Source organism: Saccostrea echinata, unplaced genomic scaffold, assembly GCF_033153115.1.
Source record: "Saccostrea echinata isolate AGI-Se365-2 ecotype Australia unplaced genomic scaffold, CSIRO_AGI_Sech_v1 ptg000030l, whole genome shotgun sequence".
Lineage (NCBI taxonomy): Eukaryota > Metazoa > Mollusca > Bivalvia > Ostreida > Ostreidae > Saccostrea > Saccostrea echinata.
Window position 1 is genome coordinate 28,693,209 of NW_026889779.1, and position 144,179 is coordinate 28,837,387.

Sequence of the window (144,179 nt, forward strand, 5' to 3'; positions counted from 1 at the left end):
GTCGGATGTGTTGCCGTTCTTCGGGCTGAAAGGTGAATAATTCTCCCCTCTCTACGGAAGAATGAATTATCTGTGATAAACTTTCCTTATGAACATACGAAATATGTGATCAAAATATGTTAAATAATGATAGATCAATGATCTTTTGTTTTAAACGTTTAAAATTTTTTTTAACCAAAAGCCTATTCATACTTCGATTTATCTTTGATGGACCCATGTATCAGCAGATAATTGTTTTTCTTGTGTATAGTGCACATGCATCTCTTGAGTTTTGGACATTTATATAAATAGATTAATGAAAATGTTTAGCAATATATTCTGTACAATATAAAATCAAGAAAATTTAACGGAGACCCGCTAATCACGTTTTTATGCTGTATTCATTATTTTACTGAAGAAATTAAAAAATGAATATCCAATAAAAAAAGTTTGTCCTTATTTCAAAGCATGAAATGTCACCGTTTACTTGTAATTATATATTTATATACATGAACATCAAAGTTCAATCCAAAATTTTTCTTATGTGAGTTTTGTGGATATTTGAGAGCTTTCCATAATAAATACTCATGACATCTTTCTTTATCAAGAAGCATGTGTAAAACAGGACATCTCGATGGACTTGTCCAATACAATGAGCATTTTCTTCGCAGTATCTACTTCTTTTATAGTTCAGCTGTACATACTATTACTGGTGATGTAAAATATTCCAAATATCGACCTGAAAGTAATCAATTTAAAAGAACCAAATTCAGGGTGCCCCGATTTTTCAAATGGCCACTGAACATTTCTATGATAAATTTTGTCGAGTAGTGTGCTAGACGATGAGTCAAATATGAAGGGGGAGAGCTCAACACTCTGTCAGAAGGGAATAAGATTTCCAGAAGACATTTAAAGGGCAAAATGCGAAATCTCTGTCCTATTATTTCCAGTAGATCGGAAGCGATATAACGGAATGAGAACGACTACATGAAGTAATATTACGGTTCCAGCTAACAAAGCTTATGATATAGTATTTGTCCGGAAGGCTGATTATCATAACTGAATTTCAGAACCTAATTTTGATTCTATCCGTCCAGTAATCAAACTTTTACTCACTTTTCCCTTTCAAAGGATAAAAAATCTTCAAAATCACGTTTCAGCTTTAAATACCTTTAACCTTCCAGTCAATGGAATTGAATTAGATCTACTGTACCAAAAATGGATTTTCAAACTTAATTTAATTTTTTTTTCCCAATGTAATATGAAGATAACGAACAGTAATCAAGCTCAAAAGTCCATTGGAACAAAACAAAAATAGAGCAGAGCAAACATGGACCTCTAAAAGCATCACAGGTGGAATCAGTTGTCATGGAGGAGTAAGCATCCCCCGTCAACCGGTCACACCCGCCATGTGATCTTTTTTATGATCAGGTTAACGGAAAAAATCATAATCAATTCAGTGTAAAAATAATGGCCTAACATTTTGTTTCAAAAACGTCAGTCAAAATTTTTACTAAACGTCATATTATATCCAAATTTGGTTGACATGTTTTATCAATAAATATGATGGATTGAATTTAAAAGTTCTAATATATCTTTAAATATATCAAACTTATACAAAATTTAAAATACGAAAATGGGATCACGGAACAGGTCAAAATTTAGTAAATTACAAATAATGCATTTGATAATGTCTGTGATAATCTCTCGATAAAATTGCTCAATACAAAAAAAAAATGTCTAGACGTTCATAGTAAGAATTCTTACATAATTTCATATGCCAAATTGTGGAATATTAGCTCTTAAAGTTTTTTATTTAGATATTTCGGATTTCCAACGTTTTGGTATGCGCATCACTGAAGAGACATAATTTGTCGAAAAGTGCATCCATCTGGTACATCAAAATTGGTACCGTACTCGATTTACATTAATTAAAAAATTTGAAGAGCTGAAAAAAGGGGATACCAAAGACTGTAGCCAATTACGTCGAAGGATCAGAGCTATGCATGAGGGGGATAACCCTTAACTTTGAAATAAATTTCTAAATTTTACCACAGCAATTAAATTTACATGCTAGTACCGAAGTAATTATAGCTACTGGGCTATAGAAACCCTCGGGGACTAACAGTCCACCAGCAAAGGTCTCGACCCAGGGGTCTTATACAATCTTATACGGTACAATATCGACGCACCAGATGCGCATTTCGACAAAATTCGAGTTTGTTTTGCCTATGATAAATTAGAATTGAAAAACAAATTTCAAAGCATACTCTTTTCATGTTTCATTGTTAAATAATAATAACTTTACTTACAAATCATTGTTAATTCTGATGCGATTTGAAAGGTAAAATTTTTATTTTACTGAAATAATATTCAATACTAGTAAGATGCAGTTAAGCTAATAATGATTAGGCAAAACATGCATTTTAAGTTATCATTAGTAGGAAATATACTCAATACCTGTGGCATGATTCTTTTGATCATTTTTTTGTTTCTCTCTCTCTCTCTCTCTCTCTCTCTCTCTCTCTCTCTCTCTCTCTCTCTCTCTTCAACAAGAAACTCAAGAAAACTGTTTTTCATAATACGTTTATGCAATCAAGAAAATACTAGTAGAAGTAAAAGTATCGATTACACTTCACTTTCATCCATTTGCTTTCTCTCACTATCGTTGAGGAAATGAAAGAGCTGTTGATGTGAATAAACTTTGACGAAAAGGCGAATTACCCAAGTAATAATTATTAGTTTGTAAATGTATAGAATTCTTAATTGTCAATTTACAATTATTTCAATTGCAGTTTAGGAGTAAGGTAGTCCTTGACATAGTGATATTATATTTCGGGGAATATATTCAGAGTTTTGTCTGTTAAAAAAGAAACATCCAATTCACGCTAACAGTTTTCCAAAAATAATTTAGCAAAAAAGTTTAACTTTAATTTTAAAAAATCACAAGTTTTCTGAATTCTCTGTAAACATATCGATCTTTAAAATGTATTGAATCAAAGGATGACAGAATTCTATATGTCATAATGAACAATGTAGTTGTGCATGTGGTTTAAATTCGCCCTAGTTGTCATACGTACAGAAAAATTCCAAATAACTGGAGCACATCTTATATATTGTAAATAAAGTTTTTATCAATTACAAACAAACAATACTACATTTATAACATATAGATAATGTACATTAAATACTATAGTACCATAAATAGAGCGACGACATGAATTCAAGATATATAGAGCATATGCAATGTTCTGTAGTTGGATATGGAATTTATTTCACGGGTTCAACATTTTTTTTCCTATATTTTCAGACGCGCGAAGCACGAGTGAAAATATATATATATAAAAAATCCCTGTCTCAAGGTGAAATAAATTCCATAACCAGCTACAAATTATTGAATTTTCTGTTCATTACATTTTCTTTGATTTCCCCTTTGCCTCTGTCTTTTTTTAAACTCTCATAGCTAAAGCAAGTGTTAGATTGAAAATATTGTAAACATGGATTCTAACAGCATATAATTTAGAGAAACTTTGGCGGTTGTAGTCTCTGTCAGGATGGTTCATTTACTCCCTCTCTCTAGCTATCTTACAATTTAACAGACCAAAAAAATCGGTTAGTTTATAATCATAAGTATTTTTATCATATTGTAGGAGAGTGTCCAAAGGAGATCTTAACCAAGTCTTCTTCAGCTTGCAATCTTGCAATGTTTAATTAATTATTGGTGTTAAACATGTTAACAATCTTACACTGGTTGAAATGTTAGAAGTTCTCTGTGATGAATGATCCTACGCAATAAGATCCGTAATAAACATGTTTCATAACATCTAGTCAAATTAGTATTCAATTATTGATAATTATATCATTTATATTATTCTCCCTGTCAAAAGCGATGTTGTTTGTTTGTTACATATTATTTTTCTGTACTCAATGTTTTGTAACTGATCAATGTGGTTTCATGGGCATTCCTATTCAATAATGACTTGCACAAATATATGGTCTATATTACTTGCACCTTTGTTAATTTTTCTCATTTTGTTTCAATAACCAAAATCTCTTGAATTTAGATTTTACATGTACTTTATCATCGCAAGCGTGGCGCAGTGGTTAGAGCGTTCGCTCTAGAGTCGCGGAGTAAGGAGTTGATCCTTACGTCGCGGGTTCAAATCCCACTGTGGGACATGGAGACCGGTCCTTCGGATGAGACTGTATAAACCGAGGTCCCGTGTCGCAGTAGGTGCTGGCACGAAAAAGATCCCTCACTGCTCAATGGCCCTAAGTGCTGAGTATAGGTCAGAATTTGCAGCTCTCCACCGGCAAGTGGTGGCGTCTCATTATGAGTGAAAAATTCTCGAGGGGGACGTTAAACAATGAAATATATGGAGATAACGAACAGTATTCAAGCTCAAAAGTCCATTAAACAATACAAAATAAACAAACAAAAACATGTATCATATCTCATTGATAACATGAGAGAGAGAGAGAGAGAGAGAGAGAGAGAGAGAGAGAGAGATGTCTTATATAACCAATCAATCAAACCAAAAAATATGTTCAAATACCATTCTTAATGATTAAATATTTGAATATTTCAGCAGTGAACCCAGAGGTTGAGTATCTCGTTGTCCTCTATGTTTCCTCATGTTGCACCATCTCACTGCAGCTCTGTTTTTTTCTAAGTTATGATCAATGAAATCAACACCAATGTTGAGATGAAATATGTCATTTATTAAAAATGACGAAAATTAGAAAAGTATATGCATAAATATGATAGGGGATCATACCAAGAAGTATTCACACAATACATATCAATATGCTGATCCCCTAAATTTACAGATAAACAATATTTGCAACAAAAAAAAAAAAAAAAAAAAAAAAATTAAAAAACAGTAAGTATATAGCAAAAAGATGGCACATCAACATCAAAAATAAATTTGCCAGTACACCTAGAAATATATAAATGCAAATAAGGTAAGAAAGTCTAGGGTGGTGGTGGGTGTGCCAAATTTTTTGTTGTTATCGATAGCAAAGATGATGCGAAAATGACCCAACGCTGACTGGTCAGCTACCGACAGCATCAAAACACTTGACCATGATGGTCATTTCTGATTGGCTATTAGCATACATAGGTGTAAGGTCTGACCATGGAAAATTTTGGAGTTGTGTAACAAGTAGCCGAAATTCAAGAAATGGGGGAAATTGCATAACATGCACATGACAGCTGCAAGGCATAGGAAAATTCCAGCAAATGAAGAAAAATCAAAATATTTAGTTTTAAAATAATTCAAAATAAAATATTTACTTACATTTAAACAAAAGAAAATTAAACAGCATTCAACACATAAATGAAATTATTTACATAATTGTTGTTTGATGCATAAGAAACTTAAGGAGGTTTGATCCTGATATCAAAAGTCTTAAGAGTTTTTGTCAAGTATATTTTTAGTACCTACACACCACATAACTAAATTAAAATAGAAACCAATACGAAAAATGGGGTTAATACGCTTCATATATATATATATATATATATATATATATATATATATATATATATATATATATATATATATATATATATATATATATATATATATATATATATATATTAAGATGATCTTTTTGTACTGTAATTGCGTCTTACACATAAATAACTTTTTCGAAGTTTATCCTCCAATATTTTTGTCGAAATAGATCATGGGCCCAAATACAGTCGTATACTATCTTGAATAGACACATTAAATTGTGCCAAAGAAAAAGTTTCAAATTACTTCACACTATTGTTTAACCTTTCTGCTCTTCAAAATATCATTTCTTTTTTCTTGCATTAAAAATTTAACAAGCAATAAAATTATTTTAAAGTCTTAAGCTTTTACTGATATTAAGCAGAAAAGTCAAAGTAATTCTATATATTCAGAAAAGAAATTAAAGGTGGGGGACTGTGAAGTAATTTTTTTTTTTAGATATTACCATAATGTGTCAATTTTAAGATAAAATTGGGGTTATTTTCTGGACTTTCTTAAAATGTTTACCACATTTGTCACAATCTGATGATAAAATTCATACTAGGTTATTTAATATATAATTCGCCAACAACATAAAACAATTCAATACACAAAATAAATCTGTGTGGAAAATACGAAGCCAAACATAACAGTACTGAAATACTTCGGAAAAGAATAAAAATATCATTTTATTCTTAAAAACCTTCCGCCACAAAATATAATTTGTCACTTAATGCTTTTCTTTGGAATTTAGTTATGGCTTTTTGATTGAATACACATTGTAGAATAAAAATTGTTTGTAAGAAATAAAACATGATGCAGAATTTTAGAAATAGAGGCCCCATTAAAAAATCAGATCAAAAGCTCAGAATTGGTCCTCTTTAACAACTCAAAATTTGTCAAGTTCTTTTTCTTTCTTTGTTTTCACCCACGCAGCAAATAAATTTAAAACAAAAAACTACTGAATCAGAGAAACGTTCCCACAATTGCTATCCAGAATAAGAAATAATTTCCTCACGCCGGCAGGAGATCTTTCAATCAAGTTAGGTTTGTGTCTTTATCATCAACCGCTGTTTTTAATATATTCGATCAGTGCATATTATCTATTCAAGATATATTACTAAAGTCAGGTACTCTTCACACAATTGCTCCGACGAAAATAGTTCCATTCATGATCAGTAGATACAAGATTACAACAAATGTTAAGAATAATGATGTATATTTAATACGTTAAAGAAAACAAAATTAACGTAAAAAGATTTTAAGAAAATCACCTTTTCCCCGGAAAAGCAAATAAAAAGTTTTCATATTCCTACGCTCGTTGCCTCCTCAGTCTTTTTCCCGAAAATATATAGGTCATACTTCGATTGATAATGATAAATCTTTTCACCAGTTATATTACTGTCATTATTATTGTTCGTTCATTGCCTTATAATTTCTTTTGAATGGATATGTTAATCATTAACTGTGTGTTTTTTTCTCTCTTTTAATGAATAACGGAATGGTTATTATGGTTAAACACCTGCAATCGTAACCTCTCGGCAAAGCAACGTAATGTTCCGAGCTCGTCTGAAAGGATCTTCGCACGTGTGTAGACCTAGGCTATTTGGTCTTGCAAGCACAGGTGTGTGCACCGTTTGCTAGAGACGCTTAGATCACGTAGACTGGGTATCAGTATTTGCTACGGAAATGAAGAAGTTTAGAACTATACACCAGTTTCATAAGAAGTGCAGGTTTTTTACTCAAGCCCTAAATTGGGCTAGAGGGGCTGAGTTATCTAAAAAGAGACTAGGTCATCGATCTACTCAGTTTAAAAACACGAAAATATACTAAGTTTATCTTCTAAACATCTGTATATTCAAAATCTATATTAAGTGTTAAATGTCGGATTCTATCCTATGACGAAGGAATATTCAGTGATGCTCCATAGCCGCAACCGATCTCGCGCTTTCCTTTGCGTTTAACAACGGCCGTTAATGCATCTCTGGACAAGTTCATTGATTACAAGTTCATTCATTCTACAAGGTGACATGTTGACCATCTTTAACATCGGCCTATACTATGGGTGATAGTAATTTAATAGCACAAAATTAAAAAATAAATTAAAATCTATCCTTGGTAGATCTATAGTTTTGCTATTTAAAAAAAAGGGCTATCTTTGATAATCCATAACGGCTTGAACTTGATTTGAATTTTTTTTTTACAGAAGATTATATCATTGGAAAGTTAGATGGTACACATGTAGCACAGGCCCATATATTTCGGAGCCCCCCCCCCCCCCCTTCACTTTGAAAACGTTGCTACAGGCCTGTAACATGCTATTTGGTTTAAATATTCCTGAAAATGAGTGAGGTGTTAAATACATTTTTAAAATTATACGATTAATTATATTTAGTCTATGTTCTATGTGAAATTAAAACTATTTTTAGCGACTTTGTGATAGTCACTACATGCATCTACATGAACATGCAGTTTGTTTCCTAGTACATGCATATTTTATTCAACAAAAGATGTTGAAACTCAGTAGCCTAAATATTTTGTCGTTTTAGGATATTTATGGCACTTTTATTATGACTTTCTACAGCTTGAGTATCTCTGACGTTTTGTCAGTAAATACTTGTTTTTTTTATTAGAAATCATCTGAGCACAATGAAAATTCGAATAAATTAAAAGTCGAATATCTTGGATATGGGGTAACCCATATCTATTCTTGTTATAAAACTGATACCAACAAAAAATTTGAGAATTTCAATGGACTGAAAGCATTTGTATCTATAGTCATGAAGTTCAATGTAGATATATTGTGTGTAAATATAAAGTCTTGTATGGTTTTAGTAATTTACGTAAAGATATGGAATTTTCAATAGAATACTATAAAATAAGCAAGAATTTGAAAGCTTGTAAAAATTCTGAGGTAAACGTGATAGTCTAATTGTTCACTAACGACTTACAAAGAGAGAGAATGGTAAGTATTTATCTCCAGATTATCAACACATTATAACATTTCATATCTAATCTAGTCATACAGTGTTAGACAGAGCTAAAGCTCTAGGTATTCACCGCAGGAAATCATTTATATAAAACATATACTGTAAGTTTCAACGCTATCTAGGATCAGATTCATGTTCTTATACATGTAATTCAATATTCCTCTCTTTTATTATTCGAGCAGCAAGTTATTTTTTAAGTCGATTAAATTTCTTTTTTCAATAAATCTATTTTATACGACCTACTTTTACCGACTTCAATGTTTTAAAATATTTATTTATCAGCATGTACAAACACTCCCCGAAGAGGAGTTTGAATTTCTTTTCATGATTTTAATCATTTTTTCTATAAATCTTTAAAAAATTATTATAAATGTCCAATATTTCAATTATATCATAAAAAATACTTTATTTCTATTTAAATGGAAAAAAAAGCCCGTTAGTAAGTCGTCCATGTCATATCTCCTCCTACAGTTTTGGTCCAACTTTAATTAAACTTGGTATTTAAGTAGACTATACAAGGATACATAATTGTGGATGGTGTTGCAATGGCTACTAAAATTAGAAAAATAATGTGAAATTCTTTCAAACTTCTCCTACACTTCTGGTCTGATTTAAACAAGAACTGGTTAATTAAGATACATAATTTTAAAAAATTGGGTTTTGAATACGACGGTCATTCTTGCCATGGTTACCAAAATTAGAAATTTCTGAGAAATTATTTCAAACATAACTTCTCCTACAGTTTTAGATCGGTCACGGTAGCCTAATGGTAGGGTTTTCGCTTAGTGAGCGGGAGGCCCGTGTTTGATTCTCGTCCGCTGCGCCACATCAAACCTAAAACGTAGCATATGTAGTGACTGTTTTTTCGCCAAGCGCCCGGTATTAGAAGTGAAAGTCAATGAGACCTTAAAAACCGAGGTCGAGGTAGTCGTTTGCATGATAAAGAACCCTCACTGCTTAAAGGCCCTAAGTTCCGAGTATGGTTCTAAATTTGAAGCCCTTTACCGGTACATGGAATTGTCTCTGCATGAGTGAAAAATTCTTAAATGGGATGTAAAACAACATACAATCAATCAATCTACAGTTTTGGTCTAATTCAATATATGACTTAGTACACAAGTCTACTAAAACATAGAGCTGTTAAGACTGCTCTATGATACATAGTTTTCGTACTGGGTTTTGGTCTAGAACACTTTTGAAATGTTTACTCAAAATAGGATAATGTTGGAATTCATTTAAAACATTACCTCTCCTATTTTTTGGTCTAAATTTAATAAAACCATATACTCAAATAAACTAAATCAAGGATTATAATTCTTTGGGATTTTTGTTTTGTCATTGCTACTAAGGTTACTGTCCAGGTGCTGCTTTTCTTTTTCTTATGATAAGTATAAACCAGTAGAACTACAGTCTCGTCAGAGACTTCTAGATTTAAGTTCAAGTTCAGGTTGCTGAAATTTTTCATGTTACTATCACTGACCAGTAATTTATGAATGATAACATTTTATTAATTTCAAATGTTGAATTTATAGAATCGAAGCGTCTTCGTCGTATTTCTTGCTTGCTTTTGGTTCCATTTGTTGAGAGCCCATCACTTTTGCCCAGAATTTGTCCATCAACCACCATACTTCCAGAGCCAAAGAGCACTATGCCCATGGAATGTGACGCAGACCTGTGACGTCAGGAGAGACCCCCCAGTGATCTACTCCGCGGTTTGTCGGAACAGACCTTTGGCTGGAAACTGTGAAAATAATTTAGTCTGTGAACCAGTTTACCAAAGTATATATGTCAAATTCAGACAAAGTGCTGTGCCCTTGATTCAGACCATCGCAATTGGATGTGTTGCTGTTCCAACTGCAAAGTAACAGTGAATAATTATTGGGTGCCCTGGGTACCACATTCCACCGTCAGTTGTTTCCATAGGCCGTGTTTTTACTCTATTTACGTTTTGCATTGTTTAGAGGATATATAAGATTGATCATAATTTGTTATTTTAACCTTTTTCATCACCCTTTCTTGAAATTTGTGAATTTGTCTGTGATTTTTGTAAATCAGTCAATACTTTTCATAGATAAGTAATAAAGGAGAAAACATATTTATATCCTAAGTATTGTACTTGTTTTATGGAGTATTTGTGTTTACAAATAAAAAAGAAGGAAATTTCAATGTCCTTGAAGTTTGGTCAATATAATTTTTGAGAGTTGTTTATTTCAGAAAAGTTGTGAAATTTTGAAGAAATAATCCGCCATAATCATTTGAGTATACTTAATCTTATAAGTAGAACCTCACGTTTGTGAACAGACACAGAGACAGTCCTTCTTAACATCTTAAAATTTTTTATCACGGGCATAAAAATAACTCAAGTATCAAAATTCATTATACAAATTGGGAAAATTTAAGTGAAATCATATTTAAGAATTCACTCTTCTGTTCATTTTGATTTTTCCTATTTTAAAGTGAAGCGCTTAATTACTTGCAAAATTTAAAACCTTAGAAATCTTGGAAAAGGGGAATTTAATTAAAATACAGTTTATTGACATCATGGCTCTAGACATAGATACATGTATGACGATAAAAACAATGATCTGAAAGCTCAAAACCCAATAAAACAATACATATTGATAGCAGAGAGCAACCACAGAACATCAAAGGTAGTGTCGGGTGTCATCCCCTGTCAACTTGTAATACCCGCCGTGGGCCCTTTGTCTTGATCAGGAATATGTTATGCGTAGGCAAATCGGTACGAAAACAATTTGTATGAGAAATGCAATTAAAATTTTACCTAACAATAGGATGTATTTGCAAATTAAGATTATTGTAGCGACCACAGAAATTGACAATTGTTGACTTAAAATAAGCTTGATGAAACACCTAAAACATCAACCTATTTGTCAATTGCCTACCTTGGTTTAAACTTCATTAGTAGACGGTTAGAAATTGATAGTATGCAGAACATGCTCTTGCTTATCAAGAGACTTAAATTTCTAATAAATTATCTAAATTCAAAAACAGATGTGTTAGTCTTTGTGGGGTTTCTTATCATAATTAAGTGGGATATGTATTGAATCAATGTATGAATGAAAATGAATTGCTAGTTGATAAAATGTCGTCGATATATCATAAATGTCGAAATGAAGGCCACAACAAGAGAACCGTTTTTGACAGAAACTCTGTTTCATAAGAGTACAAGTGCAGGTCTGCTTTAAAGCGAATAGTTGGTATTCATGGGAATTGAAAACAGCTTAACTGGAATACCTGGCCCCAGGATCATGAAATAGACTTAGACTTAAGTCAAATTTTCAATCGCCTGTAAAATGTTTATTAATTATTGAATTAATCTCTAGATTTGTAGATAAGAAAACTTTTGTAAAGCAATATTGAAAAATATTTTAATTTTGGTGTACTTAACTTCTACAACATTTGAGTACAACATAAATTTTGACTTAAGCTTAAGATGTTTCGTGATCCCGGGGCCTGGTCCAAAGACCATAAATTGAGCATAGACTTAAGTCAAAATTTCAAATTAATATAACTTTTGAAATAATTTAGATAATCAAACAAAATTTTCATTATGTGTTTGAACTTGAATATAAAACAAACCTGCAAATTCTGCATACATGCTAAATAAAATTCTAGATATTCAAAATCAAAATTTTGACTTAATTCCGTTCCCAGTTTATGGTCTTGAGGTCTGGTCTCCAAAGACTAAAAATGTATTGTCAATCAAAAATATCGAACCATGCCATTGCGTGGGTATGAACACAACACTGAAATATATAAAGGATTATATTCTACCAATTGGGATCGATCCCATACCCTTGAATCATATATAATAATGTTTTCTTCCTTTTTTTTGTCGGGTGAGACAACACATAAAACGTGGTGGATCATCAAGTTTTTACTGTTTATCGAAAGCATGGCCCGTGTGGACATAAGAGGTCTTTCGATAATGAATACTGTGAGTTTAATACAAGTATCTTAAGAAAAACATATTCATTTTGAAGAATTAAATATGAACAAAATTGAATCATAACTTTTACTCAAATCACATAGTCAAAATCTACAAAATTATAGAATTTAACCCTAACATATTTTCATAACCCGATTAACCAAGCTCCTCACATTTCTTAAAATTTAGTTAACACTGTGGAGGAACATTTCGATACACAATTATGGAGAGGTAACTGGGTTTTAATGAAAGAAATCCCAAGTGTACTTACGGGTATATCACTCCATCAGAATTTCCATGTTTTGGACATGCAAACTGACTGACATGCAGATGACAAATAGAAGATAAAGAAAAGACTTGCAGTATATCATAAATCTTTATTAATTTTTATTCAATATAAATTAAAATTTCATTATTGTTGATAGAAAAATCTTTATTACTGATGTAATTTTTGATAAAGTGAGAAAAATGCGAACTTGGGACAGGTAAGAGAGTGTTGAAGTGTAAAGATTACATCTAATTGTTCATTCTTAAATAAGGACTATAGATTTATATTTTTGTTGAATTATTTGTCTGTTAGAGCTGAAAATGGAATCAGGATTCATGTTTTGCGTAAATACTATACATTTCAACTAAGAAATATATTATCTCAGTGAACACACCACCAATTTGCTGACTTAGTTTCAAACTAATAGGCATTGATAAAATATCACGCAGAACTTCTCCGTTTTATAATCTGGAAAATGTAGAAATGCTTTTGATAAACATTCCAAAAACATACCTGAATGTACACATAAATATGAAGTAAATTTTCCGACATCCTGATATTACTTTAATTTTTTGGTATGAGAAGTAATGATTTATGATACATAGAATTACATATGCTACCATATTTGTTCAATTCTTTGATTATACATCAATAAGAAGGAAGCGATGACGTAAATTAGTTGTGTTATCTAATTTTACTCCCAACTCTCTTTTCTTTTGTGATGAACTTGTTTTCGTAAAGGTATTGGTGATAATCATTTTTCCATCCGTATTAAATGGATCATTCGGACTGTTCCTACTTGATCCACAGGTAGGCACCTAATAGACTCTATTCATGGTTCTAAATCTTTAATGTTCATCTTAGGGGAAAGGGAGGGGGTCGGGGAGGACAATCAAGAGTCCAAAAATGACTTCTTTTTCTACAAAATTCTGATTTCCAGAACTCTTCTCATAATTCTACCAGTATCCATATCATCTTTTGAGATATGATTGTTGGTATCCTGTACATTCGCAATAAGGTTTCTTAATTTACGTTTTCATTCTTGAGCATTTTTATGGAAGGAGGGGGTGAAAACGGCGTTTTCCTATTCAAAAAATGGTTTTCTGAACTCCTAAACCATTTACGCCGTATTCAATTCATCTTTTACGCAATAGGCATACCATCTTTTGGAATTTAATAGATATTGTCCTGTAGATCGCAGTAAGGTTTAAGAATTTTCATTTTCATCCGGGAAGCCAACTTACAATTAAATTTTTTATTTGGATTTTTTTTTTCTAAAATCTTATTTTACCCATGTACGACATGTCGAGACAAGCACTCACTTGAAGGAATTACTGTCTTACGACAGCATGTACGATACATAATATTCGAGGGAATGACAATACTTGAACGAATATTTGTATCATACATTTGTGCGTCGTTGACATAGACCTTAATAAAAATGGTCGCCAAGTGAAAATGATCATGTCGCAAATGTAATCGATGTAATAGTGAATGAAGGAAAAGGTGCTTAGTGATTTTACAAATTATATGCTAGTTATTAATAGATTACGTATAATTGTTATATGTTTTTGAAGCATTTTGAATTTGACGGTAGTAACTTTTTGATAATTGACTGTATACTTTTAGGATGTAATTTAAATAACGTTATAATCGCATTCCTTTACGAACAGCGCGGTGTTTCCAGAGAAAGTGACGGGGTTAGGAGGTAAGGCGATATTCTAAAGCCCAGAAGGCTCAGTAAAATTTGATTCCAAAAAGGGAATTCAAAATGAGATTTCGAAATTTGAGATTCAATATCTAAATTAATCTATCAGAATCTTATTCAACATACAAAACTCAAATTCGAGATTCAATTTCGACGTTAACCAATCAAAATATAGATTGGAATATATCAGAGATGGCAATCGATACAGAATTGCCAATCGGTTAACCGCAACACATTCTGACCGATTAAGCAGTTAATCGTATCAAAATACATAAGATATTGATACAGGTAGTACAGGTATTATTATCTCAATTAAGCAAGGTGTTAATCGTATTCATAAATATAACTTAGAAAGACATCAGTAATATTCTATTTATGTTTAACCGGAGCATTACATTTATTTTTTTTTTTCAAATTTATTAAACCATGAAAAATGTCTGATACGAGGGGTGATCAAAAAGTTCGCGAACTATCTCTATATTTACAAAACCACAATTCAGATCAGAATGAATTTTGGTACACATATAGTCATACATATGTTCAATAAATAACAGATGTTAAATAATGTATTGGTCCGTGTTTGTGACGTCAATATGTAGGTCACTTGTGACAAAAAATGGTTGACTCAGTCGTACTCGAGCAACGACCGGTTGTAAAGTTTAACGTATATCTTGGAAATTCCTTTGCAGTAGAATATGATAATTTGTACAAGGTTTATGAAGACAAAAGACTTACCAGAAGTTCAATCATTAATTGGATTGATTGTTTAAGTAAAGACAGGGAGATGGTTAAAAATGATGTTTGTTCTGTTGCCCAGCGAAAGCAATCCGGGGAAAAGATGTGTCCTTAGTTGAGCAATTTTTTATGAAACGTCGTCAAGTTACAAATAGAAAAATGATTGAATATCTTAATAATAATATAATTATTAAATCCCTAAAATATCGTTTACTTTAGACTTTAAACATATGAGAAATGAAGAAAAGAAGGCACCCATACTTTATCCACATTGGATAAACGACGCTTCCGAGACAGAGGACTCGGGTTTTGATGGGTCACCATACTAATTGTGGGAAGGGATATCCTTCTCCACCCATCCTATTGTCGAGATTTGACCATTTCTGACAAATGGACTGTTCTTGTTATAAAAAATAACTTGCATGGTAAGAAATATAAGACTCGGAAAAATCTTTTAGCTTCTCTGAACAGACTGCTGCGGAGCATGTAACGTGACTGGCTGGATCACGTGATTCGCGCATGGGCAGAACAATGGCATATGTGCATTAAAATCGGAGAGGACTGCTTTAAAAAATAATAAAAACTGAAACCTCAATTTAATTCTTTTAAGGAAGTAATTCAATTAGTTCGCGAACTTTCTGATCACCCCTCGTATATCAGAGACAATTTCTCATATCAGATGTCACAAGTTCATTCTGCATTGTGACCATCATAAGAACCATCGAAAAATTTACATTTGTCTTTCATTGAATATCCAGTCTGATGGACAGATGTAGTGGATAGACGGGGGAAATAAAGTAAATTGAAAGCAGTTACAGAATTTACAGTAATCAACCGTAATTTCTTTATATTCCACTCATTAATATGAAATGAATGATAGATTAAGCTTTAAATTGTAAAATATTTCACAGACTGACCGATTTTCTCGATGATCTCAACCCGAAGAACTTTAATTTTCTCCAATTAACTTAATAAGAAACGTGAAAACCCTTACTTTATCAAATAACTTAGCCATGTTTAAGTTGGATAATATCTGACATAAAGTATGTTTTTAATATTGACAATATTGATTTTGCGCTTTCCAATCGTGTTAATTTACAATAACAATACAAAGTTAATGATCAAATATTTTTCCTTTCAAATTGAATTTCAAATAAAATTTTATTGAAATTGCGTTAAAATACACATATATGTATTTATATTTTTCCGACTTACCGATTGCAGATTTTGTAACTGATTACCATCGTTCCAACCGAGTAAGCGGTTATTAACTGACGTCTCTAGAATACTATAAATAGTTTAAAAGCAACAAAATATATATTAACTATATTCATTAAGTGTTAAGGATTGTCATATTTATTTTGAACTGAAAAATTCGAGATAATAAATATGGAATATACTCAAAATCAATCAAATTCAAAGCTTCTTACTTTATTTACCTCTTTTATTTCAAACTATTTTGTAGGGAAAAAAAATACCCCATAATCATTTGTATATACGTGTATACTAAATAAGCTCATTTTTGTTAACAGACCTAGAGTCAACCCTTCTGTACATATTCAAAATTAATTATATAATTTGGGAGTGATGTGGAATCAAATTTAAGATTTATAAAATACCTTATTTTGATTTTCCCAATTTTAAGTGAGACACTTAATTATTCTGAGTAAATATGTGTATTTCAATAGAGAAAATACTTGTAATACACTCAAGTGATTTATTTTCTTCTACGTCAGAGTTATGGTGACTTTGAAAATGGCAAAATTTAAAACCTTAGAAATCTTGAGTAAAGGGAATTTAATTAAAATACATTTTAACGTTATGGCTCGATTTTAAACTTTGTCAGTTGCCTATCTCGATAAGAAATTGATTGTGTACAGAACATGCCCTTGCTTTTCAAATGAATTGATAAACATGACATGACATTTCTAGTACATTACTTAGTATAAAATAGATGTGATTGATTTTGTGCAGTTTTTTGTCCTAATTAAGTGAGATGTATATCGAATCAAAGTATGAATGGAAATGAATTGTTCATTAATAAAATGTCGTATATATATCAAAAATGTCGAATTTTACTACAGTTATTGCTGAGGTCAAAGAAATGCCGCGGACATTATTCTCCAATAAATCACGAAAATCATCAAAAAATTATCAGATCAGATACACACATCAAACCTTTACAGTTGAAATGAATATTAACTTTAGATTCTAATATTATTATATGACCATATTGATGTGCCGTCTTCCGCAATCTAAACCGTGTGTATTGCCTAAAATAGCTAGAAAATGTCGGGTCGGTGCAATAGAGATAAGACAACTAATTTTGTTACTTTACATTCGTAAATATTTATCAATATATGAAACAAAAAAATATAGATAATCAAAGGACATTTTTAACCCAACGAAAGCTCAGATCGTCTGTATTCCATTGCAAACGATTTACAAATAAACAGACAAACTTACCTTCTGGTGTTAAATGCAACAACTAATTGTAACATGGTGAATTAATTCATTTCTCCATAGAGGAAACGATCAGCCGTATTTTGAAAACTGTTAGTAGGATAGAAATAAAGTTCTTGTTGTCGCTAACTTTATTTCTTTATTAAACCACAACATATGGGGCATGAGGACAACACTGAAATATATTCAGGGTTATGTTTTGTCAGCAGGGATCAATATCATAACCTCCGAATCATACTTGATAATGTTTTCTTCCTTCTTTTCTTTGTCGATTTTCTATTGTGAAAAAAGTAAATTGTGTGTTATAAATCTTTGTTTTGGGGTGAGGAGGGGGGGGGGGCAGGTTTGACACAAACACACAAGTGTGGTGGATCATTAAGTTTTTATTGTTTATCGAAAGCTAAACCCGTATGGATATTCGAGTTCTTTCGATAATGAATATTGCTAGTATAATAAAAATATCTTAAGAAAGACATATTCATTTTGAAGAATTGCATATAATCGAAACTCAACCATATTTTTACTTAAATCGCCTTGTCAAAAATCTACAAAATTACATTAATAAACCCTAATATTTTTTCATAACCCGATTAATCAAGATTCTCATATTTCGAAAGATTTAGGTTACCCTGTGGAAGATCAATTTGAATTCCGTTTAAGTAGTGGAACTGAGTGTAAATGAAAGAAATGCCAAGTGATTAATATCACGCCATCAGAATTACCACGTTTTGGCAACTAAAATGGCCTACATGAAAGTGAGAAAATAAAATGAAAGAAAATACATTCCCTAATACATTGATCGTTTTAATTCTTATTTACTATAAATTTAAAATCCATATACATTGTTTATAAAAATCATAACTGATGACAGACAGACAGACAACCAACAGATCTGCCTTCTAAATCTTTTAAAGTTATGGACTAGTGATTCATATTTTGTTTCATGATCAGAGTCTTTTAGTGCTGAAAATAGTAGCAGGAATCACTTTTTCATGTAAATTCTATACATTTCAACAGCCTATAAGTCACCTGTAATTAATTTCTTTTGTTCTCTCCCTCCACTTACCTTTACATCATTCCCACCTAGCCAAAACCAGTCACCTGTAGCATTTTCAGAATTTTGGCTAAGTGCGAAGACACCATTTTATCTAGGTCAACATACTATCAATTTGCGGATTTATTGTTAACTTTTGCAAATTAATAGACATTAACAAAATATTATACAGAAGTTTTCCGTTTTATAATCTGGAAAATTTAGAAATACTATTATTAATTAATATCAAAAACCTACCTGAATGTATGCATATATACGTATGAGGTTAATTTTCCGACATCCTGATATTACGTAATTATTGGTTCGAGACATTGAGGTTCATGATATACATATAAAGAGTTACACCTGCTGCCTTATTTGTTCAGCTCTTTGGATAAACACCAATGAGAAGGTTGTGATGACGTAAATTACCTATATCATCTGTTTTTTACTCCCAATTCTTTATTTCTTTTGTGAAGACTTTGGTGAAAATCATTTTCTAACAGTTTTTATTGTAGCGAATATCAGTCAACAGAATAGATCATTCGGACTGTGCCTTGTTGTTCAACAGGTAAGCACAAGCTTATTAATGGAAAAATAAAACCAATCATTGATCAAGTACATGTTTTTTTAATTACGTTGAACAGCAGCCTATTCCAAATTTATTTTAACATTTTGTGAAATGATTATAAAATGATACCACCACTTGCTAAAGAAATTTTGGGTATATTGTTGTTATCCCGTCTGTCCGTCGGTAGCATTATCTTCCTCCTAAAACTCCCCTTAAATTTTGACAGTAGCCAATGCAACATATCTTTTGCAATATGATTGGTTGTGTACTGCATATGTGAAAAAATATGTTTCTTAATTTTCATTTTCATCTTTAGGGAGTGTAGGGAATGGGGTAGGGCAATCGAGAGTCCAAAAACGACTTTTTTTTTCTACAAATACATGGTTTCTTGAACTTCTTTCTTATATTTTCAGAAGTAGCCAAATCATATATCATATCTGATATGTGATTAGTGGTGTCCTGTAGATGCGCAATAGGGTTTCTAAATTTCTTTTCATTCTTGAGCCAATTTGATGGGGGTGGGGTGTCGAAAACGGCGTTTTACTTTAAAAACATGATTTCCTGAACTCCCTTTTCAAAGTCATCTTTTAACGCAATAGGCATTTCATCTTTTGGAATTAAATTGTTAGTGTCCTGTAGATTGCAATAAGGTTTCAGAATTTTTATTCTCATCCAGGAGGCCAATTTGAACACCCCTTCTAAATTATTTTTTCTGAAACAAAGGATTTGTTCCAAGAACTCTTATTTTACCCATAATTATATGACTGAGAGTACATTTCGAGACAAACACTCACTTGCAGGAATTCTGACTTACGACAACATCTAGTTAAATATTGGGGTTTTTTTTATTCTCTTAAGTTATATTGTGTAATTGACTGAATATTTGTATGAATTACTTAAGCCAAAATGCTCGTTCAAAATTTGATTCAAAGAACAAAATTCAACATTTGATTTCGAAATTCAAGATTCAATATCTATAAATTAATCAAACAGAAGTTCACTTAAAATGCGAGTTTCGAATTCGAGATTTAAAATTTAAGGTAACTTATCAAAATATAGACTGGAATATTTAATTTTAAAGGCAACAATTATTTGAACTAAATTAATTAAATGTTAAAAATTGTCTATTTACTTTGAACTAAAAAAAGTAGATTATAAATTTGGAATATGTTCAAAACTAATCAAATGCAAAGTTTCTTATTCTCTTACCAACCTCTGCTATTTCAAACTAACTAAATCGTCCACATGGCGAATGGTAAGAGTGTAACGCTACAGAGTCGCGGAGTAAGGAGGTGATCCCAATGCGGTTCGGATGAACAGCAAGGTCCTGTGTCGCAATGATTGCTGGCACAGTGAAGATCCCCCAATGCCCAATGGCAATAAGTGTGCACCGGTGTTGTAGAGCGAAACCTTCCCCCATAGTGAGACTTCCCTCGGAAGTCTTGCTCTAGAGTGAGCTTTCTCCCTTAGGGGGATGTCTAACTCTAGGGTCATACTTCCCCTCCAGAGCCATACTTCCCCCCGATAGAATCAAAAGAGAGTAAGTCAACTCAAGAGGAAGCCTCACTTTGGAGCCTTACTTTCCCTGCAAGATTTGCTAGCTCTAGAGTGATACTATCCCTTTGGGGAAGGTCCACTCTAGAGCTATGTTTTTCCGTTGACGTCTCGCTCTAGAGAAGAACACCCCCTTCCTCATGAACGTAAATTCTAAATTTATGAACTTATTGGAAAGGAAAAGGATGATATAATTTCATGTTTCCAGTAATAGTGACATATGGATTGCTATCGTTGTCTTATTAACTTTTTTCATACTATATTAGACACTTGAGTACGGTGTACATATGCATATGTAAGATATACGAAATAATAATTTCATTGCAAGAGCTCAAAGGTTTTTTAAGATATCGTCCGGAAACGAAAGCGTTACACACACACGGAATAACAGCTAGTCGGACGGACGGGGGACAAACGGACGGTCAGACACAAATTAATATTCTCCACAAAAGCGGGAACAATTAATGCACTGCTGTAAAGGTTTGGTAACTACATGTAAATAATCTGTGTAGAGTGATTGTAGTGACTATTGAAAGCAATAAAGATTAAATGAAGGGGGACAACCTACTAGGGGGGATTCTGGCTCTACATCTAGTGGTAGAGTAGGTCCAAAAATTGGGCTCTAGAGTAATACTTTTCCAGGCGTTCTCCTGCTCTAGTCATTAATTCCCCAGGTGGAAGTCTCACTCTAGAGCAAAACTTTCGGAGGGGGGATCTCACTCTAGAGTATGACTTCCGGGGGAATTCTGACTATGGGGGAAGTCTCACTCTACAAATCCGGGACTGGTCTAAATTTGCAGCGTTCCCAAGCACTATATGACTGAAAAATTTTCGTAATTCAAAAAGGCACATACCTTCACGGTAGCTAAGTGGTAGAGCGCTTGCTCCGTGATTGGAAGGTAGTGTGTTCGAATCACGGCCGCGACAGACCTAAGTTGATAAAAAAAAAAAAATAGGTAGCAACTGTTCCTTCGCCAAGCGCTCTGCGCTTTGAAGTGAAAGTTGCGGGTTCTTCGGATGAGACCTTAAAAACCGAGGCTCCGTGTCACGGAAGCCGTTGGCACGATAAACAACCCTCAATGCTCAATGGCCCTGAGTGCCGAGTAAAAGTCTAAATTTGAAGTCCTAAACCGGCATATGGTGACGTCTCTATATGAGTAAAAAATTCTCGAATGGAACGTTTAACAACACACAATCAATCAATCAATCAAAAAGGTACAAAAATTTCACAAACATTTAAACTTAATCGCATTGTGCTTATACAATAGACGTTAGGAATAAAGAATAATTGATGTTCTAATTACATGTAAACAAACATTTGTCTGCAGCAATGTTCATAAAATATGGTTATACCTGACAACAAAATGTTTCTTCATTATCATTTTATTTTCAATTACGTAATTCTTTGCACGCAGACAGATCAAAAGGAAGACGGGTCCGTTGGGGATGGGGGTTGGGAGGTCGATAGCAGCCCCATATTTGCCGACCAAAGATAACAAAATTTAACCCTACTCGTCATAAAAATGAAACAGGAAGAATACTGACGATTACAATTAATAATCCTCTGTAAGCATATTACTTTATGCCAGGGCCATTCAAAATTGATTCTGATCTGATTTTTTTAAAAGGATTTTTTAAATTGATACTGTAAATAGCCCCTCTTTCAAAACCATTTCAGACCTAGAACACTTGTGAATGATCAATTTGAAAGGTTACTAGTATTCAAATGAATACTTCCAATGAATACTTCTATAAAAATAGATCAATTTTTATAATTCTATAAAACTCCAGATCAATTGCTTAACAACATTAATTTTGAAAATGATTTTTTATGTGTCTGGGGATGGTTACTCTAGACTTTATGACTAGCCTGCAAACTGTAATAAATTACAGCCACAGTCCATAATCTCCTATTTAGTATATCGGTATTTTCATACTAAAACTGCTGCGCTCTCACTATTCACTTTCAGATTAAGGTATTTCTTTTAATCATGATTTCTCTATTTCTCGGAGCTATGTTATACATTATGCGAGAGCGTTGAGAAATCAATGATATTTACAGTATGATCTATTTCTATAAAAGTTTTTCTGGTAACGATCATATATTGTTTTGGTTCAAATTCATTTCTACGTTGATTCGATATATCCCATTGAACTCCAAATAAAAGACAAGCCACTACAGAGTCGGACACATCTGTTTCTTATTTGGATGTTTTACCAGAGAAAGACATTGATGGCAAAATGTCATCTAAACTTTATGATAAAAGTGATGACTTTTCTATGGGCAACTTCCCTTATTTATGTAGCAATATACCATTATCACCTGCATATGGAGTTTATGTTTCCTAGTTGATTCGATACACAGAAGTATGTTATAAGTGCGAACAGTTTCTTAAACGAATCAAGCTGTTGACAATTAAATTGATGATACCAGGATATCAAAAGTCACACCAGTACAGGCTCGTTATCGATCGCTTCGATTCTCGCTTGATTGGATTTTCAAAACAGGTAAAAATAGGCACTTTCAAAGGACGATAACTCCCTTAATTGTGGATAGATTTCGATGCGGTTTCTTCTTTGATAATTCGCTGTAATCTTTAACATACAAAAGAATTGCGATCCATTTCCATTACCCTTTTAAGTCAACATTTCGCAGATTCTAATGTCGATACAATGACCTTCTTTGAAATACAATTTGTTGTTAAGTCAAGGCATCTTTCATATAAATTGTTAGGCTATTATTTTCACATTGAATTGTCTATGTATTTTTTTCGTTAACCCGATCATAATAAGGAGCACACGGTGGGTATGACCGGTCGACAGGGAGGCTTACTCTTCCATGGCACCTGATCCCTCCTCTGTTTTCAGAGGTCCGTGATGGTCCTACTCATAATTTGAATTGTTTAAATGAACTTTTGAGAGGAATCTTTGTTCGTTATCTTCACATTCCTTTTTGAAAATTTGGTACAGCAACCTGAAACGTTATTGTAGTTATGCTCAGGCATTGCTTTCATCTTAATGTTTTCGGTACCAAATACAAGTATTTATTTATTAAATTTCTCCCCAAAATATATACTTTTTTTACCCAAAAAGTACATATTATCATTCGAAATGTTTATGTTCTGAATTTAAATGAGAGTTCCTGTCTCTTATATATGTGACACTATAATTAATGGGGATGATAGGCCTATTCATAATTTACATTTTTTTCACTTGATTTTAGAAAATTAAACAGGGTTAGGGAAAGCAAAATTCAATATCGCTTTTTATTACATTCAGTTAGACATTTCTAAAACAAACTAAAAGAAAGGTATATTTCCGTATATGTTTCGTTTGTTTGATTTGTACGTTTTTGTTTTCGCACTTTGCCCTTATATTGATAGACAATGACATTTTACCTCCTTTTTTCTATTTGCAAAATATTTAGATGTGGTAAAAATGAGAAAAGAGCAAACATAAATTCATGACTCCTGTCTTTTTTTAGATGAGGATATAAGTAAACAAGCTTGTGGACCATATCTTAAAGATGGATTTAATTTGAAGTCGATAACGAGCGGCAACCCTCTTCTGGTTCGTTTTTGAGACAGTCCTTTCTCGTGGCACAGCCCTCTCATCAGGTCATCACGGTTCGTTCATGAGGCAGCCATTATCTGGTTCATTCACGAGGCAGCCATCATCTGGTTCGTTCACGAGACACAACCCCTCGTCTGGTTCGTTCACGAAAGATACAACTCTCCGGACACGGTTTCTAAAAATAGGAACATCATACAACTATTCATTCTTCCACGAAGGACAACACTACAATTTTATCTCATCTCTCAGATTCAACTTGTAGATTTATCTGAAAATGGCTTCTTGTATAAATTGTACTCTTAATGACATTGTAATCACCTCAAAATCTTATGTCTTTATTGTCTTCGCCATCGGAGTGTTATGTGCTCTCTTAAACACATTGGTTTTATTAATTTTTCTAACACACAAAAAACTGAGGCAAAATCCCTACCATTTCCTGGTACTTCTTCTGTCTGTTTGTGATCTACTTGTCGGAGTTGGATTCATCATTTACACAATTCGAACACTTCATGCCGAATGGATCAATTCTAAATTCTTGTGTATTTTGCAGACAGTACTATTGACCAACGGTATCTTTCTATCTCTTTTCCAAACTTTTTTGATCAGCTTGCAAAGGTATCTGGTCATCTGTAGGACATCGTTGAGTAACCTTTTGTTTCAAAATAAGCGAAAGTATTTCGTCTGCTTGTTTAATTGGATGGTTATTTTTGTCTTCACAGTGGGACTGGTATCGCCGCCAGAGAAAAATCCTCAAGGTTTATGTAGCACAGACTATGTGTACTATAAACATTACGGTGTTTTGAAAGTATTTATTAGATCTACAATATTGTTTATAGTCATGACAGTTGTTCTTTATTGCATTACCATTCGACATGTAATTAAAATAAATAGGAAAATCGTTCCAAAAAACCATGCGGAGTGTGTTAAAGAGGGAACATCCAATACTCGACAAGTTAGCATGGCAACCTTAAATGTTGGTGAGTTGAAAACAGTGTTTGGGTCTAATGTCACGTCCCCTCGAACAGAACTTACCGGTATTGGTGCTCAACCAGTATTAAAAACCAGCAAGAAATCGATTCAAACACATCCTATGATTATCACAGAACATAGAAAAATCACAGGCTGTCGGAGGAAAAAGGTCATGAATACAATTGTCTTGGTTGGGATTTTAATGGTTTCCCTCGTCTTTTTATCGGGGCCACTAATCATGTCTCTCGTGGTCCCACAAGCCCCCTCTGTTTACCTCACTATAGCTGCAGGCTTATGCAGTATAAATTCGGTTGTTAATCCTTTTATATATTGTTGGAAGCTATCCGATTTGAGGGATGCTTTGATAAAATGTTTCCGAAAGGTTTTCTGTTGTTGAAACTAATATCTGTGTCGTTCCGCATAATTTCTTTAAAAAATAAATTTTGTTGTTATAACTACCAATTTACGTGGAGAAAATCTAAATTTTGTAGAGATTCTAGAGAAACCTAAAAGTGGGGGATAATAATTTGGGTATGTCCGTCATACACTTTCTTTCCGGATTATATCTCAAAAAGTCCTTAAGCTTTCATTTTGTGATGAAATTTTATGTCATAAATTTCTATGACTTAAAGAAAACCCAATTTTTTTAAATTTTATGTTACGTGCATGCACATATTAACCATCAATGGTGTACTTCACTTGTATTGCATTGTATTTCACTTTTTGGGAATCTTGAAATAAATATGTTGTAAAACTGACATGATGTTCTGCTTTTTCTTTCCAAAAATGGAATTTCTGACTTCAGACATTGAACTAAATACTTGCGAGAGAGAGAGAATTTCTGACTTCAGACATTGAACTAAATACTTGCGAGAGAGAGAGAGAGAGAAAGAGAGAGAGAGAGAGAGAATTCAAGAATGGCAATGAAGCAACTCTCTTTTCCAACTAATGAATAAGTTGATATACTGATATCAATTTCGAGACATTTACAAGCATGAACGTTTCAGGTCTCCTCCCATGTCTACAAGATACACAAAGGTATTGTACTTTTATATACACAAGGCAATGTACTTCAATATTATTATACACAAAAACATTGTACTTTATTATAAGGAGTTTATTAACTACGATAAAGCTTTCCGATATTTATATCTCTCCATTCTTTTCATATAAGTTATAGCCTATATAATGAAATAAATTATTTATCTTCACAATTAGTTCTCAGAATTAAATGAGTAAGAAAATATATTTTAATATATTTTAAACACAGAGTCATTTAACGAAAGTTTGCCTAGATCTAGGCTTGAAACAGGATATTTTTTTAAACAATAAAATGCTTTCTTTGTTGTTAGTAATATGTTTTACGGTGTGACCGTTGGGGCGAGCGCAGTTGTACCATCAAAAACCTATACACAGTTTACACTTCTAACGTTGATGGATCCGCCTCTTCAAACGTCAAACCGCACGAGACACAGTCAAGACTGTGACGTCACATGACGTCGGAATTTACGGAGACAGCCGAGCGTCTGGTTGAACGAGACTAAAGATCTTGTGCAGTAATAAATGAAATACGTTGTAGAGTGGATGTAATTATTTTTTATTTCTTTTAAGCCCTCTGCAAAGAAAGAAAAGTAAACGTATCTCTCGGTAATGAATAATTATCCTTGGTCTTCTGAATGTTTTGTAAGAATTTCGCATGGAACCCTGGTAGCGAAGGAATTCTGGGAATGTTGCCCCAGAAAATTTGCCTGACGTATGTACAGATTTCATTCCGAATTTTCTCTGTTCTTACACGTTAGTCTATTGAGCTCGCTTCGCGCCGCTCGCTGCGCTCGCTATAACATGTATAACGGAATTAATGTTGCAACTGTTGCAAAAAAAAAAGCGTAGGCGGGTTGTGTATTTCTTTCAGTTTTCTTTGCAATAGCTGCAATATTATAATTCTCGTACTCGTGGCGCAGTGGTTAGAGCGTCTAGAGTCGCGAAGTAAGGAGCTGATCCTTATACGTCGCAGGTTCAAATCCACGGCGGGACGTGCATGGAGACCAGTCCTTCGGATGAGACCGTATAAACGGAGGTCCCGTGTCGCAGTAGGTGTTGGTATTAAAAAGATACCTCACTGCTCAAAGGCTCTAATCGAGTGTCGCGAGTATACTGCCACCACTTGCCAGTGGAGGGCTGCAAATTTATACCTATTATAGGTCTAAATTTGCAGCCCTCCATTGGCAAGTGGTGGTGACTGAGTGAAAAATTCTCAAGCTGGACGTTAATCAATAAATAAATATATAAACAAACAAACAATTCTCGTAATAACAAAGAAAGAAAGGCATTTTATTGTTTATATATTCATGTATTTAATTTATGTCAATATAACTCATGAATAGTAAAGCTTTTAAACCGCTACACAAGAATTCTATTCAGGTGGCTTGCTTAGTGGCATTAAAGAATTGATAAACGACCGTGGTTTTTACAAAACAGGAGATAATATTCAGTGGATGAAAATCTGGCCCGAAGAACGCGGGGGGGGGGGGGGGCACTTCTTTCTGGGTGTAGTATGTCGCTATAGTAAATTTTCATTTAGATGCTGGTTTCTCCCCTCTACTTTTTGTTACTGTCAGGTTGAGCACTGGCAATTTCCAGGATTTAAAAAAAAAAAATTTTTTTTTTTTTTTGGAAGGTCCCCCTCCCCCAGCTACGGGCCTGATTATGCATGTTTGAACGGTAGTTTGACGGTCCACCTTTGTAAGCTGCTATTTATTTATTACTGTTGTCTCTTTTTATAATTATTATGTTTTGAGCGTGGTCTGCTTTTGTTGTGTTCTGTTCCGAATTAGTTTTAATACGACATACCTAACAGCGGAAGAGATTGTAAAATTTAAATATTCCGATTCCGGATTTTTAAGCGTCAATTTCGTCGTTTTTTAATTTCAAAATTAGCCCTAATAGAAAAAAAATTAGTTCCGATTTGAAAATTTCAATTTGGTACAGTGTTCATAATTCAAACCAAAATTACGTTCTCTCCCCTATCAACCGGATTGATAATTATATAGATAGATTATCCGGATATTTATCGCTTCCCTTTAATTTTTGCAATCACCGGAAGTACTATGAAGAAAACAGACCCACATGCACATGTTGATGTTGACAAGAAAGTTGTGTACATTTTTATTTAAATCTAGCCATGGGAAAGAAATCGAAGACAGGAAAATCGCGAAAGGATAAATTTTATCATCTTGCTAAAGAAACAGGTAACATATCGTTTCATCTTAATTTGAAATAATGTTGATTATAGTAAGAAATTCATCAGGTACAGTCCAAAGACTATTTCTACCTACGTAGCACAGCATAGCAAAATACAAGGTGTTAATTTGAAAACTTTTACCAGGGTGGAGAATAGAGAAGACATGCATGAAAAATCATCCCAAAAATATTTAATCTAAGAATGCATGAAGATAAGTTTTAAAATTGATACAGATATCTAAAAATATTTTATCCTTCACTACAAGAAAATGAAACTAGATGTAGATTTTGATGCAAAATTTTTCGGCGAAAATTTTTGTTGTATTCATTGTCAGTGTTACTGTTCCAGTGTTAAGCCACGAAATGCAAATAAAGTAAAAAGTAGGTAAAAATAGCTACCTTGAGTAGGTTTAAATACCTAGGTAACTATAAGTAGCTACGTAGGTAGAAATAGTCTTTGGACTGGACTTGTTCATGTATTGGCTGAAATATTGTTGATAAGTAAGGAATTCATAAATTTGCTATCCTGAATACTGTTGAACCTTTGTGATAAAGGTGATGAGGTTAAATTTTTGAATGAAATACATTTAGATTATCATATACAGGGGGAACCAAATGCTTTTAATATATGAACGGTAGACTTATGGAAATGCAAGTAGCCTATGACATCAATTGGTGTCACAAATGCCTTGTGCTGTCTGATGTGTTTTTGTTTGTTTATTGTTTAACGTCCCTCTCAAGAATTTTTCACTCATATGGAGGCACCATCACTTGCCGGTGGAGAACTGCAAATTTTGACCTTATACTCGGCACTCAGAGCCATTGAGCAGTGAGGAATCTTTTTTGTGCCAGCACCTACTGCGACACGGGACCTCGGTTTGAATGATCTCATCCAAAGGACTGGTCTCCAGGTCCCACAGTGGATTCGAACCCGCAAAGTAGAAGGACCAGCTCCTTACTTTGCGACTCTAGAGCAGATGCTCTAACCACTGCGCCATGAGGAAGAGGCAGATCTAAGTTAAATCAGTGTTTTCCCTTTATTTCAAAGTAAAGGATTAGAGATCACATATAACAGGCTATGGGTTGATATTTTTGAAAAATCTCTGTGGACCTTAGAAAAAATAAATTTTTATTTTTATTTCAAAGTGGCATTTTTATCAATTGAAGCACTCAATTTTTCCTCTAGCTGGCTCGTAGGAAAAGCACTGTTAAAAGGTCAAAAGTTTTCAAAGTCAAAAAAGTCAAGTTAAAAGGTTAAAAGTTATGGAGAAAACTTATATATAGGCAGTGTGCCTGCTGTCCAATCCTTATGGAGAAAACTTATATATAGGCAGTGTGCCTGCTGTCCAATCCATTATGTACATGACATATTAAAATGTTTATATTAAATCTAAGTTAAAAGTGACTAGGTATCCAGCAATTAATATTGCAACTGTTGCAGTATCCAGCAATGAATAAACAACCGTGCCTGCCCCATCGGTCACAACATCAACATATTGGAATTATTGCCAAACTGTAAAATGCTCTTGACTTCCATACAGGGAAATTGCCAAGACCTATTATAAAGATGCATAGAATATCATTAATTTTTAAGGGGTAAAAAAAATTAGTAGTTATATAGTTATCAAAGTGATACACATTTTTTCAGTAATTACTGTGGTTAGCAGACAATTTTGTTTGTGTCTAATAACTTTCTTATCAGGTAGTCAACAAGAGTTTCCCTGTTAATTATAACTATAAGCATATGGATATATGTAAATCACATGCTAATACAAATTACTCTTGTAGGTTACAGAGCAAGATCTGCCTTCAAATTAATACAGTTGAACAGGAAATTTGAATTTCTACAGAGGTCACGAGTTGTAATTGATCTCTGTGCTGCTCCTGGAGGCTGGCTGCAGGTGGTTGCTGAGAATACCCCAGTATCTAGTGTCATTATTGGTAATTTATATACATTATCTGTACAAATAAGTCCAGAAATTATTCTGAAAAATTAACAGTGGGAGGCAGCTGAGGTTACTTTTAAGAAACATGTGAGAAAATTGGCAGTGGTTGGTAGCAATTACATGTAAGAAAGTAAACAGTGGCTGGTAGCAACTAGCAATTACATGTAAGAAAGTTAGCAGTGGCTGGTAGAAATTACATGTAAAAAGTTAGCAGTTACTGGTAGAGACTCCATGTGAGAAAGTTAGCAGTGGCTGGTAAAGATTACATGTTCAAAGTTAGTAGTGGTTGGTAGAGATTACATGTTCAAAGTTAGCAGTGGCTGGTAGAGATTACATTTGAGAAAGTTAGCAGTGACTGGTAGAGATTACATGTTCAAAGTTAGCAGTGGCTGGTAGAGATTACATTTTCAAAGTTGGCAGTGGCTGGTAGAGATTACATGTGATAAAGTTAGCAGTGACTGGTAGAGATTACATGTTCAAAGTTAGCAGTGGCTGGTAGAGATTACATGTTCAAAGTTAGCAGTGGCTGGTAGAGATTAGTTGGTCAAAGTTAGCAGTGGCTTGTAGAGATTACATGTTCAAAGTTAGCAGTGGTTGGTAGCAATTACATGTAAGAAAGTTAGCAGTGACTGGTAGAGATTACATGTGAGAAAGTTAGCAGGGGCTGGTAGAGATTACATGTTCAAAGTTGGCAGTGGCTGGTAGAGATAACATGTAAAAAGTTAGCAGTGACTGGTAGAGATTACATGTTCAAAGTTAGCAGTGGTTGGTAGCAATTACATGTAAGAAAGTTAGCAGTGACTGGTAGAGATTACATGTGAGAAAGTTAGCAGTGGCTGGTAGAGATTACATGTGAGAAGGTTGGCAGTGGCTGGTAGAGATTACATGTTCAAAGTTAGCAGTGGCTGGTAGAGATTACATGTGAGAAAGTTGGCAGTGGCTGATAGAGATTATATGTGAGAAAGTTAGCAGTGGCTGGTAAAGATTACATTTAGTCCAATAATGAATTAGATACAAGTACTGAAAGAGAGAATAGAGGTCTAAAATGTATTAAGAATTTTTAATGATTTCTAAATTTTAAAGTATAGGTTGGAGGTGATGATTTTAAATCATATCAATTTAATTATTTAAAGTCATTTGACATGTATTCATATCACCTCTTCCAAACATATATTGATGTTACTTACATGTATATATGTACTTATATGAAATTACAACCAATTTAGAATATGTTTCTGTATGCTGATTTGTGAAATAAGTTACATTGAATATTTTATTTAACCTTAGGTGTTGATTTGGTTCCAATCCGCCCCATTCCAAATGTGAAAACTTTGGTAGATGACATTACTACAGATAAATGTAGACAGGTACAATTTACTTCTAAAGGTTTTCTTCTGCTTTTATAGGATTCTTGGTATAAATTGTCTTTATTGAAATTTTTACTTGGTTGATGAATATTTACTTTTTTTAAGGACTTAAAAAAAGAGCTACTCACTTGGAAAGCTGATGCTGTGCTTAATGATGGTGCCCCCAATGTTGGAAAGAACTGGCTTCATGATGCTTTTCAGCAAGGTGAACTTAATTCAGACTTGGTTATTATGTTCCCCAAACGAAGTTTGGGAACATATTGTTTTTACTCTGTTTCTTCTTCTTCTTATTATTATTATTAAGTCTTCCGTTCACAACGGAAGACTTATAGTGATTGTATTGTTTCTTTTTATTATTATTATTATTATTCCTCCCAAATTTTGTGAGCGCGATTACTCAGAGATGGTTAGATAGATTTTCACAATTTTTCACATGATAGTAGGCTGATATATGAAGTTTATATAAAATTCCGTTTTTTGAAAAATTCACTTCCGGTCCGAAGTTACGGCCGAATTTCCAATTTTTAAATGGACTTTTGTCCGGAATTTTTCTCGGAAACGGTTTGAGGTAAAGATGTGAAATTTACAGGAGTATTAGATCATGACATTCTCTTTGTTTTGAAATTGTTTTCGTGTGTTTCCGGTACTTCCTGTCCGAACCGGAAGTGAATTTGTGTTTGGTCAATTTTCAACTTCTTTGTTTTTTAACATTTTTTCAAGATATTATTATGTATAACAGAGGTTATTCTACAAATACTAAATATATAATTTGTTTTGAAATCAGATTCCACATTTTGCAGATTTTCGGTACCGTCATTTTTCCTAGTTACCTAGTGTGTAAACAATGGGCAAAGAAAGATAACTCTGACTTGTAAGTGAGAATAGAACTTTCGAGACAAAGGCGGAAATAGTATCGATGACGTCAGAGACATATACACTCTCCATATCAAAATATTTAGACGTTCTATATTCACTCTTCTAAATGTAAGAGTACGTTGGTTACCGCTTCCAGTGCATGTATAGTTTAAAGTTGCCAGTGTAGTGTAAGTCTGTATTGACAGTTAATTGATTTACACATGAATATATCTAAAAAAAAAAATAATTAATATATATGCTAGGTACCTAATTCAAGTAAATATATTATAAGCACTGAATATACATTTATAGTGATGGACAGGCATGCAATTTTATCTATCTCGTATAGTAAGTTCAGAATACGATAGTTATAAGCCTTCTATAATGCAGACGATTTATTATTCTCTATGATTTGAATGCGAAATTATCCCGATTTCCGATCGATATTGAAAAATATTACATACACTCAAACAGGAGCTGAGCGATAGAAAATTGTAATACAGTACTGTTTTAAAGCCTTTATAAATAAATTGATATCTGCCACTTAAAAGAAAGAAAATCAATCTATAGATTAGATTTGGTTATTACATGTATATTTGATAAAAAGTTAAATTATTTATGACACATGATATATACTCTATATACCCAAGGAATTATAAAAGATGTGAAAAGACGATTCTTGGATTCTTGTGAAATACTCAGAGTTAAAAAAAAATATGTGAAAACGCGATTCTGTGTGAAATAATGGTACGCTAGGTTTCTTTTGAAAAAAAAAATGAAAAAAAAAATTGCACAGGTCTGTTGATATGTGGGATAAGTATACCTGAATGAACACAATTTTATGCAATGATATATAATTATGTTCATTAACTGACGTCCGTACTTTTCCTTATAATTCATAAAACATAAAACTATCTAATTCCTTTGAAGCCCCCCCCCCCCCCCCCGTCTTGATTAATATTTGGAGACGCTCGTGCAGCTAGGCATTTGAATTATATATTCGTTTTAGATTTAAATCTGGAACATGTGAATATATATAATAACCATTTACATGTATACAGAATTTCATATTCTATAATGGTAGCTTTGTCATTATGAAATGTTCAATTTACGTCTGAGAGAGAGAGAGAGAGAGAGAGATTCCCTCTTAATCCCGATCCTCCTATCCATTTACATAGACCAAAAATTAGTTCTATGTCGGTCACACCCATTCTTTATTAAATGTTTTCTGATTTCATAGTCAGTCATGGTCACATCCTGTATATTTTTCAGCTTAAAAAGTATCACACGAAGTGCAGGTGTGTTGACCTGTCAATCAAAATCACTTGACGCTGTATGCACTGCAGTTAAGTAGCCTGAGTTCGAAATGATATTGAAGTATGATCTTTAAGTAAATCTGATGCAACAAACTTGTGAAAAAAAAAAGAATAAAATAAAAAATAAAATATCTCGGTATTATGAACTTCGATTGTGGGACGTGGAGACCGGTCCTTTGGATGAGATCGTATAAATCGAGGTCCCTTGTCGCAGAAGGTGCTGGCATAAAAAAGATTCCTCACTGCTCAATTGCGGTAAGTGCCAAAGCATAGGACAAAAATTTGCAGTCTCCACCGGCGAGTGGTGGCGTCTCCATGTGAGTGAAAAATTCTGGAGAGGGACGTTAAACAACATACGTATAATCAATCAATCAATCAATCGATTGCTGAAGAATTACTGTAATTGAATAATCTGTCTTATAGGTATGCTGTCAAATCTTGATATTATAACTTTACGAAACTCAGTGACTTTACGTTTAATGTGATACTAACTTAATTCATTATATTTTTTTATAACACCAACACAATTATGCCAAGACATACACACAGTGAAGTTTATGATAGTACGGTGTTCGTTCGTCTGTTTGTTTGTCTTAGAAATGATTGCAAACAATTTTTTTTTTAAATTGGTAATGATATACGTATATCTCTTATAGGTGCCAAATGTATTATGCAAGATTGATAATGAAAATCAAAGTACCTTAAGTACTGAAAGGACTTTTTTTCCAGTTTTTTTTTCTTTCACAGTAAATATGATATGTATGTTCTTTACACAGAAAAAAAAGCAAATTCTCACAGATTTAGAAGAACGGAAGACTTTTTTGTTGCCATGGCAACAAGAGTCTAGTTATTATTATTCTTTTTTTCTACTTTCTTCTCCGGTACTTTTTTGTCCGGGAGTGTTCTCATAGAACCACTCATCCGATTGACATGAAACCTGTTTAGGGTTAATAGGCATGTTGTGTAGGTGTTCGGAACGAAGGTCATTTTGCGCGCACATGCATGCACGTGCGCCCGCGTGCAATGAGTGAAATGACTGATATACTTGATGAAGCCGTAACTTTTATATTTCTTGATGAATTGCTTTGAAACTCAAGATATAAAGATATATTAGTAGTCTAGACAAGATAACATGGTCAAATTAGCGTGAACTCACGCGAATGCACGTGCGCTCTTCTCTGATTGGCTGATACAAAAATCTCAATAATTTCCTTGTTTTTTGACAAAATACTTTGAAATTTAGAATATAAGTATATATTTTAAGGTGCTACAACATGTTATATAGGAAATTTCTTGAAAACACGCGCATGCAGGTGTGCTGCAATCTGATTGGTTGAAACTTTAAATGTCTATAACTCCCTTGGTTTTCAACAAAACAGGATGAAATTTATGATATGGATAGGCACATCGAGCTTCTACATTATGATACTATCAAAATTGAATGCAAGGCCATGCATGCGCGTATGCTGAATTCTGATTGGCTAATACTTAAAGGATACATCTCTCTTATTTTTCAATGAAATTCTTTAATATTTAACACAAATGTTTGTATTGTGAGACACTATAAGAAAATTAATGTGAAAAATGTAGAAAACATGTGCAAGCACATGCGCTGAAATTTGATTGGCTAATACCCATATGGCTATATCGGAGTAGTTTTCCAATGAAATACCCTTAAAAATAAAGTGTCCATCTATATTACAAAAGTATTGTCTAATTTATTGAAGCTTTTGGGGAATGGGGCATCATAAGGGATTGGGGAGCCGTTTGGGGAACATCTGTAACGGTTCCCGTTACAATTAGCACTAGTTGGTCTTTAACATTAACACATGTACAGATGTTGGAAAGTGTTTTGTACAATGATATGTACGAGGGTAGGGATTTGTGATTTTATCGGTTTACTGGTATATCGTAATTTTTTTTCTTTTAAATGACATTATACATTTATTGCATGATAGTGAGGGGGACATGAAGATTTCTTCGCCCATGAAAAATCATATTCCCCGAGGGCAACACCCGAGGGGAATATGATTTTTCATGGGCGAAGAAATCTTCATGTCTCCCGAACATTCATGCAATAAATTGTTTATTATACCGAATCAAGCACAATGCGGGAAATATAAAGAAAATCCAATTAATAAAGTAAACATTTGATAAGAACAATATGAAACAGAAGTAAGTTACACCACTAGTCGCTCTTCATTAAAAAAAAACATTCCTTTGTGACAAGTCGGTGTAATTCACACACCAGTAACATTAAAACCCCACCAATGAAAACACTTTTCTTAATATTTATATTTTACACATTTAAATTGACACAATCAATCAACAGTATAAACAATCTAACTCAGTAGTAAACTCAGTCGCTGCATTGTGACGTCATAATTGTGAAACATGACGTGAAACACAAAGTTTTGTTGCAGGGCAAACACGACGGTCACGTGATTGTCTCGGCCAATCAGATTCTATTTTACTAGTGATTATTTATATGAGGTATAATAAATTAATATGTTGATGGTAGAGATACCTGGCGCAGTCTCAAAATCAGGTGTTGGAATTCTATAATTACTACAACCTGTATGTATTCATTCCTATTAGACCAAGAAAATGTAAGAAAATTCATAGTATTATACACATCATATTTTGATCTTTATCAAGACTTTATTTTATACAAGTTTGATAGATCTTCAGTCAGAAATACGGATATTATGAAAAAATTTTTTATCAGGCTATAGAAATCTGATTGTGATGCCAAATGAATTTTGACGTCAGGCAGAGCAGCGGGTATAAATTGTTGTTTGTGTAGAGCTTAGTAAAACTGAGTAAAACTGTTCAGACAAAAGGTCTTCTAAAGCAAACAAAATGGAGAGAAAACATGTCTAGGGCTTTAGTTTATCATTGATTTAAAGATTATCCAGACAAAGCATTTAACCATTGTGAAAGCAAAGGAGCTAGACAACAATAAGTTATTAAGAACGAATTAACATCAGCAATTCCAAAGTTGGTAATGTACCGAATGATGCACCTTTGACTGTAAGAGATATTTCATGATAATTTGACAGCACACAAGTTTTAAGAATCTAAAGAATTGTTGTTTGTTTGGTTCCTAGAATATTATCAAGTGATGACCAAAAAAAAATTGATGGTTCCTGATTGTTGAGAGATAGTCTAATGCTGAAGTACCTTTAGAATAGCTTTGTGATTATCTCTGCAGTATGCTCTGAGCAAATGGGCATAGGCAAGTTTAAAATTTCACCAGGACTTATCTAATGGTGCTATCAACTAGAAATTTGGCATATCTGTGTAATTAGCTCTTATAAAAATTTTGGTGATCATTAATTGATCTCCTTCTTCTAGAGTTAAAGTAGAAGTCTCAATAATTCCCAAAGAGCCCTCGTAGATGTACAAAGTATTCTGCAGTTTGTGTGAATTCTTTTTCACGTCCATCCCTTCAGACTGTTGGTTTCTTAGTACAGTATACATACAAACTTTTCAACTATTCAGACTGTTCTATGCACCTCATTTGATCACATAAGAATTACCTGGTATCTTGATTAGGGTTCTCCACTCTCATGTATATATGGGTTCAAAGTAAAAAAAGTAGCATTAATTTCCATGTATTGTAGTTATGTATACAATTTTATTTATAATCATAAAAAAATCTATAGCTCCCCCCCCCCCCTTTTCTTATGCATAAATCAATAAGTATATGTCAATCATATTTTCAGAAAACAGCATTATTAAAAACACAAACACACACAAAATGGTTAAAAAATATGATAAATTAATTTTAACAGTATCAAATACCTGGTAACTGTTTCTGTAAAAGTAAGTTTTTGTGGATATCACAGAAATCATAGATTATGGAGATATTGTAGAGAAAATGAGTGAATGAAAAAACATTCCCTGAATTAATCTTTCAGTATAAAGGAAAACGCAATAACATTAAAATTGCTAACTTTCTTTTGATGTCTATGCTGTATATGTGAAAAAAGAGAGAAAACTTTGTTTCCATTATCATGATTATTTTTAATCCCTTCAAAAAAATATGTAACAAATGTAGCCCTTTCTTACAGTCAATCCATAGAAATATTAACTTTACAAAGACATAAAAGCATATCAACTTTTCATTTTGTGCTCAGTCAATATGCTTTTCTGTGAAGTGATATATCTATGGATTGACCTCACATAAGGGCTATACAGTAAAACTTGTCTAATCTGGAAACCACTGGTTCCAAAGAAATTGGCTAGATAAGACAACATTTTCAGATGAGCCTATATTTTAAATTGAAATTAATGAAAGGGACTTAAAAGTCAACATCGTATTAGACAAGATTTCAGAAAACACATCATCCGGATTAGAAGGTTTCATTGTATGTATGTTGTGCCAACGAAATAACATTTCTATGAAATATATATCATGCAAGAAGTTTAATTAATCAAATATTCTGCAATACTCTATGATGTCACTTGAGAGTGAAGATACTTTAATTCCCTTTTTTTATTTCAGGTTTAATATACCTTCATAATGCGAAGTTGGCAATTCAGTCAAAAAATAATAAACAAATCCTCAGGCTTTCTCTCCTTAATTTTTCAAAAGCTCAAGAGTATTTTAATTAGCATGTGACTTTTGGATCGTGGGTTATATTTTTGGTGGGTTTTTTTCACAGAATGTTTGCAGTATTACATTTGATAATTTAATCAAGAGTATAATTATTAATGCTATTTCAGCACAACTGGCTCTACAGGCTTTGAAGCTTGCCACAGAATTTCTAAAGAAGGGGGGATGGTTTGTGACAAAAGTTTTTCGCTCCAAAGACTACTACTCCTTAATGTGGGTGTTCCAGCAGTTGTTTAAACATGTCCATGCCACAAAACCACAAGCATCTCGTAATGAATCTGCAGAAATCTTTGTTGTCTGTGAAAAATTCTTAGCTCCGGATAAAATTGATCCCAAGTTTCTGGATCCAAAGTATGTGTTTAAGGATGTAGAGGATGAACCCAAACCAGCCATTAACCTGATTCACCCTGAGAAAAAGAGGAGGTAACAAAAATAATTCCTATAGCTCATGCTAAGATTTTAGAAATTTTACTAAACAAAGCAAAGGCAGATAATTTTATTACACATAAGTTTCTTCTCTTTGTAAAATTTTCAATTTCAGGAATGTTTTGGTAATTTCATTTTTATTTCTACTATCTTCTTTTAGAAAATTGTCAATGTTCTCAAAAAATTCCATAGCATCATTCATGTATGCATGTACAGTACATGACTGACCTATTATTTGAAGATAAATTACATTTATTTTCACAATTGCACTGTTAATTGTAAAGAATGAATTGTGGAGTATGTTATGGAATTTATACACTAAACAAAATTGCTAATGCTCCGCCAAAGAAAATTCAGTTTTTACTTTTCAAAACATGTTTATGATGTATTTGATATACTATTATGCTACTGAAGTAAAATGAGGCATTTAAATGTCTTAACTGATAAATAAACACAATGCTAACTGAAGCATAACCATTTTATAGAAAAATACAATGAAAATTATGCCCTTGCTTTTTTGGAGAAATATTTTTTATATTTTTCTATTGTGTTTGTGTTCTTTATGTTTTTTACCAATTAAAAACTCAGAAAACAAATTACACCGTTTGTGGCATTTGACCCTAGAAGAGCATGCTAAAGCAATCCGTATGGTGTCTGCAGGGGGGTCCTTTGGAGAAATTTGTGAGAAATTAAAACAATTACAAGATTATTCATTCTGATTCCTCTAGTTAAAAATTGTTGCAAATAGATTAACAAACATGAAAATATGTGCTATAGATAGATAGCCACTGCTTTAAGTAAGCACCAAATGACAATTTCAAGATTGTTCAACAAATTTGGGGCAACCAGAAGTTGGGTGGACTGGATATGAACACCAAGGTACTGGAAGACTACCAAGTGATATGATAGTCAATCACTGTATATTATTTGACTTTTAACTGGGACACTGCTTCTGTTGCAACCTCACTGACCACAATTGTTTATTACCATCTTTATATCTGGGCAAAAACTGTGCGCAGTGTACGTCAGGAAATTTGTTTTTGGGCAAGCAGGTTATTTAAGGTTCTTGTCAGTACACCAAGACATTTGTCAATCCCACTGTATTGGAAAAGATGGCATATTAGGTATACTAGTACTGACATAGGCAAATACTCAATGCACAAATAAAAATAACAAGTGGTGCGTCAGCAATTTTGTCTATTGTATAATGATATTGTAATTTATTATCACCTTAAATTTGTGTAAATTTTGATATCACTACATTATCGCATTAAATTTGTGATAATAAATTCTCATATCATAATATTATCACATTAAATTCATGCTAATAAATTCTTATATCACTACATTATCACATACTGTTTGTGGTTGCCAACATGGGGCAGTGGTTAGAGTGTTTCAATCTAGAATTGTATAACAAGTAGTTAATGTCAGAGATCGAACCCCACTATGGGATGTGGAAGCTGGTCCTTTTTGGATGAGATTGTATAAACTGAGGTCTCATGGCATAGTAGGTGCTAGCTTGAAAGAGATCCCTCACTACTCAATGGCCATAATTGCCAAATGCAGGTCCAAATGCAGCCTTCCATCAACAACTGGTAGTATCCCAACATGTCATAATGAAAAATGTTTTAAGGTATTCCATCCCTAATAGTCTCAGATTCAATGAATTTGAATACATAACAGATGTGTACGGTTGGAATACTCAGCATATTTAGACATAATTTCCATTTATTACTATTAGCATGTAAGAATGGAATGTGTCCTGATTTATGACCTTGACCTTTGTTGAAGAGTTATCTCCCTCTCTTTTTTAAGTAATAAAAATCAATTTTAAAAAATCTATACGGTAAAAAATTGTTTTCAATTGTCATTTTATTTCCAATGATTTAATGCATCTTTCCACAACAGTATTTATTGATATTCTTATTATTTGAATTTTTATTTTAAAAAATTCGCTTGTCTCCATAGACTTCAGTGCAATTTCTGTTAGTTAATTACTGCTTAGTTAATTACATTTTTGAAACTTTCTCTTGGAAAATACTTTTCTACTGTAAAATGCTTTGAATTAATATCAGAATATTTTATACGTGATGGATATTTAAGGATAGAGAATTAGGTCCTATTAGGGATTGAAAACCTCAAGCAGACATGTATTACAATGTATATATTGATCAGTCAGTCTGTCTGTCTGTCAAAGGTCAGGGTTGAAAAACTCTGTGTGAAATCCATGTCTGAAACATAATTTCCCAATGACCATTCACCCATAGATTGAATGTGGGTGTGAAGTGACCTTATTCCAAATTTTCTAGGTCAGTGGTCAAGGTAAAAAATCTATATATTTAGAGTCTTTGTCTAGAGCATTCTTTTCTCTCCTTTTGACCCTTCCTAGTTCAAACTGCACCCACTGCCAATGGGTAAATGGTGTGGATCCAGTGACCTTAGGCCAAGTTTGTAAGTCAGTGGTCAAGGTTATATAAAATATTCTTTGTAAAATCCTTGTTTGTAGCATATTCATGCATAAAGTGTCTGTGAATATGCAGTAACCTTTAACCAATTTTCTAGATCAAAGTTCAAAGTTGGAAAAACCTCTCTGTGTAAAATCCTTTTATGCATGGAGCATATTTTCTCTCTCCTTACCCTGCTTGCCTCTCATTCACAGAGCACCTGCAGGTAGGGGGCATATAGTGAGCCAAGTTTCTTTCTCCTTAACACTGAGACAAAATTTTCCCAAATACAAAACAGTCCTCTCCAATACAGTCCTTTAGATCTCTTTTCATACTAATGTCCTTTGCTTTAAGTGGGGCCTTTTGAGAAGGTCGCTATCTTAATGATGTCTAGTATTGGTTCAAATAAATCAGACAGAATATGAATTTATTATCTCCAAACAGGGATTTTTTTTTTGTGTGAGGTACAGTGTTTTCCCTAAGAACTGGCTACTGGCCAAATTGACCGCTTCAATTGATAAAAATGTTGCTTTGAAATAAACAAAAATTAAATTTAATTGTTGTAAAGTCCACAGAGATTTGTCAAAAACCTCAACCCAAAGCCTGTTACAATTGATCTCTAACCCTTTACTTTGAAATAAAGGGAAAACACTGTATAGGTATTATAAATTATCAGTGGACAGTTACATAGATGATACTACATAAATACACATATTTATGCCCAATAGGACTTCATGGCCATAAAAGTAGTTCTACTGATATTCACTTAAAAATAAAAAAAGTATTTTCTTATAAAAGTTTTAAGTTTGATAATTCTGTGTAAATCAGCTACTGTGTGTTACAGACAGAGAGAGGGTTACCCAGAGGGAGACTATACATTGTTTCACAGCCTGAAGGCATCCGAGTTTATCAACAGCAACAACTACCTTGATCTACTGGCACAGAGCAATGAGGCAAATCCTTAGTTTTATAACAGAATTCTGTGTATTTAGTTCAAATTTGATACTTGATTACTAATTAAATCATTATTTTAAAAAAAAAGCTATTTTCCATTAAAAAGGAAATAGTTTATCGTCATAAGTTTTACTTTATTTCTGTTTTAGGTTGTTATTGATCTTCCAGAAATTGCCAATCATAAAGAAACCACAGAGGAACTGAAGGAGTGTCTTAAAGACATCAAAGTTTTAGGGAAGAGAGAAATTAGGTCAGATACAGTTTATTTTTGTTGAAAGGTTCAAGGTCAATTAGTGTTTTTTTCAAAGACTTTAGGAGTTAACTTTTGTTCTGAGGTCATAGATGTTTTTAAAGGTTTCAAAAAAAGTACATATTACCCCAAAACTCCTTTCCTTAAATGATTAGATATACAGTCAAACCTCGTTATCTCTAACTTGATGGGACCGAGAAAAAACTTAAAGATTTCTGAAGATTCAAGATATCAAGGGTTAAATACATAAAGAATAAGTGGTTGGGACTTCCAAATCACTTTAATATATCCAAAGTGTTTGAGACATCAGTGTTTAAAATATCCAAGTTCAACTGTACATATTGCTTTTTTGTGTAATATATATATATATATATATATTTGTTGAATCTATTTTTCTTAAGCACTTTAAATCAATTACTGTAGAGTACATGTATGTACCATTATGTACATGTTTATGAATAATTTGAGGATTTATATAAAAAAAAAATATTGAAACATTTACATTTGTAGAAATATCATCAATTGGAGGAAGAAAATAAAAAAAGACATCGTTCCAGAGAAAGAGAGTCATGTTCCCAACAAACAGTATGATTTGTCATCTGTTTATTATATGACTTGTCATGTGTTTATTATCTAGAGTATGATTTGCATAGGAATATTTTTAAAGTTGTGAGGAAATTTTCTTTATGAAGACGGTATGAAAATTATCATTATATTTGAGTATTAGTGTGTGAAAAAAGGAAATTTCTAGAAAATTAATTAGGTTAATGGTCAAATTCTATATGTGAATTTTGAAAGTCATATGATAAAAGATGTATATTCAGACAACTTTACCTGATTATTAAAATTTCGAAGTAAATGCAACTTCATAATGATGTATGAGGGATTTGTAATTCTATTTTGATTCACAGAGAACTTGAGGAGAACAGTGAGGATGAAGAAGCACAGCTTGAGGAGAAGTTAGCCGAGCTGAAGGAGGACGAACGCAAGGCCCTCAAAAGGTAGGTCAAGTCCTCAACACAAGGCCCTCATAAGGTAGGTCAAGTCCTCAATATATAAAGTTAAACTCATCTGTGTAGCCACTTGTAAAGGGGTGTTAAAGGGACATGAGAGATGAAATGAGTTGATCTTTAAACTTGCATTTGTTATGTGTTTGCTTTACCATGGAAGAGAATGGATACAAATAAACATTATGAAGGTGCATTGCTTTGAGTGGGAATCCTTTATAACATTTTGTCAAGTTGAAAGACTGTCAAATTTTGCCCCATAAGATATTGTACACTAAAATTGTGTTCAGTTCAATTGTCCTAATCTGAATAAATTTTTTTCATATAATGGGTCACTTTTTCAATGCTAAATGTTGATGATACTGTAGAGTTCTGGCTATTCTTTCTTATATAAAGTTATCTTTTAGGAAGTTAAAGAAAATCAGAAGAGAAAAGGCCAAACTGAGGCATAAAATGGACATGAAGATGGTGATCCCTGGGGATAGACATGACCTCTCAGATGATGTGGCTCTCTTCAATTTAAACAAGATCAAAAGCAGATCTGTGAGTTAAATACAACACATGTATATTCATTATCTGCTAATTTTTACCTATAGAATGAAAGTCCAAAATGTATGTGTATTTCAAATGATGCAAATTCAATATTAAAACTTAGCCACCTTTGAAGTACAATATTCACCTCCCCTTTGGGCTAGGTGAATATTGTACTCCTCAGGTGACTTGTTGAAAATGATAAAAATTCAGTTTTATTGTAAATTTTTAAGTTCATAAATTAATATTGGTTTTACTTTTATTAGAAGATGTGCTTTGTACATGTAAATGTACAAATGTATTACATGTATGTTTATTAATAAGAAGATACAAATGTATTTATACAGTAAAAGAGATAATTTTTGCAGTTAAATATATCTTTGCAATTTGACTCTGAAGGAAAGGTTCCAATTTCTGCATTTGCAATTTTAGTGTTTTTCTTTGATCAGTAAAATCAAAAAATTAGTAATCTTCTTTCTTGCTATTTTGACTGAACCATGTTTCTGCAAAACATTTGACAACACAGAATTAACCCTTTATATGGCATACATATAAACCCCATTTGTGTATCACTTAGCAACTGGCCAGTGTTGAAAAAGGGGACTCTCAGGAAGCAGATGAACTAGCAATGGAAGAGAATGAAGAAGTGGAGGAGGTCGTCAGAAAAATGAGGTCGTACGACAGAGACAGTAAGGAGCACCTAGATGACCTTGACCTATATTCAGATGAGGAGGGGGAGGAAGAGCCGGAGTTTTTGTATGATTCAGCAGAGGATGATTTGTAAGTAAATCTGGTTTCTGATCTGCAGATCAGTTAAATACAATAAATTAAATTTTTTCCCTTGTTGGCAAAATTATATATGCATTTAAATTTATCAAGGAGGCTGGGGGGTCAACAAATTATTACCATCAGATATAACTTATTTTTAGCTCACCTGAGCTGAAAGCTCAAGTGAGCTTTTCTGATAACATTTTGTCCGGCGTCCATCTGTCTGTCCGTCTGTCTGTCTGTCTGTCTGTCTGTCTGTAAACTTTTTACATTTTCAACTTCTTCTCAAGAACCACTGGGCCAATTTCAACCAAACTTGCCACAAAGTATCCTTGGGTAAAGGGGATTCAAGTTTGTTCAAATGAAGGGCCACGCCCTCTTTCAAGGGGAGATAATTAGGAAATAGTGAAAAAATAATGGCAACATTTAAAAATCTTCTTCTCAAGAACCATAGGGCCAGGAAAGATGAAACTCATGTGGAAGCATCCTCAGTTAGTGTACATTCAAGTTTGTTCAAATCATGACCCCCGGGGGTAGGGCGGGGCCACAATGGAGGATCAAAGTTTTACATAGAAATATATAGGAAAAATCTTTAAAAATCTTCTTCTCAAGAACAGCAAAGTCATGATGAGTCATATTTATATGGAAGCATCTTCAGGTAGTGTAGATTCAAGTTTGTTCAAATCATGACCCCAGGGAGTAGGGCGGGGCCACAATGGAGGATCAAAGTTTTACATAGAAATATATAGGAAGAATCTTTAAAAATCTTCTTCTCAAGAACAGCAAAGCCATGATAAGTCATATTTATATGGAAGCATCCTCAGATAGTGTAGATTCAAGTTTGTTCAAACCATGACCCCTGGGGGTAGGGCGTAGCCACAATGGAGGATCAAAGTTTTACATAGAAATGTATAGGAAAAATTTTAAAAATCTTCTTCTCAGGAACAGCAAAGCCCTGATTGATCATATTTATGTGGAAGCATCCTCAGTTAGTGTAGATTCTATTTTGTTCAAATCATGACCCCCGTGGGTAGGATGGGACCACAATGGAGGATCAAAGTCTTAAATAGAAATATATAGGAAAATATCTTCTTCTGAAGTACTGCAAACCATGATTAGTCATTTTGATATGGAAGCATCCTCAGGTAGTGTAGATTCAATTTTGTTCAAATGATGACCCCCAGGGGTTGGATGGGGCCCATTTGGAGATCGAAAGTTTTACATAAGAACATATAGAAAAAATATTTCTTCTCAAGAACAGGAAAGCTATGTTTAGTCATATTGATATGGAAGCATCCTCAGGTAGTGTAGATTCAAGTTCAAATGATGACCCCTGGGATAGGGAGGAGCCACAATGGAGGATCAAATTTTTACAAAGGAATATATGGGAATTTTTTTTTAAAATCTTCTCAAGTACAATAAAGCCATTTGTTATATTGACATGGAAGCATCATCAGGTAGTTTAAAATTCAAGCCCCCCCCCCCCCCCCCCCCCCCCCCAGGTAATCTTTTCAATACTGAACTGATTTGCGCTTTTGCCTAGCCAATGTGCTCAGGTGAGCTACGTGGCCCATGGGCCTCTTGTTTTAGATGTGATATTTTAAGCTGTTAATTGTCATTTGGCAAAGCAAAAATTCATGCATTTTAGTTTTAAAATTTGATCATTTTTGTATATCTTTATATGGAGCTCTTCTTCTAAAGGAGATCAATATAGTCTAAAAATGGCCACGACCACCCAGCCCTCTTAAATAAGGCCAAAAGATAGTGAATGCTTTAAGATCATGCACTAAACATATTCCAGTACAATATTTCACAATTACTACAATGGTGATTCTGTAACTATAGCCATTTTGATCACATTGTGTTTTATCACAGAGAATTTGAGGAGGAGGAAGATGGAAATCCCTTAGTTGTCAGTCTACAGGACAAAGACAGCATGACTAAAAACAGGTCCAAGGCATGGTTCAGTAAGGTAATATATTTAGTTGTCTGTCTACAGGACAAAGACAGCATGACTAAATATAGGTCCAAGGCATGGTTCAGTAAGGTAATATATTTAGTTGTCAGTCTACAGGACAAAGACAGCATGACTAAATATAGGTCCAAGGCATGGTTCAGTAAGGTAATATATTTAGTTGTCAGTCTACAGGACTAAGTCAGCATGACTAAAAACAGATCCAAGGCATGGTTCAGTAAGGTAATATATTTAGTTGTCAGTCAACAGGACAAAGACGGTATGACTAAGAAACAGGTCCAAGGCATGGTTTAGTAAGGTAATATATTTAGTTATCAGTGTACAGGACAAAGACGGTATGACTAAAAAACATGTCCAAGGCATGGTTTAGTAAGGTAATACATTTAGTTATCAGTCTACAGGACAAAGACGGAATCACTGAAAAACAGGTCCAAGGCATGGTTTAGTAAGGTAATATATTTAGTTATCAGTGTACAGGACAAAGACGACATGACTAAAAAAAGGTCCAAGGCATGGTTCAGTAAGGTGATACATTTAGTTGTCAGTCTACAGGACAAAGACAGCACGACTAAAAACAAGTACAAGGCATGGTTCCATAAGATAATATATTTAGTTGTCATTCTACAGGACAAAGCTTTGTAAATAACATGAATTTAAAATTGAGCACATTTTGATATTTGTGAATCACATGATTTCTGTTATGTATTTTCCACAGAGTTGCAATTTCAGCCATGTTTTGAAATCTTCCTTCTCAGTACCTACATGATACCAAGACATAGATATGTGATATTTTACACGTAGTATTTTTTTTCTTAAAAAAAATACAATAAATACAAAGAGATTGTTTACAGGAGGAACAGACCATGCTCATTGTTATATTTTCTCTGCAGGCATCATTTGCAGGTATAGAGGATGATGATGATGAAGACATGGAAATTCAAACAATGGCTGCCAACTACAAGAAAAAAGGAGGGAAAATTGTGGGTCAGTTTAAATTTTGTGTTTTTATAGAAATCAGTAAAATACACTGCTGTTGAATGATTAAAAGAAAGCCTTAAATTAGATTTATTAGTTCTCAAGGGTCCAAAATGTTTTATTCATCGTAAAGTACATTAGTTCAATATCAAGGATATAGTGTTACCTTATGGGCCACAGTCAAGATCAAATTGTGAACCCATTCTCTGCGTCCAGTATTTTCACTTCAAGATATTACACAGTAAAACATGATTATAGCAAACATTCTTATAGTAAATTCATGATAAGCATGAGGTGATTTTCATTCCCCATGGTTTAAATGTTTATTCTGAACTTAATAGTTATAATGAATTATGTTTATAACAAATCAATATTATTTTCCCCCGGCACTTTACTATAAGTATTTTTTGTTGTATATATTTATATCACTCTTTTGTAGATGATATTGACAGTGGATTGTCAGAGCAGAGTTTTGAATCTGACAATTTTACCAACACTAAATTAGGCTCTAGTAATTCAAGTGATGATGATGATGATGACGAAGATGATGATGATGGAGATTCATCAGATAGTGATTATGACATCAATGAAATTAGAAATAAACAGAATATTCAAAATGGCAAGCCCTCAAAGAAAGGAGGATTTGAAGTTGTTCCACAAGGTTTGTTTTTCAAAACAATTGAACTTTAATCTATTTATTTAGATCTTCAGTATTTTCAGGTTTTTCTGTTGTTATCAGTAACAATCTAGAAAAAAAAAATCACATATCTACTTTTTTTGAATGAATGCTCAGAATCCTTCTTTAGGCCTGGATGCATCCTTTCTTGAAATTTCAGTGAAATCCTTTTAACTTGTTAGCTCACCTGAGCCGAAGGCTCAAGTGAGCTTTTCTGATCATTTTTTGTCCAGCGTCCGTCTGTCTGTCTGTCCGTCTGTCTGTCTGTCTGTCTGTCCGTCTGTCTGTCCGTCTGTCTGTCCGTCTGTCTGTCTGTAAACTTTTAACATTTTCGACTTCTTCTCAAGAACCACTGGGCCAATTTCAACCAAACTTGACACAAAGTATCCTTGGGTAAAGGGGATTCAAGTTTTTTCAAATGAAGGGGCACGCCCTCTTTCAAGGGGAGATAATAAAGAATTAGTGAAAAATTAATAGCAACATTTAAAAATCTTCTTCTCAAGAACCACAGGGCCTGGAAAGATGAAACACATGTGGAAGCATCCTCAGGTAGTGTAGATTCAAATTTGTTCAAATCATGACCCCCGGGGGTAGGGCGGGGCCACAATGGAGGATCAAAGTTTTACATAGAAATATATAGGAAAAAACCTTTAAAAATCTTCTCAAGAACAGCAAAGCCATGATAAATCATATTTATATGGAAGCATCCTCAGGTAGTGTAGATTCAAGTTTGTTCAAATCATGACCCCCGGGGGTAGGGCGGGGCCACAATGGAGGATCAAAGTTTTACATAGAAATATATAGGAAAAAACCTTTAAAAATCTTCTTCTCAAGAACAGCAAAGCCATGATAAATCATATTTATATGGAAGCATCCTCAGGTAGTGTAGATTCAAGTTGTTCAAATCATGAACCCCGGGGGTAGTGCGGGGCCACAATGGAGGATCAACGTTTTACATAGAAATATATAGGAAAAAACCTTTAAAAATCTTCTTCTCAAGAACAGCAAAGCCATGATGAGTCATATTTATATGGAAGCATCCTCAGGTAGTGTAGATTCAAGTTTGTTCAAATCATGACCCCAGGGGATAGGGTGGGGTCACAATGGAGGATCAATAGTTTTGCATAAGAACATATAGAAAAAATATTTCTTCTCAAGAACAGAAAAGCTATGTTTAGTCATATTGATATGGAAGCATCCTCAGGTAGTGTAGATTCAAGTTTGTTCAAATGATGACCCCTGGGAGGAGCCATAATGGGGGATCAAAGTTTTACGAAGGAATATATGGGAAATTTTTTAAAAAATCTTCTCAAGTACAATAAAGCCATATGTTATAATGACATGGAAGCATCATCAGCTGGTTTAAAATTCAAGCCCCCCCCCCCCCCCCCCCCCCCCCTGTAATCATTTCAATACTGAACTTATTTGTGCTTTTGCCTAGCCAATGTGCTCAGGTGAGTGATGTGGCCCATGGGCCTCTTGTTTAAGTTCTTAGAGAAACCAACAAATAAACTATATGAAAATAGAATCTCTTTCCAGCCATCATGTTAGAAGTATTCAATTATATTATTCTTCAGCTATTGAATGTTATGTATAATTATGTATAGATCTAGTGGAAATGAATGAATTAATGAAAAATGTTCTACTGCACAAGTGCAGTACAATCTTGCTACAGTGTTTTGATTGATTTTTAAGATGAAAGTCTTCCCAGACTAGATGCAGTAGGTATGGCTATTGGATCTCAGATAGTCCAATCCAGAAAGAGGAAGAGGGAAGTCATAGAGGGAGGCTACCACAGGTAAAACTATGGGAAATCCATTAAACAGAGTAAACTGTATCAAATTAACTGACTAATTATATTCTTGACAAGGTGATTTGTCAACCAGGATATTGATTTATACAGAGAATCTGCATTATTAGCAGTTTGCATCCACACAGTTTTGTCGGTAAATTTTTGTTTTGTCAATGCTTCACATGATAATACTGCTCTTAAAAAACTAATAATGGATACAGGATCAGTACTAGGGTAATATACTATAGGATATTACAAGGTTATTAAAGTTATATTCACCAATGTAAGTTCAATAACGCCTTTAGTATATAGCTTAATCTTTTTCCATTGATTTGATTTTAAATAACTCAAAATTCAAGAGAATTTTTCAGTTTCAGTATTTAAATTAAAACTGTGCAAAATCATTGTCTGTCCTGGAAGTGTTCAATATCACATCATTCTAATGACCCTATTAAGTGTTATGATTTGCTTATTGAGGGTGTGTGTTTGGTCAATAGGTACTAAATTATTCATTAAGAATTGCAGTTTTGTATGAAAATTGAACAAATCTTACTTAGCTACCAGCCTACCACTACCCATCATAAATATTGCTACTGAGTGTTTGACCAGATGACATTCTTTGTTTACATTGAGGCGTTCCATATTGAACACTCGCATTGGATTGTTTCGGAGCATACTCGTATACGTATTGCAAAGTCAGCATTCAATAAAACGCTTAGATATCAAACGCTAATATTCTCTAGACTTTTAATAGTTTTTTTTAGCTCACCTCGAGGAAGTCGAGATGAACTTATGCTATACCCCCGGCATCAGTGTTAGCGTCGGCATCCCAGTTAAAGTTTTAGGAGCAAGTCCATTCCCAAGTAACTATAAGCCCTACCTGGACCAATTTTGCATGGATGATGCATCTAAGGATGGACACTATCACACTTGCTTGGGATGCTGGATCTGACCTAGATTTTCCACATGAGTGACCAGGTTAAAGTTTTTGGAGCAGGTCCATTCCCAAGTAATTATAAGCCCTACGTGAACCAAACTTGCATGGATAATGCATCTAGGGATGGACACTATCACACTTGCTTCGGATGCTGGATCTGACCTAGATTTTCCACATGAGTGACCAGGTTAAAGTTTTTGGAGCAGGTCCCTTCCCAAGTAAGTATAAGCCGTACCTAGACCGAACTTGCATGAATGATGCATCTAGGGATGGACACTACCACACTTGCTTCGGATGCTGGATCTGACCTAGATTTTCCACATGAGTGATCAGGTTAAAGTTTTTGGAGCAGGTCCGTTCCCAAGTAATTATAAGCCCTACCTGAACCAAACTTGCATGGATGATGCATCTAGGGATGGACACTACCACACTTGCTTCGGATGCTGGATCTGACCTAGATTTTCCACATGAGTGACCAGGTTAAATTTTTTAGAGAAGGTCCATTCCCAAGTAACTATAAGCCTTACCTAGACCAAACTTGCATGAATGATGCATCTAGGGATGGACACTACCACAATTGCTTTGGATGCTGGATCTGACCTAGATTTTCCTCATGAGTGACCAGGTTAAAGTTTTTGGAGCAGGTCCCTTCCCAAGTAATTATAAGCCCTACCTGAACCAAACTTGCATGGATAATGCATCTAGGGATGGACACTACCACACTTGCTTCGGATGATGGATCTGACCTAGATTTTCCACATGAGTGACCAGGTTAAAGTTTTTGGAGCAGGTCACTTCCCAAGTAACTATAAGCCTTACCTAGACCAAACTTGCATGAATGATGCATCTAAGGATGGACACTACCACACTTGCTTCGGATGCTGGAACTGACTTAGATTTTCCACATGAGTGACCAGGTTAAAGTTTTTGAAGCAGGTCCATTCCATTCCCAAGTTACTATAAACCCTACCTAGACCAAACTTGCATGGATGATGCATCTAGAGATGGACACTACTACACTTGCTTCGGATTCTGAATCTGACCTAGATTTTCCACATAGTGACCAGGGTAAAGTTTTTGGAGCAGGTCACTTCCCAAGTAACTATAAGCCTTACCTAGACCAAACTTGCATGAATGATGCATCTAAGGATGGACACTACCACACTTGCTTCGGATGCTGGAACTGACTTAGATTTTCCACATGAGTGACCAGGTTAAAGTTTTTGAAGCAGGTCCATTCCATTCCCAAGTTACTATAAACCCTACCTAGACCAAACTTGCATGGATGATGCATCTAGAGATGGACACTACTACACTTGCTTCGGATTCTGAATCTGACCTTGATTTTCCACATGAGTGACCAGGTTAAAGTTTTTGGAGCAGGTCCATTCCCAAGTAACTATAAGCCCTTCCTGGACCAAACAGGGATGTACAGTAACTCACCTGCTTCAGATGCTGGATCCAACCTAGATTTTTTACATGAGTGAATTTTAGCCATATTTTAACCAAATTAGCATGGATGATGTATCTAGGGATGGATACTTTCAGATTTGCTTTGGATTCTGAATCTCACCTACATTTTCCAGAAGAGTGACCAAGATAATTTTTTTGAGTAGCTATATAATATTATGGCCTGTTATGATAAACTTTGTATAAATGTTGCATATAAGGATGATTCCAGACTTGCTTTGGATTTTGGAACTGACCAAAATTTTCTTGAGTAGTAAAGAGGTTAAAAGTTTTTGAGCAGATCTATTTCCAAGTAACTTTAAGTCCTACTTAAATCAAACTTGCATGGATATTGATCTTTGGATGTACACTAACTGGAAAAAAAATTTGATGTGAAATTTGCATTACTTATAGATAACATTCGTCGAGGTGAGCTTCGTAATCTTTGATTACCTATGTTTTAATTACAAACTATTTATTAGCTATACAAAAAGATATTCAAGATGTACAGTATATCAAAATTAGCGATATCGAGTGTATATATTCAGTTGTGTGTTAGTTTGATGAACTGAGAGAGGGCGAGAGAGAAACTGCCTACTGAAGCAAGGAATTTGCACATAAAAGTACAGTCAAACCTCAAATCTCCAACTCAATTGGACCAAGAAAAACTTGATATATCAGAGTATTTGAAATATGGAGGTTAAAATACATAAAGAAAAGGCAGTTGAGACTTAACCAACTTCAAGATATCCTTGGTATTTGAGATATCAGTGTTTGAGATGAAGTTTAACTGTATGTTCAAAAGAGTGTCTTTTACATTTGTTTCTATTTAGTTAGAACCAATATGTGAAAAGAATTTAATCATGGGTTAACTTTTTGCAGGTACATGTTTAATGATGACAACCTTCCAGACTGGTTTGTTCAAGATGAATCTAAGCACTGTAGAATTCAACTCCCAGTCTCTAAGGTAAACAAAAAACCCTGTTATTTATGGTGTCTCTGATTACATTATGTATACCCATATCAGATGTTCTGTGCATGTGTCATTAAACAGGGAGAGATTGAAGAATATAAAATGAAAATGAAGGCACTCAATGCAAGGCCAATAAAAAAGATTGCCGAGGCTAAAGCCAGAAAAAAACGGAAGGTATGATTCATTTTGGAAACGAAGTTTGCTTATGAGAATCACAAATTAAAAAAATGTTGTAAATATAGAGAAAGCAATTCTTTATGAAATGAAACTTTTTATTGGTTATAATTTGACTTGGATCTTGTTTCTTTCAGGAAGTGAAAAAGTTGGAGAGAGTAAGGAAGAAGGCTGAGGCGATTTCTGATACAGCTGATATTGCTGACAGAGATAAATGGATGCAGATTAAACAGTAGGTTTTTATTTTTAAAAAAATCCAGATAATTTTTCAACCCATTCAGTTTTAATTAGTCTCATTGCTAGACTGGTTAATAAAAAACATGTAGATATCTATTTTTTCCCATAAAACATAGATAAAAAGTGATATACCCATAAAGACAACAGGTGTTGAGGAGACCTGTTTTGTTCCCCTTCTAGTAAATGTATCCATGCCCAGGCAAACCATTTCTAGATAACACATTACTTCTTTCCACATATTCTAGGTAATAGTATATTGATTCTCTATTACAGAATTTACAAGAAAGCTGGTTTACTGTCAAAGAAGAAGAAAGAAATAACCTATGTGGTAGCTAAAAAGGGGACTGGAAAAAGAGTGAGGCGCCCACATGGGGTACAGGGGCCCTTTAGGGTAGTCGATCCCCGAATGAAAAAGGACAATGTTAAAGAGAAAAAGTCTAATAAAATGAAAGGAAAAAAAGGAAAAGCAACTAAAGGAGGAAAAAAACTGGGAAAAAATAAAAGATAGATACTTTGTACTGATTTATACTGTGTTTTTATTTTTCTTCATCACCTGCAATGCAAAAAAGGGAATGCAGAAGTAATTATTTGTCAGACTATTATTATTAGTCTCTCTAGCGGAGAAACCAGAGGGGACTATAGGTTGCTTCCCCTTCTGTCTGTCTGTCCGGCTATCTTTCTGTCCCTACATGTATGTCCGTCTGTCCCACTTGGTTTTTAGCTCACCTGAGCCGAAGGCTCAAGTGAGCTTTTCTGATCATTTTTTGTCCGTCGTCCGTCCGTCAGTCTGTCCGTCTGTAAACTTTTCACATTTTCGACTTCTTCTCAAGAACCACTGGGCCAAATTCAACCAAACTTGCCACAAAGTATCCTTGGGTGAAGTGGATTCAAGTTTGTTCAAATGAAGGGCCAAGCCCCCTTTCAAGGGGAGATAATTAGGAATTAGTGAAAAAATAATGGCATCATTTAAAAATCTTCTTCTCAAGAACCACTGGGCCAGGAAAGATGAAACTTATGTGGAAACATCCTCAGGTAGTGTAGATTCAAGTTTGTTCAAATCATGACCCCTGGGGGTAGGGTGGGGCCACAATGGGGGATCAAAGTTTTACATAGAAATATATAGGAAAATATCTTTAAAAATCTTCTTCTTAAGAACAGCAAAGCCATGATTGGTCATAATTATATGGAAGCATCCTCAGGTAGTGCAGATTCAAGTTTGTTCAAATTATGACCCCCGGGGGTAGGGTGGGGCCACAATGGGGCATCAAAGTTTTACATAGAAATATATAGGAAAATATTTTAAAAAATCTTCTTCTTAAGAACAGCAAAGCCATGATTGGTCATATTTATATGGAAGCATCCTCAGGTAGTGCAGATTCAAGTTTGTTCAAATCATGACCCCCGGGGGTAGGGTGGGGCCACAATGGGGGATCAAAGTTTTACATAGAAATATATAGGAAAATATCTTTAAAAATCTTCTTCTTAAGAACAGCAAAGCCATGATTGGTCATAATTATATGGAAGCATCCTCAGGTAGTGCAGATTCAAGTTTGTTCAAATCATGACCCCCGAGGGTAGGGTGGGGCCACAATGGGGGATCAAAGTTTTACATAGAAATATATAGGAAAATATTTTAAAAAATCTTCTTCTTAAGAACAGCAAAGCCATGATTGGTCATATTTATATGGAAGCATCCTCAGGTAGTGCAGATTCAAGTTTGTTCAAATCATGACCCCCGGGGGTAGGGTGGGGCCACAATGGGGGATCAAAGTTTTACATAGAAATATATAGGAAAATATCTTTAAAAATCTTCTTCTTAAGAACAGCAAAGCCATGATTGGTCATATTTATATGGAGGCATCCTCAGGTAGTTTAGGTTCAAGTTTGTTCTAATCATGACCCCCAGGGGTAGGAAGGGGCCACAATAGGGGATCAAAATTTTACATAGAAATATATAGGAAAATATTTTAAAAAATCTTCTTCTTAAGAACAGCAAAGCCATGATTGGTCATATTTATATGGAAGGATCCTCAGGTAGTGCAGATTCAAGTTTGTTTAAATCATGACCCCCGGGGTACGGTGGGGCCACAATGGGGGATCAAATTTTAACATAGAAATATATAGGGAAATAATTTTTAAAAATCTTCTTCTTAAGAACAGCAAAGCCAAGATTGGTCATATTTATATGGAAGCATCCACAGGTAGTGCAGATTCAAGTTTGTTTAAATCATGACCCGGGGGGGGGGGTACGGTGGGGCCACAATGGGGGATCAAAGTTTTACATAGAAATATATAGGAAAATATCTTTAAAAATCTTCTTCTTTAGAACAGCAAAGCCATGATTGGTCATATTTATATGGAAGCATCCTCAGGTAGTGCAGATTCAAGTTTGTTCAAATCATGACCCCTGGGGGTAGGGTGGGGCCACAATGGGGGATCAAATTTTTACATAGAAATATATAGGAAAATATTTAAAAAAATCTTCTTCTTAAGAACAGCAAAACCATGATTGGTCATATTTATATGGAAGCATCCTCAGGTAGTGCAGATTCAAGTTTGTTTAAATCATGACCCCTGGGGGTAGAGTGGGGCCACAATGGGGGATCAAAGATTTACATAGAAATATACAGGAAAAAATCTTTCTCTCAAGAACAGAAAAGCCATGATTAGTCAAATTGATATGGAGGCATCCTTGGGTAGTGTAGAATGAAATTTGTTCAAATGAGAGACCCCGGGGGTAGGGTGGGGCCACAATGGGGGATCAAATTTTTACAAATGAATATATGGGAAAAAACCTCATGCTCAGGAACAGCAATGCCATTTGTTATATTGATATGAAAGCATCATCAGGTAGTTTAAAATTCAAATCCCTCCCCCCCCCCCCATTAACTTTTCAATTCTAAACTGATTTTTGTTTTTTTTTTTCCCCTAGCCAATGTGCTCAGGTGAGCGATGTGGCCCATGGGCCTCTTGTTAGCTCTTCTGAGCCAAAGGCTCAAAGAGCTAATGCAATGGCCATTTGTGCGGTGTACGTAAACTTTTTAGAATATGGGCCATAACTCAAGAACCCCTAGGCCAGTTATTGTCAAATTTTTCACAGGGTATCCTTGACCCAAGGGCTCCCTTTTATACTAAAACTAGGGTTGTGACCCTTAAACAAGGGGATATAATTAGGAAAATAGAAACAAAAGAACTGGTTGCTAAAAAATCTTCTTCTCAAGAACCACTGGGCAGATTATCACCAAACTTACACAAAAGGAAGAGGATATGTTGTTGATTAAAAATTGTTCAAGGCATCACCCTGGTCTCAAGGTCACTTCAAAGTTGACCAAAAATTACATTTTATTAAAATGTTGATATTTTGCTTACTATAAGGACCAGGATCATCAAATCTTGTCAGTTGATGCATCTAAGGACCTCATATCATGTTGACTTAAAAGTAGGTCATGGTGACCTACTTTCTAAATTTTGCGGCCATTCTTTTTTTCAAAATGATTTAGAGGCATATTTTGAACAATTTAAGGTCTTTGATCATCAAACTTTCTCAGTTGATGTATCTTGGGTCCTCAAAGTACGTCAACTAAAAAGTAGGTCACCTTGACCTACTTTTTGAATTTTATGGCTAATCTTTTACAAAAAAATTAAGGTCAATAATTCAGATACTGAGAGGTTTAGAATCATGAAATCTTGCAGGATGATGCATATTGGGGCCATAAAATATATGTATCAAAAAGTAGGTCACAGTGACCTACTTTTTGAAATTTGCAGGCATTCGATTTCAAAGCGTTTTAGATGCATAATTTGGACATTTTAAGGCCTATGATCATAAATCTTTGTAAGTTGATGGATCTTGGGTCATCGCAGTTGGTAGACTGAAAAGTAGGTCACCATGACCTACTTTTCAATTTATATGACTATAATGAAATATTTCAGGTACTAATTGACTTAGAATCATCAAACTTTGTCAGTTGATGCATCTTGGGTCTTCGGAGTAGGTCAACTGAAAAGTAGGTCACCATGACCTACTTTTGAAAATTTATGGCTTTAAATAAATATTTTCAGGTACTAATCGGCTTAGAATCATCAAGCTTTGTCGGTTGGTGCATCTTGGGTCTTCGGAGTAAGTCGACTGAAAAGTAGGTCACCCTGACCTACTTTTGAAAATTTATGGCTTTAATTAAATATTTCGGGAACTAATTGGCTTGGAATCATCAAACTTTGTCAGTTGATGCATCTTGGGTCCTTGGAGTACAACAACTGAAAAGTAGGTCACCCTGACCTACTTTTGAAATTTTATGGCTGTATTTAATATTTTTTGGGTACTATTTGGATTAGAATCACCAAATAGAAGTGATAGGTTGTACAGTATATCAGAAGAGCAATTGAAGGCCCTTGGGCCTCTTGTTTAAATTCTTGCAGATATTGAGCTGATTTTTGGTATGTAACTCTACCTTGATTAGTCACAGATCAAGTGTGCATTTTGTTCCACTTCAGTGATTTGTTACAAAATTATGGCCTTTTTAATTTTCAAAGGGAAGCAGATTACACTTGCCAATAGGGGACTACTATTGCTTTTGCAGTACTTGCAGAATGCTTGTTCCAGAGTTATACATAAATGATCACATCGTTTCTGTCACACATTGAACTTTGAAAGATACTGATTTCATAGCTGGCAAAATTTCCTGCTATCGCGAGTGAAGGGGCATGGCCCAATTGATTCTTTACATGTACATCAAAGATGTTAAACTAAAATGTGCACACCAACCATTTTAATACATGCAATGTTTTAATATTTCAACTTTGACAGTCAATTCCTTCAGTTATATATATATATATATATATATATATATATATATATATATATATATATATATATATATATATATATATATATATATATATATATAGGGTCTCCCATGATTTTTGGTTTGATATGCTTTTTATCCAACGAGTTGTGCATTTTTTTCCCTGAGCCTTGGCAAGGGAATAAAAATAAGAGTTGGATTAATTTATAACCAACCACAAATCATGGGAGATTCTTTTTATCACACGTTTTATACATTTCTTTCAATGTTTTACACTGTTTTATATATCAGCATTATGTTACTGATCACTTTCACACAAAATAACCATTGTGACATCATAGCAGTGGGATACAACAAAAATATCCAGTGAAAGATGAAGGGGGGTAAACCAATGATAAGGAAAAACATCTTGCAATGATTTGCAAAATTCTTGCAATTTATATTTAGAACTGAAGGGAAAATGGAAATACATTGTGAGTTCATGGAATCCTGGCCCAATCAGATGGTCAACAAGTACGACAAACAGTCCAGTCTGACAAAGTCATTAGCAGAGGCTATTTAATCAATGATGCCAGAACAGGTCTTCTTTTTCTATGGTGGCATCTCAAAAAAAAGACCAATTTTCAGTGCTTTTTTTTTTTTTAAAGTATAAAACGGACAATTTCAACAGCACAGTTGGCTTCAGAGAGTACTGTATAAGCAGAAATTTTAGTGAGGATTCAATTTTGGCATTTTTAGCGAGTTCGTTGAGAAGATGTCAAATTAAATATCGCAAACAATTTATTCTGCATTAGAGGTTACCTTTATCCTTGTATGCACCATAAAATCACTAAAATTAAATACTGATTTTTAAGAGCAAATCGCTAAATTTGCCGTCTCACTAAAAATTCCACTTAGACGGTATGTGCCTTGAGGAAGCCTAGGCCTGAATGCCTGTGTAATAAATATTTGATATGAAGTCAAGAACATAAATCTGTCCATTTTCTGCTTGAGCTCTTTATTTTCTAATTAAAAAAGTACCATAAGAAGTCTTTTGCATCAATTATGATCATTTTACAACTGTCAAATTTGTGACTTCACATTCAGAGAATTAAAATTTGTTTTGTTAAAAGGAGACCTGCTTTCTGTTGTTCTTATAACTTGAATTAAAATACTTTTTGCCATCATTGGACTTTGTGAACACAATCAATTTTGCTTATCAAACCCCCTCCTTCCTATGTAACTAGATACGATTGCACGGAAAATGTTTTGAGAAAACAAAAATTGCAAGCATCAGGGGGACATAATTGTGTACGTAAAATTTAATTGTAACCATAATGAAATAAAGAAATGAAAGAGCATGATAGGGAAGTGTATGGAGGTGATGGCAGTAAACTGACTCAAATCATCTGACCAATCAAACTTGGGACAGACCAAATTAAACCTCTATCATGATGATGCAGCAAGCTAGACAATTTTAAAAGTTAATTTTAAAGGAAAAATGCATGTTCTCAAACATTACTGAATTCCAGAGAAATTAATAATGACATTTTATCAAATGTCGCACTAATTCATGATAATGCCAACAACTCTGTACCCAATGATTGCGCTAAATTTTGAATACACCAATTGATGTACACATACAGTATGCTATTCAATGTTGATTATTTTAATGACTTGCAGTTTCAAAAGATGACCAGATTATCTATTGTTCTCTGTCTCTCTGCTCAAAAGTATTTGTTAAAGGGCTGCAACTATGAAACAATCGAAATGCATACCTCCCAAAAATATTCAAAAATGCTCTAATGATCATCAATATGTCAAGCTAAAAGACCCCTTTCCCAGCCCCTGGAAAAAAAAAGATAGAGATGTTTGTGAAACACTTATGCCCTCTCCCCCAAATAATTGGAATTTTTCTAAGTCCAAGGGATATAACTCTGTCAAAAATTGCTTGATCGAACCCAAAACATTACATGACTTGGATATTTTTATGATAAATCTGTATACCAAAATATTATTTCAGTATGTAAAACCTCTGCGAAGAAAATGGAAACTGCATATAACTGGAATTTTTCTAAGTCCAAGGGGGCATAACTCTGTCAAAAATTGCTCAATCGTACCCAAAACAGATCTTGACCTAGATATTCTTATGATAAATCTGTATACCAAATTTCATTTCAGTATGTGCAACCTCTGCAAAGAAAATGAACTGAAACTGTTGGTGGACCGACAGACAGCAGCAAAGTAAAGGGGGCGTAATAAGGGAATGCTTGAACTCAAATACACATTTAGGGAGTAAATACTCTATTCACAATAAAAAAAAAATCACCACCAAACTTAAAAAATCCTGTTTTAAACTAGCATACTGGTAGGCTAGTTGATGGTATTTAGTTTGTATCTCTAAGCAGAAAACAACTCAGAAATCTTAGTCATCTATAGAAGGATGGAATGATTCAGATACATAGGAGGGTTCTGCACATGCAATGTTCAAGTGTTAGGGACAAAATCCTGATTATCAGAGTAACACATTTTTGTTTACCCCATTTTCTTTGTGGTAGTACAATGATGATGGTGTAGACGTGGTATAAATGATCAGACAGACAGATTATTATTTTATTTTATACTTTTACCAGTACATAAATTGTATATATACATTGGAACTTTGGTATCTCAAACACTGATACCTCAAACACCATGGATATGTCGAAGTGATTTGGAAGTCCTAATCCCTTATTAAGTATTTTACCCCAGATATCTCGAATCCTCGAATATCTCAAAGTTTTTTCTCTGTCCCATGGGGTTTGAGATAACGAGGTTTGACTGTATATTGTTTTAAAATTCCAAAGTAAAATACACAATATATACAATTTGTATACATTTTATAATCCTAAACTATACATATACACATCTATTTCACAAATCAAAAAATAATACAAGACATGACAATTAATATTACAATACAACTACAATGTACTCGTAGCTTAACGACAATTTCAGGAATAACTGTCTTATTTTTTGGATTCATGATGTGATCAATCGAGTGGCTTGCGTGATAATTTGCATAAACGCCGAAGGCGTTTATGCATAAAATTATCATGCAAGCCAATCGATTGATCATCGTCATGAATCCAAAAAATAAGACAGTTATTCCTTATATTTACATGCTCCTGATTCTGCAAATTCCCATGCTAATAGCCTCGCTTCTGTCTCTATTTGTCCCGCCCCGCACGTGATTTTTTTTTAACCGCGCCTATCGATGAACCAGTAGATTTATGTAGAAATAAAGTATTTTTACAATTTGTAATTTTATCTCGGAAAAAGACATTGGAAATGTAAATATTTGTCAATAAAATCGTGTATATTTCAATGGGACTGGATCAAAAATGAAGAATTTGCATTCCCTATGTAAACTAGTACACCAGTTTGGTTACCAAATACTGAACATTAATGTTTGTAGAGACCCTTTGCATTTCGGCTTCCTATCCACAAGGAATTTGTAAACGTGTACTTTGACGAAAGATCAGCATTTTTAATCCTTTATTTTAATATCTAGTCAATAACACAGTACTAGTACAATGTAAGGATAACCTAAGGCAGTGAAATCAGGAGGAAAATGAGCACAATGTTCACAATAAGCATAAAGCATGAAATTTACTCATTTATAACAGGGTACACATATATTTTCTTACAATTATCACATCTCTTTGCAGATATGTATTTACAATTGAGAAATTGAGACTAAATTTATCTATAGAGACAATCTTGCCAAACAAAAAGGTCTAACGACAATAAAGCCAGAATACTGCATTCACTCAGTCAAATCTTGAGACATCCCTGCCAAATAGAAGAGCTTTTGTCCAATCCATTGGAACCTGCATTCGTAGCCTCCAGCTTCCCAGCTTTGTCAGGTATGCTGATCTCCATAGGAACCAGGAGGTCACACCTATAGAATTTTACATATCGGTATACAATGTCAAAAACACCATCAAATCAATTAAAATTTTGCCTGTTTTAAAGGGATCATTAGATTTTATATTCCCAGCATACAAAGTTTACTACCCAACAGTTTTCAGCATTAGTGTTATTATTTACATAGTCATTAACAATTTATGTCCAAGTCATTTTTATCTGTTCACTTTTCTTTATAGCTACATTATATAGACATGTACAAGTCTGTACATCTGTTCATATAGCCTACCGTATATACTCGCCTATAAGTCGGATTTTTGGGAGTTAAACTTTGGTCCAAAACTGTATGTCCGACTCATAGGCGAGTTATAAAAAGATAGGTATTTTAGAAGGTCAATCCCTCTAATATAAGCTTCAAAAATACAACTGACTTATAGGCGAACCGACTTATAGGTGAGTATATACGGTACTTATTCTAGCAAGATTCCTATTTATGCATCCTTCGTACAATCCTTTATCTGCTAATTGATAAATGCCTCCAAAGTCTGATTTTATATTTAATGATATAATTCAGAGAAATACTGATGGTCCTAATTAATGAATGAGTTAATTAAAATAAGTACACATTTAGCATTTTATTGTATTTCACCATACCCTGCATCTTCAGGTTTGGAATATCAGAAACACCCTGGTATTTTCCTATGTAAGCCAACATCCCTTGGCTCTGAAACGTAAAGTTCTTGTCCTTGTCTATTTTTCCACACAGATATTTTGCTATATATTCCCCTTGTTTCTCAGCAACCTGAAATCAATATATGCAATATACATGTAGACATTATTACTTTATTAAGATTTTTACCAACTACAAAAATATATGGGGTTGAGCAATCTCATAGGCATAGCATATGACATTGGATGAATTCAATAATCTTGGTCAACACTATAATCCTTAAGAAAATAAAGCACTTATAACTTTAAGTGTCTGTCATATATAAAAAAGAAGTTTGTTGATCTTCATGTGAAATAAAAAATTGTCACTGTCTTATACCTTTGTTATACAGGAAGAAAATGAGGTTTCTTTTTCTATTTTTGCATGTGCCATCCCACAAACTAAGTTTTTTGCTAGCGCTCTCGAGCGCTAGCAACTACGTTAGTCTATATTTCTGGAATACGCATGCTCGACTTCACGGTCGGGCATTCTGGGAAAACTACTGTAGATAGACTGTGCGATAACATTTTCGTTTTGTCATACAAATATAGATATGATAAGAATTTACACTAGCCTTTCCTGTCTGATATGTGCGATATACATTTCTTACGTTAGAGACAGGCAATACCAGTCTAGATCCGGATTCTGATTTTTTTTAATTTATTGTCTAACCTACACATAAAAGTACAAGAAAAACTTAGGTCATATAATGCCAAGATTCTAGACATCTAGCTTTCCTCACAGTTATACCACCTTCCTGGATAATTTCGGCAAGCTCGGAAAAAAATCTTTCCAGAGTATGTTGGAAAGACGTCAGTTTAGTTTTTATCATCTGAAAATACATTATGATCTGAAGTTTCGGGTTTTGTTGTCTACCCTGTACGTAAATGAACAAAAAGTAACAGTTACTCGGGTCTTATAAAACGAAGACTGTTATTTCTAAAATTGTAATGAATACTTAGCTTTTCAAATCTACCTTCATTGATTTTTCCGGCAAGTTCGGAAAACCGCCACAACCTCAGATATGTTTACTGAGCTTGCCGGAAAGTTCCGAGAAGATGCGATTGCTAAAAAACAGTCGTGTTGTACATGGAAGTGAGCTGCCTGCTTACCTGTATTATACAAGGAAGTGAGCTGTCTGCTCAAAGAAGTAAGTTGTCTGCCAACCTTTGCTTTACAATGAAGTGAGTTGCCTGCTTACCTGTGCATAACAGGGAATTGAGCTTCCTACTTACCTGTGCTATTTAAGGAAGTAAGCTGCCTGCTTACTTGTGCTATGCAAGGAGGTGAGTAGCCTGCCTACTTGTGCTATGCAAAGAGGTGAGCTGCCCAAAAAAGTGAACTGTCTGTTTACCTGTGCTATGCAAGGAAGTGAGTTGTCTTTTATGTCTGCACAATCACCCATAGCAAACACGCTGTGTTTAGGGTCTCCTATCACATGTAAACTTTTATCAGTTAGAATCTGAAAAACAAATTTTATTTTTAAATAGCTTTTATTCTCACTCAAAAATTTTATCCAAGTTTGTTCTTTTGTTGAAAGCCATGATTATTCCTTGAAGAACCAAAATAATGATAGCAATTCTTCAAATTCAAAATATATACTGCATTTCAAGGTTTCTTTATGAGCATGAATTTTGTACCCTACCATTTTCGAAGAGTAACATTTACATATTATACAAGCACATGACTATCCACTTGCTAACTACCACTGTTCATGGCTACTGACTTTTATAAACACTTGAGTGATACTAGTAAGTGAAGACGACTGTGAGGCACAGTCTACCAATGTCACAGTGAGAACAATAATGTCATAAGCTGACCCATTTGGAATGAGTACGAGTAATTACTTATGTACAGAACACAAATGAGTTCAGCATGTGAATAATGATAATGCTGTGTTTTAAATGTACAATACTGACATAGAAAATAAAGTTTTTGCTTATAATGAATAATCTTTCTGGTTGTGCAGTAAGTGACAAAATCAAAATTGTTATTTCCCCATAGTACATGCAAAACATTACAATACAAATGTAACAATCATAAAATAAGATTGTTGTAGAAATTGTATGTGAAGTTAACAAATAAAGGGCCAGAACATGAATGTAAAAATTTAAGAATTTAATTATTCTTGATTTATCTTGCTGTGTGTATCAGGATATATTTTTTAACAATACCTGTCCATTTCTGTTTTTCTCGACGTCCAGTGATTGGACAAACCAGGTAGGTGATAAACCAGTGCTCCATACAACCAGACCACATGGTAGGTCCTCCCCACTGCTTAATTTAACACAGGTTGATGTCACCCCTAAAACACATGGTAAGACAAAATCTAGGGATTGTAAAACTGTCATACCGGTTCATGTATTTCACCAAATCACATTTTATTCTATCTCATTTTCAACCTAAAACTGCATTATAAAAAACAATAATAAAATGGGAATGATAAAATGAAAGTAAAGTTGTAACATATAAATTGCACCAACTGAAATTTGATTCTTTTAGCCCCATAAAAAATCTATTTTAGACTTTAAAATAAGCATGAATTACTTGTGACAGATGATTTGACAAGTTTAAATCGATCTCTTTCTTTAATTTTCTTTTCAGCATAATTCCTGAGCCGTTCATCAAATGACCCCAAGATCTGATTGGATTCTACCAAGGTCACATGTACCTGGTCTTTTCTCTGGTGGTAAACTCGGGCTACATCCTACAACAGAATATATTTCATAGAAAGTATTTTATCAGAGCACCAATTTGGCTTGAGTGGTCATGATTTTACCTGACATTAATCTATACATAACATGACAATATGATTGTATTTGACAGTTGCTACCATGTAATGCAATGACATGTAAATGAGCATGCTTGCATATCCTTTCAATATTTCAAGAATTATTGTTCAGACTCTCTACGGAAAATTTTAAAAGATTTTTTGTATAGATGTACATGTACTAAATTAACCTACATGTATCATTGGACCAATTTTTTCCCCTAGAAAAATGTAATGAAAAGACCTAAAAACTATCCGATCACATTATCACCATTATTTACCTTCCCTCCCCCTTGCAGTCTTTAAAAGAAATTTTGCCCTTTTATTTTAAATACAAATTTGAATCCTCTTTACCACTGTTAGATTTTTTATGCCTCCGTATTGAACATTCAGGAGTAAAGTGTATGTAGTTTTTGCCCTGTCCATCCGTCTGTCTGTTCGTCCGCAAAAACTTTAACATTGCTCATAACTTTTTATTGGTTGGAGCTATAGCTTTCATATTTCACATGTGTATTTCTTGTGACAAGACTTTTCTTTGGGTACCATCATATTTGACCTTGACCTTGGAGTTTGACCCAGTTTTACAAAATTTTACCCAACTTTTACCTTGGCCATAACTTTTGAACAGTTGGTGCTAGGGCTTTCATACTTCACATGTGTAATCCTTGTGACAAGACCTTCCTTTGGAAACTAACAACTTTGACCCTTTGACCATGACCTAAGAGTTTGACTTACTTTTGAAAAACTTTAACCTTTGCCATAACTTTTAAACAATTGGTGCTAGAGCTTTCATACTTCACATGTGTAATCCTTGTGACAAGACCTTCCTTTGGAAACTAACAACTTTGACCCTTTGACCATGACCTAGGAGTTTGACTTACTTTTGAAAAACTTTAACCTTTGCCATAACTTTTAAACAATTGGTGCTAGAGCTTGACATTGGAGTTTGACCTACTTTTGAAAAACTTTAACCTTGGCCATATCTTCTGAACCATTGGTGCTAGGGCTTTTATATTTCACATGTGTGAGAAGGCCTTTCCTTGATCACCATTAATTTTGACCATTTGACCTTGACCTTGATGTTTGACTTACTTTTGAAAAACTTATAACCTTTTCCATATCTTTTCAATGTTTGCTGCTAGGACTTTCATATTTCTTAGGTATATTCCTCAGGACAAGATTTGCATTTAAGAATGTTTAACATTCACTATAAGTTGCCATACGGGGGCATCAGTGTTTCACAAACACATCTTGTTTTTAGCTCACCTGAGCCAAAGGCTCAAGTGAGCTTTTCTGATCACATTTTGTCCGTCATCCGTCCATCCGTCTGTCCGTCTGTCTGTCCGTCCGTCTGTAAACTTTTCACATTTTTGACTTCTTCTCAAGAACCACTGGGCCAATTTTGACCAAACTTGGTACAAAGCATCCTTGGGTGAAGGGGAATTTAAATTGTTAAAATGAAGGGCCAGGTCCCCTCACAAGGGGAGATAATCAAGAGAAGACAAAAATAGGGTGGGGTCATTAAAAAATCTTCTTCTCAAGAACCACAGGGCCAGTAAAGCTGAAACTTATATGGAAGCATCCTGGGGTAGTGTAGATTCTAAATTGTTCAAATCATGACCCCCGGGGGTAGGGCGGGGCCACAATGTGGAATCAATGTTTTACATAGAAATATATAGGAAAAATCTTTAAAAATCTTTTTCTCAAGAACCACTGAGCCAGATAAGCTGAAACTTACTTGGAAGCATCCTGGGGTAGTGTAGATTCCAATTGTTCAAATCATGACCCCCGGGGGTAGGGCGGGGCCACAATAGAGAATCCAAGTTTTACATTGAAATATATAGGAAAAATCTTTAAAAATCTTCTTCTCAAGAACCACAGGGCCAGTAAAGCTGAAACTTATATGGAAGCATCCTGGGGTAGTGTAGATTCTAAATTGTTCAAATCATGACCCCCAGGGGTAGGGCGGGGCCACAATGTGGAATCAATGTTTTACATAGAAATATATAGGAAAAATCTTTAAAAATCTTCTTCTCAAGAACCACTGGGCCAGATAAGCTGAAACTTACTTGGAAGCATGCTGGGGTAGTGTAGATTCTAAATTGTTCAAATCATGATCCCCGGGGGTAGGTTGGGGCCACAATAAGTACTACGGGGGGGGGGGGGGGGGGGAGAAATCAGGTGAAAAACAGCAAGGCCAAAGTTTCTCAGGTGAGCGCTGTGGCCCATGGGCCTCTTGTTTTTAAGTTGAGCTGAAAAGTTCAATTCTAATAGTGAGATTTGAGTACATCTAATCATTCCTCTAGAATAATTTATTACAATGTAAATCATTAAAAACCATTGAAATGTTCTTAAATTTATACCTGTTGAATCCAGTCATACAGTTCAGCACCAAACTCCACCCCTGTTGGTCCACCCCCAACAATCACAAAATTCAGTAACCGCTTCCTGTCACTTTCATCTAACCCTGGGTGAAGTGAGAGCTCTATGTTGTTTATGATTCTATTCCTTATTCTCCTTGCATCTGGTATATCCTGCAGGGTTATGAAATCAGCACTATTTACTGTGTATTATTTTACATTTTGTATATACAGGTAGATCGAAACACTATATCAGTAGCACAGCTGCTTGTGGACAGGACCTCCCTCCCCCCCCTCCCCCCCCTCCCCAACCCCCAAATACCTGCATACATCCTGGGTCCAAGGATATTTTCATTCGTCTTCTTTCATAAATTATTCTTCTACCACACATTTACAATGTATTCCATATGGAAATTCAAAAAAATAATGTAGAATAAACATTTTATTAAAAAAGTTATATCCGTGTTATTATTAAAAAAAAAGGGGGGGGGGGGGTCACATGCCAAATTAAACAGTTAACAACATAAAGACTCATCTGTTTGTTTGGTTGGTTGTTTAACGTCCATTTAAGAATTTTTCACTCACATTGAGATGCCACCACTTGCCGGTGGAGGGCTACAAATTTAGACCTGTACTCAGCACTTACAGCTTTTGAGCAGTGAGAGATCTTTTTCAAGGCAGCACCTACTGCGACACAGGATCTCGGTTTATATTACAGTCTTATCAGAAAAACTGGTCTCCATGTCACAAAGTGGATTCAAACCTGTGAAGTAAGGATCAACTCCTTACTCCGAGACTCTAGAGCAAACACTCTAACCACTGTGCCATGCAGGTGAATGACTCAACTGTAATTTGCCATATTGGTCCTAATATCAACATTTCCTTTCAACTTCTTCATTTGATTGTACAGATACATTTGACCTGACTCAAAACATTAAAGTTAAAACAATAGTTATAGTATCAACTTGCTTGAGATTTGAGAAATATTTCAATGAAACATTCAGAGTACAACAATAATAATTTTACCTTGAGGAAAAAAGCATGATCCTCCACTCCTGGTACATTAAATGTGTTGCTGCGAGCCCCCACTGCAATCACCAGATTATCGTAATTCAGTTTGTACCCAAGTCCTGGCTGCAGTACACTCTCACAATGGAGAACTTTATTCTCCATGTCTAATTTGGAAGCATATGACAAATGGAAGTCTCCCGTCTGACGGAAATGTGTATTTCTCACTGGTTCAATGATAGACCTGTAGAAAACTAAAGATTGACATCAAAGAGAAGATGAGATGTCTTTACAACTTCCAAATGATTAAACAACTAAAATATTATTCATATATGTTTAATTTGCAGCAAAGGAAACTAAAAGCTTTACATTAAACCACATGCAAACAATTCACAATAACAGGTGAGAAAAAAAAAATAATTCACCTATTTCGACCCATGCAGTCCTGTTTATCAAGGAATTCAAATTAAACATATTATATGTACATCAGTGCACCTGAATTCTAAGGTTCCGACAGTTGTACTAGCCAGTAATGGTGTAAATAAAAAGTAGTTCCTGGGACTTATCACCACCACATCGTACATCTTCTTATCAATATTCCGGAGCAAGCTGTAACCACCCCATCCTGTTCCCAGAATCACTAGTTTCTTTCGTCCTGTCTGTGTGGAATTATTTCTTTGGAACAGAGTTGATTTTATATGGAAACACTTCCTTGTATGTGTAAACATGTCTTTGAATGATTGGTTTTCAACCCCAATAATTAACAGATATTTCAGGTCCTCTTGAGATGGCTCTCAGTTCAATTATATTGCACAGTCCATTGAATGAATTTACTTCGGTATACAAATCTTCAACAACACATTTTTATTTTGGATAAACATGGCAGTTCAGTTTCACTGTCCATCATCCAACATCTGGAAAGAGAACAAAATATCTGTGAATTGTATATCTATTTTGATTCCTCTTTCTTTAATTTCCTTTTTTCTTCAGGGGCATTTGGATTCTCCCCTTGGTAGAATTTTTTCAGCAAATCAACAGCTTTTTCCTTCATTATGCCACCTATGCACTGAAAAGAAGGACCAAGACTAGTAATGTTGGCATCATGTACAGACAATATGGATCCGCAGCCTCCGAAACGTTCATTACGACATCCAAATATAACCAAGGGGATTCCCACTTGTCTTAGAGCACCTGCACACATGATGCATGGTTCTACAGTAACATATAAAACTGTTTTATTAAATACACTTGCATAATCTATATCATGGTCTTTGCTCCACCTCAACACCTGGTCTATGGCTACTATTTCAGCATGGCGGGTGGCATTTTTTGTTTCATTGACTTCATTTCTTCCTACAGCTATAATTTCATCATTATACACCATAATACACCCCACAGGTACCTCTCCAGCTTCTAAAGCTACCTCTGCAAAGCTAAATGATTTCACCATCCATTTTTGGTGGACATCATCCATCATCTACATTGAAATTAGAAAACAGACATTTGGCTATTTATGAATGTTGAAGTAGTGAAATTTCACTGACAAAAGAAAATTATAATTTTAAACTCTGAGGACATTTTATGGACCCCCCCAACCCAACCCAACAACAACAAAAGAAACAAGAGGCCCAAGGGCCTTATCGGTCACCTGAGTATAATACAACAATTTAGAAGTTAAATATACTGATAGATGAAGCTTTGTTGTCCTAAAGCAAGAGAAGTAGGAAGATCAGGATCAACAAAATAATTAGTCTAGTATTCAGTATCAACTCATAAATTAAGTTATAATCTGTCCCCCACTTAACACTATCTCCATGCAGACTATTAACAAACTATTAGTGCTTCTGTACTATTTTTGAACCCATATTAAGACCTCTAGCATTGACCTCTCTTATGGTCTTTGAAGAACTTTTAATAAGATAAGTTATTTTTGTCTCATTTTTATTTATCTATTACATACAGGTCTACTTGATTATTAAAACTAAGAAAGTACTTTTTGAATTATACAATAAACATTCTTGCATAATTATCTTATTCTATTAACCTTTCGAATACATTATTTACAGTGATTAATTATCAAAGGTGAATGGAAAAGGGGAATAACTTCTCACAGTAGAATACAAATTAATAGAGCCCTGCCCAGGACCAGAATGCTTAGACAAATGCTCCAAATGTTAAAAAATCTGGTAGAAATAAGCTTACTTATATCATTTAAACTGTTACTCAGTTTTCTTCCGATATGCCCAGAAGCAGAGAAGAATTTCACAGGTACAATGCATTTTCACTACAGATTCAACAAAGCCTTACCCTAACACCAGAACCCAAGACCAAGGATCAAGAAATTTACAAATTTGGAAGAGTTACCCGCATCATCATAACTATGGACTTCAAAGAATTAACACTTTTCCACTATATAAATTATCACACCCCCCCCCCCCCCTCTCGTTATGCCAGAACCCCTGACCCTAGGACCACAAGATTTAAAAATTCTGTTCGAAGCTCCCATTTTCATCACAGCTAAGCAATTTATTTATCAGCTCAACACTAAGGAGCAGACAGGATTAATTAATGATTAATTAATAGAATTAATGCTTTTTCACTATATAATCAATAGAGCCCCCCCCCCCTCCTCAAGAACCCCAAAAACTGAGGCCATATATTTAAAAATTTTGGAAGAGGCATCCTTGCCTATCATAATCATGCACTTAGTTTGTTTAAATAATCTCCAGTAGCAGAGAAGAAGATTTTCAAAGAATCAATGCATTTTCACTATATAATCAATAGAGCCCCGCCCTAACACCAGAACCCCTGACCCTGGGGCCATGAAATTCACAATTTTTGAAAAGGCATCCTTATGCATCATAACCAAGCACTTAGTTTGTTTAAATAATCTCCAGTAGCAGAGAAGAAGATTTTCAAAGAATCAATGCATTTTCACTATATAATCAATAGAGCCCCACCCTAACACCAGAACCCCTGACCCTGGGGCCATGAATTTCACAATTTTTGAAAAGGCACTTTTGCTCATCATAACTATGTACTTAGTTACTTTATTTAATACCCAGGAGCAGAGAAGAAGATTTTCAAAAAATTAATGCATTTTCACTATATAATCAATAGAGCCCCGCCCTAACACCAAAACCTCTGGCCCTGGGGCCATGAATTTCACAATTTTGGAAGAGGCACTCTTGCTCATCATAACTATGTACTTTATTACTTTATTTAATACCCAGGAGCAGAGAAGAAGATTTTCAAAGAATTAATGCATTTTCACTATATATTCAATAGAGCCCCACCCTAACACCAGAACCCCTGACTCTGGGGCCATGAATTTCACAATTTTGGAAGAGACACTCTTGCTCTTCATAACTATGTACTTAGTTACTTTATTTAATACCCAGAAGCAGAGAAGAAGATTTTCAAAGAAATAATGCACTTTCACTATATGATCTATATAGCCCCACCCTGGGGCCAGAACCCCTGACCCTGGGGCCATGAATTTCACAATTTTGGTAGAGGGCTCAATGCTTATTACAATGATGCCAACAGTTTGACTGCTTGATGTCCAGGAGTAAAGAAGAAGATTTTTAAACATTGCATTATTTTTGTTGGTTTTAGCCCCACCCCTCAGGCCCCAGGGGGGGCAGGGACCATGAAATTCACAATTTTTGTTCCCCTTCACCCATAGATGCTATATGCCAAATTTGGTTGAAATTGGTTAAGTGGTTTTAGAGAAGAAGCTAAAAATGTTCAAATGTTAACGCACGACGCACACCGACGGTCGAGAATGGATAGCAATAGGTCACCTGAGTGACTCAGGTGACCTTAAAAGACCAAATAAATAAATTTAAAAAAAAATAAATGTGTTTGTGAAACACTGGTAACCCCATGTGGCAGCTCAAGGCCAAGGTTAAAGTTTTCTTTTTAAATATATAGATCAAACCCCAAGGTCAAGAGTTTATAAAGGTTGGTCCCAAAGAAAGGTCTTGTCACAGGAATACACAAGTGAAATATGAAAAACCTAGCACCATTCATTCAGAAAATATGGCCAAGGTTAAAGTTTTTCAAAAGTAGGTCATGTTCTAAGGTCAAGGTCATGAAGTCAAGTATAAGGTGAAATGCTTCAAAAGGAAAGGTCTTGTCATAAGGAAAACATAAGTGAAATATGAAATCCTAGCACCAACCTTTCAGAAGTAATATAGGCAAGGTTATAGTTTTTTTTTTTTTCAAATGTAGGTCAAACTCCAAGGTCAAGAGGTCAAAAATGTTGAAACCCAAAGAAAGGCCTTGTCATAAGTATATATTACATGTGAAATATGAAGATCCTAGCACCAACCATTCAAAAATTATGGGCAAGGTCAATGTTTTTGTGGACAAACAAATTTACAGACAAAACAGATTAACACACAAACAGACCAAAACTATAATAATAATAATAATCTTTATTGCCCAAGACATACATCTTATAGCATTGAGTTAACAAACATCAAAAGATTAAGGTTATGTGACATGGTAATACAAATATATGTAGTATATAATGTTAAATTGTAACAGACTTTAGTATTATACAGTTTGACCATATATATATTAGACAGAAAATGATTTTGTGACACTTTCTCGTACTTCAAAAGCATGTTTGAGATAAATACCTAAATTGCACAGTTCTTTAAAAAATTTTACGCTGAGCAGTTGTATTAACTTAAAAACTGAAGGTTTTTTCCAGTAATATTTCTTAATATATCGACATCTAATATCACTAAAGTAAGGGCATTTCAAAATAAAATGAAATTCATCCTCAATATCTAAATGGCACATTTTACAATATCTGTTATTTACTGGTATGTTATTGTGACGACCATATTCAATAGCAAGGTTATGGGATGACATACGTATTTTGCTTAATTGCTTCTTATATTTGATTGGAATAGCTTTTGTTAAGTAATATTGGAGAGAGAAATTATCAACGATATGCTTAAAAATTTTGCATCTTGATGAACAATTTATTTGCTCGAAACTTGTTTGAATAAAAATATCTACAATTCTCTGTTTAATAATAGGAAAATGTGAATTTATATGATTGCTTTCCTGACCATACCAAAGGTTGCCTAGCCCAATTTCAAACAATTTTTCTCTTATATTTGTTACCCAGCTGTTTATATATTTTTGTTTTTTTTCACATTCCTGAAGTAACATATTATAACAAGCTAAGAGAATACAATTTTCACTTTTTAACACCTTGAACCAGAATTTGATAATTCTAAGTAACCTTACTACCTTCAATGGGTATCTCCCAGTTTCATAATAAATCATTACAGAGTTTGTATTTTTTCTTACACCTAACACATATTTTAAATATTGCAAGTGCACATTTTCTACATCTTTTGCATTATGAAACCCCCAAATTTCACATCCATAATTTAAAACACTAGCAACATAAGTATCAAACAGAGATAACATTGTTTCTGTGTTCAAATACATTTCACTAGTTTTAGCTTTCAGAGAGAACATAGCTTTTCTACCTTGTGTATAAAATTGCTTCTGTGTGATATTAAATTTTCCATTATAATTTAAAAGCATTCCCAAGTAGATAAATTTGTCAACAATCTCAATAGGTTCTCCATTTAAATGCCATGTTTCATTATGACCAGTTTTTCCTCCATTTCTAAATATAACAATTTTAGTCTTTTCTACATTAATTGTTAAATCCCATTTTTTGGTATAAGTATACAATGTATTTAACATAGACTGTAGTTCTTCTACACTTTCCGCAAAAATTACCATGTCATCAGCATACATAAGAACAAAAAGATTTAATTCTAATATTTGTAATGGAATATTGCCCTTTGTTAAAAATGCCATTTCAAAATCATTCACATACAGAGAGAATAATATCGGGGACAATACTTCCCCTTGTAAAAGACCCATTTTAGATTTAAAGAATTCTGATAAACTATAGACAACCAGATCTTCAATTATGGGGGACATAAAATCATTAATATCAAAGTTGAATTAAGTCACTGTTCAAATGAAATTTATATAAACACAAATTTTATCAACTATTAATCTCTCTCTTTTAAATTTTTCCCACCAAGCAAGAAGCTTTATTCCATTTTTTCATGATATGCATTCATCATATTGAGAATCAGTGAATCTAGATGTCCATAGGTAAAACTGAACAGCTTTAAATGCATTAATTTTAATTTTAATTTATCAAGTTAACGCCTTACCATGCTTACCAATAATGATATCAATTTTTCAGAGTTTATAAGACAATTGATAAATCAACCTCAGTTATTATCCTTCTGAATAATGCAGTCAATTTGATTGGTCTAGAGCATGTCATATGCAGGGAGACAATTCGTGATGTCTCCTACTTGTGCAGGGTTACACTAACAACTGTGTTGTCTCACTTCAGAAAAAAATAAGAGCACTTGGGTAACAACTCTACTCTGCAACTCAGACGTGATAATTTGTGATGTCTCCCTTAATTTGTATAATATTATACTTTCAAGTAAATTACCGGTAGTTGAATCTGATTCCTCGAGAAGTATTTGTTAAAAAACACTATTATCCGCTGAAGCAACAGTCAACATTGCTTGACAACGGGTGTTATTCCAAAAAATAGCGACTGCGCAGAATTTATGCGCTTAACCATGTTAACATGTTAAGGTTCACTGTCGTAAATTAACAATTTTGCATTAATTACTATGCAAAATTGTTAATTTATGAAGTAATCATTTTTTGGCCCAAATTTTGTCCTATTCATCATCAGTGTGACTGTATCAAGAAATTTGGTGCTCACCATGTTGCGCCATTTGGCCGTTTGGCCACAAAATGCAAGTAATGAAAAAAGTAGGTAAAAATAGCTACTTTGGGTAGGTTTACATACCTAGGTAGCTATTATTAGCTAAGTAGGTAGAAATAGTCTTTGGACTGGACCTGGTATAGTTAGAATAATCTAACTGTGTCTCGGGACAGGCCCTCACCGGGTCCGTAGGACATTTATCATTTTAACGATGGAACATTCTATCTAGACCTGGTAATATTTTAATTACATGTAATCCATCTGACATTATCATGGTACAAAAATATTACTTTAGAACCTCACCAATATCTGCTTCCTTCAAGTGTTTTAAATGTTCTTTCCAAGCAATTTTCACCTTTAAATATTGATATGTCTGATGAAACTGAATGATAGTGTCACTACTACCATTTTTAACAATGTATTACAATGTACATATTATGAAACAGAAACAAAATTTAACATTAAATAAAATTATATACATGTACCTCTTGACACTTGCCACTGTTTGAAGAAGGTCAAGTTATGGAGCATGCATTGATCGCACTTTATTTTTCATCGGGATCGGCATTCATAGTATGCAAATTCCATACTTTTTCAATAATATTTTCTTGTGATTAAAGAACAAAGAAAAGAAAGGCCAGTTGCTTGATATCATTTAAGCGAATTGGTAATGATACACATAACAAAACAAAACCAAAAAATAAAAAAAATAAAAAAAACTATTTATCGTACGACTTATTTATACTAACCACCAAATATATGACGTCACACAATTTTCTGCATAAGCAGAATTTTCTGACGTTACACACATAGAAAGGCCGAGGGAATATCAAACTTCAAGCTCTATTTTGACAGGCATGGATAACTGAATACAAATTTATAGGACAAGCACGATTCGCAATGAATACATTTGTCGTAAGTAACTCGGTTAATACCATGCAAACTGAGCACCGTGTCACTTTGTTTCTGGATGTCTAGAAACAAGCAAACAAAAAATTGACAAGTAAAAGAAATAATCTGTATAAAAATGGAATATATATTAAAGCTTAAACTTTGTATAAATTTAAAAATAAATAATTGAACAGTATAACGGCCAGAAATAGCATGAAGCCTGTATATTATCTATGTAACTAGTAAGATTTGCTTCCTTGAAGAAATGAGTAAGGAATTATTTGGTGCAAAAATAATGTAACCACGTCTAGGCATTCTCCATACTATATATTGCAAATGTAGTCTATTTTGCCTTATGTAGTATGTACATGAAGCAACTTAAATTACCCATTTACGTATTTTCAGACTCACCCAAGTGTTAGAATCAAAGGCACAGAGAACAATTATAATCCGGTGAGATGTATGGACCACAGATGTCCTGACAACTCAATTCACATGCATTGTCCTTTCTGTGTCAAGCGAGATTTCTATCATGATCCAGTTATATTGAAAGCGCATTTTCGTGTAAAACATGTTGATAAAGGAATAGATTTTGCAGGTGTGTTTTCATTGATCTATTTTGATGATTTGATTATTTGTTGTTCTGTCAATCAGAGAAAAAAAGTTCACTTTATAAACATTTAGTAAATATATATATTGATCAGCTGTGAAATCACCTTATTATTGAATTTTAATGTACAGGACTGAAAATCTTAAGATGCTGTGACCATTGTGATATTGTTGGTATCATCAAAGGAGAAAAGAAATTTAAAGGAGCTCACTGGCATTGCTACAAGTGTCGAAATGGCTTCAACAGAAGAGACGAAGCTATTAAACATTACAAGACCCACTTTAGAAATCCACAGACCACTTTTCAAATCCAGATTGCTCAGGCAGGATTCCATTACATAAATTAATATAACCTCTAAAAGCACAATCCATGAATTTAAATTATTTTGTGCAGTATAGTTACAAAAGAAAATTACATGTATTATTTTTAATATAACATTTTATTCAATTAATATTTCTTGTACATGAAAAGAAGTAGAAAGTGTAAAATGTTTGACCAGAAAAGAATCAATGTATTATATGTTTTGACTTTAGGAGATCAATAATCCATGTTCTTACCAAGATGACACTATAGAGCCAACAGAACTGTCCATCCACCCAGTCCTTACGCAGGCTGTTATGTCCACCAGTCTAGCTGACACGGGGTATAAGTGTAAGCATTACAGAATAATTCTACTAATATACGTTCTTAGTTCATTTTCAAAAAATTACAGAAAAATATAGATTACAAGGACACTATCACCACTTGACTTCTGTGTCTTGAACACCAATGTGTCAAATAGCAAGCATGGTTATGTGGATTTGAGTTGGCAGTCCTAATGACAGTACGATTCTCAGATATAGCCCAAAAATTATTGATATTCCTAGCATTTTCCATATTTGAAGAATTTACCTACCGGTAATATATATATTGCTTAAACAGTACTTGTGTACTGAATTACTAATTATAAAAATTCATATGAAAAAAAAATCATAACTGCCTTTAAAAGTAGTCTAAGACTGGTAGACTCTGGTAATGTTTATTATATGTCTTTCCTAATGTCTCTTTATAGTAATTGAATACTTTTTAATGTCTCCTTACAGCCCTTCTGAACCCCCAGACGACCCAGGTCAGTATGACTAATGGGAAGCCGCTGGATGGTACGATGCAGGTGTCTGTGGCTGCCAACGAGACAGTGGATTCCACAGATGCTCCACAAACACACATTATGATCATTCATGAGGACCAGGGGGAATCTGAGGATGGAGGCTCATATACAACACAAATTATTTCTAGTGAAGTATGCCTCATCTAATAACAGGTGTTTGATCATTTGCATGTATCTTCCGTTCAAATTTTTATGAAGCATGTGAAGAGTTGACATTCAAGGACATTTGTCAGCAGATTACCAGTATAACTTAATTTCTTTTAATAGTTCCTGCATTCTTAATCAATGCTACATGTAGCATCTTTTATAATATGGTATAATGAAAGTAAATTACTTTTGAAAATAAAATGATAAAAATTCTTCCATTAATGAAGATTTCAATAGCTTTATGATACAGAGTCAAAATCCAAAACACATACTTGGGAAAGTTTTCCTCCTTGGAAAAAAAAAATAGGAGAAGTGCAGAAATACATGCATGTAAAGCAAATGAGAATAGACTGTGTATTTTGTTATTTAGGATGTTGGGATAGAGGAAGAGAAAGAACATGCTGTCCATCAGAACTCAGACAACCAATTAGAAGAACTGCAGCAGAAATATGAGAAATTACAGGATAGCAAGCACCAGATGGAGACTCAACTTAAGTTTGTCATAGAGAACTTACAAGCAGAGGTAAGAACTTATAGAGAACTTACAAGCAGAGATAAAAACTTATAGAGAACTTACAAGCAGACATAAGAACTTGTAGAGAACTTACAAGCAGAGGTAAGAACTTATAGAGAACTTGCAAGCAGAGGTAAGAACTTATAGAGAACTTAAAAGCAGAGGTAAGAACTTATAGAGAACTTACAGGGAGCAGTAAGAATGTCATGTAAGATGGAGAAAGTCTACAGACAGAGGTTTATGTAAATATAATACATGTAACATATAATAAATTGGTCCTAGATAATCTACAGATAGAAGGTGATAGATGCATTTCTCTGTACTGTATTGAAAAAGACAAGCATGGTTCAGTTAAATATTCTAAGTTTGTTCTTTTTATCTGTGTGTAAAAATTTATGGACTCACTCTTTAATTTCTGTAGATATTTAAGTTCTGGACAGAAATAGAATAATTTATTAGAACTTTTACTTCCTACATAATTTTAAAGATGCAAAATTGAAACTTTATCAGTTAAAGTTGTAAATAGTGAAAATTAACAACATTTATATTTAATAAATCTAATAGTATTTATGAGTGGTATTGGAATATGCTTGTGCAAAACTACAGTACAATTTATAACATGAGAAAAATTACCATACATGTTGCAGTTCTATCTTAATTTAAAAAAAAATACATTTGGTATGTTTGCTTTATAAATCATACCTCATTATGCATATAAATGCAGATAAAATTTTATTACTGGCCAAAGAAGTCTTTTGTTTTACCATGTTTAGAGGCCAAAAGTTTCTTTTGGGGTGTGTATTTTTATTAAAAATGTAGTTTCAAATTTATTGTCCACCAATTGAAAATGTGTAGTGAAGGGGAATCACTAAATTTTCCTTTTCAACTTCTAATAGAAAATTTAGTTTTTTTCCCTTTCATTTGTCAATAGAATTGATTATGGGGTAGTGTTCAGACAAATCTGGTGGTAACATGAGAAAGTAAATTATTTCTCTGGTCATACTAGTATTACTTCACAATTCTTACAAATATTAGTTATCAGACACATAATCTTAGCAAAAATTTTCCACCATTTTAGCTATGGGAACACCTCTTGTGACTCTACAATACTCCAAGCACAAGGTGTTTGAGTCAACTGAGGAGTTCCAAATGTCATACATAATGAAATGAACATCAGAACTTTTAAACATAATTATAAAAAAAACCAAAGATTAGAGTTTGTTGTACTTGTAGATTTTTCTTAATAGTTCACTACTGGTGAAAGGGAGGGGGCTTTTAGGTTTCCTGCTGAGTCCTCGTCTCTCAGTCCGTCTGTCTGCCAGTCTGTCCCACTGGGTTTTCTGCGTTTTTTTTCTAAATGCTTGCAGATATCAAGCTGATTTTAGGTATGCGAGTTTACCTTGATGAGATACAGATCAAATTTACATTTTGTTCCACTTTCGTTTTTGTCAGAATTATGGCCTTTTTCTTTTTTAATGGGCAGATTACACTTGAGGATAAGAACTCATATTGCTTATGCAATGCTCTCAGAATGCTTGTATAAACTGTATTTAGCATGTTTAACATATTTTTTGTTGATCTATCTCATTTTGTATCTATTGCAGATTAAAGATTTGAAAGACAAGCTCCAGAAAAGTAAACAAAGAGAACACGATTTGATGGAACAAATAAGTGTACCATTAGACAAGAACATTGAAAATCTAATGAAGCAACTGGAAACACAGCATAGGGATTTATTATATCAACAACTACTGTGTATAAAAAGAGAATACAAATTAGAGACAGTTACTTCCCCTGAAGATGCCACTGTCAGCTTAAAACACACTGATAATAGTGTTGGTAAGGAGACTACTGCTAGTAATGCTGAACTATTCACCGTCTCCCAAACGTTTGACAACTCCACAGATCCAGAAAAAGAGGAGGTTGATACAGGTGATAATGAAGCTCAGGAAGATGGAGACTCTCTAAAACTACCTGAAACCTCTGCAGATTCTGCAAACATAGTGTGTATCAATTATAGTTCATTACCTATTGACAGTGCTGGAAACTTCCAAGTCACTCATCATTTAGATCCACAAGACGACGAATGTGGCGATGGAGAGGTGGGTGAGGAAAATGGACCCTCTCCTAAACGATTTAAGTCCCAGTAGGTAAACACAATAAAGCTGCTAATTAGACATTTAGTTTCATAAAAAAAAACAAGAGGTTAAGATTGGTAATCAGTATTGGTATGTTGTTCTATTTAAGATTGTATAAGTTGATCAATTACTATTAAATATATGCATATGAAGTGTAAGTCTTGTTAGTGTGTATGATTTGTTTTAACTTTTTGTTTTCTTTTTCTTTGAAGAAATTCTGAGAGTAAAACGAAGTGCAATATTCATGTTGCTTGTCATTGATTGGGTTACCCTGATAGAAAGAACACCCAATGGCTTTCAATAATTTTTAAGTAAATTAAGAGGGGAATGTATCCATTTGAAGAGGCTGTTTTAGAAATATTTCCAATAGTTTATTTTGCCAATTATGAAATTTATAGCAGCGAATTCTGATTTTTCAAACAGCTAGGCCTCCTGCTCCCCTTATTGGAAGCCTTGACACTCAAGTCAGAAGACCAGGTCCCAGGTCATGAAACATCTTGAGCTTAAGTCAAAATCTTTATGTTGTATTAAAATGTTGAAGAGGTCAAGCAAACCAAAATAATAATATTTTTCAATATACTGCTTTACAATAGTATTGTTACTAATGTTAGCTGCAAATTTAGTGATTAATTCAATAATTAATAAACATTTTACAGGCGACTGAAAATATGACTTCAGTCTGTTTCATGATTCTGAGGCCTGGTTTACGGTATGTGATGGTACATGTAAAGTGTCCACCTTTTGTCTGTAAACATTTTTTCAATACTACCCCTCCTTTAGTTTTGGTCAAATTTCGACGACAAGGTACATAAGTAGAATACACTATGATACATAATTCTGTAATAGGATCTATTAGTTTTGCACAGAGGGTGTTGTCAAAATTACTGAAAATGGAAATTTCTATAAAACTCTTTCAAAATGCTATACCTACTATGGGTTTGTTGTGATTTCAATAAAGATAAATACATGTATATGAAGTATTTTTAAACATAATTCTATCTATCATTCTTTCCTTAATTTTGACAACCAGTGTTGCCTTGGATACTAAAAATACATTTTTTTATGAAAATGGTACTTCTACAGTCTTATTTCAATAAACTTTGTACACTTTTTGCCCAATTCTGTCTATCGGGTTGAATGAACATTTTTACAATGGTTATTAAACATAGAATTATGTTTTAAAACACTAGTCCTCCTACTGGCTTTTTTTGTCTGAATAATCAATAAAACTTAGTACGCAAGTGAACTAAACCAGGGATATTAACTGTATTGAATGGCATCCATATTTCAAGTCCAAGCGCTGCAGCTTTTTTCCTGCCTTTATTAAGGCTACAATTCTGTAGAGCTACAGTCTTGTCTGATGCATCTGATTGCTTTCCTCAACATAAGATGGAATTGTTTGACAACACTTTACTTTTGTCAGGGAAAAAACTTATATAGTATATATCCTTTGAACGTTTGGAATTGATAACTCTGACAATACCTTGTTTTTTTTGTCTGAGTAACATGTAATTGGTATAAAAATATCATAACAGAATGGAATGATCTGCACAATTAGGATGATCCATGAAGGCTTTCAGGTACATGTACTCTGCTGTCTGGGAAACTTAGAGGAACAATTATTTCTGTCTTCTTTATAATGTTACAAACAAGAGGCCCAAGTGCCGTAACAGTCACCTGAGTGTAATACACCATTGTAAAGGATACAAAGAAAAATAAAACTGGAGATACTGTGAGCAAGATTACAAAATAATACCCCCTGCTACAATTTTTAGGTCACCTGAGTCACTCACGTGACCTTTTGCTATCCGTTCTCGTCCGTCGGCGTGCATCGTGTGTTAACATTTGAACATTTTTAGCTTCTTCTCTGAAACCGCTTAACCAATTTCAACCAAATTTGGCATATAGCATCTATAGGTGAAGGGGGACAAAAATTGTGAATTTCATGGTCCCTGCCCCCCTGGGGCCCAAGGGGTGGGGCTAAAACCACCAAAGATAATGCAATCTTTAAAAATCTTCTTTACTCCTGGACATCAAGCAGTCTAACTGTTGGCATCATTGTAATAAGCATTGAGCCCTCTACAAAAATTGTGAAATTCATGGCCCCAGGGTCAGGGGCTCTGGTGCTAGGGTGGGGCTATATAGATCATATAGTGAAAGTGCATTATTTCTTTGAAAATCTTCCTCTCTGCTCCTGGGTATTGAATAAAGTAACTAAGTACATAGTTATAATGAACAAGAGTGCCTCTTCCAAAATTGTGAATTTCATGGCCCCAGGGTCTGGGGTTCTGGTGTTAGGGCAGGGCTCTATTGATTATATAGTGAAAATGCATTAATTCTTTGAAAATCTTCTTCTCTGCTCCTGGATATTAAATAAACTAACTAAGAACATAGTTATGATGAGTAAGAGTGCCTCTTCCAAAATTATGAATTTTATGGCCCCTGGATCAGGGGTTCTGGTGTTAGGGCAGGGCTCTATTGATTATATAGTAAAATTGCATTAATTCTTTGAAAATCTTCTTCTCTGCTCCTGGATATTAAATAAAGTAACTAAGTACATAGTTATGATGAGCAAGAGTGTCTCTTCCAAAATTGTGAAATTCATGGCTCCAGGGTCTGGGGTTCTGGTGTTAGGGCGGGGCTCTATTGATTATATAGTGAAAATGCATTAATTCTTTGAAAATCTTCTTCTCTGCTCCTGGGTATTAAATAAAGTAACTAAGTTTATAGTTATGATGAGCAAGAGTGCCTCTTCCAAAATTGTGAATTTCATGGTCCCAGGGTCAGAGGGTCTGATGTTAGGGTGGGGCTCTATTGACTATATAGTGAAAATGCATTAATTCTTGCTTTTGGGCAACAAAGCTTCATTTATCAGTTTATGGATCCTCTAAATTGCTGTATTGTACTCAGGTGACCGTTAAGGCCCTTGGGCCTCTTGTTTTGAGTGCCCATTCAAATTTTTTTAAATGTGACCTTGAACTTGCCAAAAAGACCTTGGTCAAAAAAATGATTCATCCTCTGGTAATAAGTAAACATTTAGTGAAATATGGAAATCCAATGCTTCTCCATTAGAAAATTAGAGATCTGTCATGAATTTTACACTTTTTATACCAGTGACCTTGAATGTGCCACAAATAACTTGGGTCAAGGTCATGACACACCCTCAGGTCATAAATAATCTTTGTACGAAGTATGAGCTTCAAATGATTCTCTATTACAAAGTTATAGCCCAGACAAGAATACTATACTTTTTCTGTCAATGACCTTGAACTTGTCCAAAATGACCTTGCATCAAGGTCATAAAATACTCTGGGGTCATAAATAATCTCTGCACCAAGTATGAGCTTCCCATGATTCTCCATTCATAAGTTATAGCCCGGATAAGATTGCACAGACAGATGGACAAGGTGATTCATATATACCCCACTAAACTGTATTTGCCTCCATTTGTCAATATTTACATTTGCTGTGTTTTTTTACTAAGCCAACCTTGAAATTGATATGAAAGCCATTTTTGTATATACTCACGCGTAGAAATATATATGGAGAACTTCGCGCCAAAGTGACGTCACAATGCCACAGAGACGTTAATAAAATATGACGATATAGGGCAGTGAGAAATTCAAACATTGGGTATATTTTTGGTGCATTTAAACATGTAAAATGCAAATATAAGGAATGTTTTTAAGTTTAGTGTGAATTACTGGTGTGTAAATCACACAGACTTGCATGTAGGCATATTTTTCATTAAGGGCTAAAGCGCGCTTCATGAAATATGCCTACGTGACAAGTGTGTGATTTACACACCAATAACTCAGACAAAACTTAAATACATTCCTTAACTATCACCGTTCTGACTAAGCAAACCAATAGTGCTTGAACTTGAGGAGAGAAGAGAATTTTCAAAGAATTAATGCATTTCATTATATAATCAATGGAGCCCTTCCCTACAACCAGAACCCCTGAACCAGCAGCCATGAACCCCTGACCCAGCAGCCATGAACTTCCCGGAATGACACTTGGTCAAGGTCATGACACACCCTCAGGTCATAAATAATCTTTGTATGAAGTATGAACTTCAAATGATTCTCTATTACAAAGTTACAGCCCAGACAAGAATACTATACTTTTTCTGTCAATATCCTTGTACTTGCCCGAAATGACCTTGCATCAAGGTCATAAAATACTCTGGGGTCATAAATAATCTCTGCACCAAGTATGAGCTTCCCATGATTCTCCATTCATAAGTTATAGCCCAGATAAGATTGCACAGACAGATGGACAAGGTGATTCCTATATACCCCACTAAACTGTATAAAATTTGCCTCCATTTGTCACTATCACCATTCTGACTAAGCAAACCAATAGTGCTTGCGCTAGAGCCAAGAAGAAAATTTTCAAAGAATTAATGCATTTCACTATATAATCAATGGAGCCCTGCCCTAAAATTAGAACCCCTAACCCAGGAGCCATGAAAAATTCATAATTTTGGAAGAGGCACCCTTACTCATCATAACTATGCACTTACTTTGTTTGTTTAATATCCAGGAGCAGAGAAGAAGACTTTCAAAGAAAAAAATGCACTTCTACTATTTAAAAAACTTCAATGATGTCACCCATTGTTATTAGTCTACATTTGTTTTACCAATTCAACCAGCACTTGATTTGGATATTTAAAGATCCAACTGTACATCAAAAGATAATTAAGCAATTGAAATGAACAAAAAAGATGAAAGGGTTTAGAAATGGTAATTAATTAATAGAATTAAATGATAATTAAGCAATTGAAATGAACAAAAAAGATAAAAGGGTTTAGAAATGTTTTTCCATGCACATGAAAAATAATTTCTCCGAATTTGTCACACTATTAGAATTTATTTTGTTAAAAGTTATTTCCAATGCACACGAAAATAATTACTTACATATTTTACACCAAAAGAGAGTCTTGTTAAAGAAGCAATTCCAATGCACATGAAAAATAACAATTTCTCTGAATTTTGCACACTAGCACTGTACATTGTATTTGAATCTTGTCATCAATAAAATATCCAATACTTATCCGATGGTATTTTTTTAACAGAAATGTTCCCGGTCTTAAATTTTGAAAGCATCACTTTTTGAAACGATTATAAATACATTTTCATATTGAACCTTAAACCATGTCACTTCCTGTTGCCGAATATCAGTTCAGGGTGCCGTTTTCAGCAAATCCCCTCAGATTATTCGAGATTATGTCTGTTCTCATACTTTTCCAGCCTTATGACAAAATTTACAGCCCATCTATTTTTTGACACCGTTTTTCTTGCAGATCTTGATAGGAAATTTTTTAAAAGCAGATTTTGCATAACGCCAACAATCTTCTCATTTTATTTAGAACTACGAGAAGTATTGTCCAACAGGAAATCCATAAAATTCCAACACTTTTCCATAACAAACATCATGTTACATGGTATGATAAATGTCCAAATTTTAATTAAATTTTTAGGTCACCTGAGTCACTCAGGTGACCTATTGCTATCCGTTCTCGTCCGTCGGCGTGCGTCGTGCGTCGTGTGTTAACATTTGAACATTTTTAGCTTCTTCTCTGAAACCGCTCAACCAATTTCAACCAAATTTGGCATATAGCATCTATGGGTGAAGGGGAACAAAAATTGTGAATTTCATGGTCCCTGCCCCCCTGGGGCCTGAGGGGTGGGGCTAAAACCACCAAAAATAATGCAATCTTTAAAAATCTTCTTCTTTACTCCAGGACATCTGTGAAGCAGTCAAACTGTTGGCATCATTGTAATAAGCATTGAGCCCTCTACAAAAATTGTGAAATTCATGGCCCCAGGGTCAGGGGTTCTGGCCCCAGGGTGGGGCTATATAGATCATATAGTAAAATTGCATTATTTCTTTGAAAATCTTCTTCTGTGCTCCTGGGTATTAAATAAAGTAACTAAGTACATAGTTATGAAGAGCAAGAGTGCCTCTTCCAAAATTGTGAAATTCATGGCCCCTGGGTCAGGGGTTCTGGTGTTAGGGCGGGGCTCTATTGATTATATAGTGAAAATGCATAAATTCTTTGAAAATCTTCTTCTGTGCGTCTGGGTATTAAATAAAGTAACTAAGTACATAGTTATGATGAGCAAGAATGCCTCTTCCGAAATTGTGAAATTCATGACCCCAGGGTCAGGGGTTCTGGTGTTAGGGCGGGGCTATATAGATCATATAGTGAAAGTGCATTATTTCTTTGAAAATCCTCTTCTGTGCTCCTGGGTATTAAATAAAGTAACTAAGTACATAGTTATGATGAGCAAGAGTGCCTCTTCCGAAATTGTGAAATTCATGACCCCAGGGTCAGGGGTTCTGGCCCCAGGGTGGGGCTATATAGATCATATAGTGAAAGTGCATTATTTCTTTGAAAATCTTTTTCTGTGCTCCTGGGTATTAAATAAAGTAACTAAGTACATAGTTATGATGAGCAAGAATGCCCCTACCAAAATTGTGAAATTCATGGCCCCAGGGTCAGGGGTTCTGGCCCCAGGGTGGGGCTATATAGATCATATAGTGAAAGTGCATTATTTCTTTGAAAATCTTCTTCTCTGCTCCTGAGTATTAAATAAAGTAACTAAGTACATAGTTATGAAGAGCAAGAGTGCCTCTTCCAAAATTGTGAAATTCATGGCCCCTGGGTCAGGGGTTCTGGTGTTAGGGCGGGGCTCTATTGATTATATAGTGAAAATGCATTAATTCTTTGAAAATCTTCTTCTGTGCTCCTGGGTATTAAATAAAGTAAATAAGTACATAGTTATGATGAGCAAGAGAGCCTCTTCTGAAATTGTGAATTTCATGGCCCCAGGGTCAGGGGTTCTGGCCCCAGGGTGGGGCTATATAGATCATATAGTGAAAGTGCATTATTTCTTTGAAAATCCTCTTCTGTGCTCCTGGGTATTAAATAAAGTAACTAAGTACATAGTTATGATGAGCAAGAATGCCTCTTCTGAAATTGTGAAATTCATGGCCCCAGGGTCAGGGGTTCTGGCCCCAGGGTGGGGCTATATAGATCATATAGTGAAAGTGCATTATTTCTTTGAAAATCTTCTTCTGTGCTCCTGGGTATTAAATAAATTAACTAAGTACATAGTTATGATGAGCAAGAGAGCCTCTTCCAAAATTGTGAATTTCATGGCCCCTAGGTCAGGGGTTCTGGTGTTAGGGCGGGGCTCTATTGACTATACAGTGAAAATGCATTAATTCTTTGAAAATCTTCTCCTCTGCTCCTGGGCATTAGGGTGATAAACTAAGTACATAGTTATGATGAGGAGGTGGGCCTCTTCCAAAATTGTGAAAGCCATTGCCCCTGGGTCAGGGGTTCTGATGTTAGGGCGGGGCTCTATTGATTATATAGTGAAAATGCATTAATTCTTTGAAAATCTTCTTCTCTGCACCTGGGTATTATTTAAACAAACAAAGTGCATGGTTTTGATGCATAAGGATGCCTTTTCAAAAATTGTGAATTTCATGGCCCCAGGGTCAGGGGTTCTGGTGTTAGGGCAGCGCTCTATTGATTATATAGTGAAAATGCATTGATTCTTTGAAAATCTTCTTCTCTGCTACTGGAGATTATCTAAACAAACTAAGTGCAAGATTATGATAGGCAAGGATGCCTCTTCCAAAATTTTTAAATATATGGCCTTAGTTTTAAGGGTTCTTGAGGAAAGGGGGGGGGGGCTCTATTGATTATATAGTGAAAAAGCATTAATTCTATTAATTAATCAGTAATTAATCCTGTCTGCTCCTTAGTGTTGAGCTGATAAATAAATTGCTTAGCTATGATGAAAATGGGAGCTTCGAACAGAATTTTTAAATCTTGTGGTCCTAGGGTCAGGGGTTCTGGCATAATGAGGGGGGGGGGGGGGGGCTTTTGAATTTCTTGACCCTTGGTCTTGGGTTCTGGTGTTAGGGTAAGGCTTTGTTGAATCTGTATTGAAAATGCATTGTACCTGTGAAATTCTTCTCTGCTTCTGGGCATATCGGAAGAAAACTGAGTAAAAGTTTAAATGATATAAGTAAGCGTATTTCTACCAGATTTTTGAACATCTGGACCATTTGTTTAAGCATTCTAGTCCTGGGCAGGGCTCTATTAATTAGTATTCTACTGAGAGAAGTTATTCCCCTTTTCCGTTCACCTTTGATAATTAATCACTGTAAATAATGTATTTGAAAGGTTAATAGAATAAGATAATTATGCAAGAATGTTTATCATATAATTCAAAAAGTATTTTCTTAGTTTTAATAATCAGGTAGACCTGTAAGTAATAGATAAATAAAAATGAGACAAAAATAACTTATCTTATTAAAAGTTCTTCAAAGACCATAAGAGAGGTCAATGCTCTAGGTCTTAATATGGGTTTAAAAATAGTACAGAAGCACTAATAGTTTGTTAATAGTCTGCATGGTGATAGTGTTAAGTGGGGAACAGATTAGAACTTAATTTATGAGTTGATACTGAATACTAGACTAATTATTTTGTTGATCCTGATCTTCCTACTTCTCTTTCTTTAGGGCAACAAAGCTTCATCTATCAGTGTATTCAACTTCTAAATTGTTGTATTATACTCAGGTGACCGTTAAGGCCCTTGGGCCTCTTGTTGTAGTTTTCTTCTGCTTCCAGGTCAAAAGTGTTCAAAACACTATCTGAATCTCTGTAAATTTACTTTGGGTTCAAATAAATTCTTCATCTGATTTCATGACTGCTCAGTACCATGGAAAGCTTTGAAATGACATTAGCATCAGTTTCATCCTCACTAGTTCATGAATAAAAAGATGGAGTGTTCAATTAGGTTAATGTATTGTATCACTGTTGGATATATAAATGGGCTAGATCCTACTGTATTACAGCAAAGTTAGATATATGAATGAGTAAATGTTTTTCTGGGGTCTAAAGTGGGGAATTTTTTTAAGCAAGGTAAATTACGAGATGGTGTTAAAAAGTTTAGAGAAAACACCCCCTCTTCAGAGGGAATGTTTTCTTTATACTATTCATCATCATCATCTCATTATTTATCCATTACATAATCAACAGAGCTCCCCCCTCCCCCCCCCCCCCCCCAACATCAGAACCCATGACCCTGGGGCCACAAATTTCACAATTTTAGAAGAAGCACCCTTGCTCACCACAAATATGCACTTAATTTATTTGCTAAATAGAAAGGAGCAGAGAAGATTTTCAAAGAATTAATGCCTTTTCACTGTATAATCAATAAAAAAATAGAGCCCCATCCTAACACCAGAACCCCTGACCAAGGGGCCATTAAATTCACAATTTTAAAAGAGGCACCTTTGCTCATTTTAATTATATATTTAGTTTGTTTGTTGGACACCCAGAATCAGAGAAAAAGATTTTCAAAGAATAATGCATTTTCACTATGTAACAGGTTCCCCCCCCCCCCCCCAACACCAGAACGCTGACCCTGGGGCCACTAATACAATTTTGGAAGAGGCATCCTTGCTCATCATAACCATGCATTTAGTTTATCTGCTTAATATACAGGGGGAGAGAAGAAGATCTTTAAAGAATTTGACTCAGGTGACCTTAAAAATAAACAATTATTTTGACATGCAATAAAATTACACTGTAAATCAACATAAAATTTTGACCACTTTATTATATACTAGTAAGTTTTTATCAATATAGGAGAATGTACAACCTAGCAACAGCAATTCTTTGCTTGTTGAACATTGTTATACTTGCATATTTTAAAACTTTCACATAGGCTCAATATAAACTTAAGAAGGAATAAATACCTATAGAATTTACAGTTTGTCTATCAATGAAAAATGTAAGCATTTTAAATTTAAATTTTTCAAACATTTTTGTATATTGTACAAGCTTGTTGCATAGTTATCTAAATCTACCCATCTGATTTGTACATCTACATTGTATATTAAAAACATACTGTATATGTGGCATTTGGACACACAAACAGTAAAGTTACATGTGAAGATAATTAACATGCACCAATACATATTGGTAGTTTCTTTGTCAGTAACTGGCATAAAAAGCATAGAGGTAAAGAATGTGCCTTTTAATACCCCAGGAGAGGTGTGTAAACAATACAATGTACATGCATATATGTCCACAACAAATAAGCCTTAGAATTTTCATTCCATGTCAATTCTTCAAAGATGTGACAAAAACCATTTTAAGTACATTTTAAAATATGTGTACTGGTAGTTGACATATTATGTAACTCATTTCGTCAAACTTCAGTGTATAATTTATGTTCCAGAATGAATATAACAAACAGATCTCTCAGTGACAAAAAATATCTTTAATTTTTTGTTTACAATCTTCAGTAAATTTTAAGTAATAATATTGAGTAGCAAAAGTACATGAGAGCTAAAATTATTCACCTTTAATATTATATCAAGGCAAAAATACATGTACATGTATATCTCGCATGTCACTTTTAGACACACACTGCATACATACTGTAGAAGCACAAATTTTCCTGGGAATAAAATTTCTTTGTCATCTAAAAAGGTTTTGTGGGCATTAAATTTTTTTGTTTTGAAAGTGACTCTATTCAATATATAGTCATATAAAAATTTTGTGTGGGATTTAATTTTGTTGATACTGTATACAGGGAGTTTTGCTCCGTGTTATTTTCGCCCTTTCACACTTGAAAACAATTTTGCCCCATTTAAATTTGCCCAGTCACAGTTCTGTTTAAGACATTATACTGTATTCTTTGAATTCGCCCCATTTTAAATTCACCCACCTGTGAGTATGGCGAAATGGGGGGAAAATAAAAGGGAAGCAAAAATTTTCCCACATACATTAATTGTTAACAACAAAATACTCAAAATGAAATCTCCATTCTCAAACGAATACTTCTGCTTTTACAGTAATTGCTAATGGATATTAACAACATGTATGAATAATGTTTCCTGAAAGTCCTTAAACCAGTCCTGGGCACATACATGTATGTAGGAACATGTCATATCTAACAGGGAGCACTGTGTTCAGAAATCACCAGCTGTCAATGTTGTCAGCTGGCATCAATCACCAGATCTGAATCATAGTCTTCTTTGTTTGTGTCAGCTGTCTCACTGAAATTAAACAAAAAACATCACTTAAGCAAGTATAATAGAAAATCAAGGTTAAAAAATGATGTATTTATCACAAAAAGAATGCATTAAATAAAACTTCACACTGTTAAAATCTAATTTCTCATCATGAATTCTATATTTGACTGTCTTTTAACTGGTAGAGTACAAGTAATATATGTATTGTCTTTGCATCACAAACCTATCAGGATTAGAGTTATCATTGCTGAATATCTCCATGGGTAACATGGCAGGGGCTTTCTCAATTTTAAACGAATTTTGTCGTGACTCTAAATGTCTCTCCAACTCCTCTCTTGTCATACGGCTCTCAGCTTTCTCCATCTTTGATTTTGCTGTGTTCAACATCATGAAAAAGTTTAAATGTCATTATACACATCTTTAAAATAGAAGAATGTCTTAAATATTTATTTTTATCAGTTTAATGTTTAAAGAAGAAGGTATGGTTTTAGCTTTATTGTGCCCTAAAAATTTAATGTTTTCAAAAAGATTTGAAACTGGCTTAAATATTAATTGAGTATATGACTGTGATAAATCAGGAAAGAATATGGCATGAAGGAGTACCATTCTGGAAATATGACGTCATTAATTTGATGCATTTCTCTATTTTAAACATAAAAAGACTCAAAATGACCCATTTCAAGGGTTATTTTCCTTAAGGAAATAGTGTCCACAGCCGTCGCCCACTTTAATTTTCGGATATGTTGTGTAAAATTCTTTGAAAAATCACACATCTAAAAGAAAATTCCATTGAAAATTGGTGTCTTCTGCAACTTTTTAAGAAAATACGGGAAAATGCACAAGTTTATGACGTCACAATTAGCATTTAGAAGGTCGTGTGAGAAAAATGATTTGCATTATCTTTCTGCATGGAATTTCAAAGATTCAGAAAGCATGAGTTTTAATTTTTTACATCATTTTCATTTTTAAGAAAAACACAGGGCAAGATTTGTATTGAAACCGTACCTTGTTCTTTAACTCAAAATCAATGACAAAAAAAATCTGATCAAGACTAATTTGTCAAGAAATTAATCTGTTATGTCTCATACTCAAGGTTTCCATACAAGATGGAAGAATATATAATACATATATTACCTTTTGATTTCTTTGTGGAGGGTCTAGAGCGCTTCTTCACAGGTTCTGAACTCGAGGACCCCTGCCAAGGTGAGACACATTCTTTTAAGTTAGGTAATCAAAGATTACAAAGTTTACCACCACAAATGACAACTATAGGGCAAAGTTTAACATCAATATTCTCGTAGTGTGCATTCCTAGATATGCCATAAATGCAAGTTTGTCAGGATGAGGCTATTTCGTTACAGCCGCTTTGAAGAAGAAATTGAAAATGCAAAAAAGTTCATAAGAGATCCCAAATTACAGATGAAAAATAAAGTCCTAGCAGGCTCACTTAAACATTTGACCTATTTAAAAAAATATTTTTAAACATTTGAGCTAAATTCACTTACAGCAGCTTGAAAGAGAGCAGCCATACTAAGATTTCCAAATATAGTAGAGGCTTCTGATCCAAAAGGTAACTGGGCCTGACCTGGACTCAAGGAAATCTTCCTCCTTAAAGTTTTATAGTATTTACAATGTACATGTATAATGCACCGATCAATATATACAAAACACATATATTCAATTCAATTTACCTTACAAATAAAGTTCTGCATGAAAATGTCTCACTGATAAAAAAAAAATTCTTGCACCAGCCCATCTTCAACAATGGATGCTTTACTACTACACAAGGATGTCCATAAGATTTGAAATAGCAAGGGACATTAAAAAAGTAGAAGGGGCAACTGAGGTTTCTCCCCTAACAAAGGGTTGAGGGGGAATACCAGAATAATCAGGGGATTACATAATGAAAGGCGGGGAAATCCCCCAGCCCTTGGGTCTTAGGGACATCCCTGCAACATGATATACATTGTGCCATTAGTGTCTTACTTTTTCCCAGAAGTGTGGCCATCTGCTTCACTGTCACTTGATGCTGTTGCGTCAGAATCTCCAGAGGAATCATCTACCTTTTCATACTGTAACAGGCGATCTAAGAGAAAACTGGAAATAAAGGTTAAGGTTTATTAAAATCCTTAATACATTACCTAAAGTATATTTCAATTTTTTTTTAATTATTGCATGTTTCCCCTGTGAAAGTTTTTTTTGATTTTAATTAATCTTAAGTGGAAAAAGAAATTCTTTAATCTGAACTAGTAGTGGAAACACATGTAAATGTATATGTACATGTAGCTTAAAAAGAGTCAACGTTGAGCCCCGCCCCTCAAACAAATAAGGAAATGTTAGTTGTAATATGCTGAAAAAAAATCATAAATTCAGACCTAACAATAAAAACAAGAGGCCCTGGGGCCACATCGCTCACCTGAGCACTCTGGCTAGGAAAAAGCAGAAATCAGTTCAGTCTTGAAAAAGTTAAAATATAAAACTGGTTCGGGGGGAAGAGTTAGGGGGGGGGGGGGGGAGGATGGAGTTTTAATTTGAACTAACTTGAATCTAAACTTCATAGGGATGCATTTGAATTAATATGACAAATAATGGCTTTGCTGTTCTTAAAAAGAAAATTTTGATAGATATATCCTTTGTATTCCTTTATATGATCCCCTGTTATGGTCCCTCTATTCTCCTGTGGATCATGATTTGTACAAATTTGAATCTACATTACCTGATGATGCTTCCATTTAAATATGACTAATCTCCTGTGGATCATGATTTGTACAAATTTGAATCTACATTACCTGATGATGCTTCCATTTAAATATGACTAATCATGGCTTTGCTGTTCTTGAGAAGTAGATTTTAAAGATGTTCCCTATATATTCCTATGTAAAACTTTGATCACCCATTGTGGCTCCACCCTACCCCCGGGGGTCATGATTTGAACAAATTTGAATCTACACTACCTGAGGATGCTTCCATATAAATATGACCAATCATGGCTTTGCTGTTCTTGAGAAGAAGATTTTTCCTATGTATTCCTATGTAAAACTTTGACCGCCCATTGTGGCCCCACCCTACTCCTGGTGGTCATGATTTGAACAAATTTGAATCTTCACTACATAAGGATGCTTCCATATAAATATGACCAATCATGGCTTTGCTGTTCTTGAGAAGGAGATTTTTAAATTTTTTTCCTTTGTATTCCTATGTAAAACTTTGACCGCCCATTGTGGCCCCACCCTACCCCCGGGGGTCATGATTTGTACAAATTTGAATCTACACTTCCTGAGGATGCTTCCATATAAGTTTTATATTTTCAAGCACAGTGGTTTTTGAGAAGATTTTTAAATGATGCCATTAATTTTTCATGAATTCATAATTATCTTCCCTTGGAAGAAGGCGTGGCCCTTTATTTGAACAAACTTTAATCCCCTTCACCCAAGGATACTTTGTGGCAAGTTTGGTTGAAATTGGTCCAGTGATTCTTGAGAAGAAGATGAAAATGTGAAAAGTTTACGACAACGACGACAGACAATGGACAAATGTCAATCAGAAAAGCTCACTTGAGCCTTCGGCTCAGGTGAGCTAATTATGCAATACTTTATACCATTTATTTATCATAAATAATGTATGGTTTACCTTTTGTCTCTAGAAACCTTGAGTAACTTCCCTTGAGCCTTTCGTAATTCTTCCAAAAAACATTCTTGTTCCTAATTGAGAAAACATAAATACAATTGAATGCATTGGTGATAAGGTACAACTCTGATATCAGAACATTATTCCTGAGAGAAAAATAGCAGGCATCACATGTTGAAAATAAAATAGATCAGCTCAATATTTTAACCTTTATATAATATAATTTTCTCAAAGTCCTAAAACATTTTAATTACTTTAGTGTTAAAAGAGTCTGTATGTTAAGTTTTATTCAATTGAATAAAGCCAAATTTTCTCCAAGAAAACAGGCAGGTACATAGTATTGCATCTTGGCTGTTCAAAGACTCTATCAACTACCTTATAGTTTACTATAAAATGAAGTATAAACTTATAAAAGACAAAAATGCTCTACTTACATATACCAGTAGTTTTAATTTCTTTTTTAATGTTTTATACTTCTGCTTATAATCAATCTGGTGTTCCCCTGCAACATGCCCATCTGAAACAATAAAATGAGTACAGTGAAAACTATGTAATCCGGCATCTGTGCAATCAATTTCACTGTGAATTCCCACCCTAATTTAAATTCTCATTTTACAATTTTCCATGTTCTTTACACTGTGAAACAGTATACTGGTTACAAATGAACATACTTGAAAGGCAGTAATTTCTCGCCATATATGGCCTGTCACACATTACAGTTTGACATTATTCAAATCAAGCAGGCCCCTTCAATCAAGTTTAATTTTTTTTCAATCATTTTATTTCAAATTAACTGTCATTTATTTTAGTTAGAAATGACCTTATTTTCTATTACTTCTCTGTTGGTGTTGCTTTTGGGAGCTTAGGTAGAATATTCTATCGTTAAAATTGTGAGGTCTTACGAACTTATCTTCATGCATTCTTAGATAAAATATTTTTGGGATGTTAGATTTTTCACGCATTTCTTCTCCATTCTCCACCCTGGTAAAAGTTTTTAAATTAACACCCTGGACTTTGTTGTGCAAGTACACAAGATAATAAATTACAAGCTTGACCTGTTTTAAAGTAGATACAATGTTCTATCATTAAAATGATAACCCAAATGTCCTACAGAGTTTAACAATAAAATGTGTTCTGTGTATTGCCAATGCAGCAAAGCAAACAGGGGCTTTAAATCTGAGTGCAATTAGTATGAAAAGCCTAGAGGGTTCTGAATGTCAATATGGCATGTAAATATGAAGCGAGTAAAAAACGTTGAAAAAACTGTTGAATTCGTCCATTAATTGGATAAAATACTTGGGTGAAAGGTATCCACCATCTCAAAAATGTTTGTTATGTAAAATGAGTTTGTTATTTTTAATGCAAATTCATTTATTTTCTCTAAATTCATTTCGGAGCAATTCTGGAATTTTCTGCTACATAGCGGGTATATGATTCTAACTGTGGTGAGGGCCTGTCCAGAGACACAGTTAGATTTAAAGATGCGCCTTAATTATTATTTTATTTTCAAAGACAGGTAAAAGTAGGTAGAAGTAGCTACTTCAAGTAGGTTTAAATACCTAGGTAGCTATTAATAGCTACGTAGGTAGAAATAGTCTTTGGACTAAACCTATTCGTTAGTACGATCAGCAGGTCCAGTACAATCAGTACATTTAGCTACATAGCTAAAATTACCTACCGTAGCTTTATTTACCTACCTTAGGTAGCTTTATTTAGCTATTTCAAGGCAACTTTTCACAATTTCGGTATTTATTTTAAAAAGACAAAAAATCGCAAGTAAATGTCTACTAATATTTATACTAGGGATTATTTAAAAAGCAAGCCAAAGCAGAGATAGTTTTAACATTGCTGCGTTTGAACACTTTTAAGGAAAAGATGTATTTCCATTGTTTGAGTAACTGTACACCACCTTGTGTGTGATGAGACGTGGATAAGTATGATTACTTCACATTGTGCTCATGTTAACCAAAACTGGTTTTCTTTGTCATTTCATTCAAAAAGTAACTGTTTGGTCAAAAATTAACTGTTGTATATAGCCCCAAAACTTTTAGTACTTTGATTGAAATTGCATAGAAAAAAGACACATCTCCAAGAGTGATTTTTTCATGAAATGTTTTCAAATGAGTTCAAAGTTGAAAATTATCACTGCATCAAAGTGCAATTTTCCACTTTCTGGGGGAAATGCTAATTTAACAGAAATAAGTTTGATTTAGTAGGTAATTAAGCTACTACAGGTAGGTAAATAAAGCTACTTCAGGTAGATAAATAAACTATGTAGGTAATTAAAGCTACGTAGCTAGTGATTGTACCAGACCTGATCAGTGTCTGCAAGTCATAAACCTATTTCTAATTCTAGCAAACATATATTTCGCTAACTGAGAAAAATAGATTTATAAAAATATGTATACATACTAGTGGAAGGAAGATATGTATTCATTTTTAAAGCACATGTAATATGTTATATAAAAACAGAAAATTAAGCACCAGCAAGTGGCATCATTGCATTGTTGGTTTTCTTCTACAGGAAGTTACCCATTTGCGCTTTACGTCACAATAATTGTGCTTCCTTTTACTTCCGGCCGTCGATGTGAGTGAATGAGAAATATGTATATTGCAAGAGAAATCCGGTCTAAATCAATGTCATCGTAGATTATTAAGATGATTTCCAAATAAAAACACATTAACAATGTACCTTTTTATGAAGGGTCATATCTAGTTTTCCCGTATATGTATTAAATTTATCCAAAATATGTATCAAAACAAACGTGGGTACAAGCAAAATATATTAACCTTTGACACTGCATTCTGAAACAAATTCTGATTTGGTGTTGTTACGAATTTTTATATTCAAAAGGAGTAAAAGTGAAACAGTACATTTGATCAGGGACCTATATACTAATTAGTATATAGGTCCCTGATTTGATTAACTGAAAACAGACATTTCAAGGGAATATACGTCTGTCTCTTAGAAAAAAGTGTTCAGCATGAATTTATAATTTCGTTGCATTTTTTAAGATGGGACCGAAAGCCGAGACAAAAGCAGCCAAGCCAAAGGCAGCGGCTGCTAAACCAGCTGCAAAGAAACAGACTGAGACCCGCATGGTGAAGAAGACTATTGGTGGAGATAAAAATGGTGGTTCCAGACTTGTCAGAAAAACCAGAATAGTAATGAACATGTTAAATTATTTATGTAATGATCAGATGAAATAAGTATGATTTTGGGGTTTGTAAAACTCAACTTTTTCTTTCTGAGAATTTTGTATCAGACAGGTAATGTTTATAGTTTGATATATGTGTTGAAATTTTTATTCAGTCTCGCTATTACCCAACTGAGGATAAACCCAGAAAGCTGAGGTCCAGAAAGACTGCCTTTTCCAAGCACAAGCACAGCATAAGACCCTCAATTACTCCTGGCACTGTTCTTATTCTTGTGGCTGGTCGTCACAAGGGAAAGGTAAATCATTTATCAATTGTAATCCCTCAGGTAATCTTCAATTACATTTATTATTTAGTGCCACTGTCTTTATTTTAATTTGGTCAGTGCATGGACACATATTAAAGAAATTTAAAACAAATTTAGTAGCATTTTACTAAACAAGCTATCACTAAAGTTAAACCAAGTTTTATTTACTCCATCATGGGCATTATTTTTTTTTTAATTAAAAAAAAATGATGGTTCCAATGTAACATTGATTGTTTATCACAAAATTAAGGCAGTATGACGCACAGCTTACAAGAAGGTGACTCACACTTTAATTACATTTTGCCTGTTGCTATTTTGCTATCCTTTGGTCTACTTTGATAAAGTCTATTGCCAACATTTATTATTCATTGCAGAGAGTTGTCTTCTTGAAACAGTTGGATTCTGGATTACTTTTGGTTACAGGTAAATTGCATAAAAAATACACAAGTTTTTTTTTAAAAGTGCATCTTCCAGTGATGATTCTGTTCAGATATTTAGTGGAATTCAGCTAATTTGAATCCAAGAACTGTTTTCCGATATTTCAGTACTTTCTTTTTGTTGCAGCGATGCGTTTCCATTTTTGTCTTGGTAAAAAATTCAAGTTGTTTTGTCCGTGTTTTGATCTAGTCTGCATCATCCAGACATTTGCATTTATCTCCAAGTAAGGTAAACAAAAATGTAGGGATGATTCAGACTTCCTTACAATGGCATGGCGGTACATTCAGCCAGGTCAGGATGTAAAAGTTGTTGGACAAACAGTCGCACTTCAAATATTGTCACTCATTTAAACCTATTTTGGGCTTGTAAAATTGCATAAAGTCCATATTTTGTCAGCCCCTCGACCCCCAAACAATTTAAGATATTTTTGGCCAATACACAGAATCATCACTGATCTTACAAGGCTCTCGATTGTCTATATTGGGGCAGTTCAAAGGCCCCATTCCCAATTCAAAAAAGGAACTTTTTTCCCAATTGAATATGTTTATTTTCCCCAAGTCATTCCCCCCCCCCCCCCCCCCCCCCCCCCTAGATTTAAGAACATATAGTTAGATATTTTTTCTTTTTTAATTTAACCTGTTATTCATACAGTGAAGTTGATAACTGCAGACACCAGAAATTCAATATATCATGATTTTAAGGTTTAACAATTTTCCCAAAATTCCCTTAAGAATTGATAATTTTCCCACTTTTTATGGACCCAGCCCCAGTCCCAGTAAGTGGTCTGAGAGCCCTGATCTTTTTAATTGGGTTCAAAGATTAAAAAACAATTAATGAGGGAGAATCTGTAAAAGGAAAGAAGAGCATCATGGGTTGCCTTTGAGAAAGATAAAAAAAGTAGAGAGGAAGTTTATGGTATAATGATTTCTTAGGAATTTAATAACTTGTTACAAGTTAGATGTTTTTAAAAATCTCTGTACATATTTTTTTTTAAAAAAGTTAGTACTATGGATGACATGTAGCCCCAGGTCTTCTCTATACATGTGAGGAAACAGGATACCAGGATTTTTTGACAAGTATGAGTCGATGTACAGTTTCTGAAGTGCACTGCACATTCAGGAATCCCTGCCAAAAAATTAGCCTATTATAATTGTTGATTACTTATATGTGCATCTTTGTCTTATTGTATGTTACAGAACAATCACTGAAACATTGTGTACATACATGACTCTTCTTTTAGGTCCATTCCATTTGAATGGTTGCCCTCTCAGAAGAATCAACCAAATCTACACTATCGCCACAAAAACAAAGCTGGACATCAGTGGTGTTAAACTACCAGAACGCCTGAATGACAAATACTTCAACCGTAAACAGCTGAAGAAGCCCCGACACACAGAGGGGGAAATCTTTGACACCAAAAAAGAGGTCAGTTATTTGAAAATGCACAGATTTTCAGGAGTTGAATTCATCAACAATATGGAAATTTCTTTGAGGTGTCAGAGGCACATTCATATTAATATTCAGATCTCTTTCATCGGTATCACATGGCGCAGCCATATTTTTTTAAATCTTAAAAAATATCAAATCATACAAAGTTATTTAGTTTTTGTTAAGTCATGTTTTTATTTTTTCAAATTAATCGATTATGAAAATCATAATCGATAATCAATGTCGGGTGGCTTCTAGCGACCAACTTTCAATTGTCAGCAACAATTGGCCAATCACTCACCTTTAATAGTGAAAACATTTTGGAAAAAAAAAACAAGTAAATTATTAAACAAGGAACAAACACTCAAATGTGTACCATGTCTTTATTAAATCAGAGATGACTTATTACTATGACTAAACTGCTAGGTTGATGGAACCACTTATGAAATATTTTAATTAAATGCAACCACTCCTATGGTTTTACACAGTTTATTGTACACAAATGAACACAAGTGATCTGATTTTGTAATTTAAATTAAATGAAATACAATGAGTTACACCTATTGAGACAGGACTTTGTCACTCGTTGATGGCCATGTTTACTCAATTACTACGTATCTAACCCATTTAACAATTTCTGTTAATACTGCCTAAATACTCTTTATTAGTTGTGATATGCAAGCAATTGACACACTGTTTTGTTAACAAGGCTGGATTCTAAAAAGTTTATGTTGATTTGTTCTTTTACTTTACTTAACTGCATGGCATGCTGTTAAAACATTACATAATCTAGATCCTTGTGACACTTTACAATGCCTGCTTCTTACTCACAAGTCTCCAAACATTTTCTTGATAGAGAATCTTGGAAAAAGTAAATCCCAATCCCGATGATAAAAATTGACATGTCTCAGTCCATTTCTCGGAAAATACAAGTTAGTTTTAATTTCTAGTTGCAAAATTAAATTTATGGTAGCAAACGCGACCAATTTTGTCTCAACTTGGAGCACTGCTGGGTATTAAGCAAATAAACTTAGTGTATTGTTATGATGAACAAGTGTGCCTCTTCCAAAATTGTGGATTTCATGACCCCAGGGTCAGGTGTTCTGGTGTTATGGGAGGGTTCTTTTGATTATATAGTATTAAAATGCATTAATTTAAGATATTCTCTGCCCCTTGGTATTCAGCAGATAAACTAAGTGCATGGTTATGATTAGCAAGGGTTCCTCTTTCAAAATTGTGCAATTTGTGACCCAAGGGAGTGGGTAACGGGATGTTTCGCACCTATGCATCGTTCGCCTCGCGATGTTTCGCGCCAATTCTGTTTCGCGCTGAGATGGTTCGCCCCACGATGTTTCACTCCAAGTACATAAATGTGCTACTGACTTTCGTTCATTTTACAAAATTTTAGATTTTACATATATGTAAATATAGAAATTTTTGGAACATTAATTTAAGAAGATTATATTTGAAGCAGAGACGTAAATTATTTATGTCTGTGTTTGAAGTATACATACATAGCATAATTGTGAATTATTATAAACGCCGTGCTAATACTACGTATTAGTAGATAATTATAATACCGCCATCTAATTAAGTAATTATTGCTGGCTTGGACAATCCACACATCAACTTAAATTCTCACCTTTGATCTCCAACTTATTACAATTAAATCCTCATTGAAACACTGACATTGAATTGTTGAACAGACACGCTGAGCAAACGGGCACCGTACGATCCGTTAACTATAGCAGTGCATGTTATTAAGTCATGAATTTGAGCACACAAAATATTTATATCATATTTGATAAATAATATAATGTGATGAAATATTTAAAATAAAACGTGAGATGTTTCGCGCCCAAATCGGCGCGAATCATCCTGGCGCGAACCATCTCAGTGCGAAAAAGAATCGGCGCGAAACATCCCGGATTCAGGGAGTGAAGGGATAGTGTGTGTGTGCATGGGGGGGGGGGGCTCTATTAAATGCATTAATGTTTTAAAAATCACCTTTTTTGCTCATGGATATCAATCAAGCAAATAAATGAAGAGCATAGTTATGATGATAAGGTGCCTCTTCCAAAATTGTGAATTTCATGACCTCTGGGTAAGGGATTCTGGTGTTGGGGGGGGGGGGGGCTCTTTTGATAATACAGTGAAATGCTAGGGCTGTGTATTGGCTGAAAATTACTTATTGCAAAATCCCAATCCCGATGATAAAAATTGACATGTCTCAGTCCATTTCTCGGAAAATACAAGTTAGTTTTAATTTCTAGTTGCAAAATTAAATTTATGGTAGCAAACGCGACCAATTTTGTCTCAACTTGGAGCACTGCTGGGTATTAAGCAAATAAACTTAGTGTATTGTTATGATGAACAAGTGTGCCTCTTCCAAAATTGTGGATTTCATGACCCCAGGGTCAGGTGTTCTGGTGTTATGGGAGGGTTCTTTTGATTATATAGTATTAAAATGCATTAATTTAAGATATTCTCTGCCCCTTGGTATTCAGCAGATAAACTAAGTGCATGGTTATGATTAGCAAGGGTTCCTCTTTCAAAATTGTGCAATTTGTGACCCAAGGGAGTGGGTAACGGGATGTTTCGCACCTATGCATCGTTCGCCTCGCGATGTTTCGCGCCAATTCTGTTTCGCGCTGAGATGGTTCGCCCCACGATGTTTCACTCCAAGTACATAAATGTGCTACTGACTTTCGTTCATTTTACAAAATTTTAGATTTTACATATATGTAAATATAGAAATTTTTGGAACATTAATTTAAGAAGATTATATTTGAAGCAGAGACGTAAATTATTTATGTCTGTGTTTGAAGTATACATACATAGCATAATTGTGAATTATTATAAACGCCGTGCTAATATTACGTATTAGTAGATAATTATAATACCGCCATCTAATTAAGTAATTATTGCTGGCTTGGACAATCCACACATCAACTTAAATTCTCACCTTTGATCTCCAACTTATTACAATTAAATCCTCATTGAAACACTGACATTGAATTGTTGAACAGACACGCTGAGCAAACGGGCACCGTACGATCCGTTAACTATAGCAGTGCATGTTATTAAGTCATGAATTTGAGCACACAAAATATTTATATCATATTTGATAAATAATATAATGTGATGAAATATTTAAAATAAAACGTGAGATGTTTCGCGCCCAAATCGGCGCGAATCATCCTGGCGCGAACCATCTCAGTGCGAAAAAGAATCGGCGCGAAACATCCCGGATTCAGGGAGTGAAGGGATAGTGTGTGTGTGCATGGGGGGGGGGCTCTATTAAATGCATTAATGTTTTAAAAATCACCTTTTTTGCTCATGGATATCAATCAAGCAAATAAATGAAGAGCATAGTTATGATGATAAGGTGCCTCTTCCAAAATTGTGAATTTCATGACCTCTGGGTAAGGGATTCTGGTGTTGGGGGGGGGGGGGGGCTCTTTTGATAATACAGTGAAATGCTAGGGCTGTGTATTGGCTGAAAATTACTTATTGCAATATTTTTATCTGTATTGCGATGTTTTGCAATATTTTCAATAACGGTTAAAATGCTTTTTTTTTTCTATTTTTCTTTTAACCTCCATTTATAAGCAGAATGCATGTAACTATTATAAATACGTTGTCACAGGAAAGTTCTTGTTGATTTCACTACAGTTTTGCAACAAAATCCATCCATATAACAACAACCTAAATTACTGTTTGGCACAATTGAAAACGTTTCTGACATATTAATTTTACCTTTTACTTAAGAAATCTAATACCTGAGCATGTTATTACATGTATATTGGTACTGAAAAAAAAGGTATCGCAATTTGATATTTTTTGCTAAGGAAATCGCAGTGTACCGGCCGGAATATCGATATTATTGTGCAGCCCTAGAAAATGTGCCTCTTTCAAAATTGAGAATTTCTTGGTCCCTTGGTCAGGGGTTCTGGTGTTAGGGCAGGGCTGTGTTGAATCTATTGTGAAAATGCATATTTCTTTGAAAATCATTTCTGCTTCTGGACATCTAAGAGGTAAACAGAGTACAAAGTTGTAATAAGCAAGGATATTTTTACCAGATTTTTTTTTAAATTTTGGACTACTTGGTCAAGTGTTCTGGTGCTGGCCGGGCTCTTACTGAGAGATATTATTCCCCTTTGCTATTTACCTATGAAAAAATATTTACCAATGAAAAAAGTATAACTGAAAAGTCAATTGAATAAGAGAATTATACAAGAATTTTTATAATATATAATACAAAAAAGTACTTTCCTAATTTTTAGGTCACCTGAGTCACTCAGGTGACCTATTGCTATCTGTTTTCGTCCGTCGTCGTGCGTCGTCCGTCATGCGTTAACTTTTGAACATTTTTAACTTCTTCTCTAGAACCGCTCAACCAATTTCAACCAAATTTGGTATATAGCATCTATAGGTGAAGGGGAACAAAAATTGTGAATTTCATGGTCCCTGCCCCCCAGGGGCCTGAGGGGTGGGGCTAAAACCACCAAAAATAATGCAATCTTTAAAAATCTTCTTCTTTACTCCTGGACATCAAGCAGTCAAACTGTTGGCATCATTGTAATAAGCATTGAGCCCTCTACCAAAATTGTGAAATTCATGGCCCCAGGGTCAGGGGTTCTAGCCCCAGGGTGGGGCTATATAGATCATATAGTGAAAGTGCATTATTTCTTTGAAAATCTTCTTCTCTGCTCCTGGGTATTAAATAAAGTTACTAAGTACATAGTTATGATGAGCAAGAGTGCCTCTTCCAAAATTGTGAAATTCATGGCCCCAGGGTCAGGGGTTCTGGTGTTAGAGCGGGGCTCTATTGATTATATAGTGAAAATCCATTAATTCTTTGAAAATCTTCTTCTCTGCTCCTGGGTATTAAATAAAGGAACTAAGTACATAGTTATGATGAGCAAGAGTGCCTCTTACAAAATTGTGAAATTCATGGCCCCAGGGTCAGGGGTTCTGGTGTTAAGGCGTGGCTCTATAGATTATATAGTGAAAATGCATTAATTCTTTGAAAATCTTCTTCTCTGCTCCTGGGTATGAAATAACGGAACTAAGTACATAGTTATGATGAGCAAGAGTGCCTCTTCCAAAATTGTGAAATTCATGGCCCCAGGGTCAGGGGTTCTGGTGTTAGGGCGGGGCCCTATAGATTATATAGTGAAAATGCATTAATTCTTTGAAAATCTTCTTCTCTGCTCCTGGGTATTAAATAACGGAACTAAGTACATAGGTATGATGAGCAAAAGTGCCTTTTCAAAACTGTGAAATTCATGGCCCCAGGGTCAGGGGCTCTGGTGTTAGGGCGGGGCTCTATTGATTATGTAGTGAAAATGCATTAATTCATTGAAAATCTTCTTCTCTGCTTCTGGATATTTAATAAAGTAACTAAGTACATAGTTATAATGAGCAAGAGTACCTTTTCCAAAATTGTGAAATTCATGGCCCCAGGGTCAGGGGTTCTGGTGTTAGGGCGGGGCTCTATCAACTATATAGTAAAAATGCATTATTTCTTTGAAAATCTTCTCCTCTGCTCCTGGGCATTAAGGTGATAAACTAAGTACATAGTTATGATGAGGTGGGCCTCTTCCAGAATTGTGAAAGCCATGGCCCCTGGGTCAGGGGTTCTGGTGTTAGGGTGGGGCTCTATTGATTATATAGTGAAAATGCTTTAATTCTTTGAAAATCTTCTTCTCTGCTCCTGGGTATTAAATAAAGTTACTAAGTACATAGTTATGATGAGAAAGAGTGCCTCTTCCAAAATTGTGGAATTCATGGCCCCAGGGTCAGGGGTTCTGGTGTTAGAGCGGGGCTCTATCGATTATATAGTGAAAATGCATTGATTCTTTGAAAATCTTCTTCTCTTCTACTGGAGACTATTTAAACAAACTAAGTGCATGGTTATGATGCATAAGGATGCCTTTTCAAAAATTGTGAATTTCATGGCCCCAGGGTCAGGGGCTCTGGTGTTAGGGTGGGGCTCTATTGATTATATAGTGAAAATGCATTGATTCTTTGAAAATCTTATTCTCTGCTACTGGAGATTATTTAAACAAACTAAGTGCATGATTACATGATTATGATAGATAAGGATGCCTCTTCCAAAATTTTTAAATATATGGCCTCAGTTTTTGGGGTTCTTGAGGAGGGGGGGGGGGGGGGCTCTATTGATTATATAGTGAAAAAGCATTAATTCTATTAATTAATCATTAATTAATCCTGTCTGCTCCTTAGTGTTGAGCTGATAAATAAATTGCTTAGCTATGATGAAAATGGGAGCTTTGAACAGAATTTTTAAATCTTGTGGTCCTAGGGTCAGGGGTTCTGGCATAACGAGGGGGGGGGGGGTTTGATAATATAGTGGAAAAGTGTTAATTCTTTGAAGTCCATAGTTATGACAATGAGGGTAACTCTTCCAAATTTGTAAATTTCTTGACCCTTGGTCTTGGGTTCTGATGTTAGGGTAAGGCTTTGTTGAATCTGTAGTGAAAATGCATTGTACCTGTGAAATTCTTCTCTGCTTCTGGGTATATCGGAAGCAAACTGAGGAAAAGTTTAAATGATATGAGTAAGTGTATTTCTACCAGATTTTTAAACATCTGGACCATTCGTCTAAGCATTCTGGTCCTGGGCAGGGCTCTATTAATTTGTATTCTACTGAGAGAATTTATTCCCCTTTTCCATTCACCTTTGATAATTAACCACTGTAAATAATGTATTTGAAAGGTTAATAGAATGAGATAGTTATGCAAGAATGTTTATCGTATAATTAAAAAAGTACTTTCTTAGTTTTAATAATCAGGTAGACCTGTAAGTAATAGATAAATAAAAATGAGACAAAAATAACTTATCTTATTAAAAGTTCTTCAAAGACCATAAGAGAGGTCAATGCTAGAGGTCTTAATATGGGTTTAAAAATAGTACAGAAGCACTAGTAGTTTGTCAATAGTCTGCATGGTGATGGTGTTGAGTGGGGGACAGATTAGAACTTAATTCATGAGTTGACACTGAATACTAGACTAATTATTTTGTTGATCCTGATCTTCCTACTTCTCTTGCTTTAGGGCTTAACTTCGAAATTGTTGCATTATACTCAGGTGACCGTTAAGGCCCTTGGGCCTCTTGTTAATGGTCAAATAGATAATAATGGATAAATAAAAATGAGACAAATATACCAAATCTTTGTTAATTAAATATTTGGTGCTGTCTGACTTGTTGTTTCGCACAAGGCCATAAAAGATAGTAAATCTAAGTCATCCTCATTGTGTAGAATAAATGCATCCAACTATCAACCTTGCAGTTTGAAGAGTAAAAATGTATATAGAGGTAAGACTAAGAGAGGCCAATGTAAGAGGGAATGAGATGGGTTTTCTAATAGTGCTCAACACTGTTGTTTAGTTTGCATGGTGTTATTGACAAATGGGGGCAAATACAGGCAAGTAAATAGTTCTATGTAAGATTGTTAATGAGTACTAAAACTAATTATTTTTTTGATTCCTGATCATCCTATTTCTCTTGCTTTTGGGCAACATAGCTTCATCTATAAGTTTATTTTGTTTATTTAATGCATCTCTTGATCCTTTAAAGTGTTGTAATATACTCAGGTGACCGTTAAATATGCTATCAACAAGAGATTTTGAGATTTTGATTTATTTATTTTATTTGTTTATTTTTTTTGGGGGGGGGGGGGGGGATTTGTTTAAAAACTTTGTCATGTGGCTTTTAAATAAGATTTACATGTACATGTATTAGTACATACATGAATTATTAACCAAATAAGGGAGAAATCAATTTAGTTTTAACTTGGTACTTATTTTTATGGTATTTTTTTTTCTTTCTTTAGGTGTACACTGTCAGTGATGAAAGGAAAGAAGACCAGGTGGCTGTTGATAAACAAATTCTGGATGTGATCCGCAAAAATCCTGAGAAAAAATTGTTGTTTGGTTACCTTGGTTCCATGTTCTCACTTGGAAGCCGACAGTACCCTCACAAAATGGTCTTCTAAACATTATTTAAAATAAAATACTGACAGAATGTTCTTATTTTGTGTTTGTGCTAAATAAAGATGAGAAGGTAAATGCCCCCTGAAATTTGAGAGAATTTGACTTGAGGTTTGACTTCAGCTTGTTTCACCATATGATGTTGTCAACTAGCAATATTAGGCAATTCTTATTTTTAATAAAAATGATCTGGTCATTAAAAAGAACTAGGAATAGAATTGAAAAAAAAAAAAAAAAAAAAACACTTGATTGCAAATTATTCTTTGCCTTCATCATTCCCCCCCCCCCCCCCCCCCTTTTGTGATAAGAACTTTGAGTGGTAAGCTAACAGGGTAAAATGCTGTATAAAGCACTCAAGTGTATAAAGTATAGGTTGGATGCAACATTGGATAAATGCATCTAACATGTATGGTCAAGCTGGTTTGAATACCACCAGTAATAAGCAGGGAACAGACTATTGCTAAAAGAAGTGTTAAAATGTAGATCATGCACTTGCAGCATCTGAATTATGCTACATAATAAGCATCCACTGATGCACTAAAGGTTTAGTTTTGGTTAGGAAACTACTTGTGGTGAGCTGGGAACAGACTTTGATACTGAACTTAAATGAAACTACACTGCATAAAATTTTGGTCAGATGCAGCATCACAATAAGTATTTAACGATGCATAATGTACAATATTTTTTTTAAAATTCAGTGTGAATATCTTACGAGATAAGCTGAAAAGTAAGCCGAATGCTGGTCTTAATCTTCCAGGTACCGTTATTGGTGTAATTGGAGTCATGGTAGTGTAAAATGTAGATCAGATGCAGTACATATGTAATAGGAGTATATGCCCCACATGAAGCATCCACAGATGCACCACATCTGCAAGATTGGTTTGGATACCTCTAAAGATAAGCCAGAGGTGACCTAGATGCAGGCCTTTACATTAAACCTGAAATATAAAATGATGGTCATATGCTGCATTTGCAAAGTGCATCTCATTAAAATAAGTATCCATGGATTCATCACTACTTTAAGTTGGATTAAGATACACCAGAGAGTGATCTAAACATAGAGCTACCTTGCATTGGGTTCAAGTACCCAACTGGTTGACAATTTTCCCTGCCTGTCATATTTGGCACTGTACAAAACTACAGATGGTTTAGAAAGCATTTTGATGGTTTTTCAGGTGGAAAGCCTCAATAAAAAGGAGAGAAGAGTGTAACAGAAATTGGGTACCGGAACTCTGGACTGGTAGTTCAGTGGCAGAGCACCTGTGTGCTAATTGGTGGCATCCCTTAACTTTCCAATGGAAAAACATTTCAAAATTATTTCATGAAGAGTACATTTAAAAGTTAATTTACAATATAAATGGCTCTGACTCAGAAAAATTGATATGCCTTGGGTATTTAATTTCAGCTCTGCTTTACATATATTAAATCTCAAAATTAAATCCTAGGAAATTTCAACATCTTCCACTAAAAAAAGAAAGGAATTAAAATTCAGTCAATCAAAATCTCATGATCTGATGCAACAGTGATGTAATCAAGGATGGGTAATCAAAACATGTAATTGTAGATAAGTGTTATTAATTACATTTTTCAAAGTTATTGAAAGTATTTTGAAATTAATCATTTTTTCAATTATGTGCAATTGTAATTTATTTAATTACCTTTAAAAAATACCATGTAATTTCAATAACACTTCTGAATCAATATTACTTTACATAAAACATATACCCATATGTTTTCATAGCTTACAGTTCTAATTTAAAATCGCTCTTAATTCTTCCATTTTTAACTTGTAATCCACACCTGATAAAAACAAATGTCCCATAGATAGTTTTTGATGGACTTGACTTTAGCTAAAGATATTTCCTGTTGGCCGCCCAATTGGAGGTCAACATGCTCGGATTCCTAGGTAGTCGAAATCTTTGATGGTCTCAACTTCAGGCCCAGGAGGGCTATTAACAATGGTTTTGGGAAATCCCAAATCAAAGTGAACTGCTTATTTTAGCAGTTTATAAACAGTTATTAGGCAGTTTGGAGGTTTTTAGGCAGTTTTTAAGCAGTTTCTAACAGTCTTAGCATTCCTTAAAACTGCTAACAGACTGGTTAAGAAACTGTTAAGAATTTGTGTTGGCAGTTCAGTATTGAACAAACTTAAGCAGTCAAACAAGGCAGTCCCTCAAAACTGCTAAAAGTGCAACTAATTCATTTCAGCTTCTCACATGAGGAAATACAATACTTTGTCACTCTTGGTGGTCCTAGCTTTCACTAGCCTTCATTACAATTGCCCATGTGTTACTGTTAATGCTTCCTGATGATAGCATCACAAATAATTGGGGGCCAGGCAGGAATTTCTTATACAGAAAATAAAATTAGAAAGAAACAAAGATATATTTATTAATCTTACTAGAAATGATACAGTAGTTTATAATAAATTGAGGCTACGTATTAAAAAGGCATGCACACTTTATCCCATCAACTTGCAAATCCAGTCCTCTAGTTACATTAACAACCTGCTGTGTCCCCCACGGTTGCTTGAAACTTAGGGTTGTATCCATTGAGGGGAGCCAGTCAAGATTTGTGCGCGCTTCTCAGACCAGTTCAAAATTTCAGTACAAATTCATGTTTGTGAGGGTATGAAATTATATAGATTTATACAGTAAAGAAGTGAAATATACTTTGGGAAATACATATATATCTGTCATCACCATATTGGATTGGATGTGAACATTAATTAGTTACAAATGTATCTGAAGTCCATGAGATGGGAAATATTAAAGATCAATTTAATATGACCATGTGGCAACAATGAAAAAAGGGTGACAGGAAAATTTTAAAGATTTGCTGGCAGGGTAAAGTATGCTGAGAAAAGGGTAAGTCCGGGCTTGTGATATATTATATCCCCTCTCTCATTTCAGATTACTAAATATAAAACATATAATCTGTTTGTATTTTAATTATTAGTACTTAATTTAGATATAAACATGGTAAATGCAATATTTTATCAGTAATTACAGTTTACATATGTACATGAATTAATTTACATCATTAGATAAATAAATGTAATAAATGTTACTTTATAATTCTGAATATAGGATCAAACATTCCTCAATATATATATATTGCAAACTCTCTTCAACAATTTCTTTTAAGAACTATGTGATTCAGTTATATTAGGTCAAATTGTAAAGCTAAATGCAGTAATTTATCATTCTTTCAAGATAAGTGGCTATATTGATGTATATGATCTTTTTATTGACTGGCACTTCCCGAGCAACTATTATAATTATAAATTCAAAATTTTTGCAGATAGAAGTTGCTGATTGAGGGATCTGCAGATTAGCCCCCTATACTGACCAAGCTCTAAAGTTGGCACTTGTTTATAAGAAATGCAAGAAAATGAACTTGATGAAAGGACTTATTTACAATTTATACCTGTATGATAATTGAGTGGAAAATGAAATCCTTAAAAATGATGTTTATTCATCTACACAATGATTAAATCTAATATAAAGCTAAATTCCCATCTGTAATGTTATATTTATGAATGAATCACCCTGAAGCATAAATTTTATGCATTTTCATATTCATAAATGGGTGGAGTTACCTCCTTATAAGTAGACAAGGAAACTGCTTATAGCAGTTTCTTACCAGTTTTTAAGCAGTTCATATATTTTTCATATTTATATGTAGGTGGAGTCATTTCCATATATGTATAGCAAAGGAAACTGCCTATAGCAGTTGCTTAGCAGTTTTTAAGCAGTTCACCTCAACCTTCCTATTGACTGCTTAGACACTGCCAAGGAAACTGCTTAGCAACTGCTAAGATACTGCTAATGAACTGCCTAGCAACTGCTTAAATGGTGGACTGCTAATAAAAACTGTCTAATGACTAGCATGCAAAAACCTTCAGCCAACAACAGAGGAGAAGGCTAGTAAACTGTCTAAAAACTACTTCAGCATTGAACTGTGAAGGTTAAAAAACTGCCAAAGAACTGCCTTCCACTTTGACTTGGGATATGTTTTATTGTGGAAGTAGTGAAAAAATTAGAAACACACGGTTTGTAATATTTTGAGATGGCACTTGAAATATAAGGAGAAATAAATCGAGAAACAGCGCACATTTTTGTTTTTTTATTTTTTAATAAATATAAACTTTTTAGCTGAAAGCTCAAGTGAGCTTTTCTGACCACCCGTTGTCCGTCGTCCATCCATCTGTAAACTTTCCACATTTTCAACTTCTCAAGAACCACTGGGCCAATTTTAACCAAACTTGGTACAAAGTATCCTTGGGGGAAAGGGAGTTTAATTTGTTAAAATAAAGGGCCAATTCCCTTTGGGAAGGGGAGATAATCAAGAAAAGATAAAAATAGGGTGGGGTCATTAAAAAATCTTCTCAAGAACCACTGGGCCAGAAAAGCTGAAACTTATGTGGAAGCATCCTGGAGTAGTGTAGATTCTAAATTGTTCAAACCATGACCCCCAGGGATAGGGCGGGGCCACAATAGGTTATCCAAGTTTTACATTGAAATATATTGGAAAAATCTTCTCAAGAACCACTGGGCCAGAAAAGCTGAAACTTTTGTGGAAGCATCCTGGGGTAGTGTAGATTTTAAATTGTTCAAATCTGGACCCCCGGGGGTAGGGTGGGGCCATAATAGGTATCACAATGGGGGAAATCTGGTAAAGAACTGCATGGCCAAAGTTACTCGGGTGAGCGATGTGGCCCATGGACCTCTTATTTTTCAATGGGTGGCACTGTAGCTTTCTGGTCATCCATCCCAATTTTTTTTCAGACCAGTGAGCTACAGATCTGCAGTTATGTTATGACCCACTCTATTTCACAAAAATGTATTTATAGCATCCAATTTATGTCAGTTTTGTAAAAATTGAGTGTGTTGCCATTTTTTTGTGTGTTAATTGGAATTAATTTTACTGTTACTATATTCAAGTATTGTCAATTTTGTATTGCAAATGGAAATAAACATTACATAAATTTAAGGTCATATATGGCGTATTTTTTTGATAAGTTCATGCAGATAACCAAAATTAAAAATATCTTTCCATTTGATTTATTACTTTATATAAAGATAAGTCTTTTCTGTAAATTACACGATTTAAATCAACAGCGTTTCAAAGATATCAAAAAATGAAAAAAATAACCAATTTATTTACTGACTCCACATTTAAATAAAAGACACATTTAAAGTCAATTTAATTATAGAAACGTGAAGTAATTCAGTTTAAAATCAGTGAAAATTTTAAATTAAACATAAAAAACATTATATCATGAGTATCTACACTCAATCGTGTATTATCATTTTTTAGCTCAAATACGCCATATATAGCTTTAACAGAAAGTGGAATTCGTGAGTTATAAATTAATTGATTTTTTTATCGGCGGTTAAGTAGGCATATGGCTTGGCTTATTCTCCCAATTTCTTTTTCTGCTATGTTTCAATTTGGTAAATCACCAGGATGACCTCCAAGATGGTGGCCAAGGGAAATATGCATCATAAGTAGACTATCACAAAAATTATCATTTTATTCATACACTCGAATATTTTACAACCATACATTTATTTCTTGCACACATTCTATGTCATACATAGTTCTTTAAATAGTGCTGTCAGTCACACTGTTAATACAGAACACTATTCTGCTGCCATAGTTTTTTCATTCACACAAGACCATCAAGACTGGCCATCTGAAATTTGAAATTATAAGTTGATTTAAAACTGGATTACAAGAAATTCCTGACTGATTTATCGAAAGTGACAAAAGTTCTGTAGATATTTTTTAGTTGATAGCAGTTATATGCCTTAAAACAAAGAATAGATAAGATTTATTGATACCAATTTGGGGCCCTTCAAGGCATACAAGTAAAGAATAACACACATAAGGAGAATTTCAAACAAAGAATATATGAACTTGACAAAATAATGATTGAATTTACCATCATCTTTCTCTTTTGCTTTCTTCTTGTTTTTCTTCTTTTTCTTCTTCTTTAGGTTTTCCTCTGTTTTAACTTTCTTAGCTTTCACCTCTGGAGAATTATCTGTGAATAAAATAATTGTAATTAAATAACAAGACTTTGACAAATTCAAAAGATTTTTACTATATCAAAACATTTGAAAAAATAATTTTAAAACACTTATTGGGACCTTCACCTTGTGTATCCTGCATGGTGCCTGGTTTTTCTTCTCGTCGTTTCTTTAGCTTATGTTTCTTTTTTGGCATATGACTCATAAATCGATATTGTTCAGGTAGCTGAAATGTGGTCATATACACATACACCAAAATGTATATGAAAGCTAAAATGTATATATATGCTGTATTGTCTCTCTCTCTCTCTCTCTATATATATATATATATAAACAACTCTACATATTAATTGTTTTGGTAATTTAACAGATTTCAAAAGAAATATTTAATTTTGAAAACCATCATATATTTAATTTCCAACATCATCAAATAGTTCTGTGTATAATGTAATTGGCTAAACAGATTTTTACAATTATGTCTACAGATTTCTATGAAAAACATCTCTCTCTCTCTCTCTTACTGGTCCTGGATGTAGACGGAACCCCTGTAGAGCTGGTCCAGATAATGGCACCAGTTCCTTACTGGTCTTTGGTGGGTTTTCTATCAGAGATCTCAAAGAGCTGCAGAAAGATAGTATGCACTTAGTTTTCCTTTTTTAGGGCACCATTTATGCCATTATAAATAGGTTTTTCTTCTATCAATGTATTATGATTGTTCAAAAGATAACTTAAAAAAAAATAAAAATTGACTTTCAAAATACAGATAATTAAAAACACCCCATATTTTTCTTAATTTCAGAAAATTATAGTGAGTGCAATGAGCTCAAAAGACAAACATGTAAGATAGAAGAAATTCAAACCGAAATCTGTATATTTCTTAAGCAAGAATTCCTTCGCTACTAGCATTCCATGTGATAACAGTGAGTATACTAGACCCCCAATAATTGTGAAGATCTATTCTTGCTGTGAGCTTAAAAGAAACAAAATAGTTGCATCTGTAACTGGAGAAGAGACAAATGTGACAGGCCAGACTGGGATTCGAAACCCTAGCCCCCTGAATCTCCTCCAGTCAGGTGCCCTACCAACTGAGCTATCTGGCCACTGAAGATCGAGCCCATCTGACTGCCACATTCCTCCCTCCTTAAAGGTCTCCTTAATGGTCTGTCGCACATCTACTCTACGATGTCTTTCAATAACAAAGTGCACTATTTTACACTCTGTTATCAAAATGCAACTAACGTGAATGTCACAGTCTAGACTGTGTCCTGTGCGGTTTGACGTTTAAGATTCGGATCAAAGTTACAAACTGTGTAAGGAGCTGCACTTGTCAAATTGTCACACCATACTACAAATAGTTATCTTTGACCTATTAAATGTCACCTGTTGTCTTGGATCCCTGGAGTATCTATATATCCTGGAAGGTTTGGTAGGAATGCACTTAGCTCCTCTTTCCCCTCTTTTTTACAGAACTTGCTATATGAGTTCTGGAGGCCATAGTGGATCATCAGGTTGCTACTTCCTGTAATTACTGATGGATCTGTTCAAAGAGGAAATCAATTTTAAAATTTCTCTGGACTATTCTCTAGAGACTCCATTGCAAACGTTTCAATAATTAACAGTTGCACGGATGTAAAATGCATAATTATAATTGTTAGTTTTAAAGCCTCAAGTTTGAAGGTAGTCAGGAAAAATAAATTATAACTAAATAACTTATGTTAATAAGTATTGTGTCTGGCTGTCAACTATTAGTCCCTTTAATCCTTGTCAACTTAAAAAAAGATTTCTGGCAAATTTTGTATTTTGAAGTTGTTCACTATTCAATCATAATTTAGATATCTTGTGAAAAATCAATCATTAACTAAGGCAAAATGATCAGAGGGATAATGAACCCCAAGAAAACACCTGTAACAGTGTGAAAAGTGATTATGGTTTGAGTATCATCAGAACATTCTTTACTAAGGTGTTCCAAGGAACGCATATGTCACCTGCTCTGTAGCTTCTTTTAAGATTTAAATAAATGTAAGAATGCTCAGCTATTTATTTACTACAAGCATTATAGTTCATGCATTTGTCTGGAAAGAAAAAAAAACACCCGCAGATTGTATAAGATTGCAATAGAATCTGACAAGAAAATATGTTTCCCCAACTCTCAAATGACTAATTAAATTGAAATTATTAGAAATAATTATTTATTATTTTATTAATATGTGTTTCAAAAACACTCCAAAATAGACTTCAGTCTATCTTTCCTGCAATTGTCAGTCTACACAATCCATTGTAGAATACTGATCCTGATGTATTTTGACAGGGTTCGACACTAACTTTTTAAGGCTTTAGTCCGGCCGGACTAGTGCTTCTTTACTTTAACTAGTTCGCACGCGGTTTTACGAGTCCGTCAAAAAATGAAAGAAAAAGAAACATCTGTGATTTTTAACATTAATTTAACTTGACAATTAATATACATTTTATACTTTTTTTGAAATAAACAAAGCATTTACGTGAAATATATTATTCCACAGATTCCTTGAAATCTCGCAATCAGCATGTACCACCATATTCCCGATCTCGTTTTTTTTTTGTTTTTTTTTTTTTTTTTTTGTCTTTACATTACATCCAAAACGTTCAACATCTTTCTATAAAGTGTCATACTAAATCATGATCGCTAAAAACTTTTTACTTCATATCGATCACTCAGTCGAAAAATTAAGCGCTGAATTGACTCGGAATTGCGTAACTACCCGCCAAAAGCTAGAAATCTAAAAATACACACGGGGTTTTTCAGTAAAAGTTGTCGAGAATCGGACATCAGAAATTTATTCATTTTGTTTTCCAGAAATTTTTATTGGTCCGCTCGGACTAATTAGCCACAGATTTTATTAGTCCGAATGAAAATGTATTAGTCTGAGACTAACGGACTAACGTTAGTGTCGAACCCTGTTTGATATTATTTAAATATAATAACTGAATGTCCTACAATCTCAAGGAACAAGATCATGAGGTCATAAACATGTATAGATGCTAATTATCAAAACCCTGCATCTCAAAATTCAAAACACGTAAGTAAAATTAAACTGTCTAGCGTATTTTTTTGCAAAAAATGTCAAAGGTCATGATCAAGTGGATTGCAACACTTGTTCTTTTGCTGTTTTGTGACAAACAGTGCACATGCTAAATAGCATAGGCCAACCTCTTAAATGTGAAAAATATGCAGTTTATTGGCACTGTAAAATATTTTCAAAAGTAGGTCAAAGGTCAAGGACAAAGGTCACAAGGTCTGTAATCATGGTAATTTACAAAAGCCATAGTAGCCAAGCAACATATGTGCAAAATATCAAATCCATACCTCATACAGTTCTCAAGATATAAGCAGGTCTAGTCCAAAGACTATTTAAACCTACTTTAAGTAGCTACTTCTACCTACTTTTTCCCATCTTCCAAAATAAAATTAAATAATAATTACCGGTAAGGAGCTTCTTTATAACAGGTCAAACTTGTTCTTTATCATTTTGTGCACTTGCACAGAAAAATTCAGCTGGGTGTTAATTTGAAAACTTTTACCAGGGTGGAGAAGAAATGCATGAAAAATCATTCAAAAAACTCAGTCCTACTAAACAGAGAACCCTAGAGAACTCAAGGTTTATTTGGTCAATTCAAATAAATTTTATTGTTAAAATCTGTAGGACATTTATCATTTTAATGATAGAACATTCTATATACTTTAAAACAGGTCAAGATTGTAATTTATTGTCTTGTGTACTTGCACAGCAAAATCCAGGGTGTTAATTTAAAAACTTTTACCAGGGTGGAGAATGGAGAAGAAATGCATGAAAAATCCGACATCCCAAAAATATTTTATCTAAGAATGCATGAAGATAAGTTTTAAAATTGATACAGATTTGTAAAACATTTTAACCAAAGTTTTTATTCTTCGCTATCGGCCGCAGAAAATAAAACTTGATGTAGTTTTTGATGCAAAATTGATAAGATAGAAAGAAATCACTTTTGGCCAAAATTTTTGTCGTATTCATCGTCAGTGTGACTGTATTTAAAACAGGTCCAGCACAATACCCTGATAAACATATATAGCTTGATAAAGCTATATAGCTTTATCAAGGTATTTCAAATACCTTGATCAAGGTATTTTATGTAATGAAAAAACAAAAAAAATCCTTAAAAAATACAAACTGAAAGTCGAGTTTCGAGTTGTTGTCAGTAAATTCACTCATGCATGTAAAGTACTCAAACACAAAGAATAAGAGCATGTCATGTCATAAGAAGAATAAAAGCATGTCATGTGAGGAGACACTCTTTTATGCTGTCTTTTTGATACCTGTGTACTTTTCATGCACGAGTGAACACACTGACCACTACTCAAAATTCGACTTTTGAATTTAATATTTTAAGATTTTTTTTTTGTATTTTCGTTACATAAAATACCTTGATCAAGGTATTTGTAATACCTTGATAAAGCTATATAGCTTTATCAAGCTATATACCTTTATCAGGGTATTGTGCTGGACCTGATTAAGAAATTTGTTACTCGCCATATTGCGTCGTTCCAGCGTTTGGCCACAAAATGCAAATAAGGCAGAAAGTAGGTAAAAATAGCTACCTGGAGTAGGTTTAAATACTTTGGTAGCTAATATGTTGACAGTGCGACCGTTGGGGCGAGCGCATTGTTTACTTCATTCGTTAAGATCCGCCTCTTCCAACCGCACGAGACATTTGGAACGTCTAGACTGTGACGTCACATGACGTCGTATGTTAGCTGCATTACCATAAACAAAGTTTAAAAGGTGCAATGATTTTTACAAAGAACGTTTAATCTACTATCTGTATGCAATATCCATTAAATTAAGGTGAGTTTATTTTGTGTGATTTTTTAGTTGTTGTTACCGTGCGAATGAAGTTAGCAGTGAGAACAAGAAGCGATGCATTGTGGGTCCAGAATTACTGCGGAAAAAAATTCTATTGAATGAATGTGCAGTATTCCGAATTTTCTCTTCGCCCAGGCGTTGTCGTTAGAGCTCGCAGTGACGAGCGGCGCTTCGCTATTATTAGCTACGTAGGTAGAAATAGTCTTTGGATTGGATCTGATAAGATGTTACAGACGGACAGACAGACGCCGGGTAAAGTGATCCCTAAATGTCCCTCTGCTCTGCGGGCGACACAATTAAAAAAAAGGTTTAGTTAGAATTTAAAACACGTTTTAAGCGTCTAATAAAGTAATATAACATGTAGTCTAAATTGATGTTATTACTGTCCATGATTTTACTAAGGAACGATTTACTAATGAATAAACATGTTTGACATACGTGCTGGACCAATATCTTTCACAAGATAAAATGGACCGGAATGAATAACCGAAGGAACTCTTCCTAAACTTATCGTTGTTTTCAATGTCCCCGAAGAGTCGGCACGAGGGTATGCCGGCGAACGGGACCCCCGAGGACTTGATTTTGGCGATACTTGTTCCGGACGTCTAATTGCTTCGTTCATACTGATACTGCCTCCATTTTGATTTAATTTGTCAACTCGTACTACAATATTTCGTAGGTTTTTGTAAATAAGTTGTTCGTACTTCGTTTCATTCGCGAAATATTGTTTAGGAGCTGTAAATAAATTTCAGAATCATTTGTGTAGCAAACAAAATATTAGATTGTTTGACGTGTGCCATATTCTTTTGTCAAAATTACAGATGAAATTGATTTTTTTTTTCAAAAAGAACTTGGTCCAAGTAATATTTTATGTCAAAAGTTGATTTTTTTCCTCAACTCATACATCTTTTTTTTGGTGTAAATTCTTCAGAATGAACATATATAATATTGTATATTACCTTTAAAGTCATATATGGCGTATGTTCTTTAAAGTTCAGACTAACTAAAATTAAAAAGATCTTTCCTTTTTTTTTTTATTATTTTATATATACAGATAGGATTTTCCTGTAAAGTACACATGCAATCACTTTTCAAAGATACTAGAAATTTAAAACAAATACCGATTTATTTTCCGACTCCGCATTTAAATAACAGACACAGTTTAAAGTCAATTTAACTATGGAAATAAGGGGTTATTCAAGTGCAAAATCGGTGAAAATTTTAATTTGAACGTAAATAACACAGTATCATGTTAATTTATCTACAATCAATCTCGTGTTTTTTTTTTTAAGTTCAGATACGTCATATATAGCTTTAAATAAATAATATGGTCCTTTCTCAGTAGTTGCAGATCGCTGGTCCAAAAATTGGGACTGATAAAAAAGGGACAAAGGGACATCAATCATTATTATTGAGGAGGTACGAGCGTAAATTAGCTATAGTTTTCTAAAGTATGATATATATAAGATAAGATAAGATTTATTGATACCAATTTTGGGCCCCTCAGGGCATACAAGTAAAGAATAATATGTCAAAGGTATAGTAATGGCTCTTCAAAAGGCATGATAACACCTTTTTGGAAAGGCTTAATAACGCCTTTAAGAAAGGCGCAATAACGCCTTTAAATTTTTTTTTCTCCATAGATTGATCCTAATAGGCTTTCGTAATATAATAACGTCTCACGATCTTTTTTTTTTTATTTGTTTGGTAGTGCCCCGCCCCCCCCCCCCCCAAAGGTGTCAGAGTTGTCAAAGGGTCAAAGTTGTTGTCACAAGAATTATGTAAAGTATGAAGGCCCTAGCACCAACCGTTCAAAAGTTATGACCAAGGTTAAAGTTTTCCAAAAGTAGGTCAAACTCCAAGGTCAAGGTCAAAGGGTCAAATTTGTTGGTATTCAAAGGAAGGTATTGTCACAAGGATTACATATGTGTGACAAAACATTTATTGACTGGGTTCGAGGGCAACATGCGTTTTGTCGGACCCAAGAACTAAACTGTTTGCCTGAAGCCGACCGGTAGGCCTCAGGCAAACAGTTTGGTTCGAGGGGTCGACAAAACGCATTTTTCCCTCGAATCCAGTCAATAAATGTTTTGTTATACCTTTTATTTATATATTTATTTTTCCATACAAGTATTTTGTGCTGATTTCCATGATGTAAATTTCCTTTACTTGCACTGCGGTAAAATTCGTTCAATTCTGTCACTGTCGAACACCAACGAATGCAAATAAGAATCAGTTCAATCGACAGGTCCAATATCTCACTCGATCAGCGGTCAAACATCGATTTTTTAAAATTTTTTTAATGACCGCTCAGTAAAACATTGGAATATGTTAAACTGGTTTTTTTTTTTAGTATAGAATGAGTTCTGGAAACCAGGTCGCATCCACTTTTAGAAAAAAATTGAAAATATTATCTTTTAGACAAAATATACATGTATTCATAATTTTATAGTTAAAGGAATACTGTTTATATGTTTTGTTCACTTAATATTAAAAAAAGTGACTTTATAAGAATCCATCAGAATCCACAAAAATGATACTCGTTTTAAAAACAATTTCTATCTTAGAAGAGAAGACACCTCTCCCAGATCCGAATTCCCCCTTTCAGAAATCTGTGTTGGAATTTTCATTTTCAAATTGGAGGCCCACTGGGAGACCAAAAACGGCGTTTCCTACAAAATTCGGTATGGCTTCCAGAACGCCTGTCACATTTAAACCATATCTAAATCTATAACAAGAGGCCCATGGGCCACATTTCTCAACTGAGCACTTTGGCTAGGAAAAAGCAAAAATCAGTTCAGTATTGAAAAGTTTAAATATAAAAGTGGTTCCGGGGGGAGGGGAGGGGGGGTATGATTTGAACGAAATTGAATCTACACAACCTAAAAATGCTTTTGAATTAATATGACTAATAATGGCTCAGCTGTTCTTAAAAAGAAGGGGGGAGGGGGTATGCTTTGAACAAACTTGAATCTACACCACCTAAGGATGCTTTTGAATTGATAGACTTACAATGGTTTTGCTGTTCTTAAGAAGAAATCTTAATTGATATATATTCCTTTGTATAGCTATGATCCCCTGTTATGGCCCCTCTATACTCCTGGGGGGGGGGTGTCATGATTTGAATCTACATTACCTGAGGATGCTTTTATTTTATTATGACCAATCACGGCCTTGCTGTTCTTTTAAAGATTTTTCCTATGTTTTCCTACGTAAAACTTTGATCGCCCACTGTGGCCCCATCCTACCCGAGGGTCATGATTTGAACAAACTTAAATCTACACTACCTGAGGATGCTTCCATATAAATATGACCAATTATGGCTTTGCTGTTCTTGAGAAGTAGATTTTTAAAGATTTTCCCTATGTATTCCTATGTAAAACTCTGATCACCCACTGTGGCCCCATCCTACCCCGGGGTCCACGATTTGAACAAACTTGAATCTACACTACCTGAAGCTGCTTCTAAATAAGTTTCATATTTTTTCTTATTTTCAAATGGTTCTTGAGAAGAAGATTTTTTTAAACGATGTCATTAATTTTTCTGTAATTCGTAACTATCTCCCCTTGAAGAAGGCATGACCCTCCATTTGAACAAACTTGAATCCCCTTTACCCAAGGACATTTTGTGGCAAGTTTGGTTGAAATTGGCCCAGTGGTTCTTGAGAAGAAGACGAAAATATGAAAAGTTTACAAGGACGACGACGACAGACAAATTTCGATCAGAGAACCTCATTTGAGCTTTCGGCTCAGTTTATCTAAAAAGTACTAAAAAATTTCCAACCCAGAAATTTCTTGTCAAAAAAAAAAAAAACAAAAAAAAAAAACAACTCCTTTCCCAAACGTATCGGTACAAGAAATTTCTTGACAAGCAAAAAGAAAAAAAAAGGTAAAATCGATTTCCCAAACGTGAAAAAACCAGAAGTCCCTGATGAGACTGTAGCTCTACTGGCTGTACTTATAAAGGAGATAAAAGTAGCACTTGGACTTGAAACTTTGCAACAGCAATAAATAGAATAATGATCCTTGGTTTAGTCTGTTTTTGTGGCAAGATTTATTGCAATCAGAATAAAACTGTAGGAGGAGTAGCCTTTTAAAAGAATTTTACAGAAATTTCGATTTAAGTAACCATGGCAACATCATTCACCAAAATCAAAGAGCAATAATGACAATTATGTATCTCAGTGTAGTCTACTTGTATGCCAAGTTATACTGATGTAGGAGAAGTAGCGTTTTCAAAGTATTTCAAAAAATTTCTATTTTAAGTAATTATGGCAATACCGTTCATCAAATTCCAAAACTGGTACAGAGAATTATGTATCTTAGTGTAGTCTACTTGTGTGTCAAGTTATAATAAATTAGACCAAAACTGTAGGAGGAGTAGCATTATGAAAGTATTTCAAGGAAATTTCTTTTTTTAGTAACCATGGCAACACCATTCATTGAAATCAAAAACGGATACACAGAATTATGTATCTTTGTGTAGTCTACTTGTGTGCTAAGTTATATTGAAATGAGATCAAAACTGTAGGAGGAGTAGCATTTTGAATGTATTTCACAGAAATTTCTATTTTTAGTAACCATGGCAACACTGTTCATTGAAATCAAAAACCGATATAAAGAATTATGTATCTTAGTATAGTCTATTTGTGTGCCAAGTTATAATGCAATCGGATCAAAACTGTAAGAGGAGTAGCGTTTTGAATGTTTTTCACAGACATTTCTATTTTTAGTAACCATGGCAACACCGTTCATTGAAATCAAAAACCGATACACAGAATTATGTATCTTAGTATAGTCTACTTGTGTGCCAAGTTATACTGATATCAGACCAAAACTGTAGGAGGAGTAGCATTTTGAATGTATTTCACAAAAATTTCTATTTTTAGTAACCATGGCAACACCGTTCATTGAAATCAAAAACCGACAAACAGAATTATGTATCTAAGTGTAGTCTACTTATTGAAATCAGACCAAAACTGTAGGAGGAGTAGCATTTTGAAAAAATGTTTACAGACGGACGGACGGACGAACAGACAGACAGACAGCTAGACAGACGGACGACGGACACCTTACTATCGCATAAGCTCTTCTGGTCTCTGACCAGTAGAGCTAAAAATACATGTACCTATTTCCTGATGGTGGTGGTGGTGGTGGGGTCCACGTTTTCTAGGGGAGGTCCAAAGTAATTTTTTATTTGCTTCAGTATATTCTTTTAATAACTCTGCAAATTCCAGGAGGAGTCTGGAACCCCCCCCCCCCGGACCCCCTCTGGAGATGGGAACAAAAAAATCTAATAATACAATCGAGTACGAAAACAAGGTGACTGAAGGTAGTTTATTTTATAATGCCAGCATTTTTGGCCAGTTCATGAAACAGACTCTTAGTGTCGGCCATCAGATTCTGTGGTGTGTCAGATTCCAGTAAACGACCATTGTCAAGAACCAAAATTCTATAAAATACATAAAAATTATATGAAAATTACATACAATCTTAGATAACTCAAGCATATCTATCTACAGTACCTAAACTAATTCAAACACGTCATTCTATTTTTCTATGTTTGACTGAAATACTTTTATGAGGCGCCGTTTTGGTATTTATTGCCATTTAGTGATATCAGCTATTCGAATAGGTGATATCACCTATACGAATAGGTGATATCACTTACTCGATTAAGTGATATCACTCATTCAAATTGAATAGGTGATATCACCTATTCGAATAGGTGATATCACTTAATCGAATAGCTGATATCACTTATAGTTGGTTGTGCCCCCAAAACTGAAATTGCCTCCTACGCCCCTGACATATATCAATACTCTGGACCTTTAATAGTAGACTCCTATATTTGTAATTATTTTATAGAATCCTCTGATGTTACTTTTTTATACCTGTCGTAGTCCATCACTGTGTTGATCCTGTGTGCGATGGTCAACACTGTACATTCCCGGAATTCTTCACGTATCGTCCTCTGTATCAGATCATCTGTCTCCAGGTCTACAGCAGCGGTGGCTTCATCCAGAATCAGAATTTTTGTTTTCCTCAACAGAGACCGCGCCAGACAAACCAACTGCTTTTGACCCACACTAGAAAAAAAAGCATTGCCAAATAATAAATTAATAATTATAACATACAGTAGTAATTTTCCCTTTTAGAAATATACCTTGCTTAAGATAAGGTGGGATTTGATCATAATTAGTAAGTTCTTATCTGTGTTCTTTCTCTTTGCTTTATTGTACTAGAAATAATACTTTCATAATGTTTTAAATTCACTCTTTGTATATTCTCACAATCTAACTGAAATTCTGTAGATTGTTCTCTTTGTTTATTCATACTGGAGGTAAAAAAGTCAAACTACATCCTTAATACTGACAGTACCTGAGGTTACCTCCACCCTCCCCACACTCTGATTCTAATCCAGTAGGCAGAGACTGCACAAAAGATTTCAGATGAGCATGCTCAAGAGCATTCCAAATCTCTCCATCAGTTTTCTGGTCCATTGGATCTATGTTCACCCGTAGAGTTCCAGAAAACAACACTGGATCCTTTTAGACAAAAATATATATTTAGTTGAAAGGATCTCTCTCTCTCTCTCTCCTAAGAATAATCCATACTTTTGAATTAATACAATTGTGCAGAATATCATATCAGCCATCAAAGGGATCATTTTTTTTACCTGAGGCAATATAGTCAGCTTGGATCTACAGTCATGAAGTCCTAGATCTGTTAACTTGACTCCGTCTATCTCTATGTTCCCAGAAGCTGGTTCAATCAAACGGAACAAAGCCAGAGTCAGGGAAGATTTACCTGCCCCTGTCCTCCCAACAATGCCAACCTAAACACAAGCAATAATGTCTTTCAAAGGCAGGAAAAGTTTCATTACAAAAGGATGCTGTCTATGGCTAATTGTAGTTGACCTACTTTTCTTCGAAATAAAATTTTGAAAAACATCATTTTCCTTTAAATTCCTTTTTAAAGCTTTGACCCTAATGTAACCCCACCTAGCCCCAGAACCAATGATCTGGAAAAACTTCATTGACACGGGATATTTGTATATAAATAGAATTTAACGTATCCACTCCTCTTCTTTAGATTTCTTCTCATTTCAAACTCTTACTCCCTATTGTGAAGTTATGAATTATGTATTATGAAAAATGAACAGATTGACGATGAAAGAAAGATAGAGAGATAGATAGACGGATGCTACAAGCTACTAATCATTTCCATTGACAAAATGTTTGGATCTTTTTTGAAATATTTTATCACCACCCAAGAAGATTATTTACCAAGCGTTGTTAAAATTGGCAAAGGTGGATCTAGAGAGACGGATGGACAAAAGGACGATGGACAAATTTTGATCAGAGAAGCTCTTTTGAGCTTTTTGCTCCGATGAGCTATAAAGCAAAAGAGAACGAGAGGAATCTTAAGGCAATTCACTCTGTTTCAGTAATTTTTGTTATCCATAGTTTTCTACCTTTTCTCCGGGTTTGATAGTGACATTGATATCCTTCAGAACTAAGTCTAGCTTAGGTCTGTATCGTGTAGAGTAGGAGGTCAGAGTGACCTGACCTTCACTCGGCCAGTCCTCTGGAGGTCGGTGATCAGCGTTGACTAGGTCAGCCTATAACGCAAAATAATCCTAATGAAAGAAAACCAAATAAAGTTACAATGGCATCTACTTTGAAATAGAGAACTGTGGTGTAGGAAAGTTCAGTCACATATTACACAATATTTAAGCAAAACCAAGGAAGTGAAAATAATTAACATTAAACAAAATCATAATATTTTAAATAAATATTACACTGCTAAATTTTGTAAATGGCACAAATAGAATTTCTTGAATAATAAAGGTATAAACGTTTATAATTATTTACTATGCCTATTTAATTAAATGAAAACTAAATTTCCACAGGTACCGGGTGTAATACAGCAGATTATCATCGATTGTTCCTTTAACGGTTATCTGTTCATGGTTCCCATGCTGTTATTGGTGTACTCTGTTATATATTCATAGTGCTTAGCTATTTGTTCATATCAATGGCTCTTGTGTATTATATTACTGAGTCTTTGCTCTCTGTAATCTGTTTATATCTTTGTTACATCCTTTATGTACTCTGCAGAATGATCATACATTTGACTCTATCTTTGTGCACTATGCTATGTATTGATTCCTCTGACTCTATCTTTGTGCATTCTGCTATGCATTGATTCCTCTGACTCTATCTTTGTGCATTCTGCTATGCATTGATTCCTCTGACTCTATCTTTGTGCATTCTGCTATGTATTGATTCCTCTGACTCTATCTTGTACACTCTGCTATGTGTTGATTCCTTTGACTCTATCTTTGTACACTATGCTATGTATTGATTCCTCTGACTCTATCTTGTACACTCTGCTATGTGTTGATTCCTTTGACTCTATCTTGTACACTATGAGATGTATTGATTCCTCTGACTCTATCTTTGTACACTATGCTATGTATTTATTTCTCTGACTCTATCTTGTACACTATGAGATGTATTGATTCCTCTGACTCTATCTTGTACACTATGAGATGTATTGATTTCTCTGACTTCATCTTTGTACACTATGACATGTATTGATTCCTCTGACTCTATCTTTGTACACTATGCTATGTATTGATTTCTCTGACTCTATCTTGTACACTATGAGATGTATTGATTCCTCTGACTCTATCTTTGTACACTATGCTATGTGTTGATTCCTCTGACTCTATCTTTGTACACTATGCTATGTATTGATTCCTCTGACTCTATCTTTGTACACTATGACATGTATTGATTCCTCTGACTCTATCTTTGTACACTATGCTATGTATTGATTTCTCTGACTCTATCTTGTACACTATGAGATGTATTGATTTCTCTGATTCTATCTTGTACACTATGTTATGTGTTGATTCCTCTGACTCTATCTTTGTACACTATGCTATGTATTGATTTCTCTGACTCTATTTTGTACACTATGAGATGTATTGATTTCTCTGACTCCATCTTTGTACACTATGAGATGTATTGATTCCTTGGACTCTATCTTTGTACACTATGCTATGTGTTGATTCCTCTGACTCTATCTTTGTACACTATGCTATGTGTTGATTTCTTGGACTCTATCTTTGTACACTATGCTATGTATTGATTTCTCTGACTCTATCTTGTACACTATGAGATGTATTGATTCCTCTGACTCTATCTTGTACACTATGTTATGTGTTGATTCCTCTGACTCTATCTTGTACACTATGTTATGTGTTGATTCCTCTGACTCTATCTTTGTACACTATGCTATGTATTGGTTCTTCGGACTCTATCTTGTACACTATGAGATGTATTGATTCCTCTGACTCTATCTTGTGCACTATGTTATGTGTTGATTCCTCTGACTCTATCTTTGTACACTATGAGAAGTATTGATTCCTCTGACTCTATCTTGTACACTATGCTATGTATTGATTCCTTTGACTCTATCTTTGTACACTATGCTATGTGTTGATTTCTCTGACTCCATCTTTGTACACTATGCTATGTATTGATTCCTCTGACTCTATCTTTGTACACTCTGCTATGTGTTGATTCCTTTGATTCTATCTTTGTACACTATGAGATGTATTGATTTCTCTGATTCTATCTTTGTACACTATGAGATGTATTGATTCCTCTGACTCTATCTTTGTACACTATGTTATGTGTTGATTCCTCTGACTCTATCTTTGTACACTATGTTATGTGTTGATTCCTCTGACTCTATCTTTGTACACTATGCTATGTATTGATTTCTCTGACTCTATCTTGTACACTGTGAGATGTATTGATTCCTCTGACTCTATCTTTGTACACTATGTTATGTGTTGATTCCTTTGACTCTATCTTGTACACTATGAGATGTATTGATTTCTCTGACTCTATTTTGTACACTATGAGATGTACTGATTTCTCTGACTCTATTTTGTACACTATGAGATGTATTGATTTCTCTGACTCTATTTTGTACACTATGAGATGTATTGATTTCTCTGACTCCATCTTTGTACACTATGAGATGTATTGATTCCTTGGACTCTATCTTTGTACACTATGCTACGTGTTGATTCCTCTGACTCTATATTTGTACACTATGCTATGTGTTGATTCCTTGGACTCTATCTTTGTACACTATGCTATGTATTGATTTCTCTGACTCTATCTTGTACACTATGAGATGTATTGATTCCTTGGACTCTATCTTTGTACACTATGTTATGTGTTGATTCCTCTGACTCTATCTTTGTACACTATGAGAAGTATTGATTCCTCTGACTCTATCTTTGTACACTATGCTATGTATTGGTTCCTCGGACTCTATCTTGTACACTATGAGATGTATTGATTCCTCTGACTCTATCTTGTACACTATGAGAAGTATTGATTCCTCTGACTCTATCTTTGTACACTATGCTATGTATTGGTTCCTCTGACTCTATCTTTGTACACTATGTTATGTGTTGATTCCTCTGACTCTATCTTTGTACACTATGCTATGTATTGATTCCTCTGACTCTATCTTTGTACACTATGCTATGTATTGATTCCTCTGACTCTATCTTTGTACACTATGCTATGTATTGATTCCTCTGACTCTATCTTTGTACACTGTGTTATGTGTTGATTCCTCTGACGCTATCTTTGTACACTATGTTATGTGTTGATTCCTCTGACTCTATCTTTGTACACTATGCTATGTATTGGTTCCTCTGACTCTATCTTTGTACACTATGCTATGTATTGATTCCTCTGACTCTATCTTTGTACACTATGTTATGTGTTGATTCCTCTGACTCTATCTTTGTACACTATGAGAAGTATTGATTCCTCTGACTCTATCTTTGTACACTATGCTATGTATTGATTCCTTTGACTCTATCTTTGTACACTATGCTATGTGTTGATTTCTCTGACTCCATCTTTGTACACTATGCTATGTATTGATTCCTCTGACTCTATCTTTGTACACTCTGCTATGTGTTGATTCCTTTGATTCTATCTTTGTACACTATGAGATGTATTGATTTCTCTGATTCTATCTTTGTACACTATGAGATGTATTGATTCCTCTGACTCTATCTTTGTACACTATGTTATGTGTTGATTCCTCTGACTCTATCTTTGTACACTATGTTATGTGTTGATTCCTCTGACTCTATCTTTGTACACTATGCTATGTATTGATTTCTCTGACTCTATCTTGTACACTGTGAGATGTATTGATTCCTCTGACTCTATCTTTGTACACTATGTTATGTGTTGATTCCTTTGACTCTATCTTGTACACTATGAGATGTATTGATTTCTCTGACTCTATTTTGTACACTATGAGATGTACTGATTTCTCTGACTCTATTTTGTACACTATGAGATGTATTGATTTCTCTGACTCTATTTTGTACACTATGAGATGTATTGATTTCTCTGACTCCATCTTTGTACACTATGAGATGTATTGATTCCTTGGACTCTATCTTTGTACACTATGCTACGTGTTGATTCCTCTGACTCTATATTTGTACACTATGCTATGTGTTGATTCCTTGGACTCTATCTTTGTACACTATGCTATGTATTGATTTCTCTGACTCTATCTTGTACACTATGAGATGTATTGATTCCTTGGACTCTATCTTTGTACACTATGTTATGTGTTGATTCCTCTGACTCTATCTTTGTACACTATGAGAAGTATTGATTCCTCTGACTCTATCTTTGTACACTATGCTATGTATTGGTTCCTCGGACTCTATCTTGTACACTATGAGATGTATTGATTCCTCTGACTCTATCTTGTACACTATGAGAAGTATTGATTCCTCTGACTCTATCTTTGTACACTATGCTATGTATTGGTTCCTCTGACTCTATCTTTGTACACTATGTTATGTGTTGATTCCTCTGACTCTATCTTTGTACACTATGCTATGTATTGATTCCTCTGACTCTATCTTTGTACACTATGCTATGTATTGATTCCTCTGACTCTATCTTTGTACACTATGCTATGTATTGATTCCTCTGACTCTATCTTTGTACACTGTGTTATGTGTTGATTCCTCTGACGCTATCTTTGTACACTATGTTATGTGTTGATTCCTCTGACTCTATCTTTGTACACTATGCTATGTATTGGTTCCTCTGACTCTATCTTTGTACACTATGCTATGTATTGATTCCTCTGACTCTATCTTTGTACACTATGTTATGTGTTGATTCCTCTGACTCTATCTTTGTACACTATGAGAAGTATTGATTCCTCTGACTCTATCTTTGTACACTATGCTATGTATTGGTTCCTCGGACTCTATCTTGTACACTATGAGATATATTGATTCCTCTGACTCTATCTTGTACACTATGAGATGTATTGATTCCTCTGACTCCATATTTGTACATTATGCTATGTGTTGATTCCTCTGACTCTATCTCTGTGCCCTCTGCTAAGTGTTCATGCCTCTGGTTTTTGTGTTGGTACTCCTGACACTATTTTTTGTACTCTGCTATGTGTTAAAACCTATGACTCTATTTTTTGCATCCTACTGTGTTTTCCAGCCTCTACGTTTGTTGGTATACATGTATCTTAGTATATTCTGCTTTATTCTCCGGACTATCTGCGCTTTGTTACGTGTATATTCCTCTGGCTTTTTTCTTTTTTGTACTATCTCTTTATACCTACATCATGTATATATATGGCGTTTACGTTGTGTACTCTACTACGAACATTGACCCCTGGCTATTTCTTTTATCTTTTTCTTTGTGGACTTTACTATTTTTTCATACCTCTGGTTCTTTGTCTGTGTACTCTGCTATTCTTTCTACAGATACTGCATTTGTTTCCACAGTGGTTATTGTGTACAGCAACCAGCTCATCAGGTTCGTTACCTGCAAATTTATTTCTATATAGAGAATTGGTAAGACAAAAAAAAAACATCAAAGCAGGTCTGGATAGAAATTATGACTTTCATTAGTCTAGTGACCTTCATTAGTGCTTAGCAATAAAAATCAAAACTCCTCTTTATGTGCAATATTATATACTTTGTAATTGAATTTATTGTAATTTTTCTTTAAAGAATGTCATATAAATGTTAAAGTATGAAAGTAAAGACATGAAGGACCAGCTCAATTTAACGTTCCCTGAGTTTAAATTGTGTTAATATGTTCCTGGCTGAGAAGAGGCACTCAAACTCAGAAATCGACATTGTCATCCCGAAATTTTCACAGTTTGTGCTATTGTAATTGGTATGTGGTTTTGAAGAAGGCAATTATTTTCTTTTGACAAACTTACACCCAACATCTACGTTATCATCTACCTTTTGAATAGAGTACAACCCAACATTAGCGTAAACTTGAATTACTAATACTGAAATTCCTAATGAGAAGAAGTTAAAAATTCAAACTCGACAGATGAATGCATAGAAGGAAGGATGATGGACAGATGCAATTAGAATTATAGCATAAACTTTCAGATAAAGTGAACACCATTTTTATTACTTACATTGAAGGAGTAGGATATTGAGAGTCCAGCCATCCCTGCACTAATACTGTTTCTGGTTACTACTGAGATTATAGAGGCTGCTAATATCACAAAGCATCCCAGCATTGCAACATGTATACCTCTCCACCTGTAACATGTAATGACTTTTTTGTAGTAGAAAAAAATTGAGCAAAAGGGTGTTAAAAATGCTACTATCTGCACTCCATAAACCTTAGAATCGACAATTTTAAGTGTTAAAATCGTTTTGTAATTCAAAATTAGGTCATAGTGAACTATTGAGGAATATAATCCTGCAGTCTGCGAGGTTTTAGATAGGCTTCTCTTGTACATGGTGTAGTTTGTTGAATATTATGAAGAATTTGTGTTTGGCCAAAGAAGGTTCAGGATAACGTTTTTAATCATATGACTTTGTATAGTCAAACCATTTTAGCGGCTAATCTATCAATATTAAGTATAGATTCATCAAATTTTGATAATTTCTGTATCCTGCTGCATAGTGTATAATGGCAAAACATACGAATTAAACAAAATAGTTTACCCATCAACAGACATTTCAGCCCACTTGACCTGGTGGTAATCATTCACTCTCCTCTGAAGCTCAGACATAAACTCGTTTTCTTTACCAAATGCCCTGATAACACTGGCACCAGCCAAGGTTTCACTGAAATAACTGTAAATTGGAGATCTGTTGTTTGAGGAAATTCTTCTTAGTTGTCTTGAGGTTGGTAAGTAAAAACTCTGTAAAAAAGTACTTACATGGTTTACGTATCTTTGTCCCACAAAGCATTAAAACATGAACAGAAAATTAACAAATTCAAATGTTTTGAAAATAAATATGTAGATAAACCATCCAGGTAAAAATGTATTACATTCATACCAGCAACAGGAAGTACAACATGCCGATTGGGATGGCTACCAGGAGAAACCAGCGAGAGCTGTACGTAATAGCAACCAGAACTCCCAGAAGTGAAATAATACAGAACATGACCATTTCTAAATACCAAGGAAATACGGTGTCTATTGACTCCATGTCTTTAGAAAAACGGTTAATGATTCGTCCTGATGGAGTGGTGTCAAAAAAACTTATTGGACAGCGCAGAATTGAGTGTAGAAGGTTCGTATGCATTGTGCGAGACGCAGCAGTTGTTCTAAGTACAAACAAAATTCCATACAGCACCACAGAAATGACTGCAAGTAAAGTAAAATAACATATAATATGCATTCGTTATAGAGTGAGGTGTATGGTTTTTTTTTTGTTTTTTTTTTTTTTTGTCAGGTGTTTTTTTCAATTCTTCAATTTATATACAGTGTATATTTGAAGTAAGAATCCAAATCTATAACGGAATATTAATACTGAACAAAGAGAGGCGATAAATTAGACAGATGGATCGTGGGATTACTGTAAGGAATGTTGGTGAAGAAAAACAGCAAAAATATGTCCACCCTGTCCACGTTGATAGCAGTTAATGACAACAGAATTTTCAATGAGTAAAGTTCACTAAAAGACCATCTTTCTAAAGAGAGGTAAAGTTATTTCACTAACTTTGCCCTAATCCAAAACCCATGTAACTTCCTAGGAAATATGTATTCCTTTCTTGGACGTTTGCATCATGGATAGTTTGATTAACCAATCTAAAAACGGGATCCTCTGTCCATTTGCTAAGCCAAATGTTTCCGAGCAGGGTCATACACTCTCCGAGTCCATAAAACATCACCAAGAGAATGCAGTACTTCAGAGATATTGCCCTGAAGTAAGTCATAAACCGCTGCCATTTCACCTGTTGATTCATAAACAACTTGTGATTAGTAGGATGCCAAGGAGGACATTTGTCTAAAAATGAGTGTAATATTATTAAAAATTAGTAAACCACTCACTGTAGTTTATATAAATTTTTACGAGTATAAGTAAATTCATAAAAAATGTACAGTCATAAAATAATTTAAGATTATGAACATCCAAGTTTTGCAAGAAACATGCAGCCATGAGAAATCTATATATTTTTATAATCATGTTCTCGTCTACAGAGACCCAGATTTTAATATACCTGTCCAGTTTCTGTTGACTCCTCTTCGATAAGATTATCTTTAACATTGTTTTTCTTTGCCACTGACTCTAGGTTCACTGAAGTCTGTCTATCTGTTGCAATGCTGGAGGAGCTCTTTATTTTCAAATGTTTTACATTTAGGTCGTTTATAGACTGTCTAAATCAAAGAAAACTGACTTATAAATAAAAAGGCACAAAGCTCAACCAAACTACGTACACTGTAACTTCTTTCCTCCGGTACCGTTAACATATTTGAACACAAGAACAGCTTAAAAGATATTTAAGAAGCTTAATAGACAAAGTATGTCATTTTTGGGAGGGGTAGATTTCTAATTAGTACCTGCCAGACTTCTGACCGTTTTTTGTGTCCAATGGTTGTTTGATTTAACGTATGACTTTTGAATTGTGAGAGGCAGGGTTTTGATAATTAGCATTTATACATGTTTATGAGCTAATGATACTGTACTTTGAGACTTTTGATATTCAGTTACCACACAAAAAATACACCAGGATCGGTATTCCACAATGGATCCTGCTGACTGACAATTGCGGTAAAGACAGACTGAAATCTCTTTTGGAGGATTATTGGAAACACGTATTTAAAATAAGATAAATTATTATTTCTAATAAAAAATCCTTTCAATTTATTTACTCATTTGAGGTTTGAAGAATCATATTTTCTTTGATCGTCAGATTCTATCACAGTGTAATACTATCCTTGGATACTTTTTTTCTTTGCAGGCAATTGCATGAACTATCATGCTAGTAGTAAATAAATGGTTGATCACGCTTGGATTTATTTACATCTTTAATGAAGCTACAAAGCAGGCGACAAATGCCTTCCTTGAAACACTGTAGCTTAACAAGTCAGCGTAGATTTTAATTATCACTTTCTGAATGTGCTTTATATGATTATACATTCAGCGAAAGATGTTTTCCGCGAAAGGCGCTATATAGAATACACAGCAAAATGTAATACGTTCTGCCAGACATAATTTGAAATGGTACCCTTTTTGTTTGAAGATAAAAGGAAATAATTCATAGCATAACTGCTATTAAGAAAGTCCATAAAATTACACTACAACAGAAAATCTGTAAATCCATAAAGAAATCTCAGTCTTAATTCATTAACAATCTTGAATGGATGCCTGCTCACTTTATAAAAATGTTTGCCTTGTTGATGAGAAAACGTTATCGAAGAGATCTTCCTATGTACCCACATAGAAAAGTCGGCAATATAAAAGGTCGTTTATTTATTGATCTCTATAAGTTATGATTTAATCTCTACAAATAAAAAACTACAACATTCACGTTTCTACGTCCATTTCTTATTGAACTATAAGGATGACAAAAAATTCGTACCTCAAGTCAAAGGTTGATCCATTGGTTTCGTCGGAGGTTAGTGATGTTAATCTCTGTAAGACATTTACTCGGAGCTCCTCTACAAATATTTTTATAATTTATCAACAATAAGCCTTTCTTTGGCTGGACACTCTTAAAAATAATTCGTGAAAAACATTCACACCTTCAATCTCCCCTTCAACATCCATCAAATAATTCTCTAAAAAATCTGCAAAAGGTCCAGCATGACTGAGAAGTTTATCATAAGAGCCAGTCTCTGATATTTTCCCATCCACCAGCACAATTATCTCATCAACTTTTGGTAACCACTGGATCCCGTGTGTAACCAAAATGCAAGTCTAAAAACAAACAGGTATATCTGTAAATATTTGAAAAAAAACTTCGCTAGAGGAAAAAATATATTATTGTACTGTAATATAGCTTTCTTCCATTGAAAAATGATATTCTTTCCAAGTAAGGAAGCATTGTGAATGCTACAATACAGTGTGTGTTTTTCCTTCGTTTGATTTTTGAATATTGTTTTTACAACCATATATCAGGTTATTTTGGAGTCGGGAATATTTGATAAATTTATTTTCAAAAAGGAGTTTGATATACTGTCGTTTCATACTTCGGATGATTTTCATACGTTAGAAAAAAAAAATACAGATTTTCAAGTTTTGTTTTTTTTTTTATATTATTTCTCTTGATCAATGAAATTCTACAAATATACTCATCAATGTTCGAGAAAACTCCCATGTCAATGAAAACCTGCCTCGAGTACTGAAATTTTTTTGTAAAATTCACTGTTGTTCCAAATGAAAATAGCATTTTTGCAAACCTTGTTTTTCAGTAACCCTGACGACCCAATTACTTCCTCAAATATATGGCTGCCAACATGAGAATCGACAGCAGACAGTGGGTCATCAAGGAGGTAGATGTCTGCATCATTGTACACGGCCCGAGCAAGACTTACTCTCTGCTTCTGTCCACCACTCAGGTTAATCCCCTGTAATATTCAGCTCGATGACAATCAATTCATTTAGGATATGCTAGTAGGTATTTCAAAGAATAGTCAATGGGTTTTTCTATTTTTTTTTGGGGGGGGGGGTTGGGTTGGGTTGGGAGGGGTATTTTTTAGAGAATATAGGAGAAAGGGGGTAAAATCAGTTTATAAGTTTCAGAATATTTAAGACCTGATAATTATGAATCTGCTCTACTAAACCATAGCTGCCCTCAATTTGTGTTAAAGATCAAAATCAAGTGAGACGACAATTAAGGCACACTGACTTGTAAATTCTTTTTGGCTAATAGACTCCCTTTTCTCTTCTGAAATCGAGTTTTCTACCCAATATTTTTCATTTAATCTTTTCTAGAAATTTTCTGACTTCAAAAACCTTTTTCAATATATCCCCCAATTGTTTACATTCTGGCAGAGGTATAACATTTCAAACTGATTTTAAGATGACTAATCATTAATTTGTACAAAAAAAGAAATAAAATCTTAATCAGTTATTAGAAAGTAGTGATAGAAATCTGGCCATAGAAATTGATGCTAGTAGGTAACACAGGGATAATTCCAGCACTATTCAAATCAAAATTAGTCAAAGTTATCTCTTTTTTAAAATTCTTAACCCCCCCCCCCCCCGATTATTTGTATCCGAAATTCAAATATCAACTCATTGAATGAGTATTCCAATATTCGTTGACATCCCTACGTCATCAATTAATTCTAATATTATTTATTACTCATTCAACCTCTTGTACATAAAGCAGTGCCTTTCAGACATTTTAAAACGGTATCTCAAATTTTCAAACCTTTTCTCCTATTTCTGTCTGATCTCCTGCAGGAAACATATTCAGATCAGGCGTCAGACCACAGGCCTCTACTATTCTGTTATATCGTTCCTTGTCCAATTTGAATCCGAAAAGGATGTTATCCTGTATGGTAGCGTTCTGAATCCAGGCCTGCTGTGAAACATATGCAATAGACCCCTGAAACAGAAAATTGTTTAAACACAAAATATAAGGCATCCTTGATAATGATTAAACTGCGTTATAAGAGTTATATCTCCTCTGAAAATCAGTCAAGTTAATTTAACTACTGATACACATACATATTTCACGTTGAAGACTACACCTTGTATTTCCTACAAATATACATCGACTATTGCTTCGAAACTTTTTAGTTACAATAAAACTTTACAGGGCCTGGATATCTGAAACATAATCCTCCTTCCTGTTCATGTTCTTCTTCACCCTATAACTATAGTCTTGCTGGACACGTTATTACTGGTGACGTAAATATAATTAATAATGAGGACCTTAAATCACTAATTTTAAAAAGTCCTAAATATAGGGAACCCCGATCCTTTAACTGGCGTCGTAATTTCATAAATATTGTGGATACCGTGTAGGATTACGCCAGGCGCCTGGTCAGACATGAAAAAGAAGTCCTTGATACTTTGTCAGAATGGATTAAATATATCAGATATATGTTACAATCTCGCATTAAACGATTGAGGGGCAATATGAAAACCATCTATCCTTCTGTATTCAATAATTCAGAAGTGAAAAAAAAAGATTATACGATCAGTACGTACTTTCTGACAAAGCAGGTAACAACATTGTTTGTCTTTGTTTGTAAGGCACATTATATAAATTGTATTTTAGAGGAACTAGGATTTAATTCTACAAGTGGAAATCCAACTTATACCCATAACTCCCTTTCCAAGGAGGAAATTCTTCAAAATTATATGTCAGTTTTGAATATCTTTAATATTTCCAACAACCAAAATGAATTCAAATTACCATATCTATATTGGATTCCGAAACCTTACAAACAAGGATACATAGCGGGCTCTAGTAAATGTTCTACCAAGCATCTTTCTTTACTCCTCACTAAGATATTAACACTGGTGAAGGAGACCCTTCAAGAGTACTGTGCAACAATATATTCGAGAAGTGGTGTAAATCAGATGTGGATACTAAAAAATTCCAAGGATCTTTTGGAACATTTGAAATCACAAAATTTTACCAAATTCAACACAATAAAAACTTACGACTTTTCAACTTTATATACATCTATTCCCCACGATAAATTAAAGTCCAGACTTTCTTACATCGTTGACAGCTGCTTTTTCAATAAAAATGGAACTCATAACATTACTTACCTTGTCATTGGTCATTTGCAAAATTACTTTGTTAAAAAACAATCTAATTGTAAACACAAGTACTCTGAGGTTGACTTAAAAAAGATGCTCGAGTTTCTGATTGACAATGCGAGGGTTGTTCGGAAAGTTCGAGGACTACCGTCTTAACTATTTTACTTAACGTCATATCATATCCAAATTTGGAAGAAATATTTTAACAGTAAATTAAAATGATGTATATTTAAAAATTTAAATATCGTGGTTTATTTTAAACTTACTTAGACTTAAAAAAAAATGCGAAAATCGGATCACGGAGCAGGTCAAAATTTTGTAATTTACAATCAAGACACTAAATACATGTGTAATGTCTGAAGTCATACAAAAACGGAAAAATTCTACACGTTCATATTAAGAATTGTTTCATCGTTTCTGACTCCAAATTATGACTTAATATTTTGCTTCGTTGAAAAGAAACCAGTTAGAAGATAGGTAGTCCTCATTGAAAAAGGCAAAAAAAGATGACGTCGTAGAACGTCACGAAGCAGCAGTTAACCATACAATTTTTTGTTGTACTTTGGGAACTCCAGAAGTGCCGGAGGAAGTAGGAAATATGTCAAAAGCGAGCCATGCATGTGTGTATGCATAGTACAAGCGGTATTTGAATGATTAGACGATGGTGATCTGTGAGAAAACGGATTATCTGTAAAAAGCTTATCAAAAACATTGCAAAAGTTAGTAACGTCATGCTAAGAGTTTGGCGCTTCACAGATGCTGATCTTGTGAAAGCACACTTATACAGTGAAAAAAATATAACATTGACAAACAAAATGATGCTACTTGAACAATTGTAAGCAAAACAAATTTTAAGTGATAGAGAACCTTTTTCAATTAGTGCGCTGGCATTGGGCAATACTGCGTGAAATGTATAGGGATACTATTTTTGAGAACCTCATGTCGGTATGTTTTTGAGTTTGCTCCATGGTTACAAAACGTGTTGATTTTAAAATTAAATAACATGAATTCTATTAAATCACATGGAATGAAACTTCACACTTAAACAAGATAAATATTTTTACATATGAAAATGTGCTCATTTTAAATTTCTTGAAGATAGTATAACGAAAATTGGCATAGTCCACGAACTTTCCGAACAACCCTCGTATCTATGTGGTTTTTGGAGACCATGTCTTCCAACAATCTATTGGAATTCCCATGGGTACCAATTGCGCCCCGTTATTAGCAGACCTATTTTTGTATTCATATGAAGCAGAATTTGTTCAAAATCTTTTTGTGAAAAGAAGAAAACACTTGCTGTGGCCTTCAACTCGACATTTACATATATCGACGACGTACTGTCAATTAACAATGGTTATTTTCAATCTTAAGTCGGCACGACATATCCCTGTGATCTTGAGATAAAAGATATCACAGAGTCTGACACATCTGTTTCATATTTGGAAATTTTATTAGAAAAAGACGTTAATGGTAATCTAACAACAAAGCTTTATGATAAACTTGATGCCTTTAACTTTTCAATCGTCAACGTCCCTTACTTATGCAGCAATATACCCTTATCACCTGCATACGGGGTTAATATTTCTCAGTTGATTCGATACGCCAGAGCATGCTCTAAGAATGAACAATTTCTAAAACGAGGTAAGTTATTGACAAACAAGTTGATGAAACAAGAATATCAGTAATCTCGTTTAAAGTCATCATTTCGTAAGTTCTATGGTCGATACAATGACCTTGTCAGCAAATACAATCTATCATTAAGTGAAATACTGACTGACTTTTTTCATACTTATTGTTAGGCCATTATTAACACACTGAATTGTCGACGGATTTTCCCGTTATTTCCCGATCATGACAAGGAGCACACGGCGGGTGTGACCGGTCGGCAGAGGATGCTCACTCCTCCATGACACCTGATCCCACCTCTGATGTCTTAGAGATCCGTGTTTGCTCTGCTCCTATTTTGTAATGTTTAATGGACTTTTGAGCTCGAATACTGTTCGTTATCTCCACATATTTCATACAGAAGATAAAGGAAAAGAGGGTCATAAAAATGAAATGTGAAAATATTTCAGCATACGTAATTCACAGATTTCTGAGAATCTCACACCGACCTTAATGCTAACGTTCCCCCTTATTTTTGTCATCTCCCCCAGTATTGCTGACAGCAGTGATGACTTCCCCTGTCCGACCTGTCCAACGACTGCTACAAGGCTTCCCTCTGGGATTTCTACATTCACACTAAATGAATAAAATGTAAAAATAGACGATAATTTATTTACAATCATTAACGTATATGCACCCAATAAAGAGTCAGATAGGTTAGCCTTCTTAAACACTCTCAACAAATTTATTTCTTTTTTTTCTGCGCAAGATAGTACGATCATAATAGGAGGTGATTTCAATTGCAATTTTAATAAAGAAAATGACAAATCAAATAAGAAATTGAATAAAATAGTAAATACGCTCGACTTAGTCGACGTATGGCGTAATAAAAATCCTGCTAACAATGGTTATACATGGTGTGATGCAGAAAATTGTCCAAAGAGTAGGATAGATTATATTTTTGTAAATAAAGACTTTATAGAACGTGTAAAAAATATTATTGTACGACGAATTCCAGGTACTCACAATAATAGCACACGGTTAAGTGACCACAGATATCTTAAACAGGTCTGGACGATTTCCAAATATGGAAGTCAAGAAAGATAACCGTGAATTGCTATAAATACACAGAATAAACAAGGTGCTTAATTTTCTGACCAATCAGATAACGGCATTTAAACAAACCCATGAGAAAATAAATAAAACACGTGGTTTTAAACTTTTTTGCTCAAAAGATTTTTTTAGAACAAACTTTTTGTAGACTTTATGCACATTTTGGAATGAAACAGCATATCTGACAATTCTACCGTGAACAAACACGACTTGAAAGCTTAAAATAAATTCTAAGTGAGATTAAAAATCTGTCACTACGAGATAGCAATCCCAGAAGTTTAGAAATTTGATGTAAATACGGCAGATTTTCAGTTTTTAAAGTCGGACATGAAAATGTTTTCGTATAGGAATAATAATAGTCTGAATTATTTCCTGTTTATTAGAATCATCCAGTTTCCTGTATGCGT

General features: G+C 34.3%; 9 protein-coding genes across 11 annotated transcripts in view; 3 read left to right on the forward strand and 6 right to left on the reverse strand.

The window, feature by feature from the left end:
* LOC133197641 (cysteine sulfinic acid decarboxylase-like) overlaps positions 1–53,513 on the reverse strand; it is a 246,247-nt gene extending 192,734 nt beyond the window's left edge. The window contains exon 1 of the mRNA XM_061333758.1: positions 53,502–53,513. The gene's annotated coding sequence lies outside the window, so the exon portion shown is untranslated. The remainder of the gene's footprint in view (positions 1–53,501) is intronic.
* On the forward strand, positions 28,432–54,714 carry LOC133197640 (pre-rRNA 2'-O-ribose RNA methyltransferase FTSJ3-like). Its single transcript, XM_061333757.1, has 19 exons — positions 28,432–28,538; positions 30,319–30,471; positions 31,764–31,843; positions 31,949–32,048; positions 38,746–39,058; positions 42,353–42,461; positions 42,612–42,712; positions 43,223–43,297; positions 43,624–43,713; positions 44,127–44,262; positions 44,828–45,030; positions 46,894–46,990; positions 47,884–47,977; positions 48,408–48,629; positions 50,340–50,442; positions 53,705–53,789; positions 53,877–53,969; positions 54,107–54,201; positions 54,480–54,714. The coding sequence occupies exons 1-19, from the start codon at positions 28,472–28,474 to the stop codon at positions 54,712–54,714; spliced, it is 2,451 nt and encodes an 816-aa protein (XP_061189741.1). The 5' UTR covers positions 28,432–28,471.
* Positions 54,715–62,098: 7,384 nt separating this feature from the next.
* Positions 62,099–77,072, reverse strand: LOC133197642 (uncharacterized). The gene is made up of 9 exons (XM_061333759.1): positions 77,037–77,072; positions 70,242–70,660; positions 69,765–69,990; positions 68,742–68,912; positions 66,156–66,315; positions 65,783–65,913; positions 64,963–65,070; positions 63,554–63,701; positions 62,099–62,933 (listed from the first exon to the last, which is right to left on the reverse strand). The coding sequence occupies exons 2-9, from the start codon at positions 70,472–70,474 to the stop codon at positions 62,803–62,805; spliced, it is 1,308 nt and encodes a 435-aa protein (XP_061189743.1). The 5' UTR covers positions 70,475–70,660; positions 77,037–77,072; the 3' UTR covers positions 62,099–62,802.
* Positions 70,673–71,228, reverse strand: LOC133197643 (tRNA-specific adenosine deaminase 2-like). The gene has a single exon (XM_061333760.1). It carries the CDS (start codon positions 71,221–71,223, stop codon positions 70,696–70,698), a length of 528 nt encoding a protein of 175 aa, XP_061189744.1. The 5' UTR covers positions 71,224–71,228; the 3' UTR covers positions 70,673–70,695.
* Positions 77,073–77,309: 237 nt separating the features above from the next.
* On the forward strand, positions 77,310–82,241 carry LOC133197645 (uncharacterized). The gene is made up of 7 exons (XM_061333761.1): positions 77,310–77,466; positions 77,848–78,040; positions 78,184–78,374; positions 78,586–78,703; positions 79,135–79,331; positions 79,717–79,869; positions 81,465–82,241. Exons 1-7 carry the CDS (start codon positions 77,452–77,454, stop codon positions 82,008–82,010), a joined length of 1,413 nt encoding a protein of 470 aa, XP_061189745.1. The 5' UTR covers positions 77,310–77,451; the 3' UTR covers positions 82,011–82,241.
* A 9,387-nt stretch (positions 82,242–91,628) lies between these two features.
* On the reverse strand, positions 91,629–99,241 carry LOC133197647 (uncharacterized). Of its 2 annotated transcripts, none has more exons than XM_061333764.1 (8): positions 99,183–99,241; positions 97,133–97,215; positions 96,702–96,772; positions 95,058–95,168; positions 94,577–94,679; positions 94,206–94,266; positions 93,295–93,445; positions 91,629–93,095 (listed from the first exon to the last, which is right to left on the reverse strand). In XM_061333764.1, exons 1-8 carry the CDS (start codon positions 99,196–99,198, stop codon positions 93,035–93,037), a joined length of 657 nt encoding a protein of 218 aa, XP_061189748.1. In that variant the 5' UTR covers positions 99,199–99,241; the 3' UTR covers positions 91,629–93,034. The 2 variants fall into 2 exon arrangements, with proteins under 2 accessions (XP_061189748.1, XP_061189747.1); XM_061333763.1 differs by having other exon boundaries at positions 99,111–99,184.
* Positions 99,242–99,690: 449 nt separating this feature from the next.
* Positions 99,691–110,083, forward strand: LOC133197646 (large ribosomal subunit protein eL6-like). The gene is made up of 5 exons (XM_061333762.1): positions 99,691–99,863; positions 100,012–100,152; positions 100,536–100,584; positions 101,840–102,024; positions 109,889–110,083. Exons 1-5 carry the CDS (start codon positions 99,714–99,716, stop codon positions 110,048–110,050), a joined length of 687 nt encoding a protein of 228 aa, XP_061189746.1. The 5' UTR covers positions 99,691–99,713; the 3' UTR covers positions 110,051–110,083.
* Positions 110,084–115,564: 5,481 nt separating this feature from the next.
* LOC133196669 (mediator of RNA polymerase II transcription subunit 19-like) lies at positions 115,565–121,612 on the reverse strand. 2 transcript variants are annotated; one of them, XM_061332528.1, is made up of 6 exons: positions 121,399–121,612; positions 117,464–117,620; positions 116,605–116,704; positions 116,210–116,309; positions 115,996–116,097; positions 115,565–115,746 (listed from the first exon to the last, which is right to left on the reverse strand). In XM_061332528.1, exons 1-6 carry the CDS (start codon positions 121,580–121,582, stop codon positions 115,733–115,735), a joined length of 657 nt encoding a protein of 218 aa, XP_061188512.1. In that variant the 5' UTR covers positions 121,583–121,612; the 3' UTR covers positions 115,565–115,732. The 2 variants fall into 2 exon arrangements, with proteins under 2 accessions (XP_061188512.1, XP_061188511.1); XM_061332527.1 differs by having other exon boundaries at positions 116,204–116,309.
* Positions 121,613–126,288: 4,676 nt separating this feature from the next.
* Positions 126,289–144,179, reverse strand: part of LOC133197648 (multidrug resistance-associated protein 1-like) — a 42,446-nt gene continuing 24,555 nt past the window's right edge. The window contains exons 14-29 of the mRNA XM_061333766.1: positions 143,169–143,295; positions 139,706–139,882; positions 138,729–138,896; positions 138,072–138,246; positions 137,909–137,987; positions 136,547–136,703; positions 136,045–136,279; positions 135,379–135,689; positions 135,040–135,239; positions 134,502–134,628; positions 133,787–133,888; positions 128,437–128,583; positions 127,639–127,797; positions 127,341–127,507; positions 126,854–127,048; positions 126,289–126,411 (exon numbers count right to left, since the gene is read on the reverse strand). Coding sequence (XP_061189750.1) covers positions 126,297–126,411; positions 126,854–127,048; positions 127,341–127,507; positions 127,639–127,797; positions 128,437–128,583; positions 133,787–133,888; positions 134,502–134,628; positions 135,040–135,239; positions 135,379–135,689; positions 136,045–136,279; positions 136,547–136,703; positions 137,909–137,987; positions 138,072–138,246; positions 138,729–138,896; positions 139,706–139,882; positions 143,169–143,295 — 2,641 coding nt within the window. The 3' untranslated portion in view covers positions 126,289–126,296. The remainder of the gene's footprint in view (positions 126,412–126,853; positions 127,049–127,340; positions 127,508–127,638; positions 127,798–128,436; positions 128,584–133,786; positions 133,889–134,501; positions 134,629–135,039; positions 135,240–135,378; positions 135,690–136,044; positions 136,280–136,546; positions 136,704–137,908; positions 137,988–138,071; positions 138,247–138,728; positions 138,897–139,705; positions 139,883–143,168; positions 143,296–144,179) is intronic.

What these genes read in the sequence shown, in the direction of transcription:
- LOC133197640 (XM_061333757.1), top strand. Translation starts at nt 28,472, where the DNA reads ATGGGAAAGAAATCGAAGACAGGAAAATCGCGAAAGGATAAATTTTAT. An exon ending in CTACAGATAAATGTAGACAG is followed by an intron (nt 31,844 to 31,948) that starts GTACAATTTACT and finishes ACTTTTTTTAAG; the next exon opens with GACTTAAAAAAAGAGCTACT. An exon ending in GAACGCAAGGCCCTCAAAAG is followed by an intron (nt 43,714 to 44,126) that starts GTAGGTCAAGTC and finishes GTTATCTTTTAG; the next exon opens with GAAGTTAAAGAAAATCAGAA.
- LOC133197642 (XM_061333759.1), bottom strand. Translation starts at nt 70,474, where the DNA reads ATGTTTACACATACAAGGAAGTGTTTCCATATAAAATCAACTCTGTTC. An exon ending in ATCATGCTTTTTTCCTCAAG is followed by an intron (nt 68,913 to 69,764) that starts GTAAAATTATTA and finishes ATAACCCTGCAG; the next exon opens with GATATACCAGATGCAAGGAG. An exon ending in TGTATGACTGGATTCAACAG is followed by an intron (nt 66,316 to 68,741) that starts GTATAAATTTAA and finishes ATTCTGTTGTAG; the next exon opens with GATGTAGCCCGAGTTTACCA.
- LOC133197643 (XM_061333760.1), bottom strand. Translation starts at nt 71,223, where the DNA reads ATGATGGATGATGTCCACCAAAAATGGATGGTGAAATCATTTAGCTTT.
- LOC133197645 (XM_061333761.1), top strand. An exon ending in TTCAAATCCAGATTGCTCAG is followed by an intron (nt 78,375 to 78,585) that starts GCAGGATTCCAT and finishes TTTTGACTTTAG; the next exon opens with GAGATCAATAATCCATGTTC. An exon ending in CACAAATTATTTCTAGTGAA is followed by an intron (nt 79,332 to 79,716) that starts GTATGCCTCATC and finishes TTTGTTATTTAG; the next exon opens with GATGTTGGGATAGAGGAAGA.
- LOC133197647 (XM_061333763.1), bottom strand. Translation starts at nt 99,135, where the DNA reads ATGAATACATATCTTCCTTCCACTA. An exon ending in CTGCTCTCTTTCAAGCTGCT is followed by an intron (nt 94,267 to 94,576) that starts GTAAGTGAATTT and finishes TCACCTTGGCAG; the next exon opens with GGGTCCTCGAGTTCAGAACC. An exon ending in GATAACTCTAATCCTGATAG is followed by an intron (nt 93,096 to 93,294) that starts GTTTGTGATGCA and finishes GTTTAATTTCAG; the next exon opens with TGAGACAGCTGACACAAACA.
- LOC133197646 (XM_061333762.1), top strand. Translation starts at nt 99,714, where the DNA reads ATGGGACCGAAAGCCGAGACAAAAGCAGCCAAGCCAAAGGCAGCGGCT. An exon ending in TTGTCAGAAAAACCAGAATA is followed by an intron (nt 99,864 to 100,011) that starts GTAATGAACATG and finishes ATTTTTATTCAG; the next exon opens with TCTCGCTATTACCCAACTGA. An exon ending in CTGGTCGTCACAAGGGAAAG is followed by an intron (nt 100,153 to 100,535) that starts GTAAATCATTTA and finishes TATTCATTGCAG; the next exon opens with AGAGTTGTCTTCTTGAAACA.
- LOC133196669 (XM_061332527.1), bottom strand. Translation starts at nt 121,582, where the DNA reads ATGAACGAAGCAATTAGACGTCCGGAACAAGTATCGCCAAAATCAAGT. An exon ending in GAAAGATATTGGTCCAGCAC is followed by an intron (nt 117,621 to 121,398) that starts GTATGTCAAACA and finishes CTCTTTGAACAG; the next exon opens with ATCCATCAGTAATTACAGGA. An exon ending in CCAGGGATCCAAGACAACAG is followed by an intron (nt 116,705 to 117,463) that starts GTGACATTTAAT and finishes ATCTTTCTGCAG; the next exon opens with CTCTTTGAGATCTCTGATAG.